Raw genomic sequence first — 144179 nt, forward strand, 5'->3', positions numbered from 1 at the left:
TGGCATGGTTAATGCAGTCGTTCTGCAGCCACTTTAAGCTCCATACCTGTGTGCAGTGCGACGAGGACCAGTGCAGCGGCGTGCTGAAAGCAAGGGAGGCTGAGGTGGTTTTAAAGACTTCTCTACCGCCCTTGCTATGTGCTCTAGGGAAGTCAACATCTGACATACGGCAGCCTGCAGGACAGTCCCTGAGGAAGAGGAAGATTTGCAGCAAGTCTCACACCCACTCATGACCACCAGACTTGGCAACTATGAAAATGAGCTCTTCACAGACGATATAGTGAAGCTGCTCCTAGTCTACCAGGTTCCCCTCAGGCTAGACAAGGTCTTTCTGGACTAAGAATGAGATCCTGGGTCATGCCTGCAGCACGTATGGCCACAGAAATCAAATATGAAGATCGTAGTTAAAGTAGCGTCAGAGGTAAGAAGTGAAAAATATAAAATAGCAATCAGCAAAATATAGTGCACTTTGCATCTTAAAGATGTTACAGAAGGATAGGGATGCATTTCTCCCTTTCATTTCCCGTCACTTCTACGCAGCACATGTAGATAAGGTACTAGAGAAACAGCCTACCGAAAGTCATATGATGGCAGCAAGACCACAACACATGAGGAAATGTAATCCCGAACCCAGAGCAGGGTGAGACTGTAGAGGTGATTGTAGCTGTGGCAATTCCTTACAGACAGGAATTCAGCCAGTTTAAAAATAGAAGTTGTCAGGAAAAACAGCAAGTGCTGGAGGCAAACAGGTGGCTGCAGCAGATTTCTGTTTGAAATGCTAAGGTAGGGGCATTTCCATCTTCATCCAGCCTTTCTGTTTCTTGAGAGTCAGAGGAAGACTGGAAAGCACATTGAAATCTCTTGGTTTCCCACTGAGCATCCCCTTTCATGGGAAAATGAAGCTAAAGCACAGTATGAATTGTCGCCACTTCTCCAGTCATTATATTGATGTTCTCTTTGCTTCCACAGTTCAGGAGGTTACTTAGAGGCCAGGTACTTCTTATAAATGCAATTTACTGCCTGTGTTAAGTCATACCTTTTTTGTAGTTTCTCCTGCGCTTGGAAACACACATCTGCATCCTACTGATGTTTGCAGCCAGCTGCTTCTGACAAGAAAGGAATCTGGTCCTAAAGTACCCAGATCATGTCAGAAATGGGAGTGGGCAGAAGCAGACAAGCAACAGCCAGAATAATCTAATAATCTTTCCCAACGGGCACTTAGCAACAGCCTCAGTGCCCTCGCCGTGCAGGAATTTACTGGCAATGTCATCAAATAAAACTCAATACATTGCAAGAAGAACAAAGCCTGTTCATTGATTATATGCTACATGCAAACCAATAAGCAAGTCCTACAATGACATGCTTTTGCAGGTTATTCATTTTAAACTGATTGGGCATAGACTTTTGTGCCTAAAATATATCTGCTGTGGTTAGATAAAGAAAGATACATCTTACGGTTTGGATGGCTGTAGTGCACTTCTCTCCATCTGAGCTCCTCATCCTAGGCTCCTGCTATTGTCAATGAAAAGAAAAAAATAGGCAATTTTAAATATGATTTTTATATCACAGATACTGACTTTAGATACTGACTTTAGAGTGAGATAACAGACCTTGCTATGCCTGGTTCTCTCCACTGACTAATAACTAAGCTAGATGGGTGGCTCTGATGTGCTCTTCTCCACCTTTGATCAGATGAACCCCAACAATGAGTAATTATCTGAACCTGCAGTGTTTGCTGGTCCTCTGGGACAATTTCATGGATCTGCTAAAGCCAGTAGTGTTTGATCTTTGTCTCAATATTCCCAGGTAAAACAGTCTTTCTTCTCTTACACATAGCAAAAGCACAGCAGAGGAAGGCCTTGTGGGCAGGCTATGGCTGGGAATAAATAGACCATCTCTGGGCAGCACCATCTGAAGCAGGTCTCTTTTCTGGACTTTTGCTTTATATCTGGTATCTTTGAGGATGCCAGAGCACTGCCCCTTCCACTTCCTAACGATATTAAGGACCATAAGAACTGTACTTCACAGAGCACATTACAACATATTGCTAAGAGGACAAGCAGTCTAATATTTTCTCACTCTGCTGAAATAGTTGTTGATAGCAGTATATCAACAAAACTTTTGCCAGGAGAGATTTCAGGCATAGACAAAGCCCCCCAAAATCCTTTCATCTTCTGTAGTCACAGTATTTAGGTGACTAGTTTCCACTTGGCTTCTGCTGCAGATGTATTCTGCTCTTCTAGTCTTTCTCCTGAAGCTTCTTGACAATTCTTTATTTTTCCTTGAAATTTCTTCACTTTTCTAGTCTACATCTGTTCAAGGGGGTCTGGCCTGAAATCAGAGTTTGAGAGAGGATGTGACTGCTTCATTTCCATCCTTTGAGCTCCTCAGGAACAGCAGTTTCCATCACTGGGAAAAAATAGCATTTCAGACTTTTCATTTCATTCCATATTGGAAATATGAAATTTTTTGCTAATACAGACATTTTCAGCTGTACCAGTATGCCAGGGAATTAAGAAGAAAGTTTCGATTCCACAAAATAAGTATTTTCAAAGAAAAATTGCTAGTTTGGGTATTTTCAGCTACAACTTAATCAAATCTATCTCTTCATTCAGTTCTGATTTTCTTTACAATACTGACTTGATGGGATATTGGCTTAAGAAAGCTGTTCACAGAGATCATTTTGCCAGCACGCTGTTCTGTAACATTTGCTAATGTTACTCAAATAATAGCTTTTCTCCAGATAGCCCATTGGTAGCTGGAATAAATGGTAGGATATATATTGTGAGTCTTCTTTCAATTTCAAAGCAAGATTAAGTTTATTTGCTATTATCACATCTCCTTGTCAAATGGCTTCTGGTCATAAACCATGCTGTAAAAGATGGACTCATCTTCTGTGTTTGTGCAATTCAAAAGTAAAGATCAGTCTTAAAAAGTCATGATGCAATGCCAGTAATGACCTTATTTGCACACTCAGTTGATTATTTTCCCTGTATTTCTTCTTATGCTAATAAAGTGTCTTTGTTCTAATCACTGGCTTTTCTGTGGCAAAGGTACGAAATGCTGGATGCATCCGCAGTGTAAACCAATGTATTTAAATAAGGGACAAATTTGATTCAGTGGATCTGAAGAGCTTTTCTCCAGCTGATAGAGAGAAAATATGGATATGAGAAATCAAAAAGAGCACAAAGGGATAGAGAGGGATTTTATTCTGTGCATGTGTTAGAGAAAGCAATGTGAGTGCATATATTTGCATGCTCGGGATACACGAGGGAGGGGACTTTATATGGCAGGCAATCAAACATTAGTTTTGCAGTACCCTCTGGGTCTTAACTAAAGTCAATAGACCTCTGCCTTGTGTCTCTGAGTGAGCCAGCCCTGCTGGGATTGTAAAGCTGTCACCTCGCTTCACCTCTGTCTTGGCCTTCTAACGTTTCCAGCACGAGCTCTGCTCATGCCAAGGCTTCACTGGCACCCTGTTCCCAAATCACCATATGAAGGGATCTCCTTGGCAAAATGCCTTCAACCTTTCCTCCTCCTCCTTTCCTTTCTTTTCCACTCTGCTCTCTGCACCTTCAGCCCCCAAGGAAGAAAATTGTCTTTATGACATCTGTAAGTGAAATAATAATTATTATTACTATAATAAAAATTATAATATAAAAATTATAAAAATTATAATATATAATAGCTCATATCTGCCACGCTTTTCAGAACACTTTCATAATGCTTCTAAGTTGGCATCTCATTCTTTTGAGGCAGAGGTCTCCATGGTAGAAGGTGAAAACAAGGAATTTAGGGCGGGTTCTTTGTCAGTCTTTAGACATTTAAAAGTTTGTGTGTTTAGTCTTAACTGGTTGTGTGTGCCTCCTCTATAATTATGGGTCACCCAAGAGAGCAATTCTTATCTCAGATGGGGATACGAATCACCCTACCCAACTTCAGACATCTCCATTTGAACTAACCACCTCAGATTTCTTTTCCGGTCAGTGGAGAGAAATGGAGTATGATTATCATGTCTGCTATAGGATGAGATGAACTGCACCTATCTCTCTCTATTGATTATAAAGGTAATCTAGTGATGACTAGCTCAGTGATAGGTGTCTATATCATAAAAATAGATGTTTGGTGAGTCAGATTTCATCCATTGTGATAAATGCCACTGTTCTCTGAGATGATTGTTTCTGACACAAGACTCAAGTCTGCTTGCTGGCCTGAGATGTATGCCATGCTCAGACTCTGCCACAAAGTACAAATCAGACTGTGTGATGTTGCCTGGTCATGGATGCAACTTGTAGTTCTTATCTTATGAATTCAGCAAGCTTCATAACTAAAAAGTTTTACAACATAGTTGACTACAGAAGCCACCCAACACCCAAAACTTGTGGGTGGGAGGGTAAGAAAGCAAGATAAAAGAACCATTTTTTTGTTTCCCAACATTCTCCAGCGTTACAGTGAATTTTAGAACCAATTAGCCTTAACTAAGGAGGATAAATAAAAAGAAAAAGAAATAACTGGACAAAAAAAAAGACTTGTAGACTGCTGTAACCCTTGAAAGCCATGTTGTCCCCTACAAGAGATCCTGGTGTACCTCTCTGAAGGGATCTAGACTTATCCAAGTTGGGGCCATAACCAGTCCCAGGTAAGAAATGTCCTGTTCTGAGCTATTACAGCTCAGAATTACTAAGCTTACTTAGTCTTAGCCGGTTCACCAGAATCTGCCTTTAGTCTTGCTGGCTGTAGAGGTTTTGGAAAACATTTGTAGGATTGGTCCTGTGCAGAGCCAGGACCTCTAGGTAGTATGAAAAGACATATTCACTTTCTATTTTTTTCTATTTTACAATCTGTATCATAAATTTAGAAAACTTGGCATGACCTACACTGTATTAAAATTAAGTCCTTTTAACTCATTACATTTTCCAGTGAAGAGAAACCAAGCCACCTCTCCTGAATAAGCAGTGTAGAAAATGGCTCATAACTGAGACACCTCATCTCGGCACAGCCAGCAATCTCAGCCTGGAATGATTTGCACCTTAGAAACACTCATCTCTCTCTGTACAAAGAGTCTAGATGACTAGCTTTCATTAACTACTAATTTTTAGACTAATGAAATCGTGTGAGGTCGATCCTGTCCAAAAAGATAAATGTGAACATTTTGGTTACCACCAATTGAATGACTCAGTTTCCAGAGGTCTGACTTGTCACATCTCATTTTCCAGGCCCGAACAGGGAGAATAATGGAGTGTAAGAACCATCGTTACATCTTTGCCCATGTAGCCACTAGGATACACATCTTCTTAAGGTAGTTATTCTCAAATCCCTTTTGAGTCCCTCCCGATAGTCTTAGCACCACAGGATTCATTTAGCCACACATCAAAGGGGCATTTTGATTTAACTAGAACAACAGGGGAATAACAGGGAAATAAAATATTATTGTTTCTTCCTGTTTAAAAAAAGATGTCTCAGAAATTATTTTAATGGAGTGGAAGAATAGGTGTCTTTGAAGAATCAAATACATTTGGCTGAATTTATTGCTGAGATGAAAATTCTGATTTAATCAAGCAAGAAAAATGAAATCACATTGAAAGGCAAATACTGTATTCAGAAATCAGGACATTTATTTGTACACAAGCCACAAAAGAAAGACAACAGAGAGGTGGATCTGTGGGCATCCATCTTGATCATTACTTCAGTTTTCTTCTGTCTCTTTCAAAAGATAAGGAGTCCATTTCTTCTGGGTTAAGGCTTACACAAATGTCAGCTTTGCAGGTCAGGACAGCAAAAAGAAAAGAGTAAGCTGACATGCAAAGGAGGAATACATTTAGTCTTCACAGCATTGTTATGACTCTCTGGAATAATTCTTTTCAAAATTATTTTCATTTCACTTTCACTTTGGAAGTATTCATTCCTTACTGGCTTCTCCTTCTGGAAGAGTAGGTGAACTATTGGCTTCAGTAAGATCTGTGGAGGTTTGACCATCAATTTTGTTAGATTTTCGTCCTTTGGTGTTTTTTTCTGCACAAGGGGAATATTAATTTCTCACATTCTTAAATAAGGTCTAATTAAATCCACAAGCCTATTCAATTTGTGAAAAGATAGTCACTGGATTTGACTGATTTGGTAGGTGTCTTAATTTTCTAGCCCCACAGAGGGAAAAATGTATGCGAAGCTGCTCTGTTACTTCTCCACTACTAGGAAACTCCACCTGGAGCTGTTTTCTTCCAGGTGGTGTTTTCTCCAGGAGTCACATCCAATTCTACAGCCATATCTCTAACATAGTATTACTCTCGAGGTTCCCAAAGGTCCCCATGCTTCTTGCCAGCAGACCAAAGATGAAGCCTGACTCCACAATTTCAAATATATCACTCTCCCCAACAATATGGGTACACCAACGTAGAACAAAACCAATGTGTTTGTTTTATTCACTGTACAGAGAGAAAGACAGTCACAGAAAATGAAGAACCTCTAATACAGAACCATTTATGTAGGCTTGGAGAGTGCAAGAGGTCATCTGGTCCATTCCCCTTGCTTCTCCCCAGTGCAGGGAGAGCTCTACCTGAGCCACGATGGATATGAAATCATATCCATTTCCAAGGGAATTGCTGAATAAGCCCATTTTGTGGTTATTCCAATCTTTCCTTATTCCTCTCTTAATTTAAACTGATTGAATTTATAGCTTTACCAAAAAAAAAAGGGTGAGAGGAACTAAAAAGCCCAGAAAAAAAAATTTAAATCTTCTGTTCAGCCAAGTGTCCCAGTGGACTGACATTTTCTTATAAGTCACATACCTTCTTTAGCACAAGTAACTCACAACTGACACACTGCCAGCTCTCTCTTCTCCCAACGCTCATTAACTGACATAGGTGTCTTAATACAGGATTGCATTTGCTCTAATAAGGGCATGAGCAGAACAAGCAATTTCAGACTTCAGGCTGTGTTTGCTATCTAAAGGTCAGCTAGCTGGTTCATTGAATGGATTCCTTCATTTTCTGGGTAGAGTGGACTTTTCCAGACCTTACCTGCTTGCAGCAAGTGAAAGGAAAGATGGGGCATGTTGTGCTTGGAAGTAACCAAAAGATTAGTATTAGCTATTTTCAGAAGTGGGTTTCTGAAAAGCTGGGCATGCCTTAGAGTCCCTGGTACTCAATCCAATCCCTTTGAGAAGTCCATGGGGAGGCCTGTGTTGACTTCAGTAGATGCTGGATTATGCCTCAGTTCCCCACAGAATTATGATGGAAGATCCAAATCGCCTATTGACGGATTTTATACATACTGCCTGCCATCTGCATAAATAAATGCCAGATTTCCACACACACATAAATGTAAAATATTCCTACGTAAGGCCTTCTAATGCACTAAACTATTTAGTAGTGTAAGACATGTAAAGTATGTCACCAGACACATAAAGAGGTAACAAAGCTCTCTTTCCAAAAATTGCTGGGTACCTGTTATGTAAACAGGTTGTGATGGGGTAATGTGAGCAGAAAGGAGGAGAAGGAGGGACTGAGAGTGTTTCACGTAAAGAGGATGGGAAATCTAAATAGGTGACCTGGAGAGAGATATAGGATAAATTTCTGGCTGGAGCCCATCTTTGGCCCATCAGCCAGTTATATTCATAAATCTCCCTCCCTCTAAGGGAAGACTTGGCTTCAAGGCTGAAACTTTCCAGTAGATGGTTGGCATGGTAAAGCTGAGCATAACTGCATTTAAATACCTTTGAAGATCTGGGATCCTGTGATTCCCCAGCTGAACTGCCTGTGATCTGGTGATGGAGCGACCAGGCTCAGTGTGGGCTGTGACACATCTGTCCATAAAGGCAGCACTGTGCAGCCATTAGGGAGTGAGGGAGACGCTAATTTCTTTCGGTCCTTCAGTGTTTGAGGAGTGTCATGTGATATCTGTGCACCAGAGCTCCACAGAGAAGGTGCTTGCAGATGGCTGCAGATTGAGCAGTCCCTGGGCAGCATGTGCTGGAGAGAAGTTCATGCTCCTTTTGTGCAGCACTTTCTATTAACTGTTCTCAAAACACATCCAGAAAAAAAAAAAGCACGTTTCATTTCACACTGAAATTCTTTGCAGCTATATTTTATTTATTTCATAGCTGTGAGAGTGAAGACATTAATGAAGGCAACATACTGGGGAAAGAGAAAAGCACATGTACATTCAGTTGGGAGCATGAAACAGGTCATTTCCATCAAATTCCAAGACTGCAGTGCAGAGGGTGAAAGAGGTGGGAATCCTAGTAGGCACACATTTGCTACTCTGCTCCAGTGTGTAGAAGAGTGCAAACCTGGCTAGAGATGTCCTAGAGAAGAGTAGTTGAACCCCTCTTTTCCAGGAAAGGAACAAATAGGATATTCATGTTGGATTTGCAAGTGCAAAAAAAATATTTAATTTTATTTTCCATGGAGGAAAGTTAGAAGCAAAGGAGAGCAAGTCACGAACCTCAAAGTGGAACCAATATTTGCTGGTGGATAAAGAGACAACTCACTCAAGTCAACAGAAGACCAGTGACACAGGTGGAACTAGGCAGTGAGTCTTTCACATCCCAAACCAACCTATTCTGCCTCCCTTGCCCCTCTCATTCAGCAGTTCTCCTTCCTGGATCAAAACCACGCTATATCCTAGAGCACTCATCACCTGCCATATCACTTGGTCAGAATTATGTGGGAGCTGTAAATGAGAAATTAATGCCTCTATACCAGAAAGAAGAGCTGCTTGTGCAGTCCTGCTTTCATGATCCACATTTTCCAGATGTTCGCCCTTTTCCTTTGTCCTACAATCACCCATCTTTTCCTCTCTGCTCCTTCCTTGAGCATTTCATTGCCTCCTCCTGGAGTTGATTTTCCTCCCTCTACCTTCAAAAACAAACAAAAAAAGGAGGCAGGCATTTTAAATGGCTGAGTTTTATGACTGAAGAACACAAGTCTGTGAACTCAGAGGAAAAGGTAAATTTCAAAAATTTCTACAGCAAAATAAATGCCAGATACTGTTGACTAAAAGAAATTAAGATTCAAGAAACTCGCTGCTGGGAAGGGGGTTTTGTTGGCATTCTATCCTCACTGAATTCTCAGTGCTGGAAAATGATGAGCTCTTCTATCAATGGAGATACATCAAGGATTAATTTGGTCTTTCTTGTTGCTTTATAATGTCACATACAGTGGATGTTACATGACACAGCCTGAAGTATGCAGTTTTTTCGAGATTCCTGCAATTACCTGCTGCTTCACACAGCTTAGAGACAAGGTCTGTACAGTGTGCATTTGCATAGGAGGACCTCTGCCTCCTTCTTCCACAAGCTCATGTGTCAAGGGCAGTAGGCTGAACCCTCATGGAGGGAGGTTCTTCATCTCGTTCCAGCCCCATTTATATCGATCTGTTGCTGTGGGACGGCTTGTTTTGGCCGAGGTACTGTGGGAACAGCTTTAGGCTGCCCTTGTAGGACCCTGTTCCTGGCTTCAGCAGAGGCCTCAGCAGAGGCTGAGGGGCCAAGAATGTCAGATGCAACCATGGCTGATTGAACCTCCGGACCTTGTGTGGCCTTTAGCTCAGTGTAGAGGAGGCTGTCTTAAAAGTCAGCTATCCTAATCTAAATTAGATCAAGAACCCCAAACCAGCCAGAAAAATATTGCTATATTATCCTGTGGCAACTATTTGAATAAGAATGTGAGAACCCCCATACCAGCTCAGAACAAACACCCATCTAGCACATTTCTGCCAGGAGCCAGTGGCTGATGCTTAGGAAAAAATACAAGTCTCAGGGAAACAGCAGAGTAATACTTCCCTCAGTATTGCATTTCCAGCCTCCAGAAATCAGCATTTGGGGGACTCTCGGTGAGAGAGGTTGGATCTGAACTATCATGTTAAGTGGCTTCTGATGTATCTATCCCATTATAAATTTCTTCTGGCCTTCCTTTTAATACTTTCATATATTTTGCCTCCACAGCACTCTGAGGCAAAGAGCTCACAGCTTGATTCGCCACAGTGTGAATAAATGCTTCCTTTGGCGATAGGTGCCAGGTGTAGGAATTAGGTGAGATGACTCCCAAAGAAGAGGTAGAATAGGAGATAATAGACACAGGCAGCCTGTTTGGGACATGCCAGAAAACAATAAAACAGTACTAACCAGTATGTAAAGCAACAGTCTCAGGAGATGCATATTGTAACCTATGTTGAATGTGCTGTAGCAAAGGGGCAGTTTAAGGAGGGAGCTGAAGGAGGAAAGTCAGTCAGCTCTAGGGTCAAAGATCAATTCTCCAGCCCTGGGGCAGGTAGAGCAGGGGAAAACACAGAGGTGCTGTGAGCGATGGAGACTGACATGATGGTCCTGTGAAAGGTGAAAGTCCAGCTCTCCACATGGGACTGAGGTGGACAGAGACTCGGGTGCAGACAGACTGATCAGTCAGCACTCACCGTGTAGATGTCCTTGGGACCACATGAAGCCAGGCTTTCTTCTACATGGCAGAGGGCTGTGCTCCCTGTCTATGGAAATTCACGCTTAGAGCATTAAGTCCTTCCTTGAAACCAATTATTAACTTAATGTGGGCCCCTTTTCTACAATACAATGGCTTGGAAAATAGATTTTAACTTTGTCCCCTCCACCTTGTGCATTCTTCAAAAGCACTGAAGCCTTGGTATGATTATTGATTCAACTCCTTAGCACTTGCTGGTTATACAAGGTTAGATGTGTAAGCAGACATTGGCAACTACCACAAAAGCTGGCAGACACCTAATAGCACTGTGTAGAGGCATGCATCTGACAGCCACTACGCACATGCCCTGATCTGGAGTACTGGTTCTCCTGGGGACTGCCACAAACCTACCCAGCCCCTTTGATTCTCAGTTTATGAATGTGAATGTGTTATGTCCGTGTGAAGGGATACCTGATGGATGTATCATCAGTCCGCCCATCTCGGGGGAGACATGAAAGGTTTTCTTTCTCAGCTATCCCATGTGTCAAGCTAATTATGCTCTGTATTTGTGTGTATCAGCATAACAGGTAGGTCTGGTTTGCATGTATATGGCCCCTGCCACCCACCAATTCTTCACATCTTTACATCAACCATCATTGGATGAAAAAAAAACCATATGTCATTCTGGGAGCTTCTGGTCCTTCTGGCTAAGGACCCTAACCATGAGGCACCTTATGGCCCCTGCGTTTTGGTTTTCTGGACACATAGCAGCCATCAACTACAGGCAATTTGCTGAGGTGCTAAGTCATTTTTACCATCTGACTTATGTATCACAAACATATGGGCCTGTAAGTTTTTCTGCAAAGATGGCAATACAAGGATCAACTGTGATGTTATGGATCCTTCCAGCTCCTGCCCATTAATGGAAGACTTAGAAGAAGCACTATCAGAGCTCATTTAATCTGCTAATTTTTAGGTAGAATTCCACACTGAAATAGTTGTTATTGGTGTTTTAAAATAGTGGCATTTTAATAGCCTATGTTTTAACAAATATCCTTTGTAGACTTACTCAGGCCAACTGAATAGTTGCTCCTAACCTAGCCAGACCACAAAAGAGAAAGCTTGGACCTGTCTCACACTAAGGACATGTATGCAGCAGGGAAAGTGCTCTGCTGTGCGTTGCTGATTCCTCCTGGGCTTCAGCAGCACAACAGCCACAGGGGAAATACGTAGTGATTCTGAGAACAGCAAGAGGCATGTCTTTTTGTGAGAAAGAATAAAAGAAGATCTTTTTTTTCCTCTTCTCAGGAATAATCACTCCAAAGAAATGTCTGGGAAAATCCTATTTAGAGATCCCGGTCAAGGCCCATTTGGGGAGTGATATTAGAGGAATATGTAAATGGATGCCCATGAAAATGATATGGTTTCTTGTCTGGGTGAAAAATTGAAGATGTAGCTTTTTTTCCTGATGCTAGATGAGTCTATCCAGTTTATAGTTTCACCAACCCTCTTTTCCACATGTTTTTTACTGCCTGGTGTTTTTCATCTCACATAACTGATAAAGCTTTTAGAGATCTGTTTTGTATTCTTGTGTTACTCCTGCTGTACTCAAAATTCTGCAGAGATTTTTAGGAAGCTTGTCCCTCTCCAGATATGGTTATATTGCATGAAATGGTCACTTCATATGATTTCCCTGCCTGGAGGGACTGTTACACCAGGATTCATCATCTCACTTTGATGAAATGATAGGAATTGCATCAGAACATCCTCTCATCCTGCTGTTACAGCTTCCTGAGAAAATCCTTCATGAAACCTAGCTGGCACATGTATAACCCCCCTCAGGTCCATTTACACACAACTGTCAGTAAAACTGGTGCTTTCCTTTATGTGTGTTTTCTTCTTTATGGTAATATAATTCTTTTTTTTTTTTTTAGTAGAGGGTTATTGAAAATAAGCATTAACATATTGATTCCCAGTATATCCAAACTGAGTTTACAACACTGCTGTTATAGGTATCTTATGTGATCAACGCTGAAAGCTGGAGCATCCTCCAGAGCAGGTTTCTTTCTCCAGAAGCTATTCCATGGTACTTCAATAACTGCAGTGCTTGAAGTTGTGTCCTGTGCTCAGGATCCCCTCTAGGTGCGTACGCGCTCCTACGCACATGAGGCCATACCCTCTGAATGTCAGCATATCTGGGCCTGCACTTCATGCCAGCAGGTCTTTGCAATGCCAGACTTGAGAATAAAATGGGGACAGTCCCAGCTACCATAGCATCATCAGCCATAAGGCCATCAAAATATGGCTTTGGATTAAAGTTGAAAAAAAAAAAAAGCTGGGTCTTGGAGATTATAGGCACAAGGCACATAGAAAAGTTACAATTACTGTAGGGCAACTGACTTTTTGTTTTTTTTCTTCAAGTGATAGTTCACATATAATTAATTTTACAGGACTAGCAACCAGTTATTGCTTACCTGGGTGTGGGAAGAAAGGTCCTACTTAAAGAATTAATATATAGCAACCTTACCAAATTTAACATATGGTCTAGACACTTTTATGAGTGAGAAATGGGACATAAATGCATCACTAAAGGTCCAGATTATAACCTTGTGGATTTCAGGTATTGATCTGTCATCAAAATAAGCAGAAGAGGCTTCCTGAACCCTGGAGGATTTTTTCTAATGAAACTATAAAAAGCAAGGTGCAACTAATGTGACAATGTTTGGACAGCTGCCTTAGGATCAGATAAAATTGTACCCTCGAATAGGTGCATCGTATCAGCTCCAAGGGAGGCCTGGTTTGCCTGGCTCTGAGGTAGGCACCTATATTTATATAATGGACATTTACATTTAGTCACTTGAATCCTGCCACAAGCCTTAAGGCAGCTAGCAAGCCGGGTGGGCAACCTCTGGATGTCCCTACAGGATGTTCTAGAAAAGAGAAATATGGTGTAAGAGTCAACCATTCAGTAGCAGTGAAAGGTTTTGGTGTCCGAGTGTCTACTGTCATGAAATGGAAGCAGCAGTGCTGTATTTTGGTGTTAGCTAGCCCCTGTCCCAAGAGCAGAGTCACTGGTGCCAAGGCTGTCTATGCCACATGGACCTTCCCAACACAGAGCAACATCTGATGCGGAAGGAGCTGTCAATGCTTGTTTGATTTTCTTGGCCAACCTGGAGGTGGAGATTTCTCCTGGAATACAGAGTGAAAGAAGTCTTGTACTGGAGAAAGTGGATCCCCTCTGGAGCAGTGGGGGTCCTTCCTTGCATTCCTATGGCTCAGAGAAGATGGTCTGCCTGCTAACCATGACCAGGGAGCCCTGAGCAAGAAGTGAGGGACAAGGACTTTCAACCTGTAAATTTACTGGAACTGAAAACAGCTTTTCACAATAGCTGACACTCGTTCTTTCCCACATGCTGTTTCATGCAGGGAGCCTTTTCCACTGTGGCCGCACATGTCATTTCACTTTTAGGTGCTTTGACAGAACTCCATACATTAAGTACTTCAAGCTAATAAAAAAAGAAAAAAGTTATTAAACTAAAGTGAAAGTTTCAGCTGCGACGAGTCCCCAAGGAAACACAAGTGGTGTCAGACTGAGACTCCCTGAAATGCCGGAAGCATTTCAAAAGTCAGTGAAGAAGATTTATACTGGGGACTCGTCTGCTCACTCAGGTTGATGGAACATATCACAATGTGACTTACAGTGTGCTTTTTTTCAGGGCCTGTGATTTAGAGGAAGTCTGCCCTGGTCGTAGGGCTTGTTCTGACAAGGCACTGCAATCAAGGATGAAAAATAGGCATGAGCAGATTGTGGGTGTTCACCAAGGTGTTACTGAGAGAGAAATCATCTTTATGTGCTCAGAGATGGTATCTAAATAAGACCCGAAAAAGTTCTGTGCTGGGATGACTTGGGGAAGTTGCAGAGATTCTGTGGCTTTCCTTGGCATACTTTTGTGCTGTTGAAGAAATTATTTTCTAAGGCTGATTTTACAGCTTCACAGGAGGTTCCTAAAAGCTGAGTCATTGGTGAGAAAAATGCCTGATTACATTTTGTTTCTTAGCATATAATCTCAGTTTTATACATAAAATCACATTCAGCCAGGAAGTCGCATGCAGTCTTCCCTGGGCACTTGAGACCTCCAGGCAGCTTTGAGAGTGGGGTCAGATCCTTCTCCAGCAGTATATATCAAATAGCAGCTTTGGTCCATTTGCCAGCTGCCAAGGATTTGCAACACTGCTCTTTGAAGCTAACAGGCCAGCCTGAGCAAAGTGATGGTCCCTTAGCTGTGGGAACAAGCCTTTGAAGAAGCATTGCAATACAGCAATGGATGGGGAGACAGAAATCTCAGCAGCGCCAATAACCTTGTAATGACTCTTGACTGATAAATGAAGGAGTGCAGTTTCCAGTGCTGGCAAGCAGCTCTGGCTCTGAATGAAGGGCTGGGAAACAGCCCCAGTCTGATCTCCTCACCATGCCTTTCAGAGGAACACTGTGCAGGTGCAAGCCTTCCCAGGCTACGTGACCATCTTGCTTCCGTGGCTATTAAAATAGATCTCCTCACTGAGTGTATAGTAATTACATCCAAGTCCACAATGGATTTTTTTGGAGCTGCCCTCAGACAGATGTATTATCCTAAATCCAATTAATTAGAATTCCTCTCCTGGAGACAGAATATCTCCTTTAATGACAAAGACACATATAACCATTATATAGTAGTTGATTCTTGGCCAGCTTGACAAAAATAGCTTAAAGAGGCTATCTTTACCACAGTCCTTGGTAGACAGAGCCAGAGTCAATGGTCTTGGCTTTGTGGTGATGTAACTCAAGTGCTTGCAGTGAGGTTGTGCCTGATCTAGGGCAGCTGGAGTGGTACCTGAGATATGGCTATATAAAGTCATGCCTCTCTGCTGACTGAAGAAGAACATTTCATGGAAATGCTTTCAGATTATGTCTCTGATATTCAATAAAACCAGACTCAGTAATACAGGTTCCATAACACCAAATGACATTACAAACCTGCTTGAAGCCTTGCTTTAGTTGATCATTCCTGTAAATACAGCAATCATTACTCAAATAGCCTTTTTATTTGACAAAAGCACTGTGCCTCCCGGGGGAATGTTCTTATTCCTAGATAGCATGTACAGTATCTCTCAATCCCCAGTTTAAAAGCTTTCTATTTTACGTATGTAAGCAAGTAATCACTGAACCTGTTATATCATGGTTTTAGCTGTCCAGACAGTGATAACAAGGAAAAGCCCAGAATCTTGTCATAGAGGTTATTTTAACTTTTTGTCAGATTAAACAAAACAGAATAACAAAACAGTGTATTGTATGTAGTGGATGTACCTTCTTGCTCGTGACCTCACTGGCAAAGTTTTTAGCCACAAGGCAAGGTTAATTCCTGCAGCATGCTTGATGATTCATCAGTCTCCAGATCCCAGCCTCTCTTTTTACTGGCTTTTGCCTCCAATTTAAATATTATTAACATCCAGCTGGTTATATTTAAAAGCTGTGTCATGGATGAATCCTAAATAAAGTGATTTCTGTCCACCTTTCATTTTCTTTACTGAGAAATTTTGCATCTGTGACATTTTTTCTCATTAGTTGTAGTATCATACCTTTTATTTTGCTGTGTCTCACACTTATTTGCTTACAGTATTCCAGCCACAGTAATGAAGGCTCTGACTGAATTTACATCTCTTTGTATTGGTATGGGAAGAGTAAGAAAGACAGCGAGACAATGTGATGTCACCCACTCATTTAAGTAAAATGGAGTCTGCATGCACAACGTGACATTACTTCAGCTATATTCAAGCATACAGAAGTGGCTTTTTCTTATGGGCCAAATAAGAACTTGGACAAAGTGAAAAACTCAGATTCTAGTTTTGACTACAGAAAAGAAAGAAGCAGGATTTCTACCTCAGCCTTCTGCAGGTGAAATCTTGCCATTGCTGGGCGATTGCTCCATTTAATGAGTGACGGGACACAAACGACTTCTTTCGCTGGTTTGCTTGAGAAAGGACAGGCCTGACAGAAGTATTAACTGCAGGGGAAGATTTATAGAGAAAGGTGTGTGCAACCTGCGTCCTCCCTGCCACATGCCCCAGGTGGCTGCGGGAATGCTTCACTCCCTTATTTACCAGTCTGGCATTTTTGTGACCTCCCTTCACGCATTGCATTGAGAATTTGGGTTTCCAGCCCAGGACGGGGACTCGGTGCCAGGACAAGAGGCTTGCCTCCTGGCACTGTGATGCCGCATGCTGCAGGTTCCCTTTGTGGTCTCACAGATCCCTCTGGTGGATCTCACTGGCCCCCTCTGTGGATCTCACTCTCTGATCTTTAAGGACCTGCCATGCTGGCTCACTCCCAGTGCCTGCTTCATCCAACCTCCCATCTCTGGAGGTTGCCAGCCTTAAACGCTTTAAAGCAATTCTGGTCTCTTCCTGCATTGCTCTTAACCCTCCACACAGGTGTAAGTACCTACCTCATTGTACATGAGCATAGCGGGAGCCAGATCCTTCCACACGCCACAGAGCAGAGAGTCACATCTAAGACCTCGTTCCCAAACTGGATGCACATTGTTAGCATTATCTTTACTCATACCCAGGGTAATTTCTGTTCAAGATAAAGGTAGGAATTCTGGCTAGCTAGTAATTCACAGCATATACTCTTTTAGAGCAACTTTTTCTCAGAAGGTTTAACAGTACATTACAGGCATCTTCATGTCTTCAGCGTGCAATTGTCATGTTGCTATTATACACTCACTAGTATAAAGCTGCCTTTCTGTAAACATGTTTTCCTTAAAAATCCTCTGAGTCTGACCCATTAACCTGAAATACTATGTAGCTAAATCCTTTTAATATCCATTTTACATTTCCTTCTAGAAAATGTAGTATCTATTTTACAACAGGTACATTCTTTCCTTCCAGCTTGCAGAAACCAGCTTCTGTTACACCTTACCTGTCTTTTAGGCTCTGAATATTTTCTTGCTGCATTGCCACACATAAAGAAGTTGCAGTACTCTGTAGAAAATATGGAAAAAGATATTAATCTTTTATTAAACAAACGAATGCATTAAAATAGAAGTAGACTGTTCAAAAAAGCTTCATTAGCTAGGATTAGTCAGCATAAAACCTCACATAGTAGAATGCTGGTATAATTCTACTGGCTTTATAGCGGGTTTACCTTGGATAAAATAAGAATAACTGAGTAGAATTTTAAATGGATTCAGCAATCTCCTATCCAGCAACATTTGAGCTAGAATTAGTCAGTTTAACTAAGCCCTTCATTTCTTTCCATTCACTGCTCTATGGATAGCTGAATTACTGCCTTTTATCGCACCAGAAGAGGGACCATAAAATAACTGATAGGACTAATCAATCTTCTGTATAGCCTGTCAGAAGTAATCCACTATTGACAGAAATGGGAGGCTGCGTTTGCTTTAGAGACAGCCCTTTGGGAATACTGTTATGTGGTCTATTTTATGTCTGATCTACAGAGATCACCTAATAATTACAGTCTGATCTGAGGTCACTATAAGACACAGAGTTTAGATGACAGGCAAATAAGCCACATGCCTGCCCTTTTCTTGCCTTTTGGAGGGGCCGTGTTCCCTCTGAATCCGTACAGGAACTTTTCTCTTGCCACCACTTCTGCTCAGATTCTGCCTATAAGTCCACTCTGCAAATAATGATACAGTGAAATAAAAAAAGATTTTAAAATGACCTGATACAATGAGGTATCTTCCATGATTCAACATGCTGTGCACACACGTTCTTATGCTCCCCAAACACCTTTCAGCTGAAAGGTTTTAAGGACGGCTTTATAGATCCACTGAGATTAATGATGGGGAAAATAGCATTTTTTGACCATTTCCTTCTTTCTCTTCTGTGGTATATGTCACAGAAACACAGAAAACAGAGTGACTGGACCTGCCTGACCCCACCTCTGCCTTTTCCTAAGCATTAAAGCCTGGGATGGTCACACCAGGCTTTATTATTTATTATAATTATTAATTTAATTTAATAATATTGAAATTATATTTATTATTATTTATTATAATTATCAAGGTGACTTTTGTCATTAGCCTGTGAGATGCCTGAGGTTTCCCTGCTGCTCTGTTCAGCAGTGAGGAGGTCTCAGCTGGAATGTGTGGATCCATTCAGAATCATGAAAACAGTCTTCAAATACACGTCAGATTGCTGTGAGGAAGAAGGGAATAGCCCCCATTTTTGTCCCATGATGGATAGGGTAAGAAGTAATGCTTTGAGAGTGCATCAAAGCAGGAACAGGTTGGAGAGCAGGAAACACTTTCTATGAAAGCAACAAATGACTGGTATAGACTTGAGGTTGTGGGTGTCTCCACCATTAGATGTCTTTAAGAAGTTACAGAAGCACATATGAAGAATGACCTTACCTGCCTGCTTTGAAAGCAAGATCCCTTCCAACCCTCCAATTTGCTTGTAAGGATCTGTCTCCTATCCCTTGTAATTTTGCCTAGTGGTAATTGTTTGGGCTAAAATCTCCCAGCCTGGGAAATCTCCCTGGGCTTGAGTTTTAGGGAAAGTTTCAGCCCGGGCAAAGACAAAGGCAAAGTTTCAGTTTCCATCACTTCTCTTTTCTGTGTTGCTTATTGACTTAGACTGGAAAGACTTGAGTTTTGGAAAACTGCAATCTTTACTGCTATTGATCATCCAATCCTAAAGTGGAGCGGCTAATTAAAAAAAAACAAAAAACAGTCTGTTCATACGCAATAGCAATATTTACGTTTTGTGCTTATTAAGCAGAAAGACTCTGGGTTGAGGGAAACAACATGAGCCCCTAACAGCTCTTGAAACAAGTGATATTCGATCAAGTGTTGGAGAGGTTCCTTCTATTGCTACTTTTTGCTGGACATGGAAGTCACATAAGATGCCTTTAACGTTTCACTTGCAACTTCTTTTCCCTCTAAAATAAGTGAAAAAGTGACACAAGTGTTGCTCTCTCTCCAAGGATCGATATAGGACCTATCTCAGTTGATTATTTCTGCTACCTTTAAATGCCCTCCTTGCATTTGGAAACTGAGATGAAACATAAGCCTTTGATATCCATTTGATGTCAGTCTGACAGTGTCACTGGATCAGCTGTTCCTGTTGCTGTAGTGCAGTACAAAGTTCCCACACCTTCATCCAGCATCCAGCTTCTGGTTTGGTTTCATGGTAAACAGGCTCTACTTCAGCCGAACACTGTTTGAAGCACAATTTAATTCCACAGCTAGTTAGCTTTAATAATAGTAATTAGCAGATGGTAAAAGTGCACTTGATCTCTGAAGTCTCTGCATTGATTTTCCTGCTGACTACTCGAAGAACAGCAATGCCCTGAAATCCGGACAGGAGTAGAAGAAACTTCTGTATAAGAACAATTATCAAAATGAGGAAATGATATCACCATTAGAAGAAAAATAAACTGACATCTCTTTTTATCCAAAAGTGATTGATGAATAAACGCTTTGGTGATGGAAGGATGATGGTATTTTCACTTGGTCAAATATGGAGGTGAGATAAAGCCTCCTTTTTCAGTTATCTGAGATACATCATTGACTGACACGAGGCAATGCAGTCTGTGTGATGCAAAGAAGATACCTGCTGGGGCAATCATGCTGGGCCTGGGCTGTGATTTCAGCAGGATCACAACAGAGAAAAACAATTCTGAGGCATGAAAGGCCCAAATTTTTTTTTTAGACTGTCTTGCACAGAGCTTTCCCTTCCTTCAAACAAGGAAGACAGGTGTCAAGAGCAGGCAAAGAGAGAAGGGTGCCTGGAGCTGGAAGATGTCCCTCAGACAGCTGCCTGAAAGAGACTTCTGTGTGGGAGCTTGCACCAGGAAAAAACACCTTGTGTATGGGCCTTTGAAGCTTTGGAGGAGGCGTGCCATCACTTCTGAGATCTCCAAACTCATCCTGGGTCGCAGGTCCCAGTGGTTCTACCTATGCACATCTCTAATTCTCCTTGTTACTGCTGAAGAAGCATCCCTAGCTTTCAACACCAGGCAAGGCAGGGACAGCAGCATGACAGGTTTATTTCAGCAAAGCCGAAGGATAGGTAGGTGCACTTCAAGTGGGGGAAAAGATTGCAGAAGAGAAAGGCAGAATAAAGGAACCCAACCTCAGATTGTACCTGACACAAAACGTTCCTGCCTGGTTGTCACTGAGAAATCCCAGGTATGTCTCAGCTGCCAGGGGGAACAGAAAGAGCAGTGCAGGTATCACGACTCATCTCCCTTAATACTGCTGTTCAGTGTCAAATCCTAAAGCCAGCCTGGTGTCTTAGCCCTAACCAAACACATTCCCCGTCTCTCTCAGGGCAGCAGTGACTGAACTTTCTCTTGCTCCTTCTATCAGTGATGGACCTTCTTTCACAGCCTTATTTGAATTCCACTTGCTGGTTCTTCCCTGTAGTAGGGAGGTAGTCTCAGTGATTCATTGCTATATGCGGCCAACTGCTCTAACACCTTTCCCAGTCATGTCTTCTGGAGACAGACCTGGACGTATAAAACGTAAATGTAACAGGAGCTTCCTTGTCCTCCTAGGCCGTCCGTCAGCTCTAGTGTCTTCTTTGGCTGTGACATTCATTCTTCTTTAACAAATCACACATTGTAAGGTATATTCATTGTACGTACATTGTAGGCAACCCAAAGTCCTACTGAGCTTTATCTGTCCACAGAGACTGAGCTACATCGCTAATGCAGCAGACGGAGGTGTCCAAACTGTTCACTCCCGCATCTGCCTGCATACATACAACAGCATGTTCACTGGTAAGTTGGTACTTATTTATTGTGCAGTGGGGTGTGTGGGAAGAAGCTGAAGGGGTTTTCATCGCTTTGGTCACTACCTGAGAGCAAAACATTTTCTGGGTTGTAAATAACTATGAAGGGCCCTATTGCCAATATTTCTGAGTGCCTCATGCTCTTGAAAGAGTTTTAGCTTCTCCTCACCTCTGTGATACAGTGTCACTCCTCTGATTTTACAGATGGGAACTGTTAAGGATAAGTATTAAAAAGCCAAAGGCATCCTGGGCTGCATTAGGCAGACCTTTGCCAGCAGGTCGAGGGTGGTGATTCTTCCCCTCCGCTCAGCACTGGTGAGACACGTCTGGAGTGCCGGGTCCAGGGCTGGGCTCCCCAGTACAAGAGACATGGACATACTGGAGCAAGTTCAGCAAAAGGCTATAAAGATGTTTAAGGGACTGGAGCATCTCATATGAGGAGAGGCTGAGAGAGGTGGGACTGTTCAGTCTGAGCAAGGGAAGGCTTGGGGAGATCTTATCAATGTGTATAAATACCTGGTGGGGGGAGTAAAGAAGATGCAGCCAGACTCTGCTCAGCAGTGCTCAGTGACAGACTGAGAAGCAATGGGCAGTAATTGAAATACAGGAAATTCAATTTAGACATAAGAAAGAAAACTTTTACTGTGAGGGTGGTCAAACACAGGAACAGGTTGCCCAGAGAGGTTGTGCATTTAGGTGAAATGCATATGATGGGTACTGAATTTCATATCTGGCCTACAAAGAAGTGGGTGCATTTGTAGCTAGGACAGGTTCTGGGATGGTCTCACACTGGGTGTTAATCTAGAGTAATGCTCACTTTTCAAAGCAAATGAACACCATTTTGCAGGCACTTAAGGGAGCTTGTTTGAGGTTGGAGAAAAAAATCAGGTTCTGAATGCCCTGGTCCCTGTAAGCCCTGTCACCCCGCTATCAGTTGCACAGCATGAGCGTATGCTACACTCATGAGAGTGCCACGCACACTAACCCTCTGTTCAATAACAATCTCTTTCTTCATGCAGGACATGTGCTGGTTGTATCAGCATGTTGTGGTAACTATAAAAGTAAGATCTTTATTTTAAGGTTTCTAGGGGGTGTCTTAATTTAATTGCAGCAGGAGTAGGCGAGCTCAGCCTCTCAGCTGAGTGGCAGAGCACAGCTGTTCAATCATTCTTATCTGATTAACTTACACTGTGATTAATTGATCCAAATTGGTTGCACATAGTCCCTCACTAGTCCACCTTCTTTCTTCTCCTGCCTGTTGTGCCAATAGCAAAGAGTCAAACTCAGCGTTGCTGCATCCCCATTAAATTCACTAAATTGGTCTAAAGTGAAAGTGGGAACAAAATGGGGCTCAGTATGGTATGTTTCTGGGTTGGTGGGGGAAGACTGGGACTCTCAGGAGGCTGTAGTAAGTAAAATACAACAAAATTGAAAAGTCCAGCAGTGTCTGTTACCTGCTGGGGACGTTTCCCCCAGCGATCCCATTTAACGAGAACTGTTTCCTTACTTTACAAGATCCCCCAAACACCATGAGCAGCACAAGGACTATTTGCTTCTGCTTCCCCATAAGAAGAAATACTTTGAAAAAGACAACGCAAAGCCAGAGCCATGTACCTGCTCTGTGACAACAGCTCCGGTATCCCACAGGGAGCAGTGTGTCACTGCAAATCATTAACTCAGTGTTCAGTGCAAAAGCTATTGCAAAGGGGAATGACTGTGTGCAACCCTGCACTATTTTTTCTTAATAAAGTGTGGGAATCCAGTCTCCTGCATTAATTACCTAAGCCCTAAGTGAAGGGGAATGATACGGACATTTGGAAAAAGCCCATAGTGGTGAAGGAGAAAAAACAACCCTCAGATTAAATTTGAGATCCAGGCATGCTGAGCACCCATTCAGGAGATGAACATATGGTGATTTTTCAGCAATGCAGAAAAAAAAAAAAAGTTGTTCATTTTTCAGAAAAACAATGGAGAGGTTTGCAGCTGCAGTAGCTAGACTGCAAAGATTTGTTATTTCAAAACATTAATTTGCAGACACTTCAAAGGACAAGTAACTTTCAATTGTAACTGTATATTTTGAAAATAGTGAAGTGATTCCCAAAGCCAGCACAATATAGCTAGTATAAGCATGGTCTGGTTCGAAACTCCTATTGCTTCACTGGACTTTTGGTGGACTTGGCACAGAAGGGGCCTTATTATTTCTGCTGATGGACCAGATATGAGTTTTCTGAGCTGGAAGAGGCTATGGTGCTACACTTGGTAGCACTGTAGAAATCTTTAACACAGATGATGTAGGAAAATCAAGCTACATTCAATGTGCAGACCACTCAGTGCAGTGAGGAGATGCTTAGGAGCTCCTGAGGATGATATTCAGGGAGTCTACTAAAAACATATTAGCAGCAGGGTAGTCTAAAACCACTGAGGTTACCTATCTCTAATTTGGGCAATACAGCACATGCCCTTTTTCACAGCCCCTTCTGCTCTCCACTGAAGCTGAGATTTGGCAGCTCTTCAGTAGCAGTGATCTGACTTGTTCAGTGCTCTCCCAAAAGTATTCAACGGAGGGGAAGAGGATGGGATGTTAACTCTACCCACACGTCAGAGATTTAAGTGCATTCCTTTCCATATTTCATCTTTACTTCAGTACATCTCCCCCCCAAAGTGACATAGCGTATCACTTTTGATTAGGAAACAGGAGAGTTGCTCTTATTCCCTTGTCAAAAAGAAAAATTTGCTCCATTGTCTCCCCCCAAAATCTGCTATGCCTTTTTCCTTAAAGGAAAATGAAAAGCAAACTTGCAGCTTGGAAGGATCAGCATAGTTATGGGAAAGCTCTCAGAAGTCTTCAGGTTTTACAGATCATTTAAAAGTGCCGCAGGTTTTACAACTCTTTCTTTCTTCCAGACAGCATGTTCACCAAGCTCCCACCTCCAACACCTTTCACCGGTACAGCTAGAAAAGGGTGGAAGTCAAATGAAAGCGTCTGAGTTGCTAAAGGTGGTAAATTTATTTGAGCAGGTTATGGTTTCTTTTTCCCCAAGAGACAGCCTTTTATAAGTCAGCCGCGGGAGGGCTTGGGTACCCCTGCTGCAGCTACTACCGTTTTTTCAAAGTTGCCTTTGTGCTCAGCTACAAATCATATCTGAGTGCCCAATTTCACACCATTCAGCCTCTCTTCAGGATGCTGCAAAGTTGCCCAAATTTTCTTTTTTTTTTTTAAGAAGCAGGCTGTGAGGAGAAGATTAAACCCTATTTAACAGCACCATTCTTACAACTTTGAAAAAAGGAAAAAGAAAATAAAAAAGAAACTTCTGTAGACTAAAAGAGGCTTTGTCCTTGCTATTCTATAGAAAGATAATTCAAATGGGACTCAGCATATCTTTGCTTCCTCTTGAAAGTCAGATGTGTCCGTCTATGCTTCCTCTCCTCTCCTGGTGGCTTGGGAAGAGGAGCATTCGCTGTGCTTGGCAGCTCTCACACCTCCTCAGAGTGCTCTGTGCTATCTGAGACTCGTTTAAATACTATAAAAATAGGTTTATCCCAGGCTTATTTTCATTTGAGACTTAGGGAAAAGGCAGGTATTTGCCTCTGAATGAGTCCATTACCATACAAACAAGTAGGGGGCTGTTTTTATTTCTGGGAGACAGCGTATCTTAATGGCAGCCTGCCAAGAGTTTGAATTAATTTTCTCAGAAAGCTTCCTATTCGTCTGTTTGTTAGAGAAGGCATCAGTAGCAACTTCATGTTGAACCAGTTCTAAAATCTGAATTCCACCCTGTCTAGTCTAGATTACAGAGAATGGGTAGAATAAATGGGAATTCTGAGAAGAGGGAGCGAAGTGAGCATCTTCTGCGTAGCTGGAAAGCAGCAGGTCCTAGCTCTGGTGGCTCTTTTGGATGCTAAACTGCTGGTTGCAGCTTGCAATTGGTTCCCTGGCAGCCATCATTTGGTTATTTTGAAGCTGTAAGAAATGCAAGGGTCAGTGTTAACACAAGGGAAAGCTACAGGACTTTAGTTGTAGGATGGGTAGTTGAGTGTCTTTCAGACTGTCTTTGAGTGAGTCTCTCAACCAGTAAATGATTTATTTTCCCCTGCTGTAAATGCTAGGAGTAAATTGCACTGACTTTCTCCCTGCTCTTTCTTGTTCTCAGTGCAACATTTTGCTGAATTGCAGACTACAGTTGTCTTTGTGTGAGCATCAGAAATCACTGGGTAAAAAAAAGCCTCAGTACAACCGCAGGCAGTCCCCCAGAACAGAGATGTCAGTCACAGTTTCAAGTCCACTTCAAAGGGCACACATCAAACAGGCACTTAATGAGGACATGTAGAGCCCATGGTGAACGCAGTGAGTAATGTGAGCAGGAAGGACATGAAACGCCCTCCACACACAGCCGTTCCTCCTGTTCCCGGGAACAACCCATTTCTATGTACCCATTAGACAATGTCTCTCCTCTAAAAATCTGTTCCACCATCAAATTTCTTCTTCCCCCCACCCAAATCAGTTCCCAGGAAATGAATTTCCACACAGTAAGGACGCTCCCTCTGTCCTCCCTGAAATTACTCCCCATCCAAAAACCCTATGTCTATCTCCTGCCCCCACCTTGGGCAGGCAGCTCTCCTGAAAAGCCCCAGCTTTGTAGAAGCCTTTTTGTCACTGTTGCACAGCGAAACAAGGATGGGGAAGGATCTAGAAAGCCAAATCCTCTCAAGGAAATGGTGGGCAAGGGATATATATCTCTCTGCTTGCGGTTTGCCCTGCTTTCTGCCTCCACTCAGCTTTTAGGAGGCAGGCAAGCCCGGCAAAGAGAATCTGAGGCTGAGAAGAAAGGGGACAAGTTCCTCCTGCTCCGATTACTTGTTGTCCTAGCAAGGTTACCCATGCCCAGCCTCACAAATTGCAGCCCCTAAAGAGTTTTGGAGATATGAGCTTGGTCCTACAGAACTGATGTATTTTTAATCTGGTCCTACCAAGGTTAAAACAGCCACTTCCGCTTCCAGTAGCCACATGGGGCAAATACTGCACAAAGCACTGAACTGGGCAACACAACACATCCTACTTGCTAAATCCTCTTCACCCTGCTGCACAGAGGTGGCAGAAAGTAGCCATGTTCCAGGTTTTCTAAAGTATTTTGCTTTCTCTTCCCTTAGGAAATATCTACGTCACAACCTTTCTCTCCTTCCTATTAATAACTTTCCACTTGAGAGATACCAACCACCTTTCCTTCGGAGATGGTCTAACTGATATGTAGCTAATCAAGCTATAACAAATTTCTCTGCTTGTATTCATCTTTGAATCCGCTGCTTTTATTGCAGATCTGAAGAAACTTTTATGTGCCCAAAAATGGGCTGATTGGTCTAATAAAAGATGGTGTTTTTACTTACATAGACTGTCTTGCATTAATCATTTGAATATTTTTTATTTTTAAAATAAATGTTTGCATGGGGATTTGCTTTAGGAAGCCAGAATGTCTGAGCTTGGTGCTGCAGTTTATCTGCAGTATATGGAGTGACACAGTTCATTACCACCCTCCTCATTAGCCTGGGTGGATTTACAGGCTCCTGCAGTGTGGTAGCTACACTTTAATAACAGTTTTTCTTCTAAAGGATTTACTCAAAAAGTATGACTGCCTATAACTGTGAATTACTTATTCTACAAACAGGAAATGGAGAAAAAGGAATAGATGTTAATGCTCTGGGTAGGTGACTTAAGTTTTGTCCTTTAATGGAACCAGTCACTTCATGCTTTATAAACTGAGTCATAGTAAGTCACTATATAAACTTTCTGGGAGTGATGATGAGATAAGGCACTTCTAGCATGAGGCTGCTCCATTTCATTCAACAAGTGATCAGTGAAAGCACAGCACACGTTATGGACAAAAACTGACATTCCATTAAAAATGTAATAAAAATGATAGATGTGGCTGAAAAGCACAAATGACAGGTAGAATCTTCTCCATCTCATTCATTTGGTCTTATTGTTTATTTTTATTCATTTCTGAACTGAAATGCTACTCTTTTGCAACTGCTGAGACATGATTTATTTAGAATTTACATAGACTGCTTTTCAACTTTTGCAATAAAAGTAAAAGATCAGTAAATTGGATGAAGCAAGTTTGTCTATTGGCCTAGTTTTGCTCCACTGAACACTCTGGCTGTTAACTCAGCACTACCCCATACCCATGATGGTTTGATTCTTAGGTCTATTGAAATAGCTTGTTCTGGGTCTCTGCTGCAAACCGCTCTGAACTCAGTGGATCCCTCTCCACCATCACTCAGAAAGGCTGTCACGGGTGCTCCTCTTATCTGGTGCTGAGATGCTTTTGACTAAGAGGGTTCAATTCTGCAGTCACTGACCGCTAAAAAGGCTTCCTGGGATCACGGGTCCTATCTCAATATGGCCCTTTAGGTGTTATGGCAGCAATGGCTCATATATAGGCTTGGAGCAGCATCTGCACATGCAGAAAACACAAATCCACCGGTGAAGATGGCAAGGTGTCCCCCCACCAGGGCACTAAAATGGGGATGGTGGGGTGAGTGCGAGCGACTGTCTCATTTCCTCCTTTGCCCCACAACACCTGCTCCACTGTAACAGTACTAGAGGGGCGTCCCGTGCAGACCCTGCCTCGGCATCCTGCCAGGGACACCCTTGCATGCTACCCGCTCCCCGAGAGCTGCACCCTGCGATTCTGGGGTGAGCCAAATCGGTCCCCAGGGCTGCGATCTAACTGCAGTAGGCTTCAAGTTTGGAGAGGCCTTTTCTTTCAGTCTTCATCTTGAGTCCTACAATACAAAATACAAATCCTGAACCCACTAGAAGCTTTTTTATAATGGTGCATTTGATCACAGCAGCTTCTTTTTACTGTGTTTTTAGTTTCCTCCAACCTATAAACTATCATAAACACATATTTTCGATGAGAGGCAAGAGAGGCTTTTCCTAAGCCTTCAGCAGGGAAGTTACTTGCTCTCAATCTGTTGACCTACTGAAGTCAGTCAGTCTCAGGCTCTACATACATCAGGTGCAAAAACTCCCACTGTTTTAAGTGACAGCAGAATTAGTTCCCCATGTAATGCTTTGCTAAACCAGTTTTGTTAAACCAGCATCTGAAAGCTTGCAGAGAGTCATTTCACATTAATGCTTAAGCTGTGCCCAGGATGATTGACCACATAAACCATATTGCTTATTCTGTAATTAGTTTAGCATGCATGATCTGGCATACCAATGTTTCAAGAGCTCTGCTCCGACTTTGAGTTTCACAAGGAAAGCTTTAGAAGGTGCAAGTGGGGCTTGCTATGGCTGTGTGCAGCTCAGCAGGTGACTCACAACTTTACACCAGCCAGTCAGAGCCCCACTCAGTTTGCTTACCTTTCAATTAGATGTGTGGTAATACCTTGCAAGTAAACCCACCTCTCAAGAACAGTTGTGTAAAAGATCTTAAGGCCCTTGGATGAAAGGCATTTTGATGGATTAAAAAAAGAGATCATAGTGATGCATGCTTATACGTCAAGAGCTTGGTTAAAACTCTGAGTTAATGTAATTATAAGTAATGCAATCAAAGAGCTATCACGTCCAAAGTACTCCCAAGCTGTCCCAGTTTAAAATAACATTTTTCATTGACAAAATTGCCTTGCCTCCTCAAAAGCACTGGCAAAAAATACTGCCTGGATTTCTGAGACCAAGATCATGATTCATTTAACACAAATACAAGAGAAACTGCCATTGGTTTTGAATTGCCCAAAGCCTGTGAGAAACTTGCACAGAACAAAGGACAGCAGAAAGTGCTGGAATGTCATCAGGGCCACAGAGCTGGGATTAGACCGAGTCACCTGGGGGTGGGCTGGTGCTGTTAAATGCTGATCCCAATCAGTGCTGAAGTGCTTCTGCAGCATCCAAGTCAGCCCTCTGGCACACATCCCACAAGGCACCTAATCCAGCTGCTAAATCTGCTCCTGTCAGACTCAAGCTGCTCTGAAACCTGCAGCTAGCAGGGTCAGCTGTGAAATTTGGAGCTGGTTCCTGATCTAAATTGCTTCTGTGGGTTAGGGATGCTCAGGAATTTGGTTCAAGTTCTGGCTTCAGTTTGTGCTTTCAACTCTTCTTGCAAAATACCCTTTTTGTAGCTCATTTTCACATATTTCCAAGCAGGGTGCATGTCTGCCAATCTAAATGACTGTAGAGATGTGATAGACCTGCTTTTATCCTTCCATTTGCAGCCAATTACCAAGGCAAAGATAAAAATACAGGTTCAGTAAGGAGCATGCTCTGAGTGCTTTGTGCCACACAAAGCAACTATGAGCCCAGATAAACCAGGTGTGCATCTACTTCTCATTGCTGATGGAACATGAGCTTGCTGGATCAGCTTTTAAAATGAAACAGGCACTAAGAAGCCATTAGGCTACTTTCTTTCAAAGAGGATGAAATGACTTGTCCTTGCAGTACAGCGGCTGGGGGGCATCAGGTAATAGAAACAGGGTTTTTGGCAGATCAATTGACAGTGATGAATGTCTAATTTTAGCAGTGAGTGAAAGCTGGTTTAGAAACCGTGTTGTCCTGTGAGTAGGACTCCAGGGAAGGCCTTGTGCCCTCAAAGCGTGCAAGCAAGTAGTCTGAAAGCTGGAAGTGACCCAAGATAATTAACTGATAGGGTGAAAGCAAGTGTTACTGTTTGTATTGCATGATCTGTTCATCCTTAAACTCTGTCAGATGGGATCACTTAGCAAAGACGGGATCAGCAAGGCATGTTTAATATTGCAGCTCTTCCAAGAGCAGACCCAAAGTATGAATCAGTATTTCTCTTCCCACGTGTCCATCCCCCAATCTGTCTGGGAGGGCTTCAGGCTGCTCTCCAGATGAGACGGAAGGAACTTCCTCACGGTGAGAGTAAAACAAATCACAGTAAATTCAGAATCAAACCCTTCACTCTTTGTGAAGCTATTGAAATGAAAACAATGGCAGCAGTTACTCTTTAGTTTTGTCTGCAGCAGGATAATTCTCTCACAATGAATAAATTAGCATATCTGAATACTAACCAAGTAGAACAACCTTTCAGGCAGATGTTAGACCTTTTTTATTCTGTTCCTAATAAATGTTTTTACTCTGGCAAAAGTATTTGAGTGTCTGAGGTCTGATACACCTCCAGATGCCATTCAGCACCCCAGTGATTACTGTTTTGCAGGTGCAACTTACCTTTTGGTCCAATGGAAAAAGCCCCTCAGAAACTGGGAAATAATTAGTCCAGTGTAGTCAGAAAAGGCTTTGGCAATGAGGTTTTCAACAGCGCAAGATCTCACAATCTGGAGTGGAAAGCTGGGGTGGAAAGCTGGAGTTGACATCTCACAGTCTGATCTGTTATAGCAATCCCATGTTTTAGTTAGTCTGCACTTTCCTTTTCCAAAATCCACCTGATTTCTCAAAACACTGAATGGAAATGGAAGAACTAAAACAAATCCATAAAATTTCAGTCTCAGAATCAGAAGTAATTTGGAGAAAAGTAAAGTTCTGGAAAATAAAGAAGATATGGGACTTGAGGAAATTTAGGTGTTCTACAATCACCAGAACTTAAGAGGGCTGAAATAGAATTTGGACCACATTTCTTGGCAAACATAGGTATTTCCAAATTTGATGGGTCATATTCCTTTTTAACTGTCTACACAATCTTTGTTCTTGCAAACCAAAGGCCCCAACCAAAGCCCATGGAGTCAGTAGAAAGCTTTCAGCCTTTCTGTCTTTCCTCTCCATCACATATGCGATAGCAACAGAAAAAAAAGTTTACAAAGAATCCCGGCCTCACTTTTCAGAGCAGGAACATTTTAGGCATGTCCAAAGCTCAAACAACTGCAGGATCTAATAAATTCCTATTTCTTGAGCCCATGTGTTGATTCTGCCCTCCAAAGGTTTATCCTGGTGGGCAGCACGCATCATCCATGAGAGATGCTGGCTACCCAGCATCATATAGACTACACTGGAAAAGGAAAATATTCAGTCGAGGATCTACCACGCTCCTGGGAGGGCAATCACAGTGCCTGGCTTTTGAATCCTGAACTCCATATTCTCATGTTTAAAGTATCCAGTCCATAAGTGCTCCTCACAGACTGCATTAGCTACTCCAGCTCGTTGTGCTGTGGTGCTAGCTGTTGTGTCTGAGTGGGAAGAATTGACCCTGTTATGTTAAAATCAGCGCAGGCTCCCAGAGCAGTGAGCAGACCCTCCTTGTGGTCACAGATGCTGAAGGAGCATCTGCATGGGCTGCACCCTTTGCTGAATCAGTAACAACCAAGCCTGGGACATGCAAAGTCACCCCAAATAAATATATCTAGGGAAGGAAATGTGTGATTTTAGCAGAATAAGATGAATCCCATTAATCATCTGATTAATGGTTTTAATCGTTTGTTTAATATATTGACTTTATTGTATGATATTTATTCCTGTGGTGTTTAAAGGTTCTGAAATAGCCTTTGAAACTGCTATAGGGTAGCACTTTCAGACAAGCTGTGAACACTCATCTGCATTTATGGTACTGGAGAACTGTTGCTTTAAGGTATTCACATGCCAAAAGTCAAGAAAATTATGATGGTGTCATTGGCTTTTGAAAAGTGCTTTCTTTAGTGTTTCAATGAGATCTTATTTCAATGGCTAATTAAAAGTTTATCAGATGCATTGAACGCAGCTGAATTTCCTTTGCCATACAGGAATATCGAAAAGCAAATGCTTCATCAGTGTATTAGAATCGTGTACTTGTTTCTAGAGGATTAACCATTGCTTATCTGTCAAGAAAAAAAATACCATCACCAATAATTAAGTAAATAAATAAATATATCCTTATCTGTTATGATATACAGGCAGTCTTTGAGTCCCTCTGGCTTTTGGCACTTTTTCTAATGTTTTCCTGAAATCTGGCATGTAATCTGCAGTGTACAACTCCCAGGTTTGGACCAGTGTGCACTGGGCACAAAAAATCTGTCCGGATTTCATTGTGTCGGAGAGCACACCTGTCCTTTAGCACAGCAGGGACATGCAGGTGCAATTGCTGCTCCATGGATGCGAGGGGCTTTGATGAATGGTGAAGGCTGGAAAGACACAGGGTCCAAGGAGGTATTTAGACTGTCTGTAGCCACTTAGGCTGCAGGTAGCAGAAGTGACTGAAGGAATCCAATCTGAGGTGTGATACCCTAGAGTGATAGACTGCTCAGATTTGAGGCACTAGAGCACACAGATACCCTTCAGGATAAGAGGGATGTGGCACTACTGGAGCAAGTCCAGTGAAGGGCTACGAAGATGATTAGGGGACTGGAGCATCTCTCTTATGAGGAAAGGCTGAGAGAGCTGGGCCTGTTTAGCCTGGAGAAGAGAAGGCTGAGAGGAGATCTTATCAACGTGTACAAGTATCTGAAGGGAGGGTGTCGAGAGGATGGGACCAGACTCTTTTCAGTGGTGCCGAGCGACAGGACGCGAGGCAACAGGCACAAACTGAAACACAGACGCTTCCATCTGAACATGAGGAAAAACTTTTTCACTGTGAGGGTGACAGAGCACTAGCACAGGTTGCCCCGAGAGGTGGTGGAGTCTCCTTCTCTGGAGATATTCAAAACCCGCCTGGACGCGATCCTGTGCAACGTGCTCTAGGTGACCCTGCTTGAGCAGGGGGGTTGGACTAGATGATCTCCAGAGGTCCCTTCCAACCTCAACCATTCTGTGATTCTGTGATTCTGTGAATTTAGTATTCAGTACAGCATTAATGCAGTTTAGCTATGAAAAGCTAACCTCAGAAAGGTAACCCCACCAAAATGAATCCAGTAATCTATCCACAATTTCTACCAAATACATTGTTATCTTCATTTTAAAAATGGTTGCAAGAAGTTAAAGAAAATAAAAAGACTAGACTTTCAAAAAAACACTAAGCATTTCCGTATACACTGAGAACTGGAAGATACATTTCCAAAAGTTGACCTTTCACTTTTTTCACAATTTGTTCCCTAGTTAGGTGCCTATACGGGAACTTTTTCAGATTTAATCAGTTCTTGATGCTTTTCATGCTTCACATGAAAACCTGACTTGCTGTGCCTTGTTAAAAGCCAAAGAGGGAATCCATGGCAGAACCAGGAAATGGTGTCAGATCTCCCCATTTAGGGTGCTTTCCTGCACAGAGAAACAGAGGGACGTACCATTGCCAAGGGAGTCTGTGCCGCGTCCAAGAGTCCACATGACAAAGAGAGGAAAACAGGTCTCCAGAGCAGATTGCTCGAGAGAGTGATAAGCTGTAGACATGAGTGTAGCCCCTCTGGACAGCAGGTGCACCGGCCAGGTCCAGAGCTCTGCTGGGACACGAGCTCGTGGCATGAAACGTAGACTAGCTTCACAAACTACAGAAGCTGAAGAGGGCCCAGTGAGCTTTCCAGAAATGACTTTGCAGATGAAGGTGAGCGTGTCCTAGCCGACCCAGCATGAACCTGGGCCTGAAACCTCATCCTCCAGCACAGCCACAGAGCTGCGCCTTGCCAGGGCCTGGGCCTGCTTGGGGACACCGTGGTTGTCATGCGCTGCTGGGTGTCTCAGCACCATGGGGGCTTGGTGGGAACTTGGCTCACAACGAAATCAAGCACAGCTTGTTTCTGCCTCACCCAGTGGGCAGCAAGGGGGAATCAGAAAGACAGGGAAAAGAAATTATATTTTTCCCCGATTCATTTTGAATCTCGTGATAGTTGAAAGCTCCTGAATTGCGGTGACAGCAGAGAAACCTATGCTTGAGCTTTTCTGCGGGTTTTCTGAGGGGCTGCGGCATTATGAATTGGGAACGGCTGCTAGTGGGGCTGCACGTGGCCCCATCCTTAACTCCCCGTGCGTTCAGCGATCATTTCATAACATGGTATTTTCCAGAGCAGCAAACATAAACAGTTGGTCTTCAACAGGCCTCTGGGCTGAGATAGCTTTTGCTTACACAGGCAAATATTGTTTGGTGTTGAATATTACCCTAGCAAGAGTAAGGAACAGCATGTTTATTCTTTGGAATTTGCTGCATTATGAAGTGTGAGTGGTTAAGATATTTTTTTGGTCCTAATAAGCTACATGGTAACACAAAACTGTCAAAATACATCAGCACAGCAAGACGCCCTTCACCATCACCTACTTAGTAATCATGCAGCCAGATCAGTGGTAACAGCTCTTCTCTGCTCTCAAAGTAGGAAATGAAATGAGACTGTGGTGACCACACCATGGTGGTATTACTGGTAACTGTCTGATTTTACTGGCCAAGAGTGTAATGGTCAAATCCTGCCTTTGATTATACTCTGTGGGTCCAGCTCAAAACATCTGCTGCTGCTTAACGTTTCATGCTCTCGCTTGCCTGTAGTATTAACGTGTCAGTGTATATTCCAGAACTGAGCCAAAAGAAGTGACAGAGGTATAAATGAATAGATATTTTCCTTGAGGCCTTACAATTCTGTAACCTGTTGAGTTTATATGATACTGTTCCCTTTTATGGGAGGCCCTGCTGGCAAAGATCTGATAGTGTTTTTCTGTCACTTCCATTCTGCTCTGTTAAAGTGAGTGGTTTTTCACATCTCCGCTCTGCAATGGCAGTAATGCTCCCTCCTCCTGACACATGTAATAACAGCGTTTCATAAAGATTTCATTTTCATATGCCTGTGAATATGCCTGGAGCTGAGCTTTTTCTGTAGAGGACCATTCCTCTTTTATTAGTTCACTTTATATCTTGATTATATCTTATTTTTCCTACTTAAAAGTAGACTTTCCATTTCCATTTCCTTTCCTTGGATTTTTTTCAGCTATATCATCAGAACAAGGCAGAGGTCCATCCTCCCCTGTTGTGCTGTCTCTGCCACTGCGCTGCTGGACATCTGCTGGGAGGATTTATAAACCTATGCAATTTATTTTGAAGCAAAGGTGCTTACTACTGACTGAAAATGCTATACATTCACTTAAAAGCAATGGTTGCATGCGTGGATGATGACTGACTACTGTTTGCTCTTCCCATTCTCCCATTCTCCTGACTGTGAGCTGAGAACTGTCTTAGCTTGGTGTTGTGTCCTGATGCACCCTGTTGAAAGCATTTCCATGTTTCCATGTTTCCAGACTAGAGCTGGCTTCAATCTGGTCAATACAACCCTCTGGCATGTCTGTCCTCAACCACCCATCTGGATGTGCCCATAGTTTCAGAAAGGTCTAATCAGCTGAAGACTGGAGGCTAGGGGAGGAAGAACTGCTCAGTGGTCCTCTTGCTCCACAGCTACTAAATGTCAGGACTCTGTTTCTACTCTGCTCCTTAGTTGCCACCAGGAGGTGGGTTTGCATCTAAAAATCAGACCCAAGTTACCTGAAATTGAGAACTCAGGTGTAATACACCCCAAACGTGAATTCATCATCAACAGTTTCGGCATCGGTCTCCCTATCTTTTAGGTTTGGGCCCCAGAAGGGTAACGTCTGCTCCCACCTGAGAAGCTCTTTGGAAACACAAAGCAGTGTTTATTGTTGCAAGCCATATGACTCAAAGCAGGACGTGCCTCTTTAGATCAGCTGTGGCAGGCTATTATTTCCAAATATTTTTAGGATGCTTCCTATTCTGAGAGCATAGCCTTACACCCACAAATCTTGTGTTTGCCAGTGGCAGCACTCAGCTATTTAATGAGCTATTTGTGGTCAGAAATCAGTTGATAAAAGTCCAAGTTGTACCAGCTGGCCTCAAAATTGAGCCAGCATAATTGCAGACCAATGTTGAGATAACTGCTCAGGACAGGGATCTCTTCTTTCTGTATGAACCAGATATCAGCACTTGACAGTAACAACAGTCCTCTGTATATACCTCACTCCCTATTAAACACAAAGCACATGTCACTATAAACCCACTTAAGATGCAAAACCATAACATCTGGCATCTGCTTGAGTAGCCCAACATTGAGAGATGCTATATTTTGTCTCTCTGATACTTACTGACAGCTCTACCTCTCCAGCTACTTTGCAGCCATCTGGAAGACCAAAAAAAAAGGTATTCAATTTAGCTTTGCCCCATGGGACAATGCTATCCATATCAGCTGACACGTGTGGAGTTAAGTGATAAGCCTGAACAGTTTAAGACTTGTGGAGGATTTAGCTTGCTTACTCTTTGGCTGAGTGATGCCTTTTTTAGCCCAGGCTGCTGGGTTGTCCAGAGGCATGGGGACACTAGATCTCAGCAATAGGAGAGGTTCAGGAATGGCTGTGTTGCAGGGGTTGAAGACTCCAAGGGCAGCAGGGCTGAAGGGGGTGGCTATTTGCCCCAGGATACGAGGGAAGGAGCGGGACAGTGTCAATGCAAAGTCATGGCTCATCCAGACTTGAATCAGGACTTGAGCGTCTCAGTCTCTTCCTAACAGCGCTGCCACTGTGTATTTGCTGCTGTGGTCCAGAGCCAAGGCTTGGTACATGGAGTCGTGCGAGGGAGTGAACACTAACCCATGTAATGTGGTGCTTTGCCACACATCAAATTGTAGTGGAGTTATTCACATGTCTAAATAATTCAACCATATTTACCAAATACTTAAAACATGAAAGTCTGAAGAAATATTAAATGCCATCATGTGCTGGATGGGATGCTTTCAACTTACCTTCAGCCATCTGCCTCTATCAGCAATGGAAAGAAGAGGCACTTTCCGAGGACAATTCACCGCATCCAAAGAAAAGCCTCTAAAATGCTTTTAAAAGGTAAAGCATTTTCTCTGTGGGGGTTTCACTGCCACCCATTTTTCAGAACACTGCAGGCACCTGTGTTGTAGGCCACATGGGATAACAGAGCTACTTTGCACAGCCTGAAAACAAGCTGAGTACAAACTGAAGCCATGCCAGCATCACATGAAGTGACCTCTGAGAACGATGCCCGTGCTTAAATCTTCATTTCTGCACCCTGAGCTTGGCAGCATTCTCAGCATTTCTAGGATTTCTTTTTCTTCCCCTTTGATACTTTAAAATTTGCGAAGGGTGAAGAGAGGCTCAGTCCTGTGTAAGAGCTCACACTCTCTATTGTTTGTATCAGAGGAGCATGATGGAAAGCTTTTTCTCAAAGGTTACCTTATGACATGTCTAACCACAGATGAGGCCAAAGAAGATTTTTATAGCTACTTCAAATTTATGTTCACTCATTTTAAGGCCAGTGGGACCATTAAATTATTGAACCTTACCTTGCGTATGACACAGGCTGCAGCATTTTCTGTATTCTCAACATTTGTTTGAGATTTTGACATGGACAACAATTGTGCAAGGTTTCATTAATTGTTTTCTTTAATCCTCTGTGACTTGTTCCACTCTGCACCCTTTCTCTTCTTCATTCTGCTTCTCCCCTTTTCATCTAGCAACAGGAGGCTCCCTGTTCCTTCTCCTTTACAAGGACCATTTGCTGCCGTGGTGCCTGCAACTGAGTCCATCTTCCTGCACCCCTCCAGCAACCTCCTGCTCTTTCAAACTATAGCTGGAAAAAGGTCTTTCCACCTCTGCTCCTTCCTCCTCCCTTCACTGCCACTTTTATCATTTACACATATGCAATAATTATGTTTATAGAGCAAAGAGCTCCTATTGAGAGACGCAGGAAAAAGTCTGCACACGACACCAAGTGAAAGAATTTAATTTTTTTTTTAAATAAACTTTTTATCTCAAAATAATGGCACCCTTATAAAGTCATTGAAAACAGTTAAAATAATTGATTACAAAATTATACAAGGACTGAACTGTAGATCTATCTCTGTGTACAGATTTTGCTCTCAGTATTTATTCACTTATATAATAATAATAATAAAAATAATAAATACTTAATTTGTCAAGTTTCTGCATAGTATTAAGTAATTTACTTTCAAACTCAGTCTTAGGTGCAGAATCAAACTTTAATTGTCACTAAATCTACAGTGGCATCTTAATGATAATGCACATTAAGGTTGAGTCCGAATGAGTAGCCAAAGAAGTAAAATCTTAAACTATTCTAAGACAGCTCCAGTTTCTAGTTCAGGACTAGTTACATTTTCTATTTACAATGAATGAGAGATGTTTCAGGCTCATTAATTCTGTATGCCTGATTTTTATTTTTAACTGAAGCATTTGTGTATGATTAGTTACAATGAGAGCCATACGCCTATGATGGTCCTACAACTATCCTACGACTGATCGCACCTGGCAGCGTGTAGATGAAGAGCACCAAGAAGATAACGATAATAAGCAGAATTATGCCGATGATGATGTACTTCTTGTAATTTCTCCAGATCAGGTGATACAAACACTTGAAAGGATTTACAAACCAAGAGAAGGATGTATCTGGTCGGCTAAAAGGGAAGAAAGTAGAAAAGAAAGAAAAATGTTGGTAAAAGCAGGTCCAGATATTTCCAAAGTGACCCCACTGCAAAACTGAGTCTACAAGGACGTTTAACTCCTGGGAGCCCACTCAAGGGTTTACGAACTCTCCGGAGGGAATTTCTATGAGTTTTACCTACTCTTGGGTCACTCTTCTTCTATCAGCCCCTGAGCACATGCTCCACACACCACTGGAAATGAAATTTCAGTTCACACTTCATAACTATTCCCATTTAAGACAAGATATGGAATTCAAGATTACAGACAAGACCACCATAGATCCTAAAGGAGAAATGCAGTTATCCTGAGCTTCTTGAGTATGAAGCTTTCTATTCACTGCAATGAATTTAGCATCGCAATAGGACTAAGGAGCCAGTACAACAAATCTGATTCCTTGGTGATAGTCACAGTGCCATATCAGGCACAGAGACGGCTCAGGCCTGGCATACAGCCTGAAACACCGTATTTTCAGAAGGAGTTTTAAAACAGGTCACCTGACAACAAGAGATGGACCCCAAAAATCTGCTTAGTTTGTCTGGCTACATAATGGCAAGAAGAGCCACTTTTTTCTGCACTCTACCATCTTATTTTTTTTCCAAATGTTGTCCCATGTCATATTCTCCTCCTAAAAAGCGGCCTCATAACTTGAAGTCTCTTCACACTGTGCAACAAAGCTGGCTGAGTACAGAGAGGAAGACCACATTCTCCTTAGGAGAAATGTTGACTTAATCTCTTCTCTGCCGTGCCACACAGCCTCGGAGGTAATTATGCCTCTGACTTTAATAGCCTTACCCTTGCAACGAGCTGCGACAACATCTGTCAGCTGTGTATGATGGGATGACCTGCAGAGTACAATGGTGCTGAGCAACATTACCAGCAGCAAAATTGGGTGCACATTGTCTTTCCTATCAAGTATTACTACAATTGTGCAGATGGTGCAGTAGGGAGAATAAAATTAAGACTAGACGTCACAAAGAGCAATGATTGTGTCTTACTTCAGAAAGCTGTTAAAGGAATATAAACAATGTTGCAGTCATCCTGAGAATTCAGTATTCACCAGGACGTGGAAGTAAATGCCAGTTTGACAGAAAGTCAGGAAATCGAAAAGGCCAATTGAACATCTTTTAATTAAAAGGGTTTTACACTGAGGGTGGACATGGCTCAGAAATAAATTGACAAATAAACCCTCCAGATATACAGGAGTTCTAAAAAAATTGATACTATAAATAGTAAACCTGATTGAACAAGAGACTTGAATAAGAAAACCGTTATTCCATGTGTTCCAGCTATTCAAGGGCTTTCCATAACTTTTACAGACAGAAAAAAACCAAATCCTGTCTCATTTAACTAGCTTCCTGTGCGATACAGGCAATAGAATTTCCCCTGCTCAGGCTTTGAGGCTGAAAGCTTGCATATCAGATCTGCCAGAAAAGCATCCTGTCACGATCGGCAGCGTTGAAGAGATGGATAACCTCGTGGTGGTTTGGCCAGTAGGAAATTACCCTCACTGCTAAAAACAATGCACCTTATTTCTCATGTCCATGTTTTGCTTTAGTTCCCATTTAATCTTTGTCAGCCCTTATTCTGGTACATCAGAGTCAGCTACTCTCTAGTAGCTCCTAGAAGATAATGTAGTTCTTGAAATTATTTTGTTTCTTAATTCAAAAACTTAATTATGCAAAACAAACTGAAAATTCCTGTTCCTCTCTGTGTGTTTAATAGCCAAAGTGGGAACCTACAGGTGATGTAGGATGGAGATGTAGAGGTCCTAAAATATACTTCCTGAGACCCACCTGTTCCTGGAAAGAATTCATTTGAAGTGCAGAAACAACTTTCCATCCCTGTCAGTTGATTTTGATTACTGTGCTTGTACAAACCTCGTATTCCACACAGCCCTTGGTGGCACTGAACTGGTAAACTTTCATACCCTGTTCATGTGTGTTTCTGAGCTAATATAAAGAAGAGTATTAAAAAAACGTGTGTTTTATTGAACTGAGGCATGCAATGCCTTGAATAATTAGTTTATTTTTTTGCAGTGTCTGACTATCTAGCCATTTACTAGCCAGTATTTACTATCTATCTGCTGATATAACCTTATTTACTTTAGGATTTATCTTGTCTAGCTTTAAAAGTTAGGTGTCTGGTCTGGTGAGTCACGTGGGCTGCCGGTACAGCCAACAGGGAGAGGGAGGATCTTCCAGAGCACCATTCATTTCTCTCCCCAACTTCCTGGTGGTGACTGCTCTCATCCTGAAGCAGCTGTGTTAGGTAAGTGGGCTGACTCGCTGCTCTGTACACTAGCAGCTGTAAAAGAGGACTGAGAGATTAGCCTTGAACTTAATGCTGTCTTCTGAGATGGATAAAGTTAGATGAGACTATCCCCATCCTAAATTTAGTTTAATTAAGGCATACATCACAATTAAGAGTAGAATTGGGTCAAGCCATGTGTTGGCTGTGTATTTTGTCATAAAAACAAATAGATGTGGAGCCTCTCCAGTAAGTCAGAACAAGATCCAGAAGATGACTCTGGTGTTCTGGTTTCTGGGCTGAAGCACCTCAGGTCTGGCCGGGCAGCAGAGAAGGGGACACCAGGCTAGTGACAGCCCTTTTGTACACTGACACCTTTACAGCTAAAGTGTCCTTGAGGTGAAACCCAGGGAGCCCGGGACCACCAGACCGCCTGGGGTGCACGGACTGAGCCTGGTGATGTGAGCTTGGAAAAGGAGAGTCCTTTCTGGGTCCTGCTCTGGGCATGTAGACTTTTCACTAAGCAACTACACTCCCTCTTAAAACCGCCTGGACTGGTTGTTTCCCCCACATGTATTTCAGAGCTATCCCAGACCTTCATTCTCTGTAAGAAAGCACCTTGGTTTTCATTACTGGGAATCTTTCAGACTGACATCTGTCAGGGATAGCTCATCCCGCCTGTGGTAAAGATGTTGGATTAGATGTTTGATTGAAGTCTTTCAGAGCCTAATTTTCAATGAGCCTCTGATACCTCTAATTTTCAGCCTAAATTTATATCTTTTTTAGAGGTATGGGCAATTCCACCTTTATGATCTTTTACCTTTTTTAATGTTTATCCTGAGATATATAACATGCAAACAAAAAATAAATGGAATATGCCACCATTATCATTATCACTTTCAATTGATCTTTAGAAGAAAAATTTCTTCTTTAGGAAGAAATTTAATTTCAATTTTTTTTTATTTAGCTCATTACTATATACAAAGTTTATGAGCTGAAATGGATTAAAAGTATTTTTTTCCTGAATACAAAAATTTCAATTGATAATTTTTTTTTTAGTGTGGCAAATACTGAAAGATAAAGTCCAGATCCTTACAGATCAGCTGCCCTTTTTAAATCACTTAAAATATCCTCATTAGAAAGTCTTATGTTGAAAAATAAGTGGCTTCATTCTTTGATTATGAAGTCCAGTAAAATCAGAGATAGATTTGTTACAGTTGTGTGATTCCTATATGCCCCAGTTTTCATGTTTTATGTGCCTTTATTTGCATGTGATCAGTTTATGCAAAAAGCACTAGACATAAACAGAAGTCATTTTTTTGCTGGTATGTAGCAACTAAGACACTCATATGTGTGCAAATAATTCCTGTTTCCTAATGCTAAGAGTCTGTCTCCTAATGGCCAAATTAATAAAAAATGGTCATAGTAAATGCTGAATACAATCATTTCAAAGCACTTAAACATTAACCACTTATCCTCTTAGTAGAATGAATATCATCCCTCTGATTTTTCTACATGGTCAAACTGAGGTGTCGGGTTTATGAATAAATTACGATGGTGTAAGAGCCAGGTCAGCTGTGAAATTGGCCCACCTGTGAACTCCAGCTGAGGACAGATGGAAAGTAACATGATTTATTTTGGCTTTATTTTGGCTGAAAGACATTTCAGCTCACCTGGAACATGCTGCCAGCCCTGAATGCCGCCAGCCCTCCCTGTCACACGGGCACGCTGGGACTCACAAGTAGGCCAAATGGCTTTCTCAAGGTTACAGCGTGAAAGAAGAGAAAAGCCAGGAGAAGCGCAAGGAGACCTGCTATTCCCTGCCTCTGGCTGAACGCCTCTGCCCCCAGCTTGCTTAACGAATATGCTCCTACTCACTTGGGTTTTTCCAAGGGCTCGGGCTCCTTTCGAGCTTTGCCTACAGGATTCTTCTCAGCTTCTTCTGCTGTGACTAAGTGAAATTCAGCTTCCACTTTGCCCTAGATCAGAGAGATCATACATAAACATCCAACACTGTTATTACAATTAAATCTCAGCAGAGTTCAGCTTGTGGAGAAATAAGGGAACCAGCCAAGGGTGAAGGAAATCGATTAAAGAAAATAAGAGAAAGACTTTGTAGCTAAAAAAAAAAAAAAGGAGAACACAGTCACCAAATTCCTAAAATATGCTCAAAGACCATGAGGAAACAGAGGTAGGATATTTTCATGTGGACCTATAAAAACCTCTTCTGCTTCCTAAATTACAAAGGAATTGATCTGAAAAGACATTTTGCAAAACCAGTTCCTGTTCACCTCCACTATCACACATCTCTGCAGAGCTGAATGATCGAGTTGGGAGCTAGGAGGCTGGAGAGGACAAGGCGCTTTGCAGCAGTGGGGGGGAAATTTAGCCAGCCTTGTAGCTGGAGCAGTTGGGCTGTGGCATCTCAGCTCTCAAAAGGAAGATGGCTAGAAATGAGATCTGTGTGCAGAAATGTCATGCAGTACTAGAGCAAGAAGCAATGTTTGGACTCTGTTCAGGTAATAAAAAGGCTAAAATAATATGGGTTTGACAAGTGGATCCAAAGTCCATTGGAGGTCCTCCAGATGGCATCAAAGCAGGGGTCTGGGAGGGCAGTCCCTTTATTAAACCTGTGGAAAGTAAGCAGTCATCCTCAGTTTGAAGAGGGGAATGAATATGAGGATGATGCCTTTTATTAAAACATTCTTCTTGCTGGAAAAGACAGAAAGACGAAGGAGAACGAGGTTATAGGAAAGTGGATGGCAGGAACCCTTGGAGAGTCAATGAAAGTCTAGAGAGGGAGGCAGATCCCCTAAAACAAGGCCACAGAAGGTGAATTTGGAGAAGAGGGTTATTTTACAGGAATCTAGCTTGTAGCTCTTGGTCTCTGTCCTCATACGGATGGAGCTGAAAACACTTCACCCGTGCTAAGCCCAGAACTGAAAGTATGGGGATGGGATGCAGAGAGGCCCAGGTTCAGCTCTAAGCTCCCAGAGTGCTCTGTGGCCATGTGAGCTCACCAGCTCAGGTCTTCCTTCACTAGCCTATGCAGCTCTGCTTCATGTTTGGTTTCATGGTAGACATGCCCCAAAGATCATGTGTAGAGTTAACTGTCAGGATGTACTTCATGGATAGATTCTGGCACTGTACCTAGGAAACAGAGGAGTAGAGCTGTCTTTCACTGACACTGAGACTGCTGTGCTTCTGTAACAGCACAAAGGAGCCTTAAAGAGAGGTAAAAGGGAGAAGTTCCATTAAACATTGAGAATTTCACTGTAGTTACAGATTATACACAGGAAGCACTCCAACATTATGGAGAGAAGTTGTAGCAGAAAACCCTGAGATAAATGGGTAGGTAAGTGCTGAGTGAGATTTACACCCTGCTGTAAGCACTGTTGCACTAAAGGCTTTAGGTCAATGAAAGTTAGTGCAGCTGCACTTCTAACCTCCTTAGGAGGCTACTTCTTACATGATGAGACTTGTAGTACTTTGGGGAAGCTGTTATTCCCCTTTGCATTCTATCATGCCATTAAAACAAAGAGATAATTGGCTTAGGGAGCATATTTCAAGAGGAAGAGTAGACTATGTACTTTTCACTTGAGATGTGTCACTAGCAAGGAAAGTAATGGTAGACTCCAAAATCAGGTCCTTCGCCCTGCTTAAAGTGTGAAATAAGTAGAAAAGAAATAAATAAGCAGATGAGATTTCTCCCACAGATTCCTCAGCTGACACAAAGTTGGCTGGAAACACCTGCTTCTCCACTCTACCCATCCAGTGTGCTGGGAGAAGGAAGCAAAGGAAAAATATAAACTGCTCTGGTTGCCTGGGATCATCAGAACCCAATCTACAGAGGACCATTGAAGCATTTGGAGAAGTCCTATGGATTGCCACTGGTGATTGTTCTTCAGCTGACCTATGCAAAATTAGCATCTGTCTCTTTTCAGGATCTCAGCGAAGCATATCAATCCAAGAGAAAAGCTTCTATAACTCTCTAGTGAGCTGCCTACCGTGACCTCCCCAGCCTTGACGAAGGGCCACCAGCCTCTGACACGCTTCTGCTGAAATATGGAGATCTTGTTTTCTTCACTTACTGCCACAACCGTGTTTAGGTCACAGCTCTTGGCTGTCTTGGCTGCTCGAGGGAACCCATTTAGGTTCATTTCAAGAGTGCCTGGAGGGAGAAATAACGTAACAACACTCGGAGACCAGACAGACACGAAAATACTCAAACAGTAGTTTATAGCTAAGATATGTGGAGCAACACAGCAGTTTGGGCCCAAGCTGCCTAGCTGCGAAGCTTTCTGCACCATCGGCCATTCATTCATATTGCCCTAGCATAGTCTCATCTGAGTTTCTAGTTATTCAGTCTCCAAGAAATGGTATAAGGTTGCGGTTTGGTACTTCAGAGAAATACAAGCAAACTTTGGGTCCCAGACATGCACCTTTTATGTACCTCTATAAAAATAAGGGTCTGGGGAAACCTCAGATGAAGTTCAGACAGTTACTTTGCATACTTACCCAAGAAATCATCTGAAGACAGTCTTTCAAAGTCCCACACCTGAAGCACCAGCTCAGCAGGTATTTTGCGCTCTGTCTTCTCCAAGGAAAATATGTTTTCTCTTTTACTAACCACCATTTGTTTCTCTGCTGGGAGATAGTGGAAAGGGAACACAAAGCGCCAGTTGAAGTTCCCCTCTCCTGTCAAGGAGTTGTAATGTACATCTGTCTCCTGTTTGTCCTCCTCCAGGCCCTTTATCCACCTATGGCAAGCACATAGATGAATACATGGCAGTCACCAGGGAAGCTTGAATTGAGGTTTTTAGCATTCAGTTACAAGAATGATCATTTCCTAGCTTGTCCCCAAACAGTAGGAAGTAACAGCACAGTTCAGGACTGAGGCAGTGCAGTGATGGCCATGGCTCAGGGGTCTCAGCTATTGTGGCACCGGATGCTACCACGGCCAGTGATGATCAAAACTTGAGAGCGAGAACATGAATTTTATTTAGATGAGACACAAAAAATTCCACTTGGCGATTTGCTATTGGCCAGGAGGTCTCTCTTGTTTTGGACAGGCTAAGAGAGCATTATTTTTATATCCTTTGCTAATCACACTCTATTCATGTTGTGCCATGCTAATAAATTTTGTGACAGTGTCCCAGGGTTGATTTAAGTGCTTGGTGTTAGAGTCCAAATTGTTTGCACTTGCAGTTTAAGGGTGTAAACGTGGCATAAACATGGCTGGAGAAGTCTCTGCAGTTTTTCTTCTGTTTTTCTCTTGTTTTCTGATACAGTGTGAACAACCTCTGATGTGCAAGATATGTTACAAAAGGACAGTGCTTTCCTAAGCATATATTATCTTCTCTTTAGAAGGTAATGATCCAGCTATGTATGCTTCAGGTCTGAGGATGATTTATTACAGCTTGAGTACAGATTAAAATTTTTTGCAGTGCAGCCAAAAAAGCAGCCACCTCCCTGCAAGCCCCATTATTTCAAAAAGAAATGGTTAAAAACGGTACCAAACCCAAGCACAGCACAGTCCTTAGTGCAAATCCATGCCTGGTAACAGATTCTGGTGTCTGGGCTGCTAAGTGCACTACCTGAATGTAGTAAGTTTTATGTCTTAATCATTAGGGCACAGAAGCAAAAAGTTCTCTGCTCCTGGCTTTCCTTGTCAGCCAGTTCCGGTGCGGACAGCAATGCTGTCGTACTGTGATGCAGCTCAGCCCGAAGGGACTGCCTGGTTATTTCCTCAGTTTCTACCCTGCACCAAGTTTTGTGCTATTGGAGCTGCTCTGATACTATGCTGAATGCATTAACTTAATGCTAAGGTGGGTGTATCTGTGTGAATGCAAGTAATTTCAAATTAAACTCCACTGAAGAACTGCCAGGGAGGATTTGCTTGGCCAGTCTGTGCAATAACCATGCTTGCTGTGTCCCGGGAGCCACGTGGCTGCGCTAGTGCGTGTCACCTGGGCTAGTATCGCCTACTCCAAAGGACTGGCACCGCTCCTGCTGCCCCACATAGCTTGGTCAGAGCTCGCTCAGGTTTCTCTGGCAAAATGCATGTAGGTATACCCTGCAAAGGAATAAGAGCTGCTACCAGCCTGCTCTGTCCTCATGCTTATTTTGTTTTTTTTATTATGTTCATTATGTTCATTTGACTCTCAGAATGGGCAAAGTGGAAAACAACCTCCCTACCCCGCCAGTCAGTCCTAGTGCCCCTCCTGCACCTATCCGCATCTGTTCATTGGCAATGCAGGAGGTGGTAGGCAGGAGATTCACTTTTCCATGTGCCTAACATCCTGGAAATTTGTTCTGGTATAATCATCTCACTCTCTAATATTGGAAACACAATAAGAAATCTAAGACCAGTCTCTCACCGGAGATTTCCAATACTTCCTGCTTCCACTTACACCATAATTTCTCTCTCCTCCCTCTCTGATTCTGAACGAGGGACTTGACTTAGTTCAAGTCCTGATCAGAAGCAGAAAGTGCAAAGCAGTACTCCAAAAAATGAAAGTAATTTTAAGCAGTAATGTGCTGCAATATCAGGAAAGAGCTTATTTGAGTGCCAGGCTCCACTTTCATTCTCTCTTCATTTATACAAGTGAATTCCTTCCCTCTTACTGATTATCGCAGTAATTGCTCTGAAGCTGACACAGGCTTTTAGGTTGTGGCAGCATCAAGAGGGAGAGCAGTAGGAGTCAATGTAATGTTCTCCCCACCGTGTTCACGGTCACTCACCCACATAAGGAGTAACTGGTTAGAAAGAATTTCCCATAGGAATATCTTGGGATACACCTGCTTTCTTGTTTTAATATGGTCAGAATTCTTTTTCTCTAATTATTTCTACCTCTCTGCATCTGTGTAAGCCCTTATGGTTCAAATTCTGTAAGTGTTTGAGCTCCTTTGCTAAACCCAGGGCTTGGTTCTCTTCTTATGCCATCTCTGCCTGAGCAGGAAGTAAGGACTAATGGCATTTTATAGTTATTTGATTTTAAGAGAAAAAAATGATGAAGCAGTATCCAAAATAGATGACTAATTTGAACAGGAACTCAGAGCAAAGGACCAAGGTCACAGAAAAAGCTCATGACATATTCTCACAGTGCCATTTTTCTGGTTGATTTTGACTCAGATATTATTTGTCCTTTCAAGGAACAAGCAGCATTGGTATGATGATGGCATCCTGAAGAACTTACCCTTTTACATAGATATCACTTGATTTTTGCCCTGTAAAGATATTTTCATCTTCTAGAATTACATCCTCTGTATTCCAGATTATTACCCTCAGTTCGTAGCTGGAAAAGAAAAGAAACAGCATTTTACATAGTCGAGTTTAAGATCACACTAGCAAAAGGTCTTCCTTTTTTTCTCTCTCTTTTTTAGCAGATGTGTATCACTGAGCTGTGGTCAGACACTGGTGAAAAACTGTATCAAACTGTATCATGTTTTTGTAAAGTGAGAAATGTTGTACTTGTGCAAATCTCTCAAAGCAGGATCATCCTCAGGCCCCTTCTGTTTATTAGAGTGTCTAGTGATAGAGCGGAGACGATGACGCCTCTCAGCTCGCTGGACATGCAGAATGACAGAAGGTATCGCTGCCAGCTTTGGAAGAGGGCAAGAGTCCTTGCTTTTTTACCTGCATGTTCCTTTTCAATTCTATTCACAAAAATGCTACAGTGAAACAGGGCTAAATTGGTCTGAACAACATCACCAGAGCAGCCTCCAAAACAGTGAGCTAATAAAAAACAGAACTCCCTGGGAGGTGCTTTTCTAAAGAAATGACCAAAAAATATGGTATTCGGTGCAATCCAGTGCATTAAAAGGCAAGGAAAGTACTGTTTAGAAATACTTGCAGTAAACAAGTTCAACCATCATCTTTAGGAACAACAATAAAAGGAATTAAACTTTTTCATTTCTTCTATGTACAGACATTTATAGTGGTCATCAAGTGCTCTGGAAGTTTGAACTGAAGTATAGGTGTTGCAGGTGACAGAAAAATTTGGTATTTGAAAATCTAGGTATGCCTTGAGTCATTATGTGAACTGCAAAATAAAAGATATGTTTGGAAACAAAGACATATGATTTTTCTGAAATGGCATGTGCTATGTTGGAAATACCCTCGCTCTCAGGTGTGAAGCATCAGTTTGCCCCAGAAGCTACCAGATATCCTCGCTCAGCAGCTGCAGTCAGTTTTGCCATGAAAACTGCATCAGAGAAGCTCTTGGGCTCTTGCAGATTTCTAGGCCAACTAGAGGCCAATCTCGAGGCCCTCTACTTGGAAACTGGGCAGCATGAGCAGCCAGTGTGTCCAGGAGGTCCAGGAGCCTGCGGTTCTGCAACCATGGGGCTCTTTAGGAGCTGTGGACCCTGAAAACCAGATCTCTACCCTAGACAAGGAAGATTTCCATCTGCAAGGCTCTAGCAGACTCTGGTTCAGTCTAAGATCATCAACAAGAAATGTTTTCACAAAGCACCCCTGAGCCAACAGAGCCTGAAACCTGTATTGCTGCATCAAATCTGCACTTCTCTTCAAAACTTGTAACGCATGTTTGCATATTTATCTTCTTTCTGATAGTTAATGATTTAGCAATATTTTTGTCTGTTTTTTTTTTTTGTTCTTGCAAGTATTACTAATTTTAAATCTTTTTGGCTTGGCAAATGCCTGTTGTCAAGGTACTTTACAGAAAGTTCTGGTCTGAAGAAAGTGATTGTTACATAGACTCTTGGTTTTGTCAAAGCTTGGCTCTTTGTAAAAGGAAAGGAAAGGAACCAGTTTTTATTACATCATTTCTTGTTCAAAAATAAATAATAGAGTAATGGTATCTGATGCTGCTTCAGATATAAAATTCCCAAGAAAGACCTTGTTAAAATATTGGAATAAAGCTGATAGGGAAAGAGCTGAGAACTCTGTTGATCATTTTTCATCATTTACAAACATTTAATTAGTTTGAAGAGCTCTGCATAATATTGCATATAAATCTGGAGAAGTATCCATCTGAAATGAGAGCGACTGCTGTTCCAAATGCATCTCTGTCTGCTGCTGCTTTATGTGCTTCTTGAGCTTATTTTTGAACCACGTGCTGGAAATCCAATAGGTGCAATACTATTGCATCCAGTTAAAGATCTCAACCAGTGGTCAAATACACTATCTAGCTGGAAGAGATAACGAAAACAGAATTACTCCTTTCAGCTCAGAAAATGGATGATGATATCAAAATTATTAAGGGACTCTTGCCTCTAGCCACTTGAAATCTTATATGAAAAAGGGATATCTTTCTAAAAGAGGTGTGATAGCCCTTGATGCAAAAATTGTCAACTGTTCTTTGACTTGTTTAATGTAGGAGACTGAATTAGACATTCTCTTTTGATTTGAAGTTGTGCACATCAAGGAAAAGTTTTCTCAGGGTCACAGAAATCTGCAATGATAGTTCTTTTAATAGTTCTTTCCAGACACTTAAGAAAAACTCAGTCTTTGAAGATTTATGCCACTGCGTTGGGAGGAATGCGCAGGTTATTACCCTTTGGGTTTTCTTGGTGAAATATCCACTGGAGGTCCTGGCAGAGGCATATCTTTAGGAAACATATCCACCCACATCTGTACACGACCCTTGAAGAAAAGAAATAAACATCTTTTTTATTCTTATGACTTGGGCAATTTAGAATTCTCCTACTTTTTACAGATGCCCACACCACTCAGTTAACCCATCTCCTTATATACCAATCATACCATGCGTGGCTATCGTGTGTCTAGGTAGCTCACTGTATACCTGTGTGTGACAATTTCCAGGCTGATATTGTGTGCAGTCTCCTGCATGATATAACACCTGAAAGCTGTCTCTGCAAGTCTGCAGATACTAACAGAAACCAGAGTAACTGGATGAAGACTGGTCTTGGGTCTAGTGACACCACCACCTCTGAGTGGTCCTACCTGTTCCATGCCTGGTTTATCCTTATGAAAGAGAGGCCGAGTCTCAATGTGCTCCGGAACCAGTTTGTATCCAACTCCAGGGATTTCTTCCCAAGCATGTAAAACCTTTAAGGAGAGATGTTCATATGATTCAACTGGCTCCTCTATGGGAAAGAGCAAAACAAGAAGAACAACCAGAGATGAATTAGCATTTAAAATCCCCGAGTAATATGTTCCATTAATTATTAAAGATGGTCATTAAAAATTTGCTTGAGTTAAAAGCAAGTTTTTTATGTGCCCCAGCTAAGAAGAAAGGGGTCTTAAAACACATTTAGTTCCTTTAAATAAGTGTACCCACTGGAGTAACTAGAAGATTAGCACTTAGGTGGTAGTTAATATAAAATACAATGCATCATTTCACTATTACAGTAACTGCTTCTAACAGGAAGATGGAAGCATTCTGTGTAACTTCCCTTCTTCTTACAGATAACTGCAAATGTGAGACTTTTTTATGGCCTGTGAAGGACAATGAGACTTGGATTTTGATGGAACTGTCAGAAATCAGGCACTAGGGATTATAGCTATACCTCATTTTGCCTTATGATGGCAACAGTAAAGACCCCCCCCCGGAGAAGCAAACCACACCTCAAGGGAGGAGCAGTGATGTGAGGGCTGAACACCATGGGCAAGCACGTGTCTCCTTCTGAGAAGCAGTGTGCTTAGCTTGGCCACTGTAGGAACAGGAGACCCAGGTGAAGGGCTTCTCCATGAAAGAACTGTCCAAACAGTGAAGATAGGGTGGATGTTGAAAAACAGAGAAAGCCTTTGAGCCTCTCTTTCCTCTCTTTTGTACTGCACAAAAGGAACCTAGAGATCTGAAGAGGGGATGTCTCCCGGATTAGAAGATAAATACCCAAGTGAGAAGAAAGTTAGGATCTCTTTGTTTTAGCAAAACAGCTTGTGCTTTTCCTAGAGTGTTGATGTCAAAGGGCTTGTTTCAGATAGAAACAGTAAGTATTAAGCACTTCCTAATAGTTCAGAGATGGAGGAAAGAGGATCCTATGGTTATGAGAGCCAGCCCTCCTCTGAATACTGGCATGCATTTGAAATGTGATGCATTTCATCTAATTTTAGCCAGCTAAAAACAAGATTCACATACTCAGATACTCAGCCAGGCATCCTCCAATGACAAGTGGGATAGATGGTCCCTTGATAACCCATCCTCTTTGTTTCAAACACCATTCTAAGGACAGATTTCACCTTCTCAAGATAGATAGCTATTTCTTTCCACTGGCTACAGATAGACAAGCCCTTCTAGACCAGACCAGGACCAGGATAGATGTGTCAGAACAGCAGTTTGGATGAAGAGAATGCTGTATCCTATTTTTTATAACATGTTGAAAAACTTGTGTGCATAAGCTTTTCAGGAGGCAGGCTTTGCCATCTGTCTCTGCAATTCCTTGCTGTTGGTTTTCATCATCTTGTCTGATGTTGATTGGTCTGAAGTTCATTTTAGTGAACCAGAATTTTCACCTAGAGATCCTGTTGCCAACAGTCACATTCCCTCCCCTGCCAGGGAAGAAAACTAGCAGGAATACTGGAGTCATAAAACATCTGGCCAACAAACTAAAAATGGATCAACTCTTCTCCCTCCAACAGTGCTACCTGAGCGAGGTGTGAACTATGCTTTGTATCTATCAAAAGGAGTTTGACCAAAGAAGAATATATGCAAAGGAGCGAGAAGTAGAGGTTGTCCTACGCTGCCACAGTGTCCACTACTGTCTGCGAGTTCCTTACCTTCTTGGCTTTCCAGTGTCCACTACTGTCTCCAGCGCCTTTTGTTCCCACTTTAAAGTCTCCATCCTCACATTTCTTTTACTTACTGTAAGTATAAAGCTGAATCACTGATGGCTCTGTCCCACTCCACCCATTTGTGATATGGACGCTCAACTTCCTGGTAGCTTTGCCCTCCTTTTAATCTGGGAGCCCTGAAAGCAACTTCTGTTCTGCCCTCTGGATTCATGGACCCCCAGATATCTAGATTTACACAGCATAATGTTAGCGCTTAAAAAGAGCAGTCAGAAGGGTAATAATCAAGAGGAGGAGAATAACAACCAAGAGGAGGAAAGCCAAGTAGGTAAGGTAGGACTGGCAGGTAAGTGGCCCAGAACCGAATCATGCACTGAACTTCTCTGATCTTGAACAACTCACATCATTACCTCTGGACTTGTTTTCCCCCTTCTTCTCACTGCTCAGGTATGTCTACACTAGTGTGTTAATTCAGATAGGGATTGCATTTTGAAGAGGCTCTGCCAGTTATCCTGACTTCCCCTGCTTTTCTTTGTTGTGTGGAGTGGTCTCAGGGCCTGCAAGCTGCACTCCTTTCATATGAAGATAAACACGAAGATACGTTCCAAGAGCATCCCATGTCCTCCAGCTGCTCCTGGGCACTTCATCCTTGGGACCAGGCAGGAGCTAGTTCAAAGCACCCCCACCACCTAACATGTGGATGTCAGTTCCTCATCAAAAGCTATTTCACTCTATAGATTTTCTCCCATTAAGCTACAATACTAGCTAACACAGACATTGCCTTTATCACCACAGTTATACAAGTATTTCAGAGCAGAGATTGGCTCCAGTAAGCAAACTTCAGAGTACATAGCGCAACAGGGCCCCAGCTGCAGCAGGGGCAGCCTCTAGGTACTACTATAATGCAACCAAAGAACAATGAACTACTTCATTACCGTTCTCATCTTCACTGAAGATTGTCTGTCCCTTAAAGACTTTTGTTCCTACTTGTATCTCTCCAGGCCTCATGAAGGGCCCACTTATTCTGTAGTCCTTACACAGCTTAGTTAGGATCTCGCTTGGCTTGGTTGCATCTCGCCACGCATTGTACCCTTCTCTGTAAGGATGGAGTAGAGAATGGAGAGGAACAGGTAAGGTTTTCCTTCAGTAAAGTGTTCTGACAGTTCCCAGATGGAGATCTGCTTTGTGGCCAGTGGTCCTGCTATCTGCTCAGGCAAGCTTTTTCTCTGGATTGTCCAGTGCTACTTCTTACGTGAGATACATCCCTGTCTGATCAGGTCCTGAAGCCAATACTTTTTTTGTCTTTCCTTTCCCAGGACTGAGCAGGGCTCACTTTTTCCTTTTAAAACACAAGAGAAGTTGGTGCAGCCTTTATCCCCAGCTCAGATAAAATGTCCCAGTCATTGGCATGCTCCAATCGTAGGAGAAGAGCCCCAAACCCTCACCTCCTAGGGAAGTGCCCCAACCTCAGATGTCTAGAGTTATTTTAGTTTGATTTTCTCTGCATTAATCAACCTTCTGCACAATGGCACTGTAAGAGCCAGCAGCCTGGTGTGACTCCTGCTCACCTACTTTCATGTGCCAAGACACCCAGGCTTTGCTGCGATTACTCCAGTTGCAGCTGAATAATGGAGGGCAGAGTTGAGACCTTTCACAGTTTCTCTGACAGATTATTTTTCACTTGCCCTTTCAGCCTGTCCAAAGGCAGTTTGTCAAGCAGAGAAGTTATACACAGACTGTTTGCCATCTTGAACACTTTGTGAACAAACAGTGGTATTAATTTTAAAATACCCACTTCGTGCTCAGGTTGGCAGCTACCCAAAGCCACTGCTGAGCTTTGTGATGAAATTCAATTAAAATATCTCCTGTGACTTTTGTGCTGGGAAAAGCATAATATCTGGCCACATCTGGAAATTCCCCTTCAAGTACCTCATTCACTATGTACTGCTCTCTGTGGCAGTCTGAAGAACTTACATTTCATATTGACTTTGTAACCCACAGGTTGCTCGATGCCTGCTGTAGAAACGATTTTCCAAATCAATTTTAGTTTCTCCAATGAGGTCATCTGTTCCCACCAAGTCGTGGTCATAGATCAGGACCGTGAGCAAGGAATCGTTGGGGAATGTAGCCTGGATTTCAAATGATCTGCAGCAAAAATTGAGAAGTACATGCTAGTCAAATTGGCTTTGAAGCCTAAAAGACTGAGGTAATGAATGTTGTGCAAACAACATGTGGACATTACGCTTACCCTGCAAATTGTGTCATCTAATAGGCAGTGTGTTTTTGTGGGTAGTGCTTTTTTTTTTAAATGAAATATCTGAACATACTGGAAACATGCAGGGCAAAAGTAATTTCTTTCTCCTGCTCTTCTATCACTTCCCGTTACAGTTCTAAGCTTGTTCCCTGCTACAGCAAACAGAGCAACGGTAGGGAGCTGGTCAGCTGCACTGGTTTATCCTGAAGAGGTCATATCCTTCCAGTGGAGGTGAACTCATGAAAATTTTGAGGTTAAAGAAGCTGTCTGTATGAGGTTCTTACACATTTTTCAGAACACCAAAAGGGAATGAATCTTTTCTGGCTTCTTCCAAAAGCTCCAGATTGTATTTCGAATATAGGAATTTGGGGGCAACCAATGAAATGAGCGGGCAAAAGTTCTAAAACAAGTTTCAAAAAAGCAAAGAATAGAACCCCCTTTTCACTCAGTGCATATTTCAATGGTGGCAATCACTGTCATGAGAGGTACAGGGAAGCTGAAAATATAAAGGGATTTTAAAAGGGATTTGATAAATCAATGGAAGACAGGGCCATCAGCACGATGTTTGCTCCAGGTTTCTCCACAGCACAGGATAAACTGAGTTTTGTCTCCTGAAGAAGGAGTTCAATCCTCCTTTTCAGAGCAGCCTAAGTCAATTTTGCAGCAGCAGCAGAGCAGGCTGTGGGGGGGGGGGGAAAGCATTATGGGAAGGCTCTGGGGTGGCTGTGGGGCCAAGCTGATCGATCCCAGAGCTGCTAGGGCAGTGAGAGCTCATTGCTGTTACTGATATTACTGCTGGGAAGGGGCTGCTGGTCCAGCCACCCCAATGTTTCCATTGGCAGCAACAGTAAGAGCAAGGACTATCCAAGTTAACAGCCAATTCCTAGCTTGTCTGGAACAAATAAAGCAGGCAATTTCCCATTCCATCTATATGCCTAGTAATGGTCATGCATTAAGGTTTATCAGCCGTAATGGCTCAGTTGCAGCCTACTGAGGAAGAGCTCTCCAGACTGAGAGTTTACGATATGGAAGGACCGCTCTATTCTTGTCTTTTCTTCTTACACTTTTTTCTTTAAGCCTCTGCTATTGCTTACAGGACACTGGGATAGGGGCATTTCAGTCTAACCTAGTACAGTTTCTATATCCTAATGTTCTGATAGAATAACTCCATCCTGATTCCAAACATTTTCATCCTTCTGAAAACAGGCAGACTTACTGAGAAAAAAAATCATGGGTAGCAGAATTAACACCATGAAATAAGCATGGAGCATTTGATAATACAAAGCTGATGTTTACTGAGAGCCTGCCCCTGGCACTCACATTTGGAAGACTGGGGTTTTCAAAAGCCTAGTGTTTTTGGCCTAATCCTAAATTTATGGGATTTATTTGTCACTCTATTCAACTTGAAATGTCAATAAATATTTTGAAATTACACTTTACTGTGCTGATATTTATTTCAGCTTAACAGTTGCATTAATTTGAGCAGACAAGATCATTTGTTGCTTCATTTTCTCTCATGCATTAGTTTACAAAACCTGTCACAGATTGCATTTCAGGATGTGTTTTGACTGTTATAAAAATGGAATAATTTATAATCATACAAGGTGACACCAGTTCTCAACGTTTTAATCAGTACCATTATAAAACATTCAAGCTAGCAGTCATCAGCATATAACAACCACCCAGCACTTGCAGTAGCAGCAGCAGAAGTGGTGACAAATGACAAAGCAGAAATTACCCCTAAAAATGAAATGAAGTAATCACTGACCTTCCAAATACTGGGTTTAGCTGCTTGGGGATATAGTTTTCCCTGTCTTTAATTTCTGTTTTGCCCAGTCTCAGCACAATGTAGGGATCTGACTTGCCATCTGGGTCAGCTGGACTGAGGTTAAATGCCTGTTAGGAAGAAAGACCGTGTCGTCAAGAGGCTTGGTTGAAAGCAGTCTGGTGATCGCGCAGGACTGTGGGTTTCCTGGCAGGTCCTGGGGTGTCCTGGAAGTGAAGGGTAAAGCCCAGCTTGCCTGGTGTCATGCAAATTCTGGCATTTGGGTTTGCAGGCTATTGGGGAAAGATGATCTGGAGGAGGACAGGGTTTCCAAAGGTGGAGCAGATGCGAGCCTCATCCCTGGAAACCACCACTGCTAAGGGAAAAAAGGCAAGAGGGAGAAGCAACACTGAGGAAGAAGCTGGCTGCACTCGTGTATGTGGGATCCAGGAAAGGTTTTCCATAAAGAAATGGACCAGATCTTTGAACAGTGTAAAACACCACTTCCCAGACTGCCCCACTGTATTTAAGAGAGAGCTTGGGAGACTTTACACTCAGGAAATAAAATAACCTCTTCTTGTTCTTCTCATTTGTTTTGTTTGTTATCTTCTCTTTACCCACCATTCTTCTCCCCTCTTAGATCATCTGAATCACTCCTGTTCCTCTGAAATATCCATCTCCTTCCATCTCCTCCTTTCAGTTTTCATGTTGTGCTTCTTCAATATTTGGTCCCCTATATTTCCACCTCTTTCCCCTCCCAGTACCTTATCCACAACACCTACCATTTTGGTTTCTCCCAATTCACAGCCCTCACAATATATTCTCCCACTTCCCCCTTACAGAGAATGTTGTATTTATATGTGTGCAAATTCAAAACCACTCTCCTGATTAAAACTGGCTGTATTTACATAATATGACTGGAACATGTTATCTGTACTACATTAATTCCAGCTCCTTATGTCTGAAGAAGCAAAGCATTTCTCCAGTCTGAGCCAGCATCCTTGTGATTTATCGTGAGGAATGCATAATATTTTCTATTCTAATCATCCATTCCTAGAATATGAAGTATTGTCTGAAATAAAACAAAAAAATTCTGCCACATGTATGAGGTTTTTTAGAAGCTCCACTGCAAAGACACTGGAGGTAAACTGAGTTGAAAAGCAACCTGCAGGTTACTTCAAGGTTAAAAGAGCTTCTGTCTACTTACTGCCACAATGTACACCCTGATGAGGACTTTGACGGAGTGGTTTGGCGGTATCCCTTGCAGAACACGGGGCTGCCCTCCCTCCAGCATGCTGCAGTCCTCAGGGCTTGGGTATATGCACAGGCAGCCCTGGGAACACATTTTGTTTTATATTTCCATTGAAAATATATCAAGCACAACGCAAAAAAAAAATTGAAGGGAACATAGGTTCAATGTGCTAGGCCTGATCTTTTCAAATATTTCTCTTCTATAACTTACTACTAATTACTGTTGCATCTAGACCACTGCAAGAAGTACTTGCAAGCTCCTAGCTCTCCATTTTATTAAATAAATACAACAGCTGCAGGTGTTCTAGGTCTATTTTTCTAAGTACTGATATTCTAAAGAAAACATTTTGCTCTTAATTGCGTATTTGTAAATTGATAATTTCACTGAGTTAGATTCAGTCTGACTGGAGCCCAGCTTGCCCTATATTTTTGCAGTCACTATACAAACCATATAAATCAATATTGACTCATGCTGCTGAGTAGATCATACTGCCTGAAAGCAACTGGCAAGTCATTTGAAGAAAAATTTGCATTGCAAACTAGCTGAGGTATTAATGAGTTTAAGTTACACATTCCTCTGCATTATGAAGTGCTTGAAGTCCTGCTAACATTATTTATGCTTTGAACTACATTTGCAGATTGTTTAATGGTGTCCTGGATTAGGCTGTGCAATTGTCTCCAAATGGAGCAGCCGTAAGAGCCTTTATTTAAATTATTCAAAATTACATACAAAGAACTATAACTGACAATGTAGAAATAAAGTTGCATTAGCGGAAACTGGACTACATAATATGTCTCTTTTCCACCTCTGTGATTTAAAACTTTTTTGTAATTCCTTACTTCAGAACAACAGTGAACACCTGGATTTGGTTGTTGCTTTCATCTATGAGACAATGGGAAAGGAAAAATATGATTCTAGATCCAATAAAAGAGGTAGCTATTTATAACAGACTGTCAATGTCTTTGTCTTTCACCTTCAGTATACCTGAAATACGCATGAAAATATACAGTCTCTAAATTATCACCCATCTAATCAGCATTTGAGCTCACCTTAAATTTTCCTATTATTCTGTCCTCAGATTCAGCATGAATTTCATCATTCGATTTTCCTCTTAAGAGCTGGAAAGTTTTCACCCAGTCTTCAAAGTTATTAAATTCACTCTCCAGGTCTCCTTCATAAATCTTTGAAAATAAGAGAATGTTTATTTTGGTGGCATGGTGAATATATTTATAGCAACTGTTTTATTACAGAATGACTTGAAATCCAGTTTTGACACAAAATACAGGTTTTAACAAAACCAAGGTTTTACACAAAGCTCCTTGAGGAAAAGTAGTCCATTCCCCACACAGAACAGGAAGAGTTTTGTTCTTAACCAATGTCCTGCCCAACTACTGGAACAGTGCATTAATGTAGCAGATAAAAGTGGCTCTAGAAGGATCAGAATGGATATTTATAAGCACTGGTTTGGGGAAAAAGCAATGCGGATGGCCACTCTTTCCTTCGTGAGAAGGCTCTGCAACATGCCTGTGATGTACTTTTACCCTTTTCGACTGTTATGTTAATGTATCACAACAAGACAGCAAAAGAGACAATGATAAAGTGTTGTGGGGACAGAGCTTTAGCACAGGTAAAAAGACCAAACAGCCTTTAAAAGGACAACTTTATCCTTCGCCCGCTACTTGTAATTTAGGAAGTGTTACTGAGTGTGAAGGTGAGGAGTCTAGTTTAATGCCATCTGTTGAAAAATGGAAACAGCATTAACAGCTGTTTCAAACTCTCCTTTATTCGGCTGCTGTCTAATCCAGGCAGTCCTCATCTTTTCAAACCTCCACACCTCTCTAGTTGTTCTGCATGACCCATAACGTTTTCTTTGACTTCCTTCTGTTGTTGCTCAAGTTTATCTAACACAAGCTGAATATTGCCTCACCATCAGGGAGGATGCACCAGCAGTAATGTTTTCCATATTCTTTTTAAGCCTTTCTTAATTCACTTCAACCTTTCCAATGTGACATGCCCCAGAAACTACATTTCAGTGCTGGCATCATTCCAGAAAAGATATTTTTAAGCCAAACTATTAAAACAATTAAGTGAATTGGCTAGGTGAAGTGCTCTCATGTTGCAGAGACACATTTGATTATTTATATTTCAAACATCACCACAACAGAGAAGAGAGAAGAGAGAAGAGAAGAGAAGAGAAGAGAAGAGAAGAGAAGAGAAGAGAAGAGAAGAGAGGAGAGGAGAGGAGAGGAGAGGAGAGGAGAGGAGAGGAGAAGAGAAGAGAAGAGAAGAGAAGAGAAGAGAAGCGAAGCGAAGCCTGATATTCACAGTGAATTAATTCAGGTAACAATTCAGTGTTTTACAGAAGGAGAACACCAAAACTGAATTTTGCCTGAGTCTCACCAGCTACCTCTATATTGGTAAACTGAAGGCCAAGTGGGCCTACATGGCCTTGGCTCTCCTCTGGGCTCCATGTGCTGATGTGCACCACCATTATTGTGTGTTTTATTCAGTTTAAAGTGTCTGAAATAAATGTAAGGGGGAGTGTTATTTAACTTGGTCCCGGAGGACAAGCTTTGGGAAGACAGTGACTAGCATCCTTATCTGTTACCTTCTCTCTTACCTTCAGTGTTGCTAAGCTGGGAGCCTCTTCCTTCAGTTTCTTTTTGAATATCTTATCCTTCTTCTTTTTGTCTGGATCCTCTTCCACATTCAATGCAATGTGGTCAGAAGTCTGCTTATCTGCAGAGATTTCATGACACCATTTAGGTTTTTAGTGATGGATGCCCACCAGATGTTTCAGATAAGAATTGAAAAGGTGAAAGAAAATGGAAAGATTTTCTATTTTCAGATGGAAAACACATCTTGAGGATTCCCTCTCTCTCCTCCTCCATTCACTCTTGAGCTGCCAAACAGCAGGTCCTCTCTTTTCCCACGACTCCTCCCAGACAGAAAGGTGGCACTTTTACCCATCTGTGGCTGACTCAGTCTTCACGGTAAGCCTGGTGTATCAAGTCCGATGTTGTCCCATCTCATTTCTTCCCTGCTGGCCACCTCCCATAATGCTCCGTTCCTGCCTCTCTCTGTCCTCCCAGATATGAACTAATAAATCTTAGTACCTTTCATGCAGAATTTAAGGTTTATTTAAAAGCAGAAGTCACTTTCAGGCTGACTGATTTCAGACTTCCAAGTCACCGAAACCTTTCTCTTCTCAAAGGCATCACAAAACAGAGCTTATCTCACCTTGGGAAAGTCCAGTAGTGTGAGAAATGGGAGGAAGTATCTGATCAGCCTCAAGCCAGACTCCAAACACTGAGAGGGGGCTTCCCAACAAAAACAGGATGAGCCCTCAAAGATGGTTCCATGATGGTTCAGTTCTTGGGCTGAGGTCTGGATTTTGAGTTCACTTCACTTTTGTTTTTTGAGTAGTTCATATATCTTTGATATCAATAGCAGCAAATATTTAGAACTATATATATGTTTCTCAGTGCTTTCATATATGTATAATGCTTATGATCATAGGTTAAACTACATAGAAAAAACTATCAGAAGAGATTTTACAAGGTCTTAAGTCATCAGTCAAAAAGAAAAACCACCATGACTGCCTGAATAGCATGTGGGTGGATATCACAATATCAGGCAAAAATCTAATTGTAGTGGAACATCACACCTTTGTATAATGTTTTCTATCTAAATATTTCTCCCATGTAGATAAGTGAGCTCTGCTCAGACACCGATCTTTGCTTCGTCTCTCAGCAGCACTGATGATCATTGAAACACTGTCAGCTGCCATTTCCAGAATGATAAAATCTGACATTTAGATTGTGCCTTCCACTCAGAGCAATCACCACACCTTCTTTAAAATAGAAATCACCTCAGTCTCTGGTGAAATACAGTCAGTCCTGGCATAGGAAGATGCTATAGTTTAAGTCTGAATGGCTACTCTGTGCAAAGAATGAACATTTGTTTCCTTTCTCAGTCTGCTCAAGCGGTTGCATTAGTCAACACAATTTGCTAGAGCTCTGTTTCTCTGTGAGGGGACCTGTTAAGCCATGAAGTATTTCCTTCTGGTTGTATATATACATACACACACACACAAACACACAGACACAGAGGCAAATTCTTTTAGGTTCTTGTCCAAAAGGTTTTCCACTTGACCCTAAGATAGACGCAAAGCTTAGCAGCTGTGGGAGTGACACACAAGATTTTGGACTCTCCTAGTAGAATCTGTTCCCCTGTCATTGATCCTAAATTGGATTCAAAATGGAGAGAAGTTTCTTTTTCTGAACCTGTTACAAATGCAACCTACAGTTACAATAATCTCCACTTTCCATCATTCAGGAAGTGGAACCTGCAAATCTTTGTGCATGAGATTTGAATGTTAACCCAATATTGCCTGTGAAGTTTTAATGCACCCACCATGTAATCAGCTATAGAGGAAAGTCTTACTGGCATAATTCTGTTATCAGACATTTATTCTGAACAGTAACATAGTATGGAAGCAAAGTATTAGTAATACAAAATCCAAATAATTCACTCACTGTTTTCAGGTTTTCCCTCACTGGAAAAAAGTCCTTTTGCCTTTCAAAAGAAAAAGATGATGGACAAACTCCTTAGTATGAATGTAATAGCAAAAAAAGAATCGTTTAGCTGTAAATCTAGTTTTATAACATTGCTCATCCACGTGAGTTTTGAGCTGCTGGGTGACTTACTTTTTGCATTTTGAGCACAGAAGCATAGTATTTTGACCACCAGTCAATAACATTTTCAGCTGATTCATCTGCAATTGTTCTTTTTTTCTTCTTTGTTGACCGTTGGATGGATCTTTTCAAGTCCTAGCAAAGCAGAAGGAAAACATTGTTGAACTGTAGGACTGGTTAAAAATCACCTGAACCATGACATCAAGCTTGAACAGATGTATATAGTGAATATTTTGACCCCCAAGAGCTAATTAATATGTATAAGTTTCTCTGTATGTTACAGGAGCAATCCACACAAAAATCAAATCTACCCAGAGAAATGGTAATGATGTTTTAAGGATAACAGTAACGATACTTTAAGCATCCTGATATAAATTGGTTTCTCCCACCTTGAGATCTTTAAGTTTGCAAGTATTTTAAGAACTCCCATTATTACTGTATTGCCTTTTGGAAGAAGAAAGATTCCCAGTAGCTGCTACAATTCAACCATTTTCTCGTTATAAAAAAACTAAAAAGTCTGATCCTGAAAGTCACCTGCTAATGCAGCAAATCATACTAGCTTCATTCTTGTTTAAGAAGATTTGCCCTTGTTAAATAGAGTGTTTCATCTTATACCCTCACCAAGAGTTGCCAGTTTGGCTGTGGAGGTAGGAACGTAGACAGAAAGGTGGCAACGATAATTAATATGACACAGATGGTTAAATTACTGTGTTACATCTAGGAATCTTTTCTTGCTATATTTTGCCCTTGCACATAAAAGTTGTTCTGTAACAGATGAAAGATCCAGACTAGGTAGCATCCATGCAGCTTCGTTGACCTTCTAATTATTAAGCATGCTGGAAACATTGGAACATCAATAAACCAGGGGCTAAAGGAAGAAGTGGATGCTTTATGCTGCTGCAGAAACATCTACTGAAATGAAATTCAGAGCAGTTTCCTCTGCTTTTATTATTGTCAGTGAAAAAGTGATTGTGATAGGAGAAACTACAGAGACACAAAGAGCTATAGCACATGCATCTGAACACAAAAAAGTGTACAATCTAGAACACATACTGTGCTGTAGCTGTCACGCTGACCAGAATTGCTTTGTTTCCCTGTGCTTTCCTGTCTGCTTGTACCCACCGACTGACACCAGTTTTATGCTTTGACTGTAAGCTCTTTGGGACGCAGACTCTTTCTGCTTCATGTTTGTACAGCATCTAACACAGTGGGGTGCTCACGCTACCTAAACACCACAGACATAGAAGCAGCCATTCACAGAGACAGTCTTTCAATTAAGTGGATTGTTTAAGGCCAGGAAAAGCAAAAATCCCACCACTCCGGTAGTGCTTGTCTACAGAATGAACATCTGGCACAAAAGGAAAGAGAGACAATATCTATTAATGGAATTAGAATGATATTATGTAGGGTTAAAGCAGCTTTGCTAACTAGTTCTTTCAAGGGCCAGCAAGATACTGTGGGTGTTCCCAGCCATACCCAGAATCTCCAGCAAGTTTTCATCTGGAAAACAGCTCTGTTATTGCTACAGCATCTGAGGATGTCATAGCTAATCCTGAGTTTAAGATGAGAGATTACCATTTTATAGAGAAGGACTCGAGTCTACAAGACTGGAAATAATAACATTTCTAATTACAAGGTAGCTGGCAGCTTCAGCTATGCTCACCTTCTGTTTTCTGACTTTCCTTGACTGAGAGCCAGAGTGTTCTGGTTGAGGAGCAGGAAGTGGTGCAGGATCTGCTTTTGGCTCTACTACTGTAGATTCACCATGCTCCACTTCAACATAGATATGATCCACTGAAGATGCTTCTGCTAGTGATAACTCAGCAGCCTGGGAGGACTCAGGTGAAGCTGAAACTGAAACTTTGCAAGTTAGGTAACATTTGACCCTACACTCAATCCCAAAACAGCATGTCTTCTAAGCACATGCCTAGCGTTAAGCCTCTGAGCAGGCCCCTCACTGTTTTCATGAGGCAGTGCTTTGTCCTTTCATTCGGGGTCAGGACTGGACATTTACCTTTGTCGGTTTCTACAGTGTCTAGTCTATTTGATGTGTTCTGAGGACCCAGCTGGGCCTTACACAGGAATTGCTTAAGGCAGTTTATGGTGTGCGTTCCAACAAGGGTACTCCTCCCAAACGCTCTCCAGTCGACTACGCAGATACTCAGTGGCGGATGCAAGAGCTCGTTTTCAGGCAGTTCCTAGCGGAGGAGGACAGACAGCAACATGAAAATTGAGAGAATAGAGATCATGCTGTAGGATATGTGTCGTGCACAGCAATGAGACTGGTGCTCCTCCCTCCCTTCTCCTCCCCAGCTATTACTATACTCAAAATGAAAAATGCGTACAACCTAGGCTGTGTTACTGAGTCCAGTCCTGTGCTGTCGTAGACAAACACATCATATCAGCCCTCTGGGAGAATCAGGAACATTCAGAGGGAATGAACGTGGGTTGGAGGTTGTATTAATGCCTCTGCTCTGGTATCCAGGCACTACTGTTGGGGTTTTGATATCCTTGTGCCTTATAGATATACTTTTACCTCTGGGGATGATGCCAGCTAGAGCAAATCAGATGACATTTTTTTCTCATATTGATCTTTGTCCAGTGAAACTACCAGCTCTTATAACCCAAACAACAGAAAAATAATAAACCTCCTAGTCCATAACAGCAAGGCTTACAGCGTGAAAAGGTCCACAGCTCATAAGCCAGATATGATCCATTCACTTAAAAGCCCAGTAGTACACAAGGGAAAATTAAGAGGACTGAAAGAAAATATAGGAAATTGAGCTCTACCTTGCAAAATAGGAGAGGAGGAGGAGAAGAGAAGTACTAAAAATATCCCTGTTATCTGGCAACAAGTTCCAACCTATCAGTAAAAGCTTGATTGCAACATATTTCCTTGCCTTCCTGAGACATGATTAGGAACATCATCTCCTTTTATCATACATTTGTAGCAGAGGTCTTTTAAAGCATATTTGAATCATTAGTTTTTTACATAAGAACTGATGTTCCTTAATATTTAGTCAAGACACAGAAGAAATGACTTGACAGGAAAGGATGGAAATCAGTAATTAGCACCTTGTCTACCCAGAGAATGGACAAGCAAGGAGCAGCATGTTGTACGCACCACTTCAAACCAGTCTGCAAGGACATTGAAATTAGGATTTTTCTTGTAGCTCTGGATGACAGAGGATTTCACCCCTTTCCCTGCACATTCGATGAGAACCTGGGGACGATCTACAGAGAGGAGCTGGACTTTCTTCAGTTCTCGGACACCCCAGAACAGAACCTGTTGCAGGCAGAGAGAAATTATCAGAAGCACACAGAGGCCCCCAAGTATGCGGGAAGTCTCTGCTGTGAACCTGTCACCTCAGATCCCTTTGGGAATGCAGGACTGCCAGGAAAAGAAAGCTGAATCTGGTATCCAATAACCATCAGGATTATGGTGGAAGTTAAAGCAGTTAACAATGTCAGCCTGTTGGCAGGGGGGTTATTGTCATCAGCAAGCAATAATAGTCACATTTGCAAAAGTCTTCTTTTCAGCAGCGCAAAGGAATTATCAATCTGAACAGCAGAGCCTCATTTTGTTAAAAGTGGCAGAGCTGTTGAAGGGGTAAACAAATTGCACACAAGCAGAGATGGCTAACAGTGCTCAGTTAGCCCTCAGGTCTGCAACAGATGGGGGAGGTCTCCAAGCAGTTTTCTTTCAAAGGACCATTCTCCTGGTTTGGAGGAGACTGGTTCTGTAAACTAGGGACGTGCAAGAAAAACGGGGCTCTGTATGGGATATGCTGGAGGGTCTTGAAGGAGAGGACTGGGGCTGTAAGGGATGGACAAACTGTGGTTGGAGTTTTCTGGAAAGAGGTAAAATTAAAGGTTAGTGAGTGAAGCTATGAGTCTCATAAGTCTGAAAAGAAGATTGGAACTGAAAGTGAGCGTGAGGGGCGACTTGCATGCTAGGAGGACGGGGGACTGGTGTGAGTGGGATGCAGCAAGTCACACAGGACCCCCAAAGTCCCCTTGGTGGCAGAGGGCCCTGGAGGAGCATGGAGGTCTGTGAGCTCCTGCTCTATTGCCAGGGGTTCCTGGCTGAAAGAGGGGCACACTCCCATAGTTACAGGGGCTCCGTGGCAATTTCCTTTGGTGTGGAATATTGTTCATAGTATCTTGACAAAAATAGGTGTGTTATCTTTATACTGTTGTATCATTTCCTTGCTGTAAACCCTCCAGAACCCGTGTTTCACTATATAAACATGCACTAATTATAAACCTATTCTCATGGCAATTAAACTATCCGGATCTGGATGCAATTTACCTGATTTTAAGGTGCCTGAGGTATCACACTGAGGAGTGGAGTTGCTCCGGGCTCCCTCCACAGTCAAGTGACACAGAGAAGCACTTTCAAAGCCTGGTTTAACCTATTAAAATCTGAACCACCCTGTGAGGGTGGCTGCTCTGCTCAGCTGACCAAACGAGAAGCCTACAATGAGGATGCTTCTAGGATGGGTACCGCAGAAATAGGTGGGATGAATTTCACAGCAGTGTCAAACAGACAGTATTTAAGCAGCGCAAAGCAATCCTATTGCAGGGGCAGTGGGAAGCCCTCAGCACAATACTTAGAAACACCTAAGTTTCAGGATTTAAGTTGTCCCTTTAGCATCAGTGCAGTAGCTCATGGCCTCATTTACCTCACATGCTTGGGTGTAAAAGAGATACTGCTAAAAAACCCTCTTTCCTATGCACAGAGAACAGTAGTTAACTAAAGGATACAGCAGAGCTAACTTTCCTTTTCACCGCTCAATTGTTTGATCTTTGAAGGCAAAGCAGGAGTAGCTTCTGAGCTCCTGCACAGGTATTTCTTGGGAAGTGCCATCAGGTTGCACAAGCAGTCTGACTTGGCACAGCAAAGTGGGCAAATATGCTGCTCGTGCGAAGGCTGCAGGATGAGCGACAGGGAGTGGTGAGGTTGGGCAGGATCCAGGCATTGTCCCAACAGATGAAAAGCTGCCACTTTTCCCTGCTTTTTAACATAATGGGACAGTGGGCTCAAATAGTAGCTGACTGAGAGGAGCAGACAGAAGGTGCAAACATTCATAGACAGGCAGGAGACATCACTTGGCTGAAAACTGGGTCCCAGAAAAGGTGGTTGATGCTGCGCTTCACTGCCAGCGAAGTCAGCTGCCAGGGGAAGGTCTCAGTTTCCCACAAGCATTTCCCGTGGCCACGCAGAGCGCAGGAGAGGAGAGGTAGGACCAGAAGGCACACGCTGCCGCGTCAGCCGTTGCCCCCCCGCTGGCCGTGACTGTCGTCTAGCCTTGACCACTTGCAGGAAGAAGCACTGCCTTGCATGTCCAGCACTGGAGAATCAATCGGATCTGACCTTACCCCATGTATTTTGCAAGTCATATGCTATTTTTGTATTATGCGATTCCTACTGATTACAATTTAAAGATCATCATCACTACATAATTAAAGCTTTACAGTTCAGTAGGAGAATGTAAGGATCTGAGATTCCAAAACAGTCAGAAATATTCTAACTTACCTCCACTCTATATTTGCTTAAAACAGGTCGGATGTCTGCTGGAACTGGGTAGATCTGGGTAACATCAGGTGGATCCACTGGGGGAAGACTGTCTGGATCTGACTCAGGAATCTGAAAAATTCAACAGAAAAGGCTCAGCCTGCTTTGTGGAAGAATAAAACAATATCAGAAATATCTGTGAATGGTACTTTAAACATCAATTTAATGCAGCTTTTCAAGACACATTGCAGAGCAGACAGGTTATGCTGTGAGAGTAATGTGACTTGGATTGCTATCTGTCCTGCTGCGATGCTAAAACACTTGGCAGGAAGTGTGTTCAACAGACTCAGTTAAAGCACCTTTCCAAAAAAAGACTCTTTTGTCCTAGCAGGACATAGTCTGTGCTAAAGACATGCAGGTACTGATGAAGCATGGTAATTCTATTTAATAAAAATCCTGAGTAAAAGCTGCTGAGAAGACTTTTGTAGGAAAATTCTAGGTCTGATTCTAGCTACAAAAAGGCTAATAAGTTTAGTACAGATGAGCAGAACCACACATTTACCAGATGGACAGAATGCCAATACTTTTCAGCCATATTATACTTTGGAATAGCAATCCTGCGTTATTTTGGAGACATTATTTTAGCTATTTGGTCACACCTACCATTTGCACCTAGCACAGATCAGGAGACCTGCCAAGCTGGAAAACACACTGTCACAGCATTTGAGAACATGCCAGTCCCATTTCCAATATTAAGACTGTGTCCTCTCTTTGTAACTGCAATAATCTTGCTGCGGGCAGTGCTCACGTTCTTCATTGTGATTGCGCATAAATCTGTTCCACATTCAGGAGTGTATTCAGCTGTACACCGTGGCCCTGTGTTAGGTGAATTGAGGGGCACATATGCCACCACGGCTCTGGGGCTTGATGATCTCACACTGCTCTGTGCCTCTTGCCATGCTCCAAGCCCTTCTCCCCGCATGAGTCGCCTTCTGTGGGAAAGTTCCCTGGCTTCATTTCCCAATCCCTTGCTAATTTTCAGCAGCATATTGCTGACTCCTGCTGATGGAGCAACTAATCCTGGATACCATTTCTAAGTGCATGAGGTACAAGAAGGTGATCAGGAGCAGTCAGCATGGCTTCACCAAGGGGAAATCACGCTTAACCAATCTGATTGATAGCCTTCTATGATGGAATGACTGGCTGGGTAGATGAGGGGAGAGCAGTGGATGTTGTCGACCTAGACTTCAGCAAGGCTTTTGACACTGTCTCCCATAACATCCTCATAGGCAAGCTGATGAAGTACAGGCTAAATGAGTAGACAGTGAAGTGGATTGAGAACCGGCTGAAAGGCAGAGCTTGGAGGGTTGTGCTCGGTGGTGCAAAGTCTAGCTGGAGGCCAGTAACTAGCGGTGTCCCCCAGGGGTCAATGCTGGGTCCCATCTTGTTCAATTATTCCTCAGTGACCTGGATAAAGGGACAGAGTGCACCCTCAGCACTCAGTGCACCTTTGCTGATGATGATACAAAACAGGGAGAAGTGGATGATACACCAGAGGACTGTGCTGCCACTCAGAGGGACTTTGAAAGGCTGCAGAAAGGGGCAGAGAGGAACCTCATGAAGTTTGATAAAGGGAAGTGCAAAGTCCTGCAGCTAGGGAGGAATAACCCCATGCACCAGGACAGGCTGGGGGTTGACCTGCTGGAAAGCAGCTCTGCAGAGAAGGACCTGGGAGTGCTGGTGGACACCAAGTTAAGCATGAGGCAGCAATGTGCCCTTGTGGCCAAGAAGGCCAATGGTCTGCTGGGGTGCATCAGAAAGAGTGTTGCCAGCAGGTCGAGGGAGGTGATGCTCCCCCTCTACTCAGCCCTGGTGAGGCCACATCTGGAGTGCTGCGTCCAGTTCTGGGCTCCCCAGTACAAGAGGGATGTGGCACTACTGGAGCAAGTCCAGCGAAGGGCTACAAAGATGATTAGGGGACTGGAGCATCTCTCTTATGAGGAAAGGCTGAGAGAGCTGGGCCTGTTTAGCCTGGAGAAGAGAAGGCTGAGAGGAGATCTTATCAATGTGTACAAGTATCTGAAGGGAGGGTGTCAAGAGGATGGGACCAGACTCTTTTCAGTGGTGCCCAGTGACAGGACGCGAGGCAACGGGCACAAACTGAAACATAGGAAGTTCTGTCTAAACTTAAGGAAAAACTTTTTTTACTGCAAGGGTGACAGAGCACTGGCACAGGTTGCCCAGAGAGGCTGTCGAGTCTCCATCCTTGGAGATGCTCAAAAGTCATCTGGACAGGGTCCTGTGCAACATGCTCTAGGCGACCTTGCTTGAGCAGGGGGGTTGGACTAGATGATCTCCAGAGGTCCCTTCCAGTCTCAACCATCCTGCGATTCTGTCATCTTCTAAGCCCATGTAAGGCAGATCTGAAGCCTAGCCTGGTCTAGCAGATTCCTATAAAGAACAGCTAAACCCATGACATGATGCTCACTCCTACCAGAGACTCAGGCTGTGATAGCACATAAAAATAGGAACATTGGTTTAACAGGTGAACCGACAACCTACAGGCGTAACTCTTTTTGGCTTCCTTGTGAAGTACAGTACCTAAAGATTACTGAATACATACAGAAAAAAATAGTAAAGGAGACAGATGCAAAATATCTTTGGATGAATTTAAAGGAGAACAGATGAGCCATGCTGTGATATGGACCAAAAACCTTTGAAAACATCTGGGTTCTGGGAAAAAGAAACACAGCTTTTGGAGTGCTTCATAGTTATTAAGCTAAATTGTCACTGTTGAAAGGTAAAGCATCTGAGATACAACTCTAAAGGGACCTGTAAAGTTGAAGTCTTCTGCTTCTTTTAACTGGGCCATCTGTCTGTTTTATACAGCTATGTATTGCTGTGTGGGATTTTAATTAGTATAAAGAAGAAAGGATATGTTCCTTAGTACCTTGTGGGTGAGGGAGATGTGTGGAAAACACACTTCCTAGCATAGTACCTGCAGCATGTGCTAGTAATAACATAATCAACAGCCATAATTCACATGCATATGTTTATTGCCTTTTATCCGTAAGAATTCAAACCAATTCATTTAATAGATTTCACAGAATTGAAGGCCAGAGAAAAACCTTGCTCTGACCAGGTCAGTGACTCCCAGCACATTTCCTTATGTGTCCCCATGGAGCAGCAGGGCCTTGAGGAGGGTCTAGCATGTGCTATGGACTATGTCTAGCACCTGGGACATACCATGGCAGTATCCCAAAACTGCAGGTGAGGAGCCAGGAAGATATAACCAAATGGGGTCTTTCTGAACCTGAAGTTTGGTAGGCATGGCAGGGTGGTGGTAGAGTACCTACCATTTCCCCGAAGATGGTCTGGAGACCATCTTTAAGTGACTAGTCTTTAACCATTAAATTTCACTCAGAAATTCTGACATTGAGCCCAAAGGCATTGCCCCCTTTTTTTTTAATTTGTGGAACCATAAAAAATTATAAATTAAAAATAAACCTTTTTAGAAATTTCACATACAGAAATTGCTGTATAGTGTAGATGAACTTATCTTTCTTAATTACCTTTCTGAAATCCCTTTAGAAGTTCAGGCATCTACAGATCTCAGGTTGAATATCACTAACATCTTCAATAAAAGTATCTCCACTAGCATCTTAGCACTAGCTCATTATCCAGTTGCTAGTAGAGGTCATGTAGATGGCCCTGCTCACTGTTAGCTCTTCCCTTTGAGTTCTGGTAATGAAGCATTTCAATCCATTTCAAGTTTTTCCTTGCATCTAATGCATATTTCTAATCAAAAAGAAATGTGCTTCTGAGGAGAATGTTTAGGATAGATCTAGTTTTGTTGTATCAATGCGTCTGTTTCTATCACCCACTTCTGTGATGCTGTTCTAAAAACAAACAGAAACACACAGCTTTGGGAACTCTACCTGTCTGTCTAGAAATCCATCTGTCTGGCTTTAATTATATTAACCCTTTTTTAATTCTGCATTAACGGACATTAAATACTCTAAAATTTATCCCATAATAGATTAACTTACCCTTTGAAAAAAAAGAATAAATGGATAAGAGGCAAAGACCATCTGAAACAGATCTCACGGCAGATGTTGTGTCCCAATTCTGCTCTCAGGGTTCTCAATTTCATTGCACTATCTGACTTAGATAATGATGACAGGTGATCAAGAAAACTATGTTCATCTACATGATAAAGTGACTTATGCACATGTAATTCCTAAACTGGTGTATTTATCGTATCTTTTTTAAAATTGAAAAACAAATGGCTATTTGTCTCTTTTCTTACAGCTTGGGAACATATAACAAAGGCTCAGCTTAAGAGAGGAAGGCTGGAGAAATCTCCTGTCTGAGGACAAAACAGCCACATAAAGTGTTTTTTTTTTTAACTACTGGAACTGTCCCCTGAACTCCAGGACTGTAAACCCTGTCCAGACCATGACAAATGGTCATGTAAGACTGATATCAAATCTAGATTCCCTGGATTTTCAGCAAATCTTGAGCCCCTCTGAGCAAAAATCAAGGCTCCTAGTATCCATTAGTTGGTCTTGTCTTAGTCTCTTATTTTTATAAATGACAGGCTGCTTTGTTATATCCATCAGTTTAGCTTCTAGCACTGACCCAGCATACCAGCATTATTTTGACAAAGGATGGTGCAGTTCTTACATACTGCTTCGTCAACTGGACCAAATGGTATCTGGAGATCAGAACTATCAATCAAGTGCATTAAGGATTATAGCTGAAGCAGTTAAGGGGTTAAAAGAACAGGAGAATGAATTAGTGATTAGAGATTTTCATTTCCCTCCTGACACAGAACATCATCCGGAATCCCCTGATGCTGGAAGGAGCGACTGGCACAACAGCTCTGAGTGCTTGGAAACCTTGCAGATGTTTTAATGTGCCTTTTCCTGAAGATTCCTTTAAATCTATGTTGCTATTATCTGCTGCGAGAGGTGCTCTAGAGTGCTGTCACTGAGAAGAATATTACAGAGCATGAAAATGAAGACTGCAAGGTCTTCACTTACAGTTGTTTTCAACTCTCTAGTGCAGTCTTAGGGGTGTATTTGGATATATCACAGAAGTTGTTCTGCTTTCCTCGTCTCGTAAGAGAGCAACACAAAACAGAATGCTTTCTTTGTTCACTGGAAAGGTGGATTTCAGTAAAAAAGGAGGGGAAATAATGGCTAAGGTAATAAACTATCCCCAGGTATACGCCTCTATGAGGATAGGCTCCACATGGTGTCATATTTCCAACTTTCATCAAGTACATAATTAACCCACGGTGCTTAAAAGCCCATTTTACCTCAGGAATATCATGTAAATGGTGTCACAGAGCCCCCGTTTTTCTCATTTCAGATTTCAAAATAAACTTTTGCAGGTTTCCAGTAGAAAGACGTTTCCTCTAAGTGGCAGCCCTGCAAATTCCATGTGTGCATCTAGCCCCAGGGGTACGTAGAATTTGCCTCGCAGTTGGAAAACAGTGTGACATTTCTCTAAATATGTTAGGTGTGATTGAAAATCCAGTTTCCCTAATCCAATTCTTATTATCCACTGCTCCCTTTTACGAAGAGAGAAAGTGGTAGTAAGAGAGTTTGAGGTTGCTGAAGCTGGTGCTATACATGATGGTGCAGAGCAGGTCATTGCAGTAGCAGTGGTATTTTCACAGTTGTCCCACAGGCCAGAGTCCTACGTAGGGTGTAGTCACTGGAAGGACAACAGGGCGAGTGGGGAGAAAATGCAGCACAGAGCACGTGAAGGGCTGGCAGGGCTGTGTGGGTGGGCAGTGGTCCTTGCTGCCCTGGCGTGATGGGAGGAGTGACACTCAGAGAGTGCAGTGGCAAAATGAGGCTGCTCCGGTTGCAATTCCCACCAGTTTGGGAGGGTGGTGTGCTCAATACCATGGCTAGTTTTAGGAGTCCATAAGGTAAGAGTCCTCAAGGAGAGAACTAACAGTCCAGAAAATCTAATTTACCTCCAGAAGCTCAAATGCAGCAAGCAGGTCTCCTCCAGAAAGATTTCCACAATACACTGGGTGGTAAGAAAGTTTAGGTGGTTCATACTTTTGATCAGCCAGTCTCACCACAGGGACAGCCACTGTAGACCCAATATATTCTGCTTTACCCTAGATAAAGGAGAATACATGTGTCAAGTATCTTTGAATTTAACAGCTCTCTCAGGAGCCAAGATGATGCAGAGTTTAGTATTTGTGACAAAAACCTTCTCCTGAGGTAAACAGCAATATAAAATGCAATTGCAGCTACGAAAATGAAGCAGCAGTCCTTTTTACCTTCACAGGCATCCAATGTTTTGGAGTGCTACACTAAACTAGTGAGATTGTGTCAGAGCTTGCATGGCCAGAGATAAATCAAGGTCTCTCCAGACATAGATACAATATTTACAGTTGTATATACGGACAGGGGAAGATGCTTCTAATTTCTTCAAGCCTGTCTTTGGATGGAAGATTCACTTGGGAAAAACAAGGCCACAGCTTTGCAAGGATATTAAGTGAGACTTGGGGCTATATTCAGCTGCAAACTGTTGTAACATTGATCTCTATTCAGGAAGGTCATCCAGATTGCTTGATAATTTTTTTTTAATGCTTATTCAGTGACACAGCTTTGTCTTTAAGCTGTTGATAAGACGTAACAGCTCATAATTTTTATTAAGAAGGATTTCAAGTTTACCACTGCGTCATCATCGTACAGCTCTATGACAATCTCTGGGGGGAACTGAGCAATTTCCTCTCCGTCACCATAAAGCACGACTTTGTTGAAGAGCAGCATCTGGTTCCAGGTGGGGGATAACGTCTGAGGAATGATCTAATGAAAAACAGGAAATGTTTAGTATGCTATAAATTGATTGACTGGGAGTGGTTCAGCAGGACATGCTGACATGCTGGTGACGTCCTTTCCCATGGCCTGAACAACTCAGTTGTCTGAGCCACTGCATTTTTCAGCAGCTATTCCCACCCAAAAGAATATGATTAATTTGCCTTGACACCTGTATCTCCTGTTCCTCCTGAAGGCTTTTTGTTCTCCCATTCCCTGTTTGCCTCATGGGCCCATCACAATGTGACCTCCACTCTTTGTGTAGACAAGACTCTGAATTAAATTAAGAGGAAAGCTGTTGGTTTAGAAAAGCAGGGTCAGGCCCAAAGCTGTTAAAGAAAGGCCTTACTCAAAACTGAATTCAGTTTTCAATTCTTGAGAGTACATTTTTTCTGATTTGCTTTTTTCTTCAATATAATAACACATACACTTTTATAAAAACAAGGTATTTTATTGAATCACTCATAATAAATCACTAGTTTTTAGTTTGTTATACTTTAACGTACAAGGATGCTTATGGAATTTCATCACAGATAATGTTTTAACTGCCTAGGCAGGAAATATATTTAACAAAGATAACATTTAAAAAGGAAAAAATATGCCAACTGCAAAATGACTCATAACCTTCTATCATTCTTTTCAATGGAAATAAGGCTTTTGACTACAGTTTATCGTCACTTGGCTGACGATCTTCCAAAAACATGCAAGTTACTGCCTGCAGTATTTTATTCAGGCGGTGAATAAACTTTACACTTCTGTGCCCATAAAATGCTGTCTTCCTGGGCCACATTCTACTTTCCTGAATCTGGTGCATCTAAACACTAACTTCATTAGCTTTATTCACCAGCTTCTATTAGAAGTTAGAATCACATCATTGAAGAAAAAACATCAGTTCATACTCTCAAGGTAAAAGCAGCACAATCAGGCACTCACAGCTTCCAGCAGAGAAAGGGTTTTTTTGCTTCTCCCTCCCCTAATATACGCTGCAGAACTTTCTGCCAAACAAAAGGTGTTAGAGATCATTTTACAAGGACAGTGAGGACAGCCCAGAAATTACAGCTGGGTTATGTTCTAAGTCAGGTCTTTCCATCTTGCACATGATCAGCAAATTCAAGGTGCCGCAGAGCTAACAGGTGCCTTTTCACACTTGTGCAACTCCACGGGCCTCTGATGATGAGCTCCTTAGAGCACAGCAGACGCTGTCATGCATTCACTAGGAGTATTCAAGAATAGACACCTGCTAATTAAATTTAAACAGTCTTCTGTGGAGGCTTTTTGGGGGAGAGGGGTTGGGTGAGTGTTTTTGTATATACTTATTTCCCCAGGGGAGACCATATTTGGCCCAGCATATTCTGCTTATGACCTAATTTTCAGAGCTCCAAACTCCATTTGAAATCTAGGACAGTTGTAGAGGGCTCAGGACCTTCGAAAGTCAGTCGTCCTGTTCTGAGATGGACTCTCTTCCTGCTCATTTGTCAGGGCCGTATTTCAACTCCTCTTGCAGGAGCTGTGTGGAAGTTCCTCCACTGTCTCTAGAGGCTCCACTGAAAGCCCACATGCTGACCATTCACCCCCTGGAAATGCCTGAGAGAAAGGTGAGACCATTCCCCATGGCCACACTTCTGCAGCATTTAAGGGGTGCGGGGTCTTACATCTCACTACACTTTCAGCTCATTTCAACTTTGCCACCCTAAAACCATCCTTGTGCACTGCTGAATTCCATCACCAAGACCAATACTGACCTACTGTTATGGCTACAGAAGCCATATAAAGCTCTTCTTCTTCCTTTCCTCTATCATTGCACGTATAGATAAAAGAGAACCATGGAGGATCATCCTCACACCAAGCAATGACAATGGCCCAAACTCAAAAGAAAGAGATGGAGAGAAAGGTAATTCATTTGCTACAGAGGCCCAGTAGACCCAGAGAACCTGACATCTAAAGGAGCTGAGATGAACAATGTTACTGCACCTCCCATTAGAGTAGCCGGCTGCGCTTACACATTTGCCTTGCTCACAGTGAACTGTCAGGAATTGCTCTTTAATAGCAGGCATCTAACTTTTCTTGCTAGGTGTTTCCTTGAAAAACCAAGATTTTTTCCTTTTCACAGCTTGATTGAGAAAACTGTTGACATTTACTGAAAGGGACTTTGCGACTTACCTTCGTGGTCTGGCAGTGTGACGTGAAAGTAACTTTTGCAAAGGGGTCGGAAAGTCCAGTGCTGTCAGCTGCAATGAGCCCCCTCGCCTGATACATGTGGGCTCTCAGCTGGAATTGGTGCTGGGCTATGTCATTACAATGAAAACAGTAATGTCAGCTTCGTGGAAATGATACAGCATGTATGTAGGAGCGGAAGCTCAACCACCCGCCGTCCAACCAGGAGTCTGACAAGGGGAATTGTTGCTAGCACCATTTCTCTAATGAAACACCTGATACATTCAGAAGTAAGACTCCGGTGTTCACTTAAAATCAATGCCTGAGAAGTCTTTACTGCAAGATTGTTAATTGCCAGTTTTTATCTCCCGACACTTGTTTACCTACTAGATATTCAACAAGGTAGCTCCATCAGGAGACCTGAGGGATGCTTCCTCATGATGAGAAGACAGAACTGTGGGATGGGGAACAGAAAATATAAGATAACAGTTCCCTTCTCTCTTTGTCAGTGGCAGGACTGAGGACTCAGCAATGACACTGGTCTTTTGTGATCAGAAGATGCTAAACAATGATAATCTTGAAACAGTTACTTTAAGCAAAGGTGTTGCAGCCCTCGAAATTAGAGGTATTTAGGCCATGTGTTTCTTACAACCCTTCCTACATTGCTACTATACAGAAGAAACAGTGTCTTACTTTCATACAGCAGGCAGGCAGGTGGATGCACCGTGCTGTGCCCTGGGCTGGTGTTGGATGGTGTTTCTGTCTGATATCCTACAGGCAAGTTCTCCATGATGCTCTGGGCATATCTGGCAGGTCCAAGCCACAGGTAGGTGTCTACTTTTGCTTGCACATTCCAGCCTGGCGGGCGTTTGCCTGGTAACTGAGGAAAAAACACCCGTCATCAGCAAGCTCAAGATAGAGGGATGACTGAATGCTGAGTCCTGTCAAGAAAAAGTAGGCTACTAAAATAAAGGAGCATTCATGGAGTTGATAAACTGATAAATGACATGTCTCCACAGTGGGTGGCCCTGGGACCCATTTAGCACAAGGAACGTCTGTGATTCTTAGGGAAGCAATGGCTAATTGACTCAGTTGAAGGCCTGCATAAATGGCACACTGGCTAGTATGCACAGGTTTGTGCAAACTAGTTAACAGCTGCAAGCATGTCAATGCTATTTGATATCCTACTTTCCTCAGACTTTGGCCCACTTTACACTGCATGCAGTTTTGTTGGTCTCTGATAGCTGGTCCTGTGCACTACTAAAAATATTATTTCATGGTGCAGGTCAGAAAATACATTCCAATATAAAATATTACTAGTCTTGACAAAAAATAGCAATAATATTTCCTTCTTCTCCCCTCTAACTTAATCTAGGTCTGCTTAATTCACGGTTTTATATTATCTATTCCTAAGGTAATTCTTGCTATCAATGTGACTGGAGAATGAATTACAGTATTTTTTTTGCTTATACAGGCAAAGAGTACTGTGCTTAGCAAATACCCATGACAATTTTCAAGAGGTTAGGTATTTCTATCTGCTCTTTAGCTATGCTTTATGGGAGTGCTCCCAACCAATCCAGATGAAAAGCTGCTAAAAAGTTGCTATATGAAGTTACTATTGCCTAATATGTTCAGGCTTTTTCTTCGGGTCATAGTAACAATTCCACTGCATAATATTCCACTGCTGGGTACTGCAGGTCATATTGCCTTTGTAGGAGTATGATATCCACTAAAACTTTCCTTCAAAATAAGTAATATTATGCAATATTGTGGACATGTACTACAAACACCTAGACACATTTCAAGTAGCAGACATAAACTGCTATAGTACATCTGAATATCTAGGTTTCTTTGTTATCTGAGCTGAGTACATGCTCATCTCTCACCAAGCTCCTCCTGGGCTTCATGTGCTGCTTTTTGATGTCTTTGTCAGGAAAGAGGCTGTGCTTTTTCTGTCTGTTTATATATATATCTACAGACAAACCACAGATCTTGCTATAGCAAGCAGCAAAGGAATGAATCACTCAGAAACCGAGAGCCTTGCCGTGATGTTGTGGTTAAAAGAGGACAAGCGTAAATAGAAGAAGTAAGCATTAATAAAAGATGGAAGATATAAGAACATATACATTTTTAGTACATTACAAAGACTAACATGTAAAATACAAACCCTGGGTGAAATGTGAATACCAAGTTTTCCCAGAGAGTTACGTATGTTCAGAGGAAGTCCCAGACTTACTTTCAGGAAATGGGTTTTAATCTTCCCACAGTCCTTGCCTCTTTGCTCTTTCATTGGGGAATAGAGTATATTTTTTGCTGGCACTCTCACATACGCGACTCTTTTGTTGTTGCTGAGCATCCAGATGAACACGTCAGGCACTGTATTCTGTGGCTATTAAATGACAAGGAATATTGAACTAGCAAACCGGATTCTTTCTGCAAGCCACCACCATCACAGTTTGTTAAAACACTAGCTGCCAAGAGCCAACTCCCTCGCTTCTCCGGCAGAGCGGCACATGTGTGCTCCGAATGGGAGAGGCTGTGAGTTCACGCGTTGCAGCCCAAACCTCCACTCCTAATCAGAGCCAAAGGTGAGTGCTTTGTGGGGGTGCTGAGGGAGTACTCGCTCCACAGAGTGAAATTTCAGGGGAAATTAAAACTAAAAATCTGCGTGCGACCCTGGTTCAGGAAGTCCCTTAGCCACAGAGAGTGGAAGCTGGAAGTACCTACCGGGGAAGTATCACCAGCTTCATTTATATCAGCAAATCAAAAGGAACCAGGGACAAACTCAGGTGCTGGCACAGGATCATCTATTCTGCTTGTTAGGATGCTCCATGGCATGGCTTTGCCCTGCTCCTAATAACATTTCCCCAAGAAAAGCCTGAGCGTGGTTTGAAGCAAAGAGCCAGCCAAGGGCTGTTCCCAGGAGACCCTATGGACAATATCACTCTGTTTTGGGAAGGAAAGAGTTTGGCCACAGGATGCAAACCATGCCAGGCCATGCCACTTGCTCTCTAAGCCCTGTTTAGTTGCTAGCGCAGACACAGTGCCTGGATTTGCCAGCAGACCACTCTCCGGCAGTGAACACTTGACCAGCTGGATTTTGGTCTGACCAGATATGTTCTTATGTTATCTTGAAGCTTAATAGTATGTGTATAGAGTGTCTACACAGTGAAGGATAGTGTAGAGACCCCTGAGCTCACGCCAGTCCAAGTCAGTGTGTCCATACAAGCGGAGACATGAATTCAGATCAGAAAGCAGGCTGTCTCCAAACGACCAGAGCAGACATAGGATGACTTTTTTTTAAAAACAAAGAAACAAAAAAGCCCTGGCCTTACAGCCTAGCTTTTTGTTTTCTACCAGTCCATTAAGAACTCCAGGAATTGCAAAATAGGTTTGGGGCCAGATATCCAAAGGATAACTCTTTAGATAACTAGGTCAGGGCTTATTATTCACATGGGACTATGAAAATCAAAGTCTAGCCCTGGATTTTAAACTTATTTGAATTTCTGTGTGATTTACCTCATCAACCAAGAATCGAATTTTATCTATAAAGATCTGAGTCTCATGCATCATTTCCTCCAGTGATACCTTCTTTTTCTGCTGCTGAACAATTTCCTTGGCATCACTGGACATTGCTTCCTGCAACCAGGAAAGACAACATGTATTTTGTATGCATTATCATGTAGTTTCAACTGTACACAGAAGTAGAAAACAGTTTTAGATTCAAGTTTAAAAAAAAAAGCTAGAGAAAGGTTCAAGGTTACAATTATCTTTGTCACAACAGAAAGGAATTAACTCTTGGGAGCTGAGTGTCCCCCACCTTCTTTTTGTCTGTATGTATACCGGATTTATGTAAGTCTCAAGAGATGTGTGATTACTACCTAGAATTATAGGACCTTAGACCTGAGAGAAGGCACCACTGAATGCTGTGCTGCAAACAGAAGACAAAGCTAATACATGTGCAAAAGGCCTGTGTCCAGTTTGGTTTCTTCTCACCAGTTTCCTTGAGATGGTGACTAGGGCCTCACTGCCCATAACGGAGTTAGATGCTTAAGCCCAACTAATTCATATGTGCCTCCTGTGTCTTGGCATTCCTCACTGAGAATGGATCTCATCCCTCCTAATTTTAGACCACAACAATGTAGGAACTCAGGGCTTGCTTTATATACAGTGGGGAGAAATGGGTGCCTTTAGGCAGTGACTCGTCTGGCATATTTCAGATATCTGCTTTAATGGAAGATACTGATAAATATGCCTTGGTAGGTAATAGACAGACAGACATAATCTTAAAAAAAAAGACACATAGTGTAGGCAATTCCTCCTTTGCTCTGTTTAGCCTAATCCAGATCCTCACTTATGCTCACGTCCCTCTAACACTTAAGGGAGGGAAAATGTGCCAGAGCATTGTAAAGGAAGCTTAATACTGTAATGTGTAAATAAAGAACAGACCCAAGCTAGAGCACACAAAAACATACTGAAATCTATGTGTACATTTGCATGTGTCCAGGAATACCAAATGTCAGATTCTACTAGTCTTGGAATTTAGCTCCACCACAGTAATTAAATGCCTAACAACAGTGTTAATTGGGTATTATTTCATTGAACTCAGCGTCATCCCATTATAAGATACATCAAAAAGAAAAATCAGCTCATTATTATAAAAGAAGAACATTATTATTAAAGAAGAACAAGTTCTGAACTATTTCAGGGTATCTTAAAACTCTTCATCGTGCACAGCAGACTTTAGTAAAAAAAAAAAAAAAAGTACTCTTGGATACTATATGCATACTAATTACAAAGCATTCCAGTATGGTGAAGTCAAATACAAATTAACATGTATACAACCAGTGTGCTTTCGGTTAACATCACTGCATCAATGCTTGAAGAAAAAACATTCATACCAGCTCTTGCTTAAACAGCATGAGTCTCTTTTTATCCAAAGCAGTGTAGTTCAACCCTTTGGGCTTCTTTTCAGCATTGCTAATGAAGGCCCTGGGACACAACAATAACAGATTCTTTGTGTGAGTTATTTCTGCTAAGATACATTGGAATGAAATGCTCTCTATCTGCTGCAGTGCATGAACCAGAAGACAGAGATGCTGAAATCCTCTGGCTAAAATAAATATTGAGCACCTATCTAAGAGTCAAAGAAAAGAGCAAAAAAACCCTCTATACCATATTCCATAAATCAGGGTTAATATCTATAAATTAGAATCTATATCTATTTTGAGCCCAGTCATAACATCTGGCACAGACCCCACAGAGGGGTTATCCCAACATGTGAAATCCTTTGTTTTTACTTTAACTCTGCATAATTTTACAGTGTGTCTATCAGTTTATTACTTCCAACTTATTCCCATATACATTCTATTCTTAGAGTCCAGAAAGCCAAAATAATAAGCCAATGATTGTCAGTTTTCTATTGTCAACACTGAATATTGAAAATAACAGTGAATATTTTCCCATGTAAATAGATACTGCAATTTGGGAAGCCCTTTGCTTTTATAGCAGAATAAAAAAATAAATCTCAGTTAGCTCACTGTGTTTTCTTTTACTATCGCCAGCTTCCTAGTCTAACCTGGAATTTGTAGGCAACATATAAAGTTGATTTTCTGTGTGCCTCTGGTAAATGCAGTTACCTGCTTTGATGGATAAAATCATTTATGGTCTTCCTCATTTTCTCCTCAGGTGTAATCTCTGAAACTTTGATCAAGTCTTTTACTTGTTCTAATGACTCTTCCTAAGAAAAAGACATGAAAAAGCTGTTATGTAAAGGAGGGCACTTTGTCGTTCTGCCAGTGTTATAATACCATTATTCACCATATGACTATCAAGAATGAGGGAGGTGACTTTGTAACTCGGCAAAACAGGACCTTTGAAATATCACTAAGCTTGAAGCGCACAAAGAGAAGACTCCAACTGCATGATTTATTTTGACCTTTTCTGAGGTTCCCCAGCTACTGCTTGGAGCAGCTTTGGTTTTTCACCGCTTTCAAGAAGACCAGTGGGTGGAAAACATTCTCCACTAGCGAGACAGAAAACTATAGTTCTCCTTGGTTTTGTTTATAGCCCTGCTGCTTGCTTTAGCAAGTTTCCTGTGTAACTTCTCAAAACTTAGTGGGCACCTGAATCCATACACAGGTCTACCCTGACACCTGCTATCATCATCGAGAACTGGAGTCTGTTCTCATTTACTTAAATAAATGGCTGGATTTCCAGCAAGACCTGTGGGTGTTCCCATACACTGACAAATATATGTCTCTCTATATATATTCAGATGCTTAATTTTCAGTCACTCTGGTTTGAAAATGTTGGCCTATAAACCACTTGCTTCTCATGATACAAGCTTGCATCAGTATGACTTCAGTATTGTTGTTCGTGAGACTATACAGCTTTTGGTATCTATCAATGTTTTTAGGAAAGTTAAAAGCATCCTTGAAAGTGTCTCCAGCCTAAGCACATGTTAAATCATATGGACTGGGTCAGAAGATGCCAGAGGAAGAGGCATAGGAAACAAAACAATTCTAAATGCCACATTTTAAATGTTTTGCTGTTCTGACAAAGAATAAAATATTTTTAAGGAAAGAAGACAGCCCTATAGCCAAAAAAAGTTTCCCCTAAAAAGTGTGGTCAGGAATATTTGACTAGCTCTGACAGACAAAAGCAAATTTGGAAAAAAAGAAGGGACTAATATCTACTGCTTTTCACAAACCGAATACCAAAGATTATAGCTGAGGGAGTTTTCAAGGCATGTTTTGGGGAACATGACCTTTCACTGGCATACTCTGCTGAATACCTGAGCCTCAGAAAATGGTTGCAACTTACCAAGTGATCTGCCATTTTCTCAAGAGTGTTGGAAGAGTACAGACGAAAGGTCTGGTCTCCCCAGTAGCTCTTGACACAGATGCAGGGCTTCCGCTCATCATATGGCAGGTACTGATAGTTCCTGTGAAAATAAAGTACAGAGCAGAGCATAGGAGTAGGGAGTTTGGGGGAGGCACTGGAAGGAAAAACACTTTGATGTTCTCTCAAAGCACAGAAACTGAAGATGCCACAGGATGTGTTCACACATGCTGCCCAGTAAATACATGAGAAGAATGAATGCAAATATCAGTTACGCTACCTGTGAAGTTCCTGAAGAGAAAAAGCTGGCAGCCAGTGGATCTAATGTTAACGCTTTCCAGGGCGGGGAAAAAGCCAAGCAAAGAGGCATGCAGAGAAGCTCTGAAATGTGGTGTTGTGGGTGGGAAGCAACAGGGATACAACGCACAGCACGAAAGGGAGCAAAGAGTAAAATCTGGTCACCTCCTCAGAGCGTACTATTTAACAGCAGAGGCCCCATCATCTTCCCTGTCCCTAATGGTGGGACAGTGGAGAGCTCCTTAATGAAAATGGAGGTCTGTCAGCTGCTCTATGCTCTTCTGGGAATGGCTCCAGTGCTGTGCCACCAATACATGCTCTGCAGCACAGAAGAAGCTGTAACACAGAGATATTTTCTGGTGTGTATTCTTCTTGTGATCTTTCAATATTTCCCCACAGAAAATAAAGAATAAAATTTCCTGAGGGTCCTGCTCTTCACTACCAAGACCTTGTTCAACGGCTGGCAGAAAGAATAGTTGCAAGGAGGTTCTGGGAGAAGTTGTGTTACCCAAGAAAGGCAAAAGTGCTTGGTATGGAGAGGAGACTTGACTTCTCCCATTTCAGTATGTCTATCTGAGCAGAGGCAAATTTTTAGAAAGTTTTGATCATCCGGCTCCTGAAATCCAGAGCCCAAAGGCTGAGTTGCCTAAACCCATGTGGGCCCAGAAAGGACTGGATGTCTCAGCAGTCCTGTGTCATATCTACTTGTACAGATGCCTCAGATACCCTAGATCATTTCAGATAAAACTGGGCACATGTTTAACCACTGAATGAAGCCCAGAGAAACCAAATCATTTGTCACTCTTGACAATCCTAGCCATAACTTCTAGTTTCCATGCACCCCTAATAGGTTTCTACAGGAGTTTTTCTGTTTGAAAGAGATGACAATCATCTTCTCTACAACCTCATTTGATTGTCCTATGGGATATCAAAAGAGAAATAGAATTTCCTGTCTACTCTCTCCTAAATAACCCACAGCAAAGTGAGTATTATTCATCAAATTCTGTGAGTAGTAGTGCCACACAGGTCTTGGGCAATCATACATTCGGTGGTTTCATGGTAGGGAAGAACAATCCAGCTATTGCCCACTGCCAGGACTTCACAGAGCTTATAAGTCCTTTCACGGAATTTGTTATTGAGGAAATTATATGGCCATGAAATAGCTCGTAAGGATTGAGTTTTCCTGTCTATTATTCCCTCTATGAGATTTGGGAGGGACCATTTTTTTCATTGTTAGTTTATCCTTGCTATATATTTTGATATAAATAGGAAAAATCCCTACCAATTTCACAGTATCGTTTTGGTAGTCTTATTATTCTGCCTGTTCTTTTAATTAACTAGTGGCTTTAATCTCCAAAAAGGGCTTCTGTTACTGTTTTCCACTGTTCATTTATGATAGCAAGATGTAGTGTTTATTTAATCTACTGAATATCCAATTAAGAACTGATTAGTGCTAAAAATAGCCTGTGGTGAGACCAGTAAGATTCCAGTATGAGGCGATGGTCATAAAGTCACTATATGGCATCTGTGGCTGGCCAAACAGTTACAGACAGCACAAGAGGGGGAAAAAAGACACAACATTTTACATCTCCATAAATCTGAGGAAAAAGGGTCCTTAACGAGGGAAAGCTTTAATACTGGAGTGAGCCAAAAAGCAAATTGCACATTTGAAGTATGATTCATTCTTTTACAACAGTTCTTTAAATCTAAATTCTTGCTAAGGGAAAAACTAAAAATCCCATAGTCTGCCATGGAGGATAATAAACCAGCATGTACCCAAATCCGCAGTATTGTTAATGAGGAGAAGCAACAATTTGCTGCAGAAGTGAAAATTTCTACCATGGTATTTTCATTCTTGTTTTGTTTCACTAATTCTTATTTAATTTGATTGAACCATTGATCGCAAGAAAGGATGAAAATATTTTTTGACTTTGTGGAGGTTCAGAATCTAAACACAAATTCATGTTTAAATTTCTCAGAGTTCTGTGCAGTGAGGCTTCGAAACACAGCTCCTCACCTGTTCCCATCTGTGACTAGTGGCTTCTCGGGGTGTGTGGTGGATATCAGCGGTACTCCAAGGTCACAAGAAATTTCATCCTTCCCCTCATGGAGCAAAGGGTCACTTTCTTCCACTTCTCCATCACCATGTGCCTTCTTTTTCCCTCCAGTGCCTGCTGCCGCTCCCTCAGTAACATTTCCAAAGTTGCCTAGAGGCACAGGGTGACCAAAGAAGGGACGAATGAATAGGAGGTTACGAACCTCAATAAGGCTTAAAAAAGGGAAAGAACAATAATACCAGTTGAAAATCTTTGTCACCTCCTGTTCATTAGCTGTTCTGGCCCTACCACAGTGTATAAAGGTCCTGCAGGGTATGTCAGTCCCGCTCTCTGTTCAGACTGCACAGCAGAGCCGTGCTTCTTTACCCGCCCTGCCCAGCAGTACTCAGACACATACTACCCCTGACTAAGTCATGACTTCTACTCCCTTGCCTAAGTGATGTGATCCTCTCGTTGCTGGCCCCAGGAAGACCATGGGATCTTCTGCTGCTTGCTAGAGAAATTCCTGGTATTTCTAGAACCAGAAGCCTCTATGTGTTTTTGATTTAAATAGCAGTTGTGTCTCTTTTTTATATTACAAAGTCTGATCTCAGAAGTGCTAAAGCTTTTTTACAGCCAAGCAAATTTAGCACAGTAGGGTTGCAGAGGAGCCTTTACTAATAACAACACTTTGAGGACTCAGCTTCATGCCTGAGGCTGGATAGTTCTGCTAACAGTACAGCCGTCTTCTCTGATAGCAATTTGCCTTAAAAGGCACTAGGAAAGAGGTGCATCTATCAGACTGGCAATTATAGATTTTATTAGAGTTAGATAGAAAACACTCACTGGGGGAGAGGGATGTGCTGAATCACCCCATACAACAACCTGATCTCAATTTTGATTCAGCCCTTTGTGTAAATAATGGTCATTTGCTGAATTTGGTTCCAAATTTCAACTGTAGAGGAAGCTGGCAGATGTTCAGGTCCAGACTTCAGAGCCAGACTCATCTTCACTATTAATTTCAGCAGTATCATTACTTGCCCAAGTATACAAATGAGTTTCTTGTTATTCCAGCCTTGCTTTTCACCAAGGTTTCAGCGTGAAGCAGTATCACACACTGATCTGTGTTCGTCATGGAGATCTCTCCATGCACAGCCCCCCACAGCTGCATGCACCCAGGTACACAGATGCAAAGACAGCAAGTGCCAGAAGGCTACTGTGCACTTGGGCTCTAATGGGGCTAATACAGAGATGAGCAAACTGCTGCAAGGGAAATAAGGCCATTTGATGCTTCTCTCTCCAGGGAAATTTCCTCTGCTTTGAAAATATTCAGTCAATGCTTATGGAAATGTCTTCATTTTCTCTTTAGTCTGCTTTCAGGGACAATTCAGCCCACCATGGGAAGGACCCTACACGGTACAGTTCTGCTTTACACAGAAAGACAACAGGATTTACCAGGAGGATTTTAGAGGACATGCTGGCATGTACATTCTCAGGCATGGCTGTACATCACCCCTATGCCACCCTCACATACTCATCATATCTATACATCAACAGGGTTGGGCAAGAGGGTCCTCCCTGCAGAGGGGCTCCATCAGCACTAGGGACAAGTTGCAATGGGCATTGCTGAATGACCTCCACTCTGAGAAAAAATTGTTCGAGCTGGGTCTCCCAGGAGATTACAAGGCTAAATACTGGGTGAGTAGCTGTGCATTGGGTGAAATGGTATATATTAATAAGGGGCGCCTGGGAGTAAAGACAGCTAAATCGACTTGACTGGAAGAAGCATGGTACTATCCAGAAAAATGATGTTCACGGTTTAATTCAAACGTGCAAGTTTTATCTGAAGCTGACTCCTGAGCTCTGAGACACAGTTATCAATAATACGCAGTGTCCCCTTACTACCAAGACTCCCTCTCTGCTTCAGAGAAGAGCTTAAAACACTTACCGACAGAAACCTCAAAGATTATTGGCTTGTCTCCTATCTTCCTATCAATCATTGTGGCTTCAAAAAATGTCCCAAAGAGGAGAAATTCCTCAAGTTTCTCTTCATAGACCTATTGGAGAGGCATGAGACAGAAAATTACATTTATTTTACCTTCTGGTCTTTTTTCCAGCCCAGAGAAGCTTTTAGAAATCACTAGCAGCTGTGTGTTGTTGTAAATCTGTTGGTCTGAGGCTGTCAGCAAGAAAAAATTTGTAGGGAGAAGTAATACCTCTTCCTTGAGAAACTTAAATGATTGGAAAAAGAGACCAAGCTGTGTGCCTTCAGTTTTGTCAGCGTTATCCAGCTATAGCAGCCAGTCAAATAAAAATCATCACCTCCCACTTTGAACTCTGTCTCACCAGTAGTCTCTACTAAAGGATTTCAGTATCTTCACATACTATTATACCATCATCCAAACTATATATCTTTAGCAGTTCAAGGGCGCAACAGCAACAAAGTGTCACCATCCTGATATAAGTCATTTTACAGTGAGTGTGGCAATACTGTTTCTTTGCATTGCCCTGGTAAATGCTGACATTGTCATGCATCCAGGCAGGGGAATGTTTTCACAGCTCTGCTTCCTGGGTGAGATGATTTTAACCTACTGGCCATAAGTTTGTACTATCAAGACTTTGATCTTGCTCAGGGACACTCAGCTCCTGGTGACATCAATAGGACTTGAAGATCTCTGGCATCCTTGTTTTATTAGACTTCAGCCTTGGGGCAAAAGCCTACTGCAACCAAATAGATTTATGCTGCTGTGCTCTGATCCACAGGCACAGTGGTGGGTTCGCCATGGTGCTGTCCTCTGCGATTTGCTTTCCCTGGCATCACCACACAGAAACTGGTAACTCAGTTGTCAGCTTTCACAAGATTTGGAAGCAGAGGAACCAAAGGATCCTGACACAGCAGCCCATCCTGGAAAGCGTAATGACCTCCCATGGAGTTTTGAGACTCTGTTTGGCTCCGTATAAACCTCTCGGAAACCCATCATCTGCTTGCCCCAGCGCACACTTTCACTCAAGGAAGGCCAGCTAAACCTCCAGTGCTCTTGGGTCATTAACAAAACAATCTGCTATCCCCAAATCAAGACTAAGCTCAGTAGAGCTCAATTGTGTGGTTCGAGTTCTCCCGATTTACACCCTGGCTGCCTCAGTCTCCTCAGGGCAACCCACTGATTTCACTGCAGGAATACCAGTGTACTGAGCCCTACAGGCAAGACCAGAACTAGCCCCTTTTGCAACAGAGAAGAGAGCCAGACAGTGGATAAGATACCAGCTGTATCTGAATGTTTGTTCCCCAGCCTTTTGCAAAGCAGGGAACAGCTTTTGACACAGCCCATGGTCTCTTCATTTTGAAGCACCGCTGCCAGACACAGCAAAGGGGCATAGGTCTTCAGTGACAGCATTAGCAGCACCTCTTATCAAAGCTAGCACTAAAACAGACTGTAGCTGCAGAGTAGCTTTAGCTCCCCTGCACCTGGGTTATTTTCAGCATGAACACAGAGTATAGTGTGCTTAGTAAAGCTGAGGCTCAGAGACCTTGACACACACATCTACCTCCCTTTATAAAGAAAGCAAATTGCCAATATTTAATGCCTTCTTGCTGTTGGATTCAGTCACTAACGGGCTGTAGGGCCAGGTAATCAGAGGCTCGATGAAACATTTTTTGCCTTACTTCTAATGTCTCCTGTTCCTACTTTTCCTTTTAGAAAGTCGTAATGCAATTACTGTGTCTACTGTAGCATGAAATATTGTTGAATGTCAAAAACAAAAGAATATCAGGCAGTGCCATATTATGTTGTTGCCTCTTACTCATTCTGTATTTGAAATTCAGACACAGTTAACAGAAAAAAACCCTTATTATTACTATTAATATTTATTGGTGCTACAACAGGCTTTGTTCATCTGCGTGAACTATTTGGCTAGCACCTATGACAAAAGTATTTGAGTCAGTCACAGTAATGCATTTCCTCTATATAGAGAAAAATAGAAACAGGTTTCTTCTCATGTTACCTCTAGTGCAATCTTCAGAGGAGAACTGAGGCACAGAGGCAATTTAAATTTATACAACTATATCAAACAAGACCAGGACATAGGTTTGCACACTGGCTTGCAATCATCCATACCATTTCATTCTTAGCACGCTCCCTAACATGGTTTTGACCTGTCCCAGCCAGCACTCATGCAGGCAGTGATGAGGCACAGCCCAAGGAAGAGCACTTGTCAAGGACCGCTCCCAAAAGGTGCTCTGGGTATTTTCATTCACTTTAGGGAGAAAGAGAGTTGAGGTACACAGATGCAAGCAGGGCCATGCTCCCTAGTCGCAAGGCCAGAGAACAAACTCTCTGGTTTTATTTACTAGGTAAGATGCAGTCAAAAGACAAAGAATCAGATCCAATACAGGACTTAAATGTCTTAGGCAGTGAGACAGGACTCCCAGTACAAACATCAGAGTTATGATCAGTGACATACTGAAGTGGGAAGAAATTTGGATATAAGACTATTTTTCTTCCCTTTTATTGGGTAAAAAAATGAAGTTTGTATATTTAGCAATCTGCTGTTGCTCCCAGACACCGTGGTGTGATGGAGCAGAAAATCAAAGCTGTGGTTCTCGAGTATTTGCTCAGCACCTGACTCATGTCTTCCCACAACTGGGCAACCTTCCCAAAGTATTGTAGCACAGGTTCTCTGGTGGTGTAAATCAGTACAACAGATGAAGTTAGGAAAGTTACATCAGTTAACACCAGTTGAGATTGACAACGTAATTTGCATCCCCTCTCTTTAAGAGACTAGCAAACTAAGAGATTAGCTATCCTACTACTACCATGAGGGGTTAAAGGAGAAATAAAACATGCACCCAGCTAGGCTGTATCTCTTTGCACTTGCCCCAATTTTACATCAGTGAGCCCCTACTGACTTTGATTGACGACTTCTGATTTTCTCCAATAAAAGCAAGAAATCAGACTTTAAAATTACCAGCTGTCCTCTTTGGCTCTCTACCATTTAGCAGGTATTATGTCGCTTAAGTTTCCAGCAAAAACACATGGATGCAGCTAGTACAGAAGGGGCAATAAGATAAGAGGCTAAGTTTTATGGGAACAGAGTAATGTGGAAAAACCTTACCTTAACACAATACTCATGGCTACAATAATTGCCATCCTACTCAAGCTATTCTATGAGTTACAGGTACACACTAATGCTCCATTTGTGCTTGCATTATTATGGAAAGGTCCCAAGACTATGGAAACATGAAGAAGCTAGTAGGAGGCACATAAAAGCAGTATTCCACAGCCTGAACCCAAATACACAAATCAGCATCTACCTCAGAGGTTTAGGGATGCATATCAATCAGTCTCTTAATCTCATACTGACCTCTGAAGGCACATCGAATGGCTCAACTTCCACTTCAGTTGAGTTTGTCTTGTCTGAAGGAGAAGCTGACTTTCCATTCTCTCCTGCTTTGTCAGTTTTGTCTTTTCCTTTAGCTGCTTTGGAGTCTTTATCTTTAGATGGCAATTTGATATCTTTGACAATCCTTGAAAACTTTGACTCACGGGCTCCTCCTGAAAGTATCTCCACAGCGATCTCAATGAAGAGACGTCCCCTGAAGGAGACGCCTTCTCCAAAACCTTCATTAAGCTCCTGGTGGTCATCCATAAGGCTGTGATTCCTGGGTGAGCCGTAGAGGTTGATCCAGGCAGGCCCAAAGGTAGGCAAGAACCCTGGAGGTAAAGTACATTTTCAGCCTTTCCCTTAGATTTTAGCAAGCTCTCTCTCACAGTCTACCCAAAGAAAGCCTGCCTCCAGCACACTAGAAGCCAACCTAGACCCATTTCTATACAGGCAGGGACCATTTCATACAGAACACTATTTTGCAGGGGATACTTAGGTACTGAAGAGAGAGAGGGTGAACCAGGGACACTGCCAACGTGAAGCTGTTTCTCAGGAGGAGAGTACTAACACTCATGTGCTGGAGGCATGAGGCTGATGGCAGTTCTTGAGAAAAAGGACTTGCTTCCACAGACTGAGGACTGAGTTGTGGTGGGAGAGGAATGAAGGCTTTCTCACCATGTACAAATTGTTCCCAAGCCCATGCCACTACTCACCTTAAATGATTTATGTTTTATTTTCTGATTAGCGGCTCAGATACACATTTGAGTTGCCAAGTTTAGGGAGTTATTGTGCCTTTGCTGACCATGTTCCACACTGAGATAACGTATCATAAATAAGATTATACACGTAGGCTCAAACATAAGTGAAAAGATTTCAGGTAGTGAGCTTTACCTCACCTATGTGACAAGCTAAATCACTAGCCTATGGTAATTCCTTGAGCTGTGATAACACTCAACCAAGCCCTAACTAAATGTTTAGCTCCTACTGGTTAGATCAGAAATACAAACCTCCTTGGCCCCAATTTGCACTTTGTACTTTCATTGCCAGACAGAAACTGGCACAATCAGTCACTCCTAACGTATTAGAACAAATTATTGCCACAGTCGCAAAAAGGTACCACATTATGTAGTGGTCCTGTAAGCAAGAAAGGCAGTGGCAGGCCACCACACACCAACAAGCACAATGTGACATAACTTCAGTTTAGGCTCCCAGAGCCAACAAAAGGGCTACATGTTCATGTGAGCTCTGTGCATCCCTTAGGTGGGATTAGTCAGTGCGCAGACCTCGAGTAAGTGGATTCTACCCTAAGGGTATATTTTGGAACAGACATTTCCCCCTTCACCTTTGTCACCGTCTTGCTCATTTGATATTTTCTTCAAGTCAATGAAGTGGGTGCCTAAGGCCACATCATTCATGCTGCCTTCATCCCAGACCTGGATTTTGACTCTTCGGCAGAGTGGAGGGAACATTTCCTTGAAGACGATCTGTTCATGCCATACAGGATCTGCACAGTTTTTCTGCACTGTTGTCCGACCCTGAAATAAAAGTCCAGCAACTTTAACCCTAGCATTTAGGTCAGACTCTGGAGAACGATGATAAATCTAGCTCAAATTGCACTTGACGGCATTTCTCCATTCAACTTTTAAGCAAAAAAATCCTGTCTAGTATAGGTGAAACCTGAAAGTACCTCTGCTTTATTACTAGCTAGTCTTAGCGTAGGGCATAACATTGCACTAAAGTAACTAATGCAGGTGATGTTCTTGTTTATTTCCCTCTGTATCGGAAAAAAGACTACATTATGGCTTATGAATCCTCACTTGCACACAGCAGAGCTGGGAATAAGGCCTAATTCTTCAGGACCCTTATGCACAAACATATTTGTGCAGCCAGACCTTGGCATTTGTGTTACAAACTACACATCTTTAAATGGCCATTGAAATGCCTGGATAGGAGTAATCCAGCATGATTGCCTTGTAGAAGATGGAATGCATTACAACTGCCAGGCTGTGTGTATCAATGGAATTACCTTAAATGAGGCAATTTGTCTAGTATAACATACAGCTACTGTGGCTCACGTTCTGGGCAAATGCCTGCATACTAGGGATTTAGAGGCTGGAGCTATCTCTCTAGGCCTGAAGGAGATGGCAAGGCCGTATTGAAGACATCAGTGCAGCCACAGACTGTAGCAGGTCTTCTACATTCATATTCAATGAGAGAACTGAGTCAGGAATCCCATCAACATCTCTAAGTCCCCATGTTACACGCCAGCAGGCAAACTCACATCAGTGACCCATTCTTACATCTTCTTCAGATCTCTTTTAAACCTGAAGTAGCTACATGCATCTGATCAAACATTTTAACCCATATTAGTTCCAGATGTAATACTTCACAATTTGGCTTCACGGTAAAACACAGAGTTGGCACCACAGGCCTCATTCACATACCCAAAACTTCTGTAAAGGACAAACTGGATTTCTCCCCAAAGTCTCCTTGCACACAGAAAGTGTTGCTGGCTTAAAAATGCATTCAGTTTGATTCTTTCTTTATTTAGACCGGTAATCAAGACAAGCTCCTTCTCACAATGTTACATGGGTTTAAGACAAGAACTAAACCCTGAGGCCTCATTTGCAAACCACCTAGTCAGAAGGGCCCTCTCAGTAGGTCTCTGTAGCATCACATTAGGTGTTGCAGTAGCTACAGGAGTAAAAACACCAAGCAACACTGAGGCAGTGTCTACTCAAATGTTTCCTCTTCTGCTGCCCCCAGAAAATTTGCACTGGTCCTGAAATACAGCAGTGTAATTCTCTAGTAAATACAAAGCCCTAAAATCCAGGCTGAATCATCTTTACTGAGCTCAGTCCCATTTACTTTTTCACCCTAAGGAGACCAGAGTAAATCACTGTCTCATAACTTGATATTTTAGTAACAAATTTACAGAATTATCTGTCCTACTGCCATCTGACTCTAACCTACTGCTATGCTGCTGATATTGGTTCTTCAGCTGGCATTAGATGTTTCCTTCACTTTGTTCCTGCATAAGTTAGGAAGTGAGGATTTCTTGCTGATGAAAGAAAAATCTGTTTTCCCTGATATACATAAGAGTAAGTAAGTGAAAATACCTCAGCTGTTGCCTGCCCGTAACACAGCTAATAGGAAAGAAGGCCTACATTTGTGATCAAGAAGATCCTAATTACCATTTGACCTGCAAACATGACCACCACATAGGGATCTACAAGGTCCTTACTGTCACCTATGAATGCTTTGGTGACATTGGCCATGATGCTAGAGTTCATCTTCGGAAGCCCTTCTGCTTTGTAAATTCTCACATAAAATCTGGCCCATGGTCTTTCAGATGGAAATCCTTTGGGGATCAAGAGGTTCCTGAAAGGAGAAAGAAGCCATTTCCTTAAATGGAAAACTCAGACAATGAAGTGATATTTTTTTCACATAAAATTGTAACTTCAAGTTAGCAAGGCAGGGACTGAAAGGAAAGCAGAGGACTTCTGAGGTATTCAGTAAAAAAGGATGAAGGAAGAAATAAACTGTTGTAGTACTTTTCAATCTGTTCCTCAGTATCAGTTGTTTTCTGAGTGGCTTGTATTGTGTCTCCTTTCCCAATCACACAAATGTCACACTTCAGGTATCCCTTGGCTCCTGTCCTAATGTCAGCAGGGTCTGTGAGAAGAGCCCACTTGTCACAAAACTGATGACCTGTAAAAATATAAAAGCTCAGATGGTGCAAACAATGCAAACTCTTCTCCTCTTCATCCCCAAGAAGGACACTTCTGCAGCTGGAAAGCTGCAAACAAGGTTCGTGCTTTCAGGAGGATCGTGCTGAATTACCCTTGTTTACTAGATATATTTGCAAGTTCCAAAATGTTGTGTGACCAGAAAGACAAATGAGAGGACTGATCTAGAACTCAGCAGGAATAAGCTTATTTTCATCAAGGGTTGCTAAGGTCAAGGACTGAAGACCAGTGGAGGGTTGGGTGAAATTTCAGCAACCAAATTAAGGCTAGGGCTTTATGAGGAAAGGCCATCTTTTTTGATGAGAACTGTTTGGAGATCTTAATACTATTCTATAGAAAAAACCTAGCTGGGAACTGTGGGAGGGTGGAGAGCCATCAGAAGAAGAAGCCAGAAGCAGCCTCACTTGAGCTGCTCTTCTCGAGGAAGGTCCTAAAACCCTTCCTGGTGATGGGTATAGACAGGGATGAGACTCACTGGGCCAGCTGCAGTCAGGAATATCAGAAGGAGGGACAACGCAACAGAGCGGTTTCATTGTACAGCACAGTCACAGGGGGTGAGGGCAACCCCTGTGTTGCTGGGGCAGGAGGTGGGGTAAGGAAATGTAGCCCCCAGCCTTGCCTTGGCTCTCCTCTCCTTTTCCTCATTCACACTTACTGCTCTGTTTTCCCATCGCCTCTTGGTTCCCAGTACGCTTACATCCAGCCATTTACATTAAATCCTTGGCCGTTAGCTTGGGTGTGTAAAGGAGAGGGAAGGAGAGACTAGAGTGCACTAGGCTGCTCTGGGATCTCAGGGATATGAGCTCAGGATTGTTCCTCAGACCCAGCCCTCCTGTAAAACCACATGCAAAGAAATATAGGGCAGAATGCAGAGACTAGAGCAGTAGCCTGCTCACTTCAGTCAGGTTCTTTCTGTCTATCCACTATTTCCAGAGCCCTGAGAAGAGAGTGGTCTGAAGGACTCATTGCTCTTGATTTTAGATGCTTGACATCTATAACAAGTGTCCTAAATACATCCATTCCTAAAGACTGAGAAGAGACCTTGAGTAATTAGGGAGGAGAGAAATTCAGGTGTTTTGTGGATGGCTATAAAAACAGGTAGGGGCCAAAAAGGGCTCTGTGAGCTTTTCTAAGTTTAAAATTTCAGAAAGCACTGGGCAGGTCTGAAGATGGCAAGTCAAGTGGAACCACACTTGCCTCACTTTGTTGTGTCCTTCTCTCTCCCCCTTCCTGGCTGGCCTCTCCTCTCACCTCCCAGTTCCTTCCACACTCCCTCCCTCCTACCCCAAAATGCGCAGCAGATTTTCAGCTGCTCCATCATGACCAAGTAGGGTCAGGCTTTCTAAGCATTCAGCTCCCCACTCTGACCCCCTAAACAAAAGCCAGCTTTGCAAAAGTGCCCCCAGATCCACAGTTCTCACCAATGGGCAGATTTTCAAGGCATTTTCACTGCTGAACTCTCTTTCAAAAATTTGTTGGTACTCTGGCATCTAAGTAGGAAAACAACTCTTCTGAAAACCTTGCTTAGCTTGCCACATGGCATAAACCCTTATCATCTAAAGGAAAAGCAGTGCAGCTCCCTCTCCCCTCCTCCCCTGCACCCTTATTTGACAGAAAAGAAGGCAGAAAAGGTAACGCATACCTGGCTGGCCGTATACTGTCCCCAGATCTACTTTAAAGGAGCCTATCAGCACACTTCCGATCAGTTTGTTATGCATAACCTGTTAGAAAAAGGCACATGAAAGATTGTTGTTCTCTCTCTTTCCAATCAACATAAGAAACAACAATCCAAACAACAATCACATTTAGCTCTAAGGGAATAAGCAGCTACATCCAGCAGCAGCCAAAGACAAATGTACTTAGCCAGGAACACAGCAAGTATTTGAAATATGATCTTCACCCAATTTTTGTGCCAATTTAGAAATCAGTACAGCTATATCAAGTGGAATCACCCAGCTTCATCACAGGTCCCAGGGTCAAGTAGACCGGGATCAGATGGATGTGTCTTCAGAGCAGATGCAGTTATATTATTTATACTGACTCTTTTAAATAAATTATAATGCATGTAAGCACATGGGGTATAATTGGTTTTCCATAGGCTGCATGAATTATATCTTTTTCTACACAATAGCTAAATTTCCATATAAACTGAGTACATCTGCAGGAGAGAGAATTGAAGTGTTTCTTTCAAACATTTCAGTGTGCACATAAACCAAGAGACTCAATTCTGATTTGCCATCACACAAACGTAATGAAATCAAAGCAGTGATGTAGATGTAAATGAGTACAAACAAGATGGCAAGCAGGCCCAGCTGAATCTGTCTTATTATCCTTCTTGTAAGCAAAGGAATTTAAATTAATTTAATTCAATTTGATTAATAATGTTACTTTATGAAATAATTCCTGGATCTATATACTTTTGTGTCTAGTTTTCAAACACATGCTTTCAGATGGTTGTGAGTAAACGTGTGCTTCAGTTCACAGACAAGGCAGAAGCTAGCAACATATCCTAAGGGAAGATTGGCTCTAGAACTGTATTTTTCAAAAAATAGACATCTCACCTGGTTTGAGAATGGCTTAAAAGGTTGAAACCCAGTCCTCACTTGTGGAAAAGTTTCTGAAAGTGGGCTGAATCTTCTGACAAACCTTGGCCAAACTGCAAAGACAAACTAAACCCCTGGGATCCAAGGTCACAGGAGCTAAATCCAAATCCTGGAGCCAAACATCCCAGCCTCTGAGAGCATTTCAGGAATCTGGAAGGATTCACACCCTGACTTTGGACTTGCATGTCCTAGATACAGGACTTTTTTGGGTTTAGCTTTGAATTTGTCATGTGATTTCACTCTGTGCATTTTTCTCCAAGACCAGGAGACATATGCTCCAAAGTAAAGATCACAGCCACCATCACCAGGTTCTCAGGAAAACTCAGGAGGTTGCCAATTGCAATGTTGTGTCCTTTCCCGTTAAAGGCCTGGGGCCACTGTGCCCCTATGATTTAAGGATCACGCTCACTTGTCCTTGCCAACTCCTCACTTCTATGTGGAAAGAGCGTCTGGGACTGAAAAAGTCAAGAGCAGACAAAGGAACAGTTTTATTTGACCCTACTATTGAAGATAAAACTTAAGTGACCTTTGTCTGGGAGAGGAGGCAGTGTGACAGTGAATCCCTCGTGCGCTAGCACTGCTCTCCCGAAGCCCTGATCCGGCCAGGACCCACCAGGGCACCGGCCTCCTTCTGACCACCCTGAACTGGAGCCCTTGGGAGAGGGACCCACAAAGACTGATGAGTCCCATTCTGAAGCCAAACAAAATTACAGCTTTGGAGGAGCTGTATGGGAATAGGAGCTTGCCCAAATCAACAGTTTCCAACAGAAAAAAAAAAAAGTAGCCTTAAAATGGTGCTGACGGAATACTTCACTGTTTTTGTTAGTGTTCTGCATCTCTCCTGGTACTTCTTTTCAAGCATACTTTTTCTAAGGTAACAAAGCAGGTAAGCATGGAGTTTATGGCAAACTTTTTTCATCTTCTCCGAGAGGGAGCATCAGATCTACATCATACCTAATTAAAGGTTTGCATCGTTTCAGACTTGATTAAAGATGACTCAATGATTTTCTTCATGTTTTCAAAATGAGGACAAGCATGACTAGTGTTAAAAGGGGAGGTATTTCAGTACTGGAGGTAGAGGTTTGGGATGAAAGGGGCCTCTCAGTTATACTATGGCATTGCTACAAGATTGCTGGAATACACTGGAAGATACTAATTACGAAAAAAATCTATTCATTAGCTGATGTTGAGAAATAGATACACTTATTTTTCCTCCAAATGCAGGATTTGAATGCAGCTAGATTAACTGCTGAACTGATAAACAATAGTTTGATACTTTTTTGTTTTCCTTGAGCTTCCAGATGCAGATTTTTTCAGATACAGATTCCAGATACAGGGTTTGTTTTCACAGATTAAGTGAATTCAGTGCATGAATGATTGCTAGTAAGGGAAGCTGTCCATCTTTGTTTCTCCCTAAGTGAAATTGAGGCTAAGCAAGTGCTAGGAAACTTTTATCCCCCAGAGTTTCCTTCCTTACCAGCACACATTTCCTCACTCATTAGTTTCTATTCCCCTGATACATTGTTTTCTCCAAAACTGTGTTCCAAGGTATAGAATTTCTGTTTTCATTAGTATATATGAGCATTGCACTGGGTTACCATTTCCTTTAAAAATATCATTTTCATCTAGGAGAGCTTCTTTAAATTCTTGGTGTTACACCTTCACCTGATATAAATCAAATACTTTCTGAAGTATGAAGTACATATGAAACTATGCTGATTTATACCAGATAAAGCTGGCATATTCCCATCTACAGCACACTTGGAAAACTGGTGTTTTCCCTTTTATCACTGGATATATGTAAGCATTATCAGAAGAATTTGAGATCCAACAGACCAGCCATATCTTGGAGAAAAGTGACTCTACAGCCCAAAGCAGCAGCAGTTCACAAAGATTTAATGCCCCTTGGGCATTATCAGTCCTGACCTTAACCATGTCAGAAGCCCAGGGTCATATGCTGTGATATAAGCCATAACTGTGAGATGGCACCCCCCTCCCATGCAAAAAGAGGAACCCAGTTTAAGCAACAGTATCAGAACTTTGTCCTCAGGGAGAAGCGAAGGTTAGATGTGCAGACACCCTACACGGGTATGAATTTTATTTCTGTGTATTTGAGCTGTGCATGTGGCACAGTGGATCTGAGCTAGACTTTAGGATATAGACTGTTAATTTACTAACAGAATTAAACACCTAGTTGTCCAACTGGGCATGTGTAAATGAAGGGGGTTGATTTGTGTAGTGAAGTCATTTAACTAGATGCTCAGCAGAGCAGGTACATGGTGAGTGTCTCTGAGGAAGTTTCACCCAGACGCCTTCCTATAGCTCCTACACATTGCCTGACTCTGCCAGGTTGGCACAGACCCTTTCCTGGTGTACAGATTTCCTGGAAATGGACAAAGTCCTTCAGGGGAAAAAAAGGACCTTCCCTGGGGCAGCAACTCACTGATCATTTCTCTGGCCAAATGGTGGGACTTTTGGCAGTAGAAATGCAGAAACACCACATGAGGGGCTCAGTTTATGATATTTGTAACTAATCCAAGTATGGAACTGTCCAGAACCTCATGAGCTCTTACTGTGCTCATCTCCTTGTTTGAGGTATGTATTCAGTTTGCTAAACGTGGTGATAAACCCCTCAGAGCCTCAGCTAAGACAATTAGCATGACTTCCTAGACTCAGCCTCTTAGACTGTAAATCAGTACCTATCCCCCAAATCCATGTTTCTTTTAGACATTCTGATCAGGGGCAGGTGCAAGTCTGAGCTGGCTGTGAGGTGGGGGCAGAGGGGATACACAGAGCCACATGGCGAGGGGACATTCATTTCACAGACCGTGGTAAACTGCAACCCGGTGTCCCTTTAATCCCAGCTGGTGACTTCACACTCTCTTGTCACTTCGAAGGAACTGAGCTTGTGAAATGCTCTGCCACTGGTTTGTCTTCACCAGTTTTACACCTGAAGCCTGTCAGTGCTGTAGGAACCTGATACAATCTTCGCAGCAGTTTTTAGGGGCTTATTTAGGCAATGGATTGACAAAAGGAGTATGCGTGTCTTCCATCAGGGCTGCTCTGAGACGCCCCATTGCTCCCCCGGGATCTGACTTGCTGCAAGCATTGGGAACAGCACTGAACGCTCAGAGCCCCCTTTCCTAATTAACACCAGCGGCTGCTGAAATTCCCAGACAGCGCGAGAGCTGCTGCTGAGGATAAGGTACCTGGATATTTCTAGTCAGAAACCACATTGAATCAGAGGAACTGAGATAAGCCAGAAGTTTCAGCTCAGTAATTTGAAATAAGTGGCAGCTTGGAAATAAAGGGATGGAGACAATGCTGAGGACTCTGTCAAACAAGGTGAAGTTTTTCCTTCTACTTTGCAGGGCCAAGCCAGCAGCAAAAAAGCACTCTCTTCCTGAGGGTTACATTCCTTCAAACTGTCGCCTGCTGCCTTTCCTCCTTTTCCTCTCCGCTATCCGTTCCTGTTCTTCAGTACACTTCATGCTGACTTTCTAGCACTCTTTGCATCTAAAATTATTTCTCTTTTTAATTACACCAAGAAGAATCATTTAGAGCTAATGTGACACAAACAACAATTGATCTTTACTTACAGTGCTGAGCTTTTCTATGTACTTACAGAGATGTTGATAATTTTGTCGAACAGAAAGACTTGCGGTCCGACGAAGTCAAACACAAAATACTGCGGGAAAACAGGACAGCGGATCAGAATCACCCTCGTTCTGTTAGCCAGCACTGCCAGCAACCTGGTTTGGCTTTCTGGGTTATCACACACAGCCCTGGTGAGCTGCTGGGGCAATGGTGGGCACAGCAACCCCTTTCCCTGCTCCCCGCTCATCACTGCCATGACCCGGACCTGTTTGCCACCTTTCGGCCTCTCTCCTCCCCCTGCTGCTGCATGGCGCTGCCATTTGCAAGTACTCCTGGCACTCACTCAGCATCAGGAGGTAGATTCAAAAGGGACGGGGGTACTCAGAAGCCCAGAGGAGCATTTTGTTTTAGGAGCTGTTTTGGTCTCATTTATCACCAGCTGGGAAAAGCAAGCTTCAAGGAAAGGTTTAAGTGGAGAAACAGTAGAGGAGGGAGGTTAGGGGTCAGTTTAGAAAGACCTCCCAAATGGGTAATTTGGAAAAATGCACAGAGGCAGCAGTAGCAGAGATGTGATGGGGAATCAGGATGGACAGAGCTTGAGAAGACAAAGGCTGAAGAGAGCTCCCAAGGGAGCTTTTGCCTGTGCTTTGCCAAGCCCGAAACTCAAGCAGCTCCTGGACAAATGTCACTGCTTAGATATGTAGGTGCTGCCAACTTAGTTCATCTCTGTTCGAACTACCAGGAGGTGGTCACCACAAGAACCATCAAAGAAAATGCCTTCTCCAAGACAAAGCACCCACCTCATTGTAAAAAGGGGCATTCGTGCCTTCCTTTACCGTCGTTTGCTTCTTCTCATCACCGATTTCTATGATCACCATGGGGTCGATGTTCTCACCCACCAGCTGCCTGGCCTCAGTGATGGTGATGGCAATCTGTGGGGCACAAAGACACCATGTGCGCTCCTGGGCTCAGATCCAGCCCACCCGGGGGTTGCACAGGCACATGAAGACCCTCACCCCGTGCTCACCTGGTAGTTCTGGGTTTTTATCTCCTCCCCGTGAATTCTGGGCACCATCTTTGCCCTGTTTAAATCACAAATCAGATTACTGGGCATCTCTAGGAAAGAGCTAGTGCTTTGACATGCATTAATGCGTTTGTGTCACTAAGCCTGCATTGTTTATGGCAGGTAGTTTTGTTATGGACTATTAGGCTTGATTTCACCAGCAGTCACTCTAACACCATCACTGGGATATGCTTTGTGGAGAACAACAGTCCAAGGACTCAGACCCAAGGTCAGATGACAGCTGCATAGCAAGTTGAGCCACAGTAGCTGTCCATGGACAAGACCAATGCAAATGGAAAGCAATGCAAAATAGCTTCCTCCTCTTTGATTTGAAGGCTACACTGTGTTGGCTTGTATCTCTCAGGAGCTCAGAGCACGTGCAAGGACACTTACTGCAGCTCAACTCTGAACCCAGCAATTTGGTAAGCACCATAGTTTGTACTCGAGCAATTTCACCTTTCACTCAGAACAGCACCCATTGTGTCTTTAACCTTTTCTTATTGCTTATTATGAAACATAAAAAGAGGATGGGAGGTTCTTATGTGTTTCACATAGATACTTAACATGGAAGAATTTGGTATCATTCTTTGAGTACTAAAGGATTTTATACTTGAATTTGCACGACATCACTCCAGATCTCTCTTCATCTCTCATACATTTGTTAATGGGGAAATACTTTGCATCTACACAGCCCAGTGCTGTGTCTTGCAGGGGAATGATTTCACCTGTTGATCCCATTAAACCTGACTCTATTCCTCCCCTATATGAACAGCTACACAAACACATTGGCTGCTGTCCCCTTTGGTTCATTTTCATTAGCAGCACGGTTCAGGCTCTCTCAGCATCCACTTCAATCTCTCTCTGCAGTGGATAGTATCTGGTGACAATCTGTCTTGAACCAATAATATTTTGCTGACAAGTACATTCCACTCTGTCATGTGGAAGTACAGGGGTGGAGAGATGAGTGCTGTCAGCAAACAGATTTTCTGTCAGAAGATGTATTGCTTTGTGCAATACCATTCCAGAGAAGGACACAAAACATGTTTTGGGGGATGTGAGGTAAGGTATGCCAAGCAGCACCTTTTCTTCTTTGGGCTTAAGGGTGCAAAAACACTGGATGATGCATCATTGTTCGTCAGGTCTTCCTCTCCCTCTTCTTGTCTTCTGAGAGTTTCATGGTGAAGATTTTCACTTTCATCATGATCACCTGGTGAACAAAATAATCAAGAGAAGAAACTCCCCTCTGATTTTTGCTTGCAAAAGCTAGCCTGGAGGAGAGCAGTGAATTCAGCAGCATGAAATGAATATTTTATTTATTTGGGTGTCCCAATTAGAGATACTGAAGTAGTTTGTGCTGTGCGGCATTGACGACAGCAGCATCCCCCTTCTGTTCAAAGCCATATACTCTGTATAAACAGTGCCTGCATCCCCTCTCTTCACCCCATGTGCACCCACACCAAGCACAAGCACACCAGAGGCACCCGACTACCTCACCTCTCATCTGGTAGAAAGATGGTGGGAAGTATGTGCTGGTTTTTGCATGTACTACTTCATAGCTGTTAGTCTGCCATTTGTGGTTTGACATAGCAGTATGAGATCCTCACGTCCCTTCCAAATGACCAAAATGGAGCCTAGCTTAGAAATAATTTCTCACCTTTCCCCTTTGCAGAGATGATGGACTGGAAGACCCAGCACAGAAAGAGAGAGTTGAAGAGCATGATTCATGTGATCTCTGGTGGAGGGCTATAGAGAGATGACATGAATTGCTTCCAGAAGTGCCTGGGTTTTTTTCTGACCGTAAAGAGAATCTCAGCAACTAGCTCAGATGTAGGCATCCACATTTGGCCGGAGGAGCCCTCCCCACACTGCTCTGTTTTGTCCTCCTGGTCCAGCAGAAATCCTGCCAGGGTCTCTGTCCCTTGTCTAATGTGTCTGTGTTCAATGCCTCTCTGAGGAAGGGAGCTGTGTGTTCTGAGCAAAAGTTTAAAATTCACTTGCAATTCAATTTGATATTAATATTTACAAGTAGGAAATGTTCAGTGACTCTGGACATGAGCAGTCTCTGCTCTGGAGGTTATCAAATGGTATCCACAACAGTAAGGTTGACTTGGTCAGAAATACCCAGTGGCTTAGGTGACCTTCTGGAGACATCCCTGCATTAAATGAGAGGAAAGACATCCAAGTGCATTTTCTGTAAGTACCCTATGACACTGTGCTCCAACTACAACCCTAGAGAAAGGGTTGTAATGGTGCTTTCCTATCTCTTTGCAAAGGTATAGTCACTTGAGGGGCACTTAGAAACTGTGGTGATGATAGCAAAGGACCATGCATGGTACAGGAAAACTCACTTGGATTTTTTAATTATAGCTTTCATCAGGTCTGAATGTACCTGTACCTTTTTTGGCCTACCCCTACATGGAGTCATATCATCACAGGCAGGTACAGACAGATGTGACTTTTGTCTGTGCTCCAAGGTAGCCAGGCATGAGCCAGCTCCAGCTGAGGTGTCCTGCTGTCCCATTAGTGCAGCTCTGTGTTGGAGCTGATATACAGAGTCTATCAAAAAAGATCACTACACTAGCAATATCATATACCATATATGGTTTCCAACTGCCCCTCTGGCTCTTGTCCAGCCTTCCCAGGACACAGGGAGAGTGAACTCGTCTCCTTATCCATGTGAGCATAGCCTGCTTTTCACCCCTTAAGGGCATGGTGTCTCTCCGCAGATTTGTTCTGCATCTGTAGCACCACGTTCTCATGGCTACCTCCCACATCCTGTTTACTCTAGAGCAGGCTGTTTGATTATAGTCTTGTAATACCCTGTATTATTTGCTTTGTAGGCTAAAGCAGATAAAACTTCCAGCCCAGCTGGGACTAGGCATGTGTCAGCACGACACGCTGCGTGGATCAATCTTTGTAAGTTCCATTTTGTTTCCATTAAGATGGTCTTCTTAAAGTTTCTTTCCCTTTAAAGTTTCATTTTCTAACATTTTAACACCTGAACAGGTATCTTTTTTTCCTCAATAACCTTATGTATGTTGTGCATAACTAATCAGCAGGAATTATCCCCCTGTGTGGATCCAACAACGGAAAATGAAAAGGGTGCAGTGAGCAACCACGTTCCCCCACTGCACACACCCCTGGTAGGTGAACTAAGCCCAAAACCTCAATCAAGAGAAGAGATAACCAGTAATTTCCATATCTTTCCTAGTTCAGACTCTTAAGCAATAAAGACACTAGTGAAATATATGAAGATGCAGCATTAAGACATCAATCTATCTAATGATTCAAAGACAGAATCATTTAAAATAAAAGGTTGCAGACGTGTGGATGCTCACAAGGAAGACTGAAGCAAATTAGAATACAGTGTACCTTATAGAAGATGGTATATCTTATCAAGTGTAAAATAAACTTTAAAATATCTGTAATTACTGGGAAGTTTAATGGTATTTGGTTTTCCCTGCTCCAAAAGCCCATAGCCCTTGCTATAAAGGTTGAAGGATAATCTTTTTAAAAGTAGCACCCTTCAGCTAAATAGTGCTTATGACACAAAATACATATTTCTGTTTCTGTCCAATAGTGGGTCAAGATACAGATGGCTGGTTTATTGCAGTACTATAATTCATGGGCTGAACTAAACACACAGGAGTCCATATTTTAAAAGACTCCATGAAATTTGAGGCAAGAAACTGCACCATAGAACTACGGAAGGGAAATAATTTGCTCTGGCTGAAATACCAGTTGTGGTGAAGGTGAACAGGAGACTGTTTGGATAGGAAAGAGCAAGGACCATGGGAGGGTGTGCAGGAGAACGGCTCGTTAGCTTGGAAACCAGCAGTGCCTTCGGAGGAAGAAACATGAACCTCTGTGTGTCTTGTGGATGTGTCCACACCAGTTAGATAAAGGTAAAAACCAAACCCTTGCACACACTGAAGAGGAGAACTGCTGCTAGATAAAGCTCGCAGCCATCACACACCACTCAGGTTGTGTCCTTACAGTTTCTAGCAGAAACAGATCTTCTGGATGGAATTACATAGCCGCAATAACTTATCTATCTCTAGAGAAGAGAAAAACCTTTCAAAACCTGTTGCCTTTCTGTGGGAAGATCCAGGCTATCATTTTTATTTTGCTCTATCAGATGCAGCAGTCTGGACTCGCAGGATCTAAAGGTGGCTGTAACAAAACGGCTAACGCAGAAGGAATACGCTCTCTGCTTACCTGGCAGTGATGAGGAATTTACTGCCCATTTTATCAATTACTAACCCAATAGCCCTAAGACAATTCAGATGTGTTCACTGTGAAATTAGATGCAACATATTCCCTATCCTGCTTTCACCAGTTGCAGTATTGATTTATGAGGCCTTACCCAGTGCGTCTTTGTTTGCAATAGTTAACCCTTTTTCGCCTTTTTTCTTCTTCTTCAGCTTCATGCCAGCAAATAGCCCCTTTCTGAAAAAGTAAAGAAAAGCCATCATTGCAATACCTTCCAGGCCTTTTCTGCGCTGGAATCTAATTTAATTCAAGGATCCGTTAAGCAGGAGTTTTAATTTCCCAGTGAGAACATTTTATTCTGAATTTCCTTTTATAGAAAGCAAACTAGGGAACACTCTGGTTTTGTGCTTCACCTAATTTTGTTTCGCTTTAAAATTTGGCAGCACACAGGGGAGCATACTGAGAGAAGAGCTGAAACTTCTTTTCAAACCAAGACAATGAACAAGAGGCAAAGAAAGGAAATCCACAATTTTCTCCAGGCCTGTTGACTTCCCCCCGCCACAGTTCTTCTGCCTCTGAAGAGACCAGAGATAAAAGTATCTCTCGCAAATAACAGGTTCCAGGTCAAAAGCAGTTTTCCAGTGAATTAAGATAAGCGTAAAAGTGTTTGTTTAAGCTTCCTTTGTGACACCCACTGGGCCAGTGGCACATACACCATAACAGCTGTTGCAGTCTATTTATTTATTTATTACTCTTTACTTATTCTTACTTGTTACTTTGGTGGTTGGACAAGGGCTTTCTCCTCAAGCTGCATTACAGGGCTGCTTCAGCCCAGCATCAGTTACTGCTGCCACCAAATGCAGCCACTCTGCCTCCCTCGCCTGCCTCTAGTCACTTCTCCCTAAGCTTGATTAGGGGAATAAACCAGCCAAAAACTGACCCAGTTAAAGCTTTGGTGAGGATTTAGCTGGATCATTTCTCAGATCATGCCTGGTTAAAGTGACTTTATACGCACGGCCTCATTAAGGCTTCCTTAGTTCCTGTGTTCACCCAGTTTTGGTCTCAACACCTTGCCACATGCCTAGCAGGCTTGTCCAGGAGCAGGGAGCTTTCGTGAGGTGGGACGTATGCACGGCCACAAGCATGCAGTGATAGACTATCCGCACATTTTTTCCCCTATCATTAGAGGAATTATATGCCTAGATTGCTGTAGGAATAAAAAAGAACTTTTCTGGAAATTACCCAGCCCAACTAGCCCAAAGCAGCAGGCACCCATGAGTTACGTAAACCTGATAGCAATCAATGCTCAGACATCCAAAATCATATGCAAACTCCAGGTGTATTTAGCTCTAAAGGAAAAGTTATTGAAAACTGGAAAGGGAATCTGATAAGGTTTAAACGTCCTATTCCGAGTAAGCAAATTCAATTGAGTTACCAAGTCCAAGAGGAATGTCAGCAATGCTTGACTCTATAGCAGAGAATGGACAACTTCCATATGGACTTTGGCAAAAAAAAAAAAAAAAAAGTTCATTACACACACAGGAGTCTGGAGACAATCTCTTCCATACAGGTCTAAGCTAAGTAAGTGGTATTGTCAGGGAATTGAAGGTGTTTATCCTTCACAATAGGGACAATCCATCACCTTAATACGTAAGCTACTTGTCATCCAGTGATAGCACTAGTGCTCCACAGACTGTGCCAGAGCCCATGGGTAACACACCTGCTTAGAAAAGTCATTAAAACCTTTTGAAACTGTTCTATGGAAATTATTTTCCTGACAAAAAAATTGTTCTTTTGGAAAGAAAAGAGTAAGCTTTCTCTGAATTTCCACAAAGGGTGTTTCTTTTCACCTCTGCGCCAAGATATAAATTTGATCAGCTGCTGAAAACTGGAAAGTTATTCTTTCTTTCCTCCCATCAACAAAATTGTGAAAATGTTGCCAAGAAGAGAAAGTTCCAGGCTTCCATACAGTTTCACCAAATTTGATTATGTCCCATATATGGGTTATTCACACCCATTTGTTAACCCTAAAACAGGCACACAGCTGTGCTTGCAACCTCTAGGAAGATGCAAAGGTGTCGTGAGGAGGGTGTCTCCAGTGCTCCTCGTGTAACCCCCAAGGCCTGGCAGAGGGCTGATGACATTACACCTAGGGTGATGGACCGAATGGGGCTGTCTCATTTCATTCACCTTCGCTCCACCACCTCCGCAGCTCAGTGCTGGGGCCCATCGTCCCATGTCTCATAGTGCAATGGCACTGCCATGTACTTGAGTGGTGTCCCATGGGCCTCAGTGTCCCAGCAGCCTGCCTTCTCCCAGGAGCCTGCCACAGCACCCCTGGAGCAGAATAATCATTCTTATTCCTTTAAATTGCGTTGCCCGATTAATCAAAAGTCTACTGGTGCGGGAAAGGGGATAAGGGATTCTGCAGACACAAGCTTCAGTAGTTTGCCAACCACTGAAGTACAGTACCTGTCACAGGAAATGACCAGCAGCAGTAATATTTGGGACATATTTTCCATCTAACAGTGGTTCAGCTGTTACACAGAGCTGCTGGCTTGGTCCCAAGCCAGTGCCCTCACGTATGATGTGCAGGTATTCTTGACTGGTGGGATTGCAAGTTGTCAAATCCCTTTGACCAGGGTGCAAGAATGTGGACAAGTCAGTGCGATACTCCCAACTCCTTCTCCTCCTCCACTGCTGCACGGCTGCCACCACCTTACTGCTGCTGACCATGTCTCTACGCATGGTGCACGCTACAGATATCTTCACCACAGTGAAAAGCAAAACTGAGAGTTAGCAGTATCTCCTGGCTGTCCTCAATGAAGAAATATGGCACTGGAAGAAACTGGGACGTCAGGAGAGACTTGAGCAGATCACGTGGGGTGCAGGAAAGGTCATTCATCTCTCCTTGACCTGTGGTGAGGTTATTGCTATTGCAGTAGCACAGTAGCACTGACAAGATTCAGTGAAGATTCAGTCCCCATATACTACGTGATATGCAAATACAAATAAGGATTTTGTTCCTGTCTGGAGCCAACAAGCTAATTTAGGCTATAATAAAAGAAATTCATGTCCAAAGAGAAGGTGGGAGAAAAGTTCCTATAGGCTACTGATATGCTTAACTTGGAGGTTTCCCATTGAAAGTGCTTGATTAGAAGCAATTTAAAATCAATAATCTCAGCTAATCAGGAACACTGCTTAATACTGCTGGGGCTGAGTCTCTCAGCTCATTCCACACAGGAACAGTTTCTTAGATTGTTATAAGTCCGGAGTAAGGACAACTTCCTTCTTTTGCACATGTATAGTAACAATATGGGTCCTAGTTTATGACTGTGATTCATTGATCTTTCCCTGATACAAAAAGTAAACAAGAGTGAGACACCAGCCATACAACAGCTTTTGATTATACTCAGACTGTGTTGGATTTGATGCAGTGATCTAGAAGTACAAGGGTCCATTTCCCATTATCAATGTCACAGGCCTACTAGGTCTCTGAATTCACTCATTTTCATATTCCTCTCTCATCAAGATTTATCCATGGCAGCTTTCATCTTTCCCGCTTGTTAGCATTCCAAAAAAATCCTTTTATGCCCTTTTGTTTTCATTTAAGCTGTCCGTTCACAGGGTCTTCATAATCAAATCTTGTTCTGCATAATGTTCTCTCAGCTATCATTTAATTGCAATTTGAGATCTAATTTAAAGGAAAGCTGTCAAAAAAGCACTTCAGACTTGTCAGTAGGAGAGTAAGAGCAACCTTACAAAACATTGAATACACCTAGAGTTTTTTCTCATTGTATAAATTTACTTTCTTCTTCCAGAATAACGTTCCCAGTAGTCCATGTCCTATGAAAATTAACACAGGAGAAAAATACCTTTTGGCTGCAGGAATAGTCACACATCATACATTCAACCTTCAATTTAGGACAAGCCCAACAGACTTCATCCCCTTACCAGCAGGGGAGGGATTCATCTCACCTGAGCTAGAAGTCTACCTCTGCCATCCTAGGTACCTTCACAGTTGGGGGAGAGAAATGGGCACTTCCAGGGTGGGGGTTATCTGACTCATTTTAGGCATTTACTATAGAATTACAGGAAACGTATTTCTCTCCATTGGTTATAAAGTCAGAAGAACAACCTGAGCTATCTAAATTCAGGCATGTAGTCTAACCTCACCTTGTAGCTCAAGGAGGGACCTTCGGTACCATTCTACAAGGCCTTCTTCTTTACACAGTGTTCTACCTCTAGGCAAAACCAGCTCTTGGGCTTAACCTTGCATTAGACCAAGATATTTGTCAAGGCCTGTTTTTGTAGGCATGAGCCTTGTGATGGCCTTCTGGCACATGGACCACACTCCCAGTGACCACAAAGGAGTGAAAGCCTGAAGGCAAGATCTTCCTGGCTAGGATGGTGGCCAGGCAGCAACCACATGTTTGTGCTGCCATTCAGAGGGACCTTGACAGGCTGCAGAAATGGTCAGAGAGGAACCTTATGAAGTTCAATAAAGGGAAGTGCAGAGTCCTGCAGCTAGGGAGAAATAACTCCATGCACCGTAAAGGCCAGGGGCAAACTGGCTGGAAAACAGCTTTGCAAATGAGGACCTGGGGTCCTGGTGGACACAAAGTTGACCATGAGCCAACAGTGTGCCCTTATGGCAAAGAAGGCCAAGACCCTCCTGGGCTCAGGGATATCTTATCAATGCGTATAAATATCTGAAGGGAGGGTGTGAAGAGGACAGGGCCAGACCCTTCTCAGTGGTGCATAGTGGCAGGACAAGAGGCAATGAGCACAAGCTGAAGCACAGAAAATTCTGCCTGAACCTAAGAAAATACCTTTTTTCCTTTGAAGGTGGTCAAACACTGGAATAGGTTGCCCAGAGGGACTGTGAAGTCTCCATCCCTGAAGATATTCAAAACCCATCTGGATGTGGCCCTGGGCAACCTGCTCATGTTGGCCCTGCTTTGAGCAGGGGGTTGGACCAGAGACCCCCAGAAGTCCCTTCCAACCCCAGCTATTCTGTGATTTTGTGGTTCTGGGGATCCTTGGAACCACAGAGGCCAGACATGGAAACAATTTTATCTTGGCAAAATGCACCTCCAGAGACCATCCAGAAGTCCTCATAGGGACAGCGTGAGTGAGCTACCACCATGTTCCTGGCAGCAGACAATCCCTACCAGAGCAGATGCCCCACTTTCCCAGAGAGTCCCTTCCTCACTGGAAGCAGCAGTTTCAGTAAACTTTTTGGTACCATCAAAATAATTTAGTTCTAGAGATGATCAAAGGTTTGTGCAGCTCAGATCTGAGCCAGCTCCATTGTCTAAAGACTGTCAACCTGTGAGCACAGCAACTGCCTTGACATCTGAGAAAATGTTGGAAATTGAAGAAATAAGAAAAGTACCCTTCCGCATTTTCACACATCAATGTAAAATTTGTCAGATGGGTTTGTATTTTTACATGCAGTTTTGTGGCTCCTTAAAATTCTGCCTCTCTCAATAAAATTTAATTTTCCACAGAATTTTGCAGTAGATCAAACACTATTGCATTGGGGAATAATTAACTCCACATGATTAGTTACCATTTTCATGGAATAAACCCAAATGGAAAGAACCTAATTCTTTTTTTTTTTTAATGTAAAAATGTAAGAAAGATTCTTGGCTCCTTTTATCGCTTCCACAATACATAATAGTCAAGGAAATTGAAAGGAAAAGTAAATTATCTCATCATTTAAACTAATCATTTCAAATAGTAAAACCTAATTACAATGTGAAAATGGGGCTTCAGAATAAAAAGCTTAATCAGCCTGAAACTATAATGTAAGCAAAACTGGTTAATTCAGAAACAGCTTTTATTCAGCTAGTATCTCATTTGTGTTAATAAATGAAGTCCCATGGAAAAAATTTATTGCATTAAATTTAACTGTTGCAAAGGGCTGAACAAAACAGCAGTTATATGCTTGGTCAAGTGGAAAGCGGGAAGCACCTTAATGAACAATTAACAAAGTATTCATTTCATGCATTCTTTTCTCAGGATTACAGAAGTCAAAGGAAGTTTTTGGCTGTTTATTCATTTAATTTATCTCCCTTGCCAGTGCAGGGTTGCTTCATACAGCATACTGTCAGGTACTTTATCCTGATTCAGTAATCAGACTCCCTGTGTTCCAAAATCCATTATTTCTGCTGCTGTTCTTTCATAGCCCAGCAGATCTTACTAGCTGTCTTAACTTGTTTCCATTTTTCCTGATTTCCCACTGTTTCCTGTATTTTGACAGGTCCAAGGATTTGTAAGAGAAAAGCTTCAGTTTCTCAAAGAAGCTAGATACACAACTCTGTGTGACAAGCTGCTATTTAAAATACTTGTGTGGCACACACACACACACACACACACTAGTATCTGTTCCGAAGCTTGAGGTTTTTCGCATCTACATGACAGCATGATATAATGTCTTATCTGAGCTATTAATATCTCTTAATATATCAGCAACGGCAAGACACAATTGCAAGGTGAAAATATGCTGGTCAATGTTAGTTATACACTAACTGTGTACATGCAATAATGAGCTTTAAATTAGCTATTACAACTCAGGAAAGAAATGTTACTCTCTTTGTGGATAATTCTCTGTAGAACTTCAGTTTAGAGCACTAAAAAGTGAAATCAGATGTTAGAAAATGTTAGAAGAGGGATAAGAATGTGACAAAGAATGTCATATGCCACTAAATTATTGCAGTTTGGCTACTACATGTTGCTCCAATCAGCTGTCTCTCAAAAAGAATATAGAATTTGGTAATGGGCAGAAAACAGATGATAGAGAAGGGCAACTAAAACAGTCAAGGGGAGGGAGAAGCTGCCTTATGAGGAGAAACTAAGATAACTGGAATTCTTCATTTGGAAAAGAGACAGCTAAGAGAATATGGTCAAGGTTCATGAAATGAAGCTGGTGAGCAAGGTGAATGCAGAACTGTTACTTACCAAATCCTGCAATACTAGAGCTAGGCTGCACTTGATGAAACAGGTCCATAAATACTAAAAGGACTAGGTGGAAATATACCCACTAACACTCATCACAAAAACATTGTGGATGCTGGGGGAAAGGATCACAGACAGTGGCCAGGCTCACATTCTCTCCCTAAATATCACCTCCTATGCTGGAGACAGAATAGTGCTAGATGGATACTGGGTCTGACCCTGTAGGGTATTTCTCATGTTCTAGTGGTACTGGATCATAAATACCAGATGTGCACATTGCTGAATCACCTAGCAGTCATGCTGCATCTGACTCAGGAATGGGTTCATAATCACATTTTGGTCAAAATGATCAGAACATGAAATACAAGTTTACGCCTAACCCAGTATAAAGCCTCACACCGCAAAATTAATCCATTCTTGGAACACATTTGAACTGGAAAGTGAGTTTATGCCCGATTAGCCCTGCCTCATGTGACTACCACATTCTAGATCAGGTGCTTGGGTTTACTATATCATCTAACTGGAGCTGAAGGGGAATTGGGAACAGTTACAAGATAATGAATGACACGGAGAAAATGAATAAGTATTTGCAGTTTCTCAGTCCTGAGACCACAAAACAGGAGCACAGCATGAAAGTATCAGGCAACAGGCTTGAAACTAAAGAATGGAAATGTTTTTCTATAAGGCACTAAGTTGTAACACACATTGCCAGGAACGTTGTTGAGACCAAACAATTCAAAAACGTTTCAGGTCAATGTATGGAGTTTGCAGACAGGGATGCTGAACATCCGTCCAGCTCAAAACTCCCCCACTGCAGGAGACTCCTAAGATTAGGATCACTCTATTCCCACCCTGTTTCACAGACTCTTTCCCCAGGTATCCAGCCTTGGCACCTGTAGGGAGGCAGAAACCAGGGTTAAGGAGACCTTACCCAGTTGCTCCCATGTTCTTAGTGCTTTAATTCAAAAGTACTATTTCTGTAGATGCTTTTATATGTTGATTAACTAAAAGATAATCTGAAAGAGGAAATACCAGGTTTATTCAAGCACACCCTGCACAACTTGTAATTTGAACCTTTTGAAGCATGTACAATTCTTTCACAAATGAGATTAAACTCAAAACCTCCAACAAGGTTTACAAGACAACGGAGCAGCAGCAGAGACCCTCTGCAAATGTGGACCATTTACCCGGGGACATATAGCCCTGGTTCTTTCAAATCCTGCCCCTCCTGCAGAAAAGCAACAGCTTTTTACTGATACATTTAGCATTCTTATAAATTGTAAGTCATGATAGCAAAGAGGCCACATCCTGAGTGGGTGTAAATCAAGGGCTGTACTCCATAATTATTCTTGTGTCAGGGCACAAAAGCTGGGTAATGGACCTCCTAAATATGAACACACACACACACAAATAAAAAACAGTTATTACATGCAAGGGGTTCATTTCGCTTGTTCCTGCACCTCTTTCAGTCATGCCCCCTTTCCAAAGGGGGCTTGAGTCATCAACTGCTGGTCTGAGAAAATCTTGCCTTGACTTTGTACAGGTAGAAATTAGTATAGAAAGCATCAGGCAGTATGGAATAGATAAATACAAGCAACAGTAATTACTTCTGCTATGAACAATAAAGCATTAAAGGGCTTGTTTATTTTCCTTTCCTTCAAGAAGAGGTCTTTAAATATGATTAGCTGAATTTAAAATCAGAGCTTGGAAGGATCCCCTACGATCATTAGACGTACCTGTGGGACTGCGGTGTCATTGCTGAGGGCTCCATCCTGCTCGGGAATGTTTTTCCTCCAGTTTTTCTTCCCTGTTACACTGTGAACAGACTGTCCAAGCTCATATTTGTATTTAAGACTCATCTACTTGCCTGTAGCAAATGTAGTGCCTGGTTAGGCAAGTCGGTAAACACTGAACCAGAACCAGGAATTCTCCCTGTGCAAACATTAACGCCTCTCATGTCTTGCAGTGATCTGTGGGAGCACGCTAGCAAGCCACATGCTGTTTACAGTAACATCTCCAAGCTAAAAGGACATCGAGATCTTCATGCCCACCGAGATACTTTAAAGGGACTGAGCTTTTAGATAGACTGTGCAATCACTCTCTGGAAAATTAGGCCTTCCAGTATTGAAAACTGAGTAGTCCTCTGCAAAAATGGAGGCATCCGACCTGATAACTGAAATTTTACTTTTCTGCTTTTTGTGTCCCTGTCATTTCAAATTATCACTCTGGAACTCAGCAGGAAGCATTGATTTCAAGTAAATATTTGAATACTTCTAGATATTACAATTTGCATTCATGTATGCATATCCAGTTACTATTTAATAAGAATATCTTTTCATTTTATCTATTTTCTCACTTTTTCCACCCATAACTCAGCTACCACTACAGTCCTTGCAGAGAACAGGTTACAGAAGCAAAAGACCTCCTTTGTTCTGCCACTTCCCAAAAGACTATTTTCATACTCTTCTTAAGCTTTTGTGATGCAAATAAGAAGGAAGTCACCCACTGAAAGGGCGGTCTATTAGCACTAGGCTAAACATCTTTTTAAGGATACCTTTGGAATTATGTACTCAAATCCCAGCAGGGTGAATTCATCCTTCCCAATATACATTATCAAGTTCACTGTAGTACTGAGGTTCACAGAGTATGTGAAGCATCTGCAATTTTACTCAAATAAGAAGTTCAGCAAAGAAAACATCATTAAGTGTTTTTAGCGCAAGTGATCAGCAAAGTTCAAAATTCTTACTTTAATTTCTGTCGGACCACTTTAGACAGCTGGCTGCCTCCGAGGGCCTACAGTGTTGGCTCTGTCCTGGTTCAACAAGGGACGAGCATCCAGCCTAGCTCCCAGGGAGCTGCCCTGCCCTCAGTTAACACCAGACATGCTCGTGGTCAACTTGAGCAGTTGGGCAAAGCTCTGTTACAAGGAGAAATTGGTAATTAAATTTCACACAATCCTACATTTTTTAAAAGTGCGTACAAAATCCCATGTTCTGCAACAGAATGGAACAGAAAATATTTTCTCCATTCGCCTTTCCAAAACTCACACTTAGCCCAAAGTTCCTACACTGCCTTTTTGTGGGAACGCTTTTCTTTGACTCCTTTTTCCACTTTCTCTCATCCCCCTGCTGTTTCTCACACAAACATGCCATCATAAAAAAGAAATCAATAATAATAATAATGAAAATCATCACCAGCACATGCCTCAGTTTGGGGTTATGACATGTGCCTATGCTCTGGGTGGTGGCCACCATTGCTTTAGCTGTCTAGTTCCCTCAGAAAACTTCGTAACTTCTTCAGTACAAAATGTCAGCTACACCAACACTGGTAGAGTATAACAAAGTATATAGCAGCACATCTAGTCAGGGAGAGTTTGCTGACACCAGAACAGTGTCATCTCTGGGACATACCATATAGCACTGTCACTTTAAAACTCATTCACCAAAGTTGGTTTTACAGCAGTCTGTTTCCAAATGAAATCCTAAACATTGTGAGCAGCTCACAAAAACTCTCAGGGGAAGGTTGCTCACAGCCTGGTAACATCCAAAATAAAGAGCAATATCAAACTTCTAACTTTCAGAACTTCCAACCATGTTTCTCCTGCAGGGCTGAGTTCAGAAATGATTCATTACCAATATGTGATGGTTTCACTACATTGCCCTAAAATTTGCAACTAGATAAGCTGAACTGGCAACTTTGAAGGCAAAAAGCTGTCAGGGAGAGGCAGCCCTGGACACGCCAAATCCCCTGTCAGTAGCTAATGAGTTTTGCTCACTAATGCCCCATGAGGCAATCAAAATTTCCTTGCTGCAGATGAAAGCCTCCATGCTGGACTACCAGCCTGCTAAGCCATCCAGGTCCCAAATGGCTTCTTTCTTAACTGCACAAAACTTCCCAGAAGATCTGCAGCAGGTCAGCAAGCATCTCCTTTGCTCAGCTGGAAACAGTGACTCTTTCTTCAGCACCCAATCAGTACTTGAGCAGCAAAAGCTGAGCCAAATTTTTAGCTCAACTTTAGCTTTGTCCTAATTAAGACTTTTCTTTTTCTTTTTTTTTCTAAAGAGGGCAACAAAACCAGCTCTTGATTAAAGATATAAAGAGGAGACACTTTGTTAGGAAGAAGGAGAAAGTGGAGATTAGGTGTGTTTTGATTGTTTCTTTTGCATAGGAAATGTTTCAGACTTACTAGATTTTAACAGCCCAGGTTCAATGTGCAAAGAGGAGCAAACCAACCACATTCAAAGATTTTTACTGCATCTGCCTTGCTCAAGGGCTGTCCACTCAGATTAAAAGACAAGGCTCAATCTTGAAAGATATGGATGTAAAAATGGACATGGATCATCAGTCCATGTGCCTCCAGACTGGTCAGTTGGCATGAGGAAGAAGTCCTACTGATAATTTTATAATTGAATAAAATAACAGCAAGAAAAGGCCACGAGAGTGGTATCTTCTCTGCTCATTGCCAGGAAGGATCACAAATCTGCTTTGTCCATTGCTATCCTTTCAACAGTAATTTCTGTTCATGTTTCCCAAAGTTTACAAGTCCAGAGCTACCGTGCAACAAGTAGGGCAGACGCAGACTGTCTGTATGTGACTATATATGCACTGAAATCAATCAATGTTTGTAGAGCGCCAGGATGGAGAATCTTGTCCTAGGAATCTCTCCTTTCCTTTAATTATTAATCACTAAAAAAGTGATGGCTATTATACAGAAAGCAAATGCTGAATTACTGAAATTACTCTGTGTGTTGTTTCCTTCCTGTATGACAGTTGTACTGATAATTGTTTTCCCCTCACCCTGTGTCTGTCTTCACTAGTGAGATTAAAACTCTTCAGGACAGAGACTCTCTCTGCCTGTGCACAAATCCTGGCCCAAACGGTGGGGTCCTGGCCTCCAGCTGTCATCACAACAGGAGCAATGAAAAGTGTCCCCAGAATAATTCTGGCTCTTGCTGCCACACAAAGCCAAAACACCCCAAAGGGCACCACGCGTATTCCAGGATAGCAGTCTTCAAGGGGTCAGACAGAAATGAAGAGAAGCAGTTGGTTAAAATCACCACGTTAAAATCAGTATAAAATAAAGGGGGCAGTTCTAGCTATGGTGTTAACACTGGGAAGTGGCACTGAACAGCTACAAGGACATTGCCTTTGCAAAACGTTCATCGTGTATCGCAAAACACTACCTGGAGGGCTGCGTTTCCCTGCACCGTCCCTCTCTTCTCCCCTCCCCTGGTAAATCCCTGCCTGATAATATTTGGTGAACTCATTTTTTCCCGCAGCACCCAGAGGGTGACTGTGCGCTTCAGCTCCTGCTGCTGTCAAACAGAAAACACCTCTCGAAGAGAAGCAGCGGGCAGCGAGCGGGGCACCGGGGCTGCTTCGTAGGGCGATGCAGAGCAGTAATTAGCCTGCCCGAGGATCTGCATCGTACCATGGGGACAGCTGAAAGCACCCCAGCGAGCTGCAGAAGGGTGGGGGTTTTTTCATTTTATGAATCTGAGGCTGAACAGAAAACTCTCTCGTATTTACAAAGGAGGCGTTTCCATAAGCTGTCTGATAAACTGAGATGGGGGTTGTGCCCAACACCAAGTCATAAGACATTTAGTAGCGTAAAGGAACTCGAGAGCTTACATAAGGGGAGGTTTTCAATAGTCAATATGTTAAAAAAGTGACTCAGCCCGTCTTCTCTCATCAAACAGCAGACCAGTCTTGGGCTAAGCCAGAATTTGCAGGGAAATAAATGGGTCTAGCAGTGTGGATAGGAAGAGAAAAGTCACAATATGGAGTTTATTGCCAGCCTCACTCCTGCCACACCCCAAAATGTGACGTAGCTTTGGGTGGCCCATTCAGTTAATGAACTTAAAATATTTACCTGTCCCATGGGAAGAGCGTCAGGAAACTTCAGTGTCATTAGAAAACCACAGTATTTATAGAGATGGGCCTGTGTATATAATAAAAACTCCCTTGAACAAAATGCATCCTTGCAACTAGTATAGGCATTCAGAAATCAAGCATGTTTTGGTTCAGGTTTCTCGAAAGTAAGAAAAAGTTTCTGCAAAATATTGTTCTCAGTCATCTTTGAACTCCTGAAGGACCTGATGCCTTTTGCTGTGTGGGTGCTGGACTGGTCCCAGGCTGGGCATGCTGCTGCCAAATGCAAGCAACTATAAACTGAAGAGTTAATTCTTGTTGTGGTATGTCTGAACACCTGTCCCGTAAACCACCCACTGCTGGGGAGGCCTGGAAGTGTTGGAACAGTGTTATCTGAGAGCTAGTAATACTTTGGCAAAAAAACTGAGACACTTAAACAGGCAATCTCCTCTGCAGGTATAAATTGGTGCATTACCTCAGTGATAGCATGGCCCTAAAAATGAGATTACTGTAATTTTTGAGGGAGTAATCCATGTGTCAAAATCTAGGCAGAGGCATCTAGCTAATGATCCAACTGAAAAAGAGTAAAGAGGTCTGATAGAGCCTTTTTTAAAAAGCGGCATTTGACTTTCGTAAGTGATGCTTCAGAGCTGATCATGAGCCGAGACGTGTGGATCCAAAAGCACCTGTACCGGACCATGGCAGCCAGGGTGCCTGTTCCTGAGGCTCCCAGTAGCTCTGATGGACGTGTTAGAGGTTGATCGGCAAGGGACGGAGAGCCAGAATCTGCCGACGACCGCGGGTCTTGGCTGGCACTGGGGAATGCTGCCAAGGAGTGCGTTTCTTATTGAATATCAAACTGCTGGATGCTCTGATGCATGGAAAAAGATGTCAAATTTGAAAAACAAAATAAATGCTTTGTGAAAGTGAAGAATTACATTCAATGTCCCGCCCAGGGGGACCACGACTTCGTGCTTTACCAAGCAATGTCACCTTTAACTCAGTCTTTTTGCACTTGCTTTATTAGCAAGCAGCTCAACTATGCATCTTATTTCTCCCCTAGGGGCTTGTTATTTTATAATACTCCCAACATACTTAGTCTTCTACTTTCCAAAGACTGTTGACCAGAGTTGTCAGCAAAATACTGTGGAGCAAGAAGGGGAGAGGAATAATTAAGTTCCATCTGGATGGATGAGTGCACAAAGAGATGCAAGGTTTGGACACAGTTGTGGTGATCAGTCCTATGTCAGATGTTAGTTTTCTCAGGATATGGACTGAGCCACAGAGATTGAACTCCTCTTCCTCCCTTCTCCCATCCACACGTCTGCAGTCATCAAAGGCTGCCTTGGCTCTGAATGCGAAACATCCTTCGGGCTGCCCTATTTTATGCCAAACCCTGTCAGCCCAAATTGGGTTCAAGGGCTGATGCACCACCAGCCATTCCCTCATCATGGATAATCAGAACCATAAAAATATACCTCCAGAAGGAGAACCATGATCTCTCTCACGCTCTGATGGGGAAATGAGGCTCTACCTCTCACTCAGTACGGTGATCTGCATTTCACTGTTAGGATAAGTGGCCCAAAATTGCAGCCCATTGATACAAACCACAACCTGCTGGCTGGGTCTCTGGGAATGCTCCCATAATGCAGCGAAATATTCTGGGAATGTCAGTCAAACAAGGGCATTTGCAAAGATGCTTTGGTTTTATCAGTACCTTGTTTGCACTGGAATACAACCATTGACTTTTCAGCAGGGACATAGTAATAACAAATGAATCCTTTCTGGCATAGGAACAAAACCAAAAAAAATGTTTGCTGTAGGAAACGCTCAGCATCTGAGCTTATTACATATGCAGTGAGAGCCTCTATCAAGTAGGCACGAAGTTTAAACAGTGTTCAGGAGAAGGAGCACGTTGGTTTCCATAAAAAAAAGTGTCTAAACACAAGTCTTCTCGAAAGTCCCTCCATCCTACAGGCAGCCTTTCAGACAACCTTTTTCTTATTTTTTCACTTTGACCTCAGAAAGGTTGTAGTTCACCTTACCGAGTCCACGACAAGTACAAAGATCCAACATCAGGAAACCTGTCAGACACACACAAGGGCCCTGATGGGCAGCTGCGGTGGATGAGGGATATAGGTTAGCTTCATGGAGTTTTAACAAAAGCTACTGCCAATTTTTGAACATGTGATGTAATTCCACACTTACAGCTGCATATGTATGAGATCAAAGTTGTAATTTTTGCACTGCCTGTATGCTTGCAACGCTCTCTGACTTCCTATTTCCCTGCAATCTTACATCGCCAACATTGGATCTCTTTTCTTTTTAAATCTACCTTTCCATCATAAGTCTATTCTAATTGCGCCTGCTTCAGTCCCAGTCTGCATAAGTCACAAAATAGCTGTTAACCAGAGTAAAAGACACTGTTAGATAAAGAGGCTAGTAGCAGGTATTTCTGGTACCTCTTCAAACAGGAATCCCTCTTTTCTTAGAGTGCTAAGCATTCATTTTTTATTCGTGGTGCAGCTCAGTGGGGCTATGAAATGCTAGACCTTAAAAGTCATATCTTCCAGAATATCCTCTTGTTCTGGAGAACTTTAAAGGTAAATTTCAGTATGGCTGTAGGGGATTATTTTCACAACAAATTTGTCTTTTGAAAGTCTAGAGATATTGTGTTTCAACTGAGCATTTTATGAAATAGCTGGTACTGCAATCCTGGACAACTTAGGATAGCAATCATTGCAGGATGATTTGATTTTTATTCTGGATAGCCTGTACCCTGCCAGGCCAAATAAACTCCTTCATTTTCTGGTCCTGAACTAGCCATGAGAGAGAGAAAAATAGTATCACCTGGAACATAATTATTTGTAGAGCATTAGATTATTGCCAAGCCAAATCCATGGGAGCTTCTAGAGCCCTGCGCAGGCCAAGGAACTGCTGCCACTCAGTGCCAGGTGGCCCTTTGGAGGTGCTGACCAGGGAGGTAGTGGTGGTCAGCCACAAGAACGAGCTCCACGCTAACTCTCACAAACCTATTACACTGGAGGTGAAATCAGTCTCTTCATTGGTTTTACAGAAATTCAGTTTCCATTTGGTACCAGCAAATTGAAACTTGTAAAAAGAAAGTGTGCAACCTGCCCAGGCTTTCCAAAGAAAACCATTCAAAGCAGACTGTACCTTGCAGATAAGAAGACCTGAAGGTTTTCCAGACAAACATCTCTCTGCACCTTTGTCATGGCCATCAACGTATTATCATCCATGGCTATTGCTCCTTTATTGTACTGGGGTTGGGGGGAAGATGTTCAAACAAAGGCTGTATAAAATAACTAGAGCACTACTAGTGCCTCAGATAAACATCTTTATGTCTCAATATTTGCTTCTCATCAGTCTCTCCTGAAAGCAGCCTGCCTTGACAGGGTGCAACTCAAAGGAGTTTGCTGTTCTGGAGTATGAATCACCCTTTGTCAATAACGAGTACATTTGGTTGACCCAAGCAAACACTTTCTGTCACTGTGGTACTTCTCAACAGGTGTTTAGAAACAACCAAACGCCCTCAGTCGCAACCAGCATTGTTAGTATCAGAGATGGGAATGACCACTTAAAAATAGCTGTCTGCATAGTCTGGCGAGGATCCTGTCTCCTGCGTAAGAGTAAGCAGAAGAGCGATCCATACTACAAGTCCCCATTGCATTCAGATATGGCTCAATGCTAAATTGATGGGAAACAAAATGTCACGACTGTGTGTTTTGGGGTCGTGAACTGTATGTCAATATTTCAGCCTTGTGACCTAATGCACAGTGAAAACAAAATGCTGAAATATCAGAATTTTCTACAGGTTGAAAACTGTGGTCTTTTTCTCAGCTCAATGTCCTGTTTTCAAAGAAGAAAAATTTGGAATGAGCCTCCTCAAAAAGGATCAGATCTGCAATTTTGTGCTTCAGATTTCACTAATATTTTACTGGGATCATTTAATAAAGAAGAAAAGCAAGCAAACGTGAAATAAGATATAGATTATTATATGAAGAAAGATTGTTGGAGGAATGACTAATGTGCCTCTTTCTGTATTAACACACAGAGAAATAATTAATGTCCTATTCATATTACTCAGAAGGAAAGCAATTCATCACTGAAGACATTTACCATATCCACTATTTTGAAAACATATCTTCTCTAGCACAATTGATTCATTTCTCCTTGTGCAGCACTCCCTAATAGAACTGCCGAGCAGTAATAAATAAAATTATTGCCCCAACCTCGAAATAAAAATCACCCACTGTGTTTGCCTTTGATGGGGTCAAGAAAGGGATGGTCTTACTGCCCATCAGTAGTCAGGCTCCCTCGCAGGCCAGTGAAGAGGGAGAGACTCTTCCAGACAGCATTTCATAGCAAAGGCTTAACCGGTATTATCTGAATTGTTCTCAGGAGGAATCCCGCCCTCCTATGACAATACAAGGAGCTTGGCTCATATTTAATACCTAAAATTAAGCCGTGTGAATAATCCCACCCAGATTCCAGGAGAGTTTCTCTTGGAAACAGTGATAAACCATTTGAAGAAGAAGGCACTTCTTTTTGTTTATTCTGAACGCGCACCTCAGTAAAGCAGCAGAAAGAGCTATCTGATAATAACTGGCAATGCTTTTTTCTGAGGATTTCAAATGGATTTGCAAGGGCAAGCATAAATTCATTTTCAAAGATAGCAAAATCAAGGAACAGAGAAGCTAATGGTCATACAGAGCTAGAATATAAGTCACAGCTCACGATTCCTATTTGTTTGCCTAAAAGGCAGGCTTATTGGGGATGTAGGTAAAGCATGTGAATAAAGAGAGGAGTGAAAGCTGATCTGAGCTTTAGAAAGGATTACTTATTTTTGCCACAAGCTATGCATTATAGCAATTCTCTTTTTTTATTTTCTATAATTCACCACCACCAATAAATCCCCAGTAGGAGCAAACATTAGCAGGAACGGTGTGAGAAACGGACAGACGATACGCCTGTTTGCTCTGATTGGTGATACAGTCCTGGAATATCTCTCTCTTGGAGGAAGCCAGCAAAATTTCTGATCTCTTTGCCATCAGCAGGGACATAGCAAAGCCTAATAGTTTTTCCTGCTTGGAGTTCTTTGTAGGAGACACATGCCTTTGTCAGCCACTTCCACCAGAGCAGTTTTTCTGGCAGTGCTGGCTAAATCCATCTGCCTGCAGGCCAGGGGTATCGTTTTAGTGCCATCCACAGCTCCAACCTGCAGATGCACTGGATGGTTTAGAAGAGACACAGTCAATGTGAAAAGCGTTCAGACACACAACTGAGTTGCCTTGTATCAGTACAGACCCTTAGCTGCAGGGAATGCCAAGTAATTTGACTTAACTTAAATGTCTGTCATTGCAGGCTAAAATAAATCAAATTGCTTCGTATTTTCTAAGAGTACACAAGACCAGGGTTATTACTTATGAGATAGAGTGTGTGTGTGTGTGTGTGTGTGTGTGTGTCTCAGTCTCTGGGTGCATGTACAGATTGAATAAAAGGTTATTTTGATACTGCTTTCAGACTTTATACATGGCTCCAGCCTGCACAACCAGAAGCACCAAACTTTAAGATATCCATTGTCACTGAAAAGAGCATATATTTCAGAACTCCTATAAAACACCCAAAAAATCCACCTCATCTCCTCTGAAAGCAGCAATAGTAAAGACCTAGCAGGGAAAATACACTTGGCCTCATTTTTGACATTTGCAAAGGTGCAGCTTTAAAAAAAAAAAAAAAAATCCCAGGAAACAAGACCTCCAGGGTGACTTTCACACTGAAAGTAAAGTAAGAAATATGAATGCATATAGAAAAAGAAATCTAAGCCAAATGCTCAGCTAGTGTCAAAGAGCACAGCTCCCCGACAGCTCCACAGGTTTCCTCACTTACACTAGCTGGGTCCAGCTCAACCCCCTGGCCAGCACTTGCACCAGAAAGCATGGAAGTGTTTTTGTTTGCCTTAGCACCTTCCTTTCCTTATCCTTCTGTTGATCCCCCATAAAGTCATAAGATGGGTTTTATCTGAGTGTGATCTGTTGCTGCAGATCTAGACACTGGTGACAGATTCCTCTCATCTAACCTCAGACACCTACAGGGAGGCTGCTACCTCCCAGCCTGTCGTCCCGGGTGGTCGGCATCAGGTAGGAGTCAGAAATACATCAAATGAATCACGCTCCAGCAGCATCCATTTGTCTCCATCAGCTGGAAAGGGAGTCTAGACACATGAGACATCTACATTCATCCGGATGAATCCCACGCCTGTGGAGCAAGTACAGCCTAGGCAACAGGTCATAAAAACACCAAAAATACCACGAAACTTTGCAAAGCGACAGAAAGATTTCAAACACAGAGAGACTGTGTAGGGTGTTTGTGTTTTGAGGGGAAAATTGCTTTTTTTTAATTTTGGGGGGTTTTGTTTGGAGAGCCCTGATGTAAGGGATTCACTGCCCTTGCACTGACCCTCACATGAGCTCAATTCATCTTTTATGAACATGACCAATTTAGCTGTACCTAAAGGCTCTCTGCCAAGCAACTCGGTGTCAGCTTTGCCCTGAGTTGATGAAGGGGGATGAGAGCTGTCGCAAAGCTCCAGGGGAGCACAAGGGGTGAGCTCTCACCCACTTCTCACAGTAAAGCAGATTCCCCCCCTCCAGCACGAGAGCTGGGATTAGCAGTCACCCTCCTGAGGGAGAAGTCACAAAAAATGCAAACCCTACCTGTGTCACCAGCGTTTTGTCCTCAAATGCCACCTGGTGGCCCCTCTTCGAAGCCCTTGCCTTTTATACCCACACGGGTCCTTTTAGTCAGATCAGACCGCTGGATCCCATGTGCATCCTAACAGCCTACATTTGGGCTGTCTCCAGGTGAAGTTTCAATGATACCTCTAGTTGCTTCAGGAGGGTGACATGAATGCCAGCCTCCCAGAGCTTTTGCAGTAGCTCTGTGATAAACAATAAAATGGTGATAAAATAAAAAATAAGGAATAAAGTAATAAACAATCAGGAAGGAGAGAGATGACTCGGTTCTAACAACAGCAGTTTCACTGTTGCATTCCTCATAAAAATGTATGCCCCCGAGGCTTCCCACTGCTCGTTATGTTCTGCCCTCATGGTCTGACCAGGATCTGCAGCTTTGGGCTTACCACAAATGCCAGTTAGACAAAAAGAGAGCAAATTAAACTGGGGAGAGATGAGAATATAAGTTACAAAAGCATGTAAATTATTCAAATCTTAACACATGCAGAGAGCTGAGCAACAACGTAATTTGCAGGGGTTTGGAGAGTCTGTCCCCTCAGTCTCTGCTCCCTGGGACCCAGCCCAGCAGGGTCTCACTGGAGGTGGATACTTGCTCTCTGATGTCCCAACATCACCCCGATCCTGCAAAAACGCCGTGGAAAAGGATTCAAGGCATGGAACGAGGAAAAGGAGGAAGGCTGCATTTTATGCATCCCTGAGGCAAAAAATGTCCCAGAGCTATTTGTTTGAAGTACTTAAGAAACCTACTTGTTACTGGCACTGTCTGGGTCTCATAAGCCACCACATTTTAGCTAGGCACATAACTAGCAGCAGGAGGTTTCCTGCTGTGTCGATGGGCTCTTTCTGTACAGACGCACCATACAGCTCTTGAGCTGGCTTTCGACTTCCCCAAAAAGCAAAACTTGCATCCACATCTCACAGCTAACCGTGAATTAAGAGCACTTTGAGCACGAGCCCAGCGCCCCTCGGAGGCCAGAGCTCTAGGTCAGAAATCTCGAGCTTCATGCGTGCTGGAGACTTTCACACATGGGAGCAAGGTGTGTTAAGAGACAACCTGAGTCCCAGCAAGGGGTACCAGTGCTGCTGATGGCTGACAATCCACAGAGGGGGGCAGAAAAAGGGAACAGTTACAATTCCCTGAGTGCTCACAGAGAGACCCAAAACCTTCTCCAAAGCAGTGACAATGTCAACGGAGTCAAACGCTTCCTTGTAGCCTCACAGAATTAGCCAAGGGAGATTTGGGGAGGTCTAACTCCTTCCTTGGTGTGTTTTGTGGTTATTCTGACAAATTCACTGTGCCTGCCTCAACCCAAAGCTGTCTTGCGATGTGGGTTTCTTTCAGTTAAATAAAAATCCGTCATTTGCACCTTAATAAAGTCGCATCACTTAGTAGATTAAATTCTGCTGTCGGGTATGCTGATGTAAACACTGAAGCAATTCCTCATTTCTCTAGAGCTATCTCAGAACCGCAGCTGAGATGAAATCAGAATCAATATCTAGAAGACTGGCACTAATAACATATTATCAATATTTCCCTACCTATAGAAACAAGGTTAACTTCAGAAGCTATAGTAGCAGCGTGTAAGAAAACAAGATAGCATAACTGAACAAAATATGAAACACTTTTGGTATCTTGTTTGTACACAAATCCAGCACCCTCCAAGTAAAAATTCTTTTGATGTCAAAAAAAAAAAAAAAAAAACTGAGCAAAGGACCCACTGTTCTGCAGGAAACAAGAAATTGGTATTAATATTTCTTAGACTGGATTCACATCATTGTGCTATTTTACATTTTCATGTGACTGGTTCAAATTCCCAGGTGCTTTAGCAGTGGCTGTTTATAGTGCTTTGGATTGTGTGCAGCTATGGTTTATTAAAAATCAACTACATTAACTGAAATAAAATATATCAAATCCACGAAAACAAACCCTTACTGTTTTTCAAAGCTAATAAACTGCTTAGAGCCAATTTTAAAGACTGTGAGCCTGGGAACTCTCTAACACAGGGACTAATCCAACACCTCGAGCATCTGATGAAAAAGATTTCTGTTGTCTGCCGTAAGCACAGGATCAGATAAACAGAGCAGTAAATGACTCAGACTCCGACTCGGCAGAACAAATCTGTTTCAATAGAAGGAGTAGAAATGATCTAAATCTTATCAGAGGTAATGCCAGATTTGTTTTAGGTACATTTTCTTACACTGTTTCAATGAAGGAAGCAAACTAGGGAAACAGAGCATGCCTTTCTCTTCATACACAAAATGACATGCAGCAGTCCTAGAATTTAGGACAGGCACAAATTAAAAATTGTCACTAAGTGAAATTTATGTAACTATTACCATTAATTCACTATTTATATAAGTTAATTTATGGCAAGTTCTCAGGCAAATCCTCTAAGTGCTTTGGCCAAGCTTTGATCTCAGTTCCACATTTGTGAGTCCATAGCTACTCTGTAAAACCCATGGTCTGTTACAGGTAGGGCACCATTTGTTTGCCAATACTGCATTCAGCTCTACTGCAAAAGAAGGTAGAAACAAGAAATACACTATAAGCAGGATATGCTACTTAAATCAGCTTATTGTGAATGGAAATATAAAAATATATAGATAAGCATGTATACATACATACACACACACACTCTCATAGGCATGCACAAACACCCATCCATTCTCTCTCCTCTTCCAGGAAAAAGCCAGTATCCTTTCCTTGTGGAAAAAAAAGCACTTCACAAATTAAGGAAGATCCTCAGCTCATGAATTGGATTGATTTTGGGAAGCTAAGATTATTTCCAGTTGCTGATCATCTGTTCTGTACCTAAGCACTGAAAGATTTAAGTGTCAAACTTTGCCCTTAGATGCACCCTGTTGGAATCAAAAGAAGTTTTCAGTGGGCAAAGTCAGGTTTACAAGCATCCATCTAAGAAACACGGCATGTTGTTTCTATGTACTTATTCAAGGCAGAACTACAAATCTGCAGGGAGAAATACCAGTTATATTAGAACGATTGATAGGGCTGTAGAACCAGCCCTCACCCCTTTGAGCCCCAAGGCACCAGACCCGGGTGCTCTGGGTGATTTCTGTTCTCTTACTCGCCCCTTTGGGCTGGTGCAAGTTCTCCTCCTTGCACTACTGGGGTGATGCACACCAGGTATGAGCCAGGCTAATTCTCAATATATTACATTTCTAAATAACGGTGGACAGGAAAAGAAAATCCTGAAGACACAACAAAATATGCTTGTCAAAGACAGTCATCTCCTCCCATTTGCAGTTCAGTGTCATTAATGCTTTTTCCTTAAAGACTTTTAAAGAGTAAACAAGTACTAATACAAAAACTGCTGATACAAATGAAACCCTCACACAAGCACATCAATGTTAAAATTTTAAGTCTGTAAGTATTTCTAAGCCTCGTTTTTCTCAGTCCAGAATGTCTTGCATTTTCACTATCAGAAATAAAGGAAATAGAGACGAGACATTACTTTGGCTTTTTGTCGTCCATCTCCTATGCTTCCTCGTTGCACAGTGTCAGACTGGCCTTCAGCAGCTCATCCAGCCCCTGAAAGACGTACCACTCTTCTCCTCTGGCTGCTGAAGGGATTCTGCCTGTGTTTATGATTAACCCACCGAGATATCCGTCACTCTAGGGTGAGGCTGTTTAAACACTTAATTATATTCATGACTCTTTTCTTATTCTAGATAACATTTCCCAATGCACTGAAGTGTACAAGAGTGGTTAACTGTTTAGTGAAGCCTCTCAAAATTTAGTCATTTTTGTGCACAGCACTTCTTCACAGAGACATTTTTTTCCTCCTCCCACTCCGAGTGGGTTCTCACTGCTGCGGCAGTCAGGTGGGACTGGCTTACCGTTAGGCAGCATTTTAACTCATAAAACAGCTGCAGAAACACAACAGCCAGATGTTCTGCTGTGCAACTGTGCCAGAAATGGGGTATGTGTTTTCTTTCGCAGTTTCATGCAGTTCAGGTATTCGCTATGCTGATACAGTTTCTACTCCTTCTCCCTCTCCACACTTGCCAATCCAGCCTATTCTCCTTAGTGTACAAATACCCCAGTGACATCAGTGGGAGTTTGCTCAAGATAGTGGAAAATAGTGGAGTAGATAGATAGGCTCAAAAAAAGCTCAGAAGTTCAGTTCCCTCAGGGATTCAGAGATATTTCTCCCTAAACATTCTGGATATGGAAAAAAAAACTTTTCATGATGAAGACAGTCAAGGATCAGAACAAGCTGCCCAAGGAAGTTGTGCAGTCTCCACCCTTGGAGGCTTTCAAAACCCGGCTGGATAAAGCCCTGAGCAACCTGGTCTGGTATCACAGCTGACCCTACTCTGAGCAGGAGGTTGGACTAGTGACCTCCTGAAGTCCCTTCCAGCCTGAATTATCCTATGAGTCTATCCTCTGGTCCTGTATTCTGATCCTGATAATGGCATGTGCATGTATATAAGTATTCACAGCATGGGCTGAGAATGAAATCTGCTCCATTTACTGATGTTGATGTTACTGTGACTGCACAATTTATTCCTCCTCTCTGAACTAAAGTTCATCTCATGTGCAATATGGGAATGAGTCTAGTTCCTTATTTATCTAGGGCATTTGTGAGCATAGTATGAAATTTTGAGATGATTCATACAGCAAATGATACTCTGCAGTGTCACAGCAATACATCAGATGTAGCATTTGCATTAGTCCTTAGACCAAAAAGAACGTAAACTTTGGCACAAAGCACAGGTGTATTTGAGATGATGAGAAATGTCTTGTTCATCCTGGTTAAACCAACAGAACATCAACCTGCTGACCAAATACGAAGGCAGAGGAGAGTGATCAACTGGTCATTTCATCTCCCAGATCAAAAGTGTATACAGGTTTTCTTGCTCTGTAAAGTTCTTTGACAGTTACTCTAATTCATTTATTAAAAAATGCTGTTAATACAAAAGGATAAACAAACTGATGCAATTAATACAATTAGCACAAAAATGGGAGACTTGGCTCATTGGTACTCAGTTCAGTAGCTTTGCAATTCACATTCAGGTGTTGCCAAAGGGTCTTGTTCAGGAGCTAATGAGGAAGAAAATCAAAGCCTGGGCTCTTGATAAAAGGAGTGTTTACTCCAGGAAAGTTAATTCTGGACTTTCCAAATAGAAACTCCTCTCCAGCTTGGTTAAAAACAGGTTGTGGCAGAGCAACACAATAAAGGACATCAGCATCTGTTGGGATGGTTTTTGGATTTGATTTTTCAGATTATATGGCTGTTTCAGCACTTGGCTAGCCAGCACAGATGTTCTAGGTGTCATGGAAAACACACAGGGACTTGTTCGTCCAATCTAATTTAGACATTTATCATCGGGTGGGGCAGTTTCAGCCAATTTAACAGCTCGCTGCTGCTGAAAGGGGAGGGACGTATTACCCTCCTTTCCTAATCTCTTCTTTTTTCTCTCAACCGTGTTCCTGCTGCTCATGTTATGCCAGCTAGAACAGCACTGTTTAACTCACTAAGCCAGCAGAAATGAGTGGACATTTTTCTGCTGGGCTCATGACCGGAGCTGGCTTGCAGCAGGAGGCAGGGAGCATGGAGCCAGAAGAAAAGGAAGGAGTGCAATCTTGCATGTGATCACGCAGCTGGGAGCAGGAGGGAGGACTCAGGTCATGGAGCCAATGCAACAAGCCATCAGATTTGCCAGGATGCTCATGAAACTCCTGTCTTAAGAGCTTGATTTAGGTTTACAGGCTCCTTGCATGGCCTATGAAGACACTGTGAATGCTGTTCCTTGCCTGCTTTGCCCCCAGTTAAGTTTATCATGATAAAGTAATTCTGATGTTTGAGGAAAGGCTCTTCCAGCTGCAGACAGGAGAGGGCTCAGATACAGACATAGGAATGCAAAGGGAGCAATTCAGCTGCCTTAGCAGGGTCAGCCAGTGCTATCTATGATGCTTCATGATGTCCCATTTGGTCTCCATTTACTGCTCCAGAAACCTGTGGATGTCCCATAGATCTGTGGTGTATCTGCTGGCCCTTGTAGATGTCATAACATGGGATCGCTGGCATCTCCAATGGCACTAGATGCCTGTGTTTATGCCGGCCCATTTTGCTTGTGGTTCAGCAGACTAGAGGGTGGTTGGGTGTGACTTGCTAGTTTTTGGCAGGTGATGCTGCGAGCTAAGCTCCTGTCACAGAGTTTCTGCCAGCGACCAAAAAGCCATGCCTCTGGTGTTTGCCCTTTACAGTGCTGAATGCTTTTACTTTGTATTTGAGGCATATTTTTGGAGTTTAGCTCAGTGGATATGATTACTGGGGTGGGCATTACATGACAGCATTGATATACTTTCATTCATATTTAGGATACTGATACACCTGCAAGGAGGGAGGATCATCTTGTGCAATGCTAGACACCCATCGCACAGCTGTTGCCGTTGGGTTACCCTCAATCCAGACACTTTTGCAGCACAGCTCCGGGTGCTTCCTAATGACTGGTCCATAGGAGGCCAGTGGAGCTGCACTGTACTGCTCTGCATGGAGCAGAAATGGACTTTATGAGATTAAGTGACATTAACCTCACCCTAGCTATTTTTTTTTCTCTAAGCACCTGGAAGTGGCCAGTCTCCTGGCTCTGTGAGGAGGTCACCGAAGGCTTTTCTCCACAGGGTGCCCAGGAGAATTAATCTGCATTAACTTTTAACATGGACAAATTCAACTGCATTAATCTCCACATAGAGACACATGCTCAGAATTAACGTGACGCTAATTTGATTTGGTTTGCTGAAGCTTGGAAGAAGTGAATTAAATAAAAATGAAATGAGGGACACTTGAACATCCTAGGGGAGTTCACCTGGGAGCTCTTCATGGTCTGTGTGATCCCCTTCAAGCTCCCAAGGGCAGGGGAGGCTGCAAAATACTAACTGTGAGCTGAAAAAGGAGGGACTATGGTACTCGTGTGTTGTCAGCAGGGAGGAAAGGCAGAGGAAAACGTGTCCATGCCTGTCATTCGCTCTGGTGCTAAGTACCTGCCAGTATCTTAGGGTTACTACACGCTCGGAGGAATGCCAAGAACCCAGGGTATGTTTATTGTATAAGCAGATTTCACAGAGACAAAATGAGTGCAAATCCACAGTGGGGCTTCTGCTGTCCTCTGAGAGTGGGATTTAGTTTGATATTAGCTGACACTCGTAATTAAAGAACAATAGATTAACTTTTTTTAAAAAAATTATCCAGTGATTAAACACGGAAAACATTTTTGTGTTTCTATAAAGGAAAGAAAGACAAAAGCAGTTCTGCCTGGGCCAACCCGTCTTCAGGGCTACAGCGCTGATTAGAGAGAGCTGCTCATCTGGCCGAGGGAATACATGAGCCAGGTCCCAGGGCAGGTGACTTCTAGAAATACCCGTGACTCATAAGTGTTTACTCACAAATATTTCCTCAACCCCTGACTACCAGGTAACTTGATTAGAAAGTTTAGATGAGAGCAGCCAAAAGGTGGGGCTAGTTTTCATTATATTGTTATTATTATTAGTTTGAACAGTGTCATCGTGCTTGCAAGGAAGGGTTTGACTAGTGTAATGCAGTTTGTCAAAATGCTGAGGAGCAACACAGTCTGTGTAAAGTCCATTGCTGAACAGAAATGGAAAAAGAAGCAATGAGGAAAAGGGACATATTCAGGCAGAAGCAAAGCCAGCAGATGTTTCCATATGCTTCAGAAAGAAGCGGGGGGGGAAGACAAAAAGGCTGGTCTATTGTGAAAACTCATTCGGGTACTTTATTATGAGAATATTTCATTTACACTGTGGTCACGTCTAAGAAACCCTGGTGTGGCTCAACCATCCATCATTTGTTTGTTTTGTGACAAAAAAGTAAATATTATGCCACTGTATATATCTACACTACCCTTGTACTTTTAATATTCCATGCAGTATTGCAATATTCTGCAAGAGAAGATGGTAAAAGTGGGCAGGGTAGAGAGGAGGATGACTAAGATGATCAAGGGTATGGAATAGTGTCCAGGCAAGTAACAACTGCAAAAACTGGGACACTCAAACTTGGGAAAGAAGAACAGGTGGGATATGATAGGGGCTTCTAAAATCTTTGGGGGAATGGCAAAGATGAAAAGGAAACATTTGTTTATTGTTTCTCAATGTAGAAGCATATTTGCAGAGGATATGCAGCTTCGCTGTGGAATAGATGACCTAGTTCACGTGTCGCTGCTTAGCACTGCACCGTGTAATGTTGATATAACCGGAATTGAGTCAAGGTAAAACCACCCCACTCAGAGGACAAGTTTTCAAGCACAGTAGGTTTTTAAAGCAAGGTTTTTTTAAATTCATACTTAATAGAGTGAATTTCATCCTTGGCTTCTCCAGCAGTTCAGGCTTCTCAGAGAAAATCGCCGGATTTTCATGCATAAATTCAGGCCTAAAAAGAGGGTTATTGGTGCACAAGAATTGGAATAGTATTCATGTATAGCTACTATAAAAATGCTTTCCACACACTGAAATGGAAGAAGACGTCTTGTAAATTAACTACAACTTGCCATAAAATTTTGATGGCACTTTCTTTCCGCTTTCTGAACAGAAACCCCCCGAGGCACACAGTTAACATCTTACATTGCCTAATTTAAGCTAGCGTAGAGCCTGGAAAGCTACCAGGGAGGCCGCATCCCCTTTCTCTGCCCTTCCGTAGCTGGGGAAGGTGTAAGCAATGACCTACCCTCTCCAGGAAAAGGTTGTACTCTAAGTCATTCAGGCATGAGCTCTCCTGGAGGTCCAAGCCTCCTAGAGGAAGCTGCTGGACGGTGTGAAGGGAGGCAAAGATATGGCCTTTCTTCTTTTCTTTGGATTAGTTAGTAGAGCCAACAATAGTTATGGCAACAGGAATTTCTGCTGGGAAATGCTGGCTAAAGGGCCGGAGCCCCTCTGAGAGGTGGGTTTTCTTGGTCCGTAGTGGTTGAATAGGGAGGGGAGAGAAAGAATAACAAAATGTTCCACGTCAGCAGCACAAATAGCCTTGCGGTCAGGCACCAGCTTGGAGATGCAAGGCCTCGCTGTCAGCCAGGTCTCCCAGCAAGCACAGGGCCCTCGTCACCGGCCTGTCAAGGAGGGCGTCCTTCTTCTTTCTGTGTAGAAAACCAGTGACGTCTCCGGTTCATTGCCCAGTCTCCTCTTGAAATTATGCCTACACCTTTAACAGCCCCAGCTCCCTTTTGTCATCTGCTCACCTTGCCTGAACCTACTATAACGAACCAAACATTTTTTGTTGGTTTTGACACAGCCCTTTCCAATTTGGTGCCCCAGAGTCCTTGTGCTGGAAGAGGCAATGGACATGATGTCTAGCCCCCCCCCTCCCCAGGCCACTCTGCATTTAATAGGCCTCTAACATGTCCTCCCTCCTCTCTTTTATCCTCAGAAAGTCACAAAGCTCAGTTGTTCTCCTCTATTTCCCATCTTTGGGGTCATCAAAGCTGTCCTCCTCTGAACCCTTCCTCTTCTCGATATCCCTTTTAAAGGGGCAAACTCAGGCTGTCGACACCACGAGGGCTTTAGGAAAGGCTGCGGATGGCAGGCCACCCCCCCCCCCCTTCGTTAGCACCAGCCCAACCTGACCACAAGGGAAGACTTCTCCTCCGTTTCTAAATGCAGAGCAAAGAGAGGCACAGGTATTCATCATGCAGCTGCAGCCTCTGAATTGCAGCTGGCATGGAAGAGTGGGGCACAAACGAAGAGAGAACGAAGGGGCCTCCTGGATGCTTGGTTCCCCCATTCTCATCACAGCTGCACCTGAGGAGCACACACCACAGGCAACCTCGCATGAGACTGGACGGGGCGCCAGCATACACCCAGACTTGTTGCCTGATCTCAGGAGCACAAAGTCCTCTCATCCACCACGGGGCGTTGTGAGCACCAAGCGCCAGCACAAATTACAACAGGGCCGGGAGGAAAATGTGCACCACTGCGAAACCTGAGGGCTCGAACAGGTGGGACACCGTGCAGCTCCAGGCACGGGTTAGCAGGGTCTGTTCCCTTTGATCGCAGTGGGCCTGTGGGTGCTCAGTACCCATCAGGACTGGACACTAAGCACCCACAGACGTGGGCACCATGCAGCCACGGTGCTGCGTTAGGCCCATTTCTGTCTTTCTGACATTGCAGCCTTAAGCGTTCTGTTTTTATTCCCTGAGTTACTGTGTTTGAAGCACCAAGAAACAAACATGACTGCTCTGTTATTTCTGTAGTCTATGCTGCAATTCCTACAACTCTGATATTTCCTGTCACCCAAACCCACCCATGCCATGATTGCCTTTACAACAGAAATTTTTGCAATGCTGCTGAAAGCACACTTGCAGTATTCGCCTACAGGACAACATCAGTTTTCCAGACAAAAAGGCCTTCTTTCATTTCACTTTGCTTATCTCATAAGCATATCTTCATTTTAACATAATCCACTTCCCTGCCTGCCCACAGATCTAACAAAAAAAGCACAAAATGAAGAATGTCATGTAGAAGCCGATACACATCTAAGAGGAAGAACTAGAACCTGCAGCCAAATGTCCTATTTCTTCTGCTGTTTTCTCTCCTCCTTCCACTGATAGTAAAGTTGCCACCTAATGTGGATCACAGAGGTGACATTCATCTCTCCTAATCCCAGATATCTGCAGAGTAAATGTTCACACATGAATCAGTGATCTAGAGTCTCTTGGTCAATGAAGGGAAATAAGCATTTTGAGAGCTTGGCTGACCTGACATCCCTCCAGAGAACTAGCACAGGTTTGGACACCTACTAGGGGAACCTTCCCTGCGTTCTCTGAGCAGTTACTAGTTTAAGATTATTTGTAGCCATGGCCAGAAGAGAAAATGAAATGAAAGACCCAAGGGATCCTTCCCAGTCCTGTGGTCCTGTATTATACTTACTGATACAATGAGAAGACATGTCTAATAACTGATGCCATGAAGGGAGCAGTTCCTGTTCATATACTCCTGTCAAGCTCAAAGTGTCAACCACAGTAGTCTTGCCACAAATGCAGTCTTCCAATACCATATTAGCTGATACCACCTGAGAGCTCTGCTATGTTTGATTTTGGCATCAAGTGGAAAGGACATCATGAGAGTATGCACCAGTGTGATCACTGGCACCTTACTAGTCTGCTCCACAGGCAGTGGAGCTTCAACCACATCCTTACAGGATGATCCCATGCCTTCACCAAGTATTGCTTAACAAAATCAGAAGTAGCTTACAGAGGATGGACCCCTCACTGCTGTTATATGAGCACTGCCCAATGGTCTGAAAGTATCACACAGAGATTTCTCTGCCTCACATGCACTCCTTACAGTCTGGAGGGACTGGATTTTACTCAGCCAAATTCCTCCTATTTGAATCAAATAAATTTCTCTTCCTTGTTTGCATCCTTACAGCTTCCCATGCAACTCAGAGGTAGATATTTTGGTTTCTCTCTGTGACAAAACACTCCATCCAAACAGCTGCATCTACACAACTGTAGTAAAAGCATGAAAAAGTTGGTTTGCTTCCTTCCTCAGCTGTGTTGCATTAGGAAAGGGAAATAGGAAATTTTTAGCAACTGCACTTCTTGGTATCTCATATAGTTATGCTCTGGTGGTTTATCAAATCCACAATTTATTCATTTAAATTGAATCAGAAATGTTGTGGGTGACATTTTTATGCTTGTATGTTAGCAGATGCCTACTTTGTTTTTCTGCTTCAGCAGAAACAAGCTTATACAGAATTTTCTCAGCAGTGTCCATAATACAGTTCCCACCTCTAGGCAAGCTTCCAAGCCTCAGCTGCTTGGTCATATGTATGCGGGAGTGTTTCGCACTTTAAAACCTCACACAGCATTGCCCATAGTAATCTTTCATTCTCCTTTCCAAAAATCATCCCCTTATCCTCTAGTGATTTAAAAAGACCTCTGATGTTCCTGAATCTACTTTTCTACAAACACGTTGCTTTAAAGTAACATTGCCTGCAGAATTATTTTCCTACCTTATTTTTTGCATGACCAAGTAAATATTGCATCTATGACACCATGTGTGTGTTCATTTGTTCAGATCCTATTCCACAGTATATGCTTGATAAGGAAAAGAGAACTATACCTTTGAAATGCCTTTGATTTTGGTGCGAGTCAGACTGAGCCCCTAGTTACACATAATGAATTTCCTCCTCTCTCCTTGATACTGCATTAACTAGATTTATTCCTTTTATAAGCACTTGGGAAATGATCACTTCCCCTTGTTAAGTTGGACTGCCATTGATTCTGATTTTCCCAGCCTCATCTTTGTTTCTGTGTGTGTACAGTTATGGAGAATATTTAGCGTCAGAGCCTTCTGCAGCTCCCCCCATTACCGTTTCTGTCCCGGCTTCATTAGCATTCCTTGGAGTATGCATTTTATCAACTTATGGACAGCTGCCCACAAATTTCCATAATAGACATTTGGCCTCCAAGCACATCCGCTGCTAATGGATTTGGAATTGCTCTGTGTATTTTATCTGTAGCACTTCTCCCTCGTAATACCTGTGGGATAATTTGAAGACCATTTTTTTCTATTATCTTTTTATTTAATTTTCTTCCATGATGTCTCAAAACCAGAATGAGACCAGAATGGTGATGTCTTCATGTGGCCCTACTTCAAAGCTGCCTACAGTATTTAAATAGGAAATTACAGGAGTAATAGGTCACAATCTCTCTTCTTGATGGCCTAATATTATTACAGACCAACTCCAGAAACCAAAGTATAGCAGAGGGCCAGATCCAGACAGCCTGTCTTCAGCATCCAACACAGGTACTGCAACCCCTAAAACGCCTGGTCCCTGAATCACCTCTGTGATTTGGAGTCCCAAAAATAACTCCATATACAATTGATAAAGACTTCTCAGGAATCCCACAAACCAAAGCGAGGGGCCTCTCTCCTCCTCAGTTGACTTTATAGAGAGGCCGGGCTCTCCCCATGAACAGCTCTTTGTCCCATATGCTGACCATGCAGCTGGAAAACACCAGGGCTGCATCTGAGTTGGCAACTTTTGATTCAGGTGATTCAGGATTGAATTTTTAACCAAGCAAGCCTTCAAAATCAATGCATTAACTTTTAGGCATGGCAAACATCTTCACAAATAGCTATACAAGCACTTCGGAACGTCCAGTAACTTGGTCCCCGATCTAGGCATCCCATGTGGTGTCAGTTCTCATCAGTTCTAGCAAACTAAGACAGTAGTAGCTCAATTTATTTAAAGAAAATGATAGGCAAATGTCTCATTTACTAATATCAAAGCAGCAGGTTAGAAGGGATTAGTCATAGTGGAAAGGCCACAAACCCATTACTCTCACAGGATCAGTGCTAGAGATTTTTCACAAGCATTTTCATGGCCAGGCTTATCTTAGGATTCCAATTGTCATGATTTTATCATTAGGGTTTTTGCAAAGTATCATAGTGTCAGGGCTTTTTATAACCTGAGCTGTTGGAATGCGATCGCTCAGGAATCTCAGTGTTTCTTTAAAAAACCCTCTCCATTTCTACCATCCTTCAGCTGCAGAGAAACTCATCTACACATGAAGCAAAACCATCTACAGATGGAGAAATAGGGAATAACTCAAGAGTCTTCTTATCTATTGGAGCATTCTACCACTTGGTGGTTTGCAGTTTTTAATGTTCCCACATATTGTGCAAATCAATCTTAACAGATCAAAGAATTTGCTTAATTATTATAAATTATATGTAAGGAAGGGGAGGGAGACGAAATGCAAACTCCCACCTGCAGTTCTGACAATGGGACTCATTTTTTCCCCTTGTAATAACTGTTTTTCCGTTCTTGGCTTATTTTTGTCCTAGAATGTCAGTTCATTGAGATCATAATATGGTGCAGTTTTTATGGAAAGTATCAAATGGTAGGCCAGGTAGAAATATAAAATTGGACTATAACATGGAGTGGTTTCTGCTGAGCAGTCTGGTGCACCAACACCACTGTCCATCATGTGTTCAGACCAGTTTAACTTAGCATCAAACACGCAGCTTACTTCCTCAAAGTATCTCATTTGAATACTAGGACCATGAGAAATTTCCTTGTACTTTTGGCAAATGTTTATTTGCTCAGTAATGATTTCAGACACAAGCTCAGGTCCGAATATGCAAAGCCAGAATTGAGGTTTCCCTGGTTCCGTGAACTCACTTTCTGTGTCAGGGCACGGCTGGCAAACATGACCTGGCAATGTCGTGTTTGCGGATCTCGTTAGCCTTTCCCGAACGTGCACCTCCTGACTCTATGTTTGTTCTTCACATCTTTTTTCCATGGTTGCTCACATCTCTTCTCAAGAAAGACGGTGGTGCTGTTGTGCAGACGCAAGCGCTCTACAGCTCGCCGAATGGCCTGAACAACCACTGCGTGCTTGTGGGCGTCTCTGGTTCAGCAACAGTGATTACTCCCTAAGGTCCCGAGTCTGAATTTGGGTCCCACAGTCTTAGGACTCATTCAGATCCATGCAGAGAGATAGCTTCTGTCCCAAAAAGCTTAAAAAATCTAGGCAAACTCAGGTTGTATTTTTCTAAGTGCACTGGCCTATAAATAGATCCTGTACATGACCTTCTCTTTACGGGCTTTGTTTTTCATACCACGTCCAAAACTTGCCTGTGTTACAAAATGACAAGGTGGAAAAAAGAGCCCTACTTCACTAAAAAAATGAGCTCAAGAATATGTGAGTTCAGGATGGTCATGCAGACCTCTCATATCCCAGGTTATTGGATGGATGTGGCAACCCACAGCTATACACTGAATCATAAAACAGATCTGTCCTTGGCAGTGGCGAAGCTATATGCTGAATCAAACTGTACTAAAAACATAGCAACCATGAAAGGCAATGGTGAAGGAAGTGGAAATTATTTTATAAAAGCTCCTTCTATACTCCTTTTATAATACTCTTCTAAACATTAAAGCCAACCAGCACTGTCCGGACTCTCTCAGGGAGAGGAAAATGTAGCTGCTGCCTCAAAGTACTCACTGTTCAAACAGAAAAGAGCATATGAGAGACAAAATATTTCCCTAAGCTGCCTGTGATTTGTCTCACTCTTTGTTAAGAGGTTTGATTTGTAAATGGGAGAAAATATGCCTCTATTAAATTGTCTTCCCACACCAAATACTTGCTACAAAAATTATAGCCCCTATTAAAAAAGAAGGTGCAAAAGCACACAAAAAGCTTTATTGTTTTGTACCAGTTATTCTTCACTAACTGAAATCAGCAATAATGTTTGCATGGTCTGTTTTGAACTGCCATAAGTCACAACAGAGAGGCATGTCTAATTATTGAACACATCAACACTCTTCCAGGGATAACACAGAAACAACTCACCTCCTTACAGCACCGTTGCAGATCAGTGAAGCACAGAAGCCAAACACTTTTCTTTCTGGTACAGAAGCACATTTGTTGGCCTGTAAAGGATCTGCTTTCTTTTAAGTAACAAAAGTCCACTGCATTAGGGGTTTGAAAGCCAGATAAAAATAGGCATTGAGGAATATAAATATTAAATTTAAAAAAAAAGAGAGAGAAGGACAGTGAGATTCTTGCATCAATTGTTGAGATAAAAGTGAATTAAAATATTTTTTCAAGACATTTTGATTAGTTTTGTAGCTAGTATTATGTAGATTGCTAGCCATGGTTTTTCAATTTGAACTTAGGTTTTAGTTTAAAAAAATATACTAACACAAAGTTCAGGCATGTTAAAATGCAATCAGTACAAGATTGACACCAAAGCAGCACTGTAATAATCACCATTCAGATTGGAAATCCAGATGTCAGTCACCTGTGATATAACTTATTTACATCACTACATCATTCGAGCATGCATAGTCTTTGCTTTTTCCAGAATCTCTTCCAAATGCAGATCTGGATTTTCCTCAAAGGAACAGGGTTTCAGATCCAGGGGTAGCTTATCAAATCACTTATACCCAAGAACTAGGATGATCTAAGAAAGCTGTAGCTATCCCAGTTCCCCCAAGCCTGCCTCTTCTCTTTTCTGTGCAGAACCTTTAAAAATAATTAGTTGATCCTTTATCAAAAAAATCAGTGGATTTGAAAATATTGTGACATTTATGCCAAGTTTTTCTCCCATTTGAAAATACTTCCCTGGCTTGAGATGGAATAGAAGAAAAGTCAGGATCGGTGAGATTTCACCCTCAAAGGCCACTTACAGGAATGCTTACATGTAAAAACAAGCAACTGCACGTAGGAATCGTAGACTTGCAGACCTCTGTATTTGTACGGATCTCTGTGAGAAAGTCTTCAGAAAAAACATTAGACTCTCTCTTAACTCCTCCGCCTTCTTCACAGCTAATGTTTTATGAAAGATTTAACAAAGTTCATTTAACTGTCATTATGTGTTCAAGCAAACAGAGAATAGAATTTGAGGGAAGAAAGCTTGATGCTTTTTTGCAAAGGATAACAAAAATCCTTTGTCACCTGATTGCTTTCTTCTTTCAGTGAAGGAAAGGAGCATTTGCAAACACAGCCTGAAGCCCGCCAGCTCTTTCACAGCTCCCACAGCAGCACAGGAACCCCTGGCCAGCTTCTTGGAGATCCATTCCCACCCAGGCACCAGCAACCAACGCTCAGAGCAGGAACCTCAGTCGGAAACGTGCAGAGCTCTGCAGGGGCCATGCTCTGACCGCACGCTGCAAATACTGGCGTGTCTCAGACCCGCAAATACATTGCCAGGAGCCAAATATCAGCGTATCAGAACCTGGATAAAGCCAGCAAAGAACCTGAAGTGACATTTATTTCCAAAAACTCTAAGCCTTATTCTTAAAGTAACTGTACAAATTTTTAAGTTTTACATCATAAAGTCTCGACACAACAACTGCTGAAGTATTTCTATGTGCCGTTGGAAGCTCCTGGTCCAGCCTTTGATGGAAACCAGAGTGGAAGGTGGATCTTCTACACCCTGCCTCGATGCTCTCCCCATGACACCATGAATTGAGGAAAAAGGGCATGAAAAGAGGAAGTCTCTCCTGAAGAAGTTCTTCTGCTTCATATAACTAATGGTATATGTATAGGGCAGCCAGGTGTGCACTTTGCGGCTATTCTGACTGCAGTCACAGCTGCCCGGTGGGGCTGAGCTCGGGCTGCCTCCTGGGGCACCGGGGCAGAGGGGCCTTTTCTACAGCAGGGATTTCTCTGCCTCAGCACCAGACTAAGCAGGAAAACAGCATTCCCGGGCAGCTCTTGATAGGTGCTGAATACAAAGCAAACACATCCAAGAAGACTTTGAGTGGTGGTGTCAATGTTTTCTGTATTATTTCTTGATCAGCTACTTCCAAAGCCAATTTGCATGCAAGAAAGATGTCATCATCTTTTTCTTTTTCCCACAGTTCCCAGGAAGTTAGAGGGTCCCATCACACTTTATTCCCTTTTAGAGCCTTCTCTCCTTGGGAAGGCTCTAAAAGGCACCTTCACCAGCAATAGTCTCAAGATTAACTTAACTGCAAGGTATCTATCTGGCAAAGCAGGCTGGTGGATCTGGAGACCTCAGGTCAGCCCCTAGCCATGCCTCTCTTCCCAGAGGGGCTGCAGCCATTCTACCTCCGGAAAAAGAAAAAGCAATAGTGATCTCCTCAGTAGAGCACAGAGGACAAGTCTCAGTGAAGTTCAGCATCACCTGATCTCTTCTGTTTTCAAAAGCTCCAGTTGATTTAAAGATACTGAGATAAATTCAGCTTTGGATCTCGCCAGCAGTTGCCTGGGTCTCTAGATATTCAGGTTAGTGCAGCTGAAGCCCACCAGAGCAGCTCTTGCTAGCAAACTCCAAGCTCACTTATCCA

General features: G+C 42.5%; 1 protein-coding gene across 1 annotated transcript; it reads right to left on the bottom strand.

The window, feature by feature from the left end:
* Positions 1-38314: 38314 nt before the first annotated feature.
* On the bottom strand, positions 38315-107025 carry FER1L6 (fer-1 like family member 6). Its single transcript, XM_067292598.1, has 40 exons — positions 106920-107025; positions 103634-103760; positions 102518-102572; positions 102291-102422; positions 101519-101581; positions 96933-97011; positions 95096-95252; positions 94736-94922; positions 92884-93076; positions 91521-91870; positions 88108-88216; positions 86141-86330; positions 83809-83929; positions 82623-82723; positions 81885-81975; positions 80503-80622; positions 79220-79372; positions 77677-77863; positions 76990-77114; positions 74686-74820; positions 73974-74123; positions 68003-68113; positions 65588-65749; positions 64478-64661; positions 64127-64317; positions 62476-62598; positions 62305-62344; positions 60387-60505; positions 58816-58947; positions 57722-57847; positions 56518-56645; positions 54470-54640; positions 53431-53591; positions 50708-50850; positions 50298-50386; positions 47976-48074; positions 45295-45536; positions 44784-44947; positions 42655-42755; positions 38315-38501 (listed from the first exon to the last, which is right to left on the bottom strand). Exons 1-40 carry the CDS (start codon positions 107023-107025, stop codon positions 38315-38317), a joined length of 5604 nt encoding a protein of 1867 aa, XP_067148699.1.
* Positions 107026-144179: the final 37154 nt, after the last annotated feature.

This window comes from Apteryx mantelli, chromosome 2, assembly GCF_036417845.1.
Source record: "Apteryx mantelli isolate bAptMan1 chromosome 2, bAptMan1.hap1, whole genome shotgun sequence".
Classification (NCBI taxonomy): Eukaryota; Metazoa; Chordata; class Aves; order Apterygiformes; family Apterygidae; genus Apteryx; species Apteryx mantelli.

Bases quoted from the DNA above. Each gene is read 5' to 3' on its own strand.
- FER1L6 (XM_067292598.1), bottom strand. From the start codon at position 107,025: ATGGCTTTTCTTTACTTTTTCAGAAAGGGGCTATTTGCTGGCATGAAG. The intron at 91,871-92,883 runs GTGAAGGGGGAA...CTTTACCTCCAG, and splicing joins TGAGCAAGACGGTGACAAAG to GGTTCTTGCCTACCTTTGGG. The intron at 42,756-44,783 runs GTAGGCAGCTCA...TCTCTGATCTAG, and splicing joins TCAAGGCTGGGGAGGTCACG to GGCAAAGTGGAAGCTGAATT.